General features: G+C 53.8%; 9 protein-coding genes across 20 annotated transcripts; 4 read left to right on the top strand and 5 right to left on the bottom strand.

Annotated features, from left to right (window-relative positions):
- The first annotated feature begins 3285 nt into the window (after positions 1–3285).
- On the top strand, positions 3286–12428 carry CYTH2 (cytohesin 2). 4 transcript variants are annotated; one of them, XM_032613657.1, is made up of 12 exons: positions 3286–3498; positions 4311–4458; positions 4557–4623; positions 5663–5781; positions 7053–7133; positions 7599–7711; positions 7822–7970; positions 8513–8624; positions 11376–11452; positions 11565–11636; positions 11736–11890; positions 11980–12245. In XM_032613657.1, exons 1-12 carry the CDS (start codon positions 3480–3482, stop codon positions 12065–12067), a joined length of 1200 nt encoding a protein of 399 aa, XP_032469548.1. In that variant the 5' UTR covers positions 3286–3479; the 3' UTR covers positions 12068–12245. The 4 variants fall into 4 exon arrangements, with proteins under 4 accessions (XP_032469548.1, XP_032469550.1, XP_032469549.1 ...); XM_032613656.1 differs by lacking the exon at positions 3286–3498 and adding an exon at positions 3872–4029 and having other exon boundaries at positions 11980–12428; XM_032613659.1 differs by lacking the exons at positions 3286–3498; positions 11376–11452; positions 11565–11636; positions 11736–11890; positions 11980–12245 and adding exons at positions 3865–4029; positions 10254–11031.
- A 2438-nt stretch (positions 12429–14866) lies between these two features.
- LMTK3 (lemur tyrosine kinase 3) lies at positions 14867–35778 on the bottom strand. Its single transcript, XM_032613655.1, is given in 16 exon segments — positions 14867–16619; positions 19872–20009; positions 20153–20288; positions 21660–22075; positions 24794–27315; positions 27836–27985; positions 28137–28258; positions 28343–28427; positions 28818–28966; positions 29315–29402; positions 31460–31578; positions 32047–32123; positions 32632–32782; positions 33045–33178; positions 34061–34173; positions 35729–35778. Coding segments are annotated over 16 exon segments (4467 nt in total). The 3' UTR covers positions 14867–16602.
- A 29750-nt stretch (positions 35779–65528) lies between these two features.
- On the top strand, positions 65529–99534 carry SULT2B1 (sulfotransferase family 2B member 1). Its single transcript, XM_032613608.1, has 7 exons — positions 65529–65698; positions 85702–85841; positions 91559–91767; positions 94035–94161; positions 94380–94474; positions 97124–97304; positions 99308–99534. Exons 1-7 carry the CDS (start codon positions 65628–65630, stop codon positions 99499–99501), a joined length of 1017 nt encoding a protein of 338 aa, XP_032469499.1. The 5' UTR covers positions 65529–65627; the 3' UTR covers positions 99502–99534.
- A 1034-nt stretch (positions 99535–100568) lies between these two features.
- On the bottom strand, positions 100569–108976 carry FAM83E (family with sequence similarity 83 member E). The gene is made up of 5 exons (XM_032613391.1): positions 108503–108976; positions 106896–107063; positions 106420–106544; positions 102290–102737; positions 100569–100844 (listed from the first exon to the last, which is right to left on the bottom strand). Exons 1-5 carry the CDS (start codon positions 108974–108976, stop codon positions 100569–100571), a joined length of 1491 nt encoding a protein of 496 aa, XP_032469282.1.
- Positions 104002–104382, top strand: SPACA4 (sperm acrosome associated 4). Its single transcript, XM_032614250.1, has one exon. It carries the CDS (start codon positions 104002–104004, stop codon positions 104380–104382), a length of 381 nt encoding a protein of 126 aa, XP_032470141.1.
- A 1969-nt stretch (positions 108977–110945) lies between the features above and the next one.
- RPL18 (ribosomal protein L18) lies at positions 110946–115027 on the bottom strand. Its single transcript, XM_032613150.1, has 7 exons — positions 114897–115027; positions 113590–113676; positions 113114–113221; positions 112483–112581; positions 111821–111944; positions 111590–111659; positions 110946–111063 (listed from the first exon to the last, which is right to left on the bottom strand). Exons 1-7 carry the CDS (start codon positions 114897–114899, stop codon positions 110988–110990), a joined length of 567 nt encoding a protein of 188 aa, XP_032469041.1. The 5' UTR covers positions 114900–115027; the 3' UTR covers positions 110946–110987.
- A 133-nt stretch (positions 115028–115160) lies between these two features.
- On the top strand, positions 115161–123562 carry SPHK2 (sphingosine kinase 2). Of its 9 annotated transcripts, none has more exons than XM_032613139.1 (8): positions 115161–115314; positions 115523–115651; positions 116195–116341; positions 119576–120050; positions 120906–121055; positions 121172–121266; positions 121358–121473; positions 121882–123562. In XM_032613139.1, exons 3-8 carry the CDS (start codon positions 116303–116305, stop codon positions 122972–122974), a joined length of 1968 nt encoding a protein of 655 aa, XP_032469030.1. In that variant the 5' UTR covers positions 115161–115314; positions 115523–115651; positions 116195–116302; the 3' UTR covers positions 122975–123562. The 9 variants fall into 9 exon arrangements, with proteins under 9 accessions (XP_032469030.1, XP_032469031.1, XP_032469033.1 ...); XM_032613140.1 differs by having other exon boundaries at positions 115523–115670; XM_032613137.1 differs by lacking the exon at positions 115161–115314 and adding an exon at positions 115339–115428.
- DBP (D-box binding PAR bZIP transcription factor) lies at positions 123532–129967 on the bottom strand. The gene is made up of 4 exons (XM_032613149.1): positions 128971–129967; positions 127668–128078; positions 125836–126047; positions 123532–124238 (listed from the first exon to the last, which is right to left on the bottom strand). Exons 1-4 carry the CDS (start codon positions 129107–129109, stop codon positions 124023–124025), a joined length of 978 nt encoding a protein of 325 aa, XP_032469040.1. The 5' UTR covers positions 129110–129967; the 3' UTR covers positions 123532–124022.
- Positions 129968–130118: 151 nt separating this feature from the next.
- On the bottom strand, positions 130119–135771 carry CA11 (carbonic anhydrase 11). Its single transcript, XM_032613147.1, has 9 exons — positions 135233–135771; positions 135072–135146; positions 134175–134317; positions 132238–132423; positions 131911–132006; positions 131684–131756; positions 131425–131579; positions 131002–131167; positions 130119–130245 (listed from the first exon to the last, which is right to left on the bottom strand). The coding sequence occupies exons 1-9, from the start codon at positions 135297–135299 to the stop codon at positions 130220–130222; spliced, it is 987 nt and encodes a 328-aa protein (XP_032469038.1). The 5' UTR covers positions 135300–135771; the 3' UTR covers positions 130119–130219.
- Between the last annotated feature and the right edge of the window lie 794 nt (positions 135772–136565).

Below are 136565 nucleotides of genomic sequence, written 5' to 3'. Positions count from 1 at the left end.
CACCGAAGAGGCAAGGACTGGTATTTCTAGATTCCTCTAGGTGGCTGTTTGGTTTGTCAAACAGGATCATGAAATGATCGTACAGCCCACCTCCAGGGGAAGAAGTCATCTGTTCTCAAGCAGCAGCAGAGATGAAGAATTTGTTGGTCTGAATTGACCTAAGATTCAAGGCACTGTTTCTTCTCGACTCAGCCAACCACATAGCAAGTCATTTTTTCTAGACGACCTAAGGAGGGAAAGTTATGGAATGCCCCAAGAATTCAAGACTATATTGATTGACCAATGACAAGGAATGTTGACTGCAAGTCAGGAAAAGACTTTGCGGTTGCAGAAAACCCCAGTGTTGCGATTCTGTGAATACAGATTGACCACAGAGGCAAGCACTGGGGATTCTAGAACAGCTGTGACCAGAGATTGGACTACTCCAGAAACTAAAGAGTTATGTTTCTAGAATGCACAAAACAATTGGAGAGTCTGTGGGTCTAGAAGGACTAAAGTGACAGATTGGGAGTTCTTGATAGGCGATAACTCCAGACCACTGGCTCTAGAACATCGAACCGAGGGGGAGAATCAACGCTCTACATGATCCACAGGCTTTGTGTCTTTTTAAAGTGCCATTCTAGAATGTCCAAAGGAATCAAGATTCTGTGGCTCTAGATTGATCACAGAGTCAGGGAAGGATTGGCAATTCTGATGTCTGAGGTGTGCTGGTTGCAGTTTGCCCAGTGGAGTGGAGACTCTCAATGAGGATAGATGACTGCTTTGTGGTTCTGTAATGCCAAAAGGAATCAAGGCTCCAGGGATCCAGAGTTGTCCGTTATCAAAACCTGGAAGTTCTAATCAGCTCCTAGAACTTGGCAGTTTGAGGAGGTGGACTCGGGACTTGACGGGCAGCATTGCTGGGCTGACCTAGAAGGTGAGGGCTCGGATGAGACCCTGTGGGTGACAGGGCTAGTTATTGGGCAAGGGAAGGGAGAGGCCCAAGGCTGGTGAGTCTGCAGTGCTCTGGAATCTTCCACCTAGTGATGTTGATGTGTGTCTATTTCTTAAAGATGTTATACATATGTGTATTATATATATATATAATATAAATAAAGATATCTATCTATTTTTTCCTGTGTTCCTACAGTAGGGTTAGAAATTGAGCTTGAGTTAGTGGAATGGAGTGCTTTACAAGGATCCAGGAAGCTTTGCTCTAGACCCCAGCTCTGCCTCAACTAACTGTGTGACTTTGAGCAAATCACGCCCTTCTCCTCATCTCAGTTTCCCCATCTGTAAAAACGAGGTATTGGAACTCGAAGTTCTCCAAGGGCCTTTCCCCGAGGATGATTCCTCACTTCACTGAGCGTTGGACGGGGGTGAGGGTCCTAGAGATACCCCAGCTCTCCCTGGTGCTGGAATGCCTGGTCTTCTGGGGGCAACAGGGATGGGAGAGGCTCTCAGAGGCCAGGTCTGAACCTGGATGTCTGAATGACAGGGCAGGCAAGGGGGAGGGAGGGTTGTGGCTCAGGGCCAGAATCACCTCCTCTCTGGTCCAGCTTGGGGGCAGGGGAAGGAGGAGGTACCTCTGAATGTCAGGGGAATGTATGTGTTTAGGGGGAGACTTGTCCCCCAGATTAGATCATTGGGAGCCCTGTGATAGAATGGTGTGTCTGGGAGTGTGCTTCTGGGGTACATACAGGTCCTTGGATCTGGCCCCTGCCCATGCTGCTATCTACCTAAGTGCCCAGCAGGCTAGAAGCCAGCCGCAGAAGGAGCCAGTGCCAGGGAGGACACGTTCCCACCCCTGTGTCCCAGGATAGAGGGCAGGCACTGTCATTACCCATCAGCCTGCCCCAGTGCTGCATCAACCCAGGTCCCCCCTTCTGGTTTCCCCACGTCCCTTTATCCTGCAGAATCCCCACATAATAACCGGATGGGATTAATTAGCTGGCTGCTATCCCAACTCAGGGTGGCTGGGGTAGGTATCGGGGGCAAAGGAAACCCAAGCATGAAGAAGGGTGTTAAGTTGGGGGTGAAGGGACAGGAAAAGGGTTCTGTTTGGAAGGAGAGAGAGTGGGGTCAGGGCTGGTGCAACCTGGGTTCCTGCTAGGGAGGGCAGAGCTTGAGCCACTCGTAAAGGTCACTGAGGGGATTAGGAGGCTCCGTGGCTAATCTGTCAGCTTAACCAGGTCCTGGCCCGGAATGTGTCCCCACCTGCCTAGCTCAGGGAAGGCGAGTGAGGACCAGGCCCAGACACCACCTCAGACCTGATAAGGGACCTGCCCGTCTCGGGGGTGCCCAATATCTCCTTCCGAGCCAGACCCCTGCCCGCGCTTTGCCTGCAAGGAATGGGAATGAAAGGTGGGGGAGGGGAAGTGTCCTCAGATGCGAGAGAACTTGGAGAGGAGGGAGGATTTTAAGAGCAAGAGTATGAGAGGAGGGGGAAGCGAGTCACAGAAGACAGAAAGGACTCTGAGAAGAGGGAAGGAATCAGAGGTGGGAGGATGCTGAGGAAAGGGGAATTGTAGCGGAGAAGGATGCTAAAATAAGGGGAGGACTTTTGGGGAGAGAGAGAGGAAACTAAGAGGCAGCCTGAGGCAGGAAGGCGGAGCCTGTGATTTCACTGTATTTGTCCTTCCTCTGTTGTCCCATTCTCCACGACTGAGACTAAAAAGCGCAGCATTTGGAAGAAAAAAATAAGTCTTTTGTTTCACCACTCCTTGACTCTGAAGAGGCTGAGGTGGATGGGGAGGTCAAGGGAGAGGGTAAGAAATGGGTCTGGAGATCGGAGGGGCCAGTACCCGGAGGTAGGAAGCCAAAAGAAAGCTGAGCCAAAGCTACTCCCGGTTGCGTGGCAACCGCTGCAGTCAAAAGCCAGCTGGGCCGGCTAGGAGGTGTGGCTCACGGAAATAACCGAGGCTCGTGGCCCCGCCCCCTGGCAACAAGCCCAACAGAGGACCGCCCCCTAGCAACGTATTGCTAGAGGCGGGGCTCGGTTGACCTGGTATCCTAGGGCCCAGAGCCCTTGCGCAGGCGTAGTTCTCTCTGCTTCTGCTTAGTCCCACCTCCACGCAACTCCTTTCCGAGGCTTCTCATTGGTGAGCAAGCCAGCCAAGAGCCTTCTTTAGTTTCGGAGGCGGGGCCCGGCCCCTGCTCGCACTTCGATTGGCCCCACAGACCGTCTACCTCCGGCCGGACATTGCTACGTCTACTCCTTGCGCGTCTATTGGCCCTGGAGGGCGATTCTTCGGTGTCGGAGGCGGAGCAGACGAGAGGGCCCGCCGTGGATTTGGCGGTGTCAAAACGAGGGGCGGTCCCTACTGGCGGGGCGGTTGGCTGGCGAAGGGAGAGTCTTTTCAGCGCTGAGGACTGGCGCTGAGGAGGCGGCGGTGGCTCCCGGGGCGTTTGAGCGGGCTCACCCGAGCCCGCGGGCCAACGCGGATCCAGGCCCGACCGGCGGGACCGCCCCGGACTCCCCGCGGGCCTTCCTAGCCGCCATGGAGGACGGTGTCTATGGTAAGTCGGGGAGGGGCGGGGCCGTCTGGGAGCAGATGGAGCGTTTCGGCCCCAGCATTCTGCCGCGAGCGTTCTTCCCGGCGCGCGCCCTGCGAAGCTGTTCGGCTCCGTCGTCGCTTCTCTTTTGTGGGGCACGGGACGGGATTCCGGCGGGGCAGGAGAGTGGGGCGTTCCAGGCCATTGTTTGGGCCGAGCCTGTTTCCGGTGGCAGCGGGAGGGGGTGGGAGCGGCGGAGGCGAGGCCGGGGAGGAACCATTCCCTCTGGAGGGGCCGGGCGAGCCCAGTGCCTGCTGGGAGAGGGGAGGGGGCTTTTGGGGACGCTGGGGTGAGGAGAGATCTTGGGGGCTACAGATTCCGCTAAGGCGGGGACGGGGGCCTTCGATGCCCCGCCCCCTTCCTCAACTCTTGCAAGCTGTCATCAGCTTCGCCTGCCATAGTTACTTTCCATGGACCCAGGAGTCCGGACACCCAGATCCACAGCTACCTCGCCAAGAATGGAGGCAGAAAACCAAGGCCTCAGCCTCCTTTCAAGTAATGGACCGAAGTTCAAGCTTCCAGCCCTTTTTTCCCCACAGACCTAAGAGTTCAGGCTCCCAGTCCCCTTCTCCCCCAGGACTAAAGAGTCTAGGTTCCTAGCTCTTCGTCCCCTGGACTGAGGAGTCCAGGCTGTACCCCGTCTTCCAGTAGACAGGAGGCTGGACTCTCATTCTCCTCCTGCCCCTGAACCTAGGAGCCCTGTCCTCCCCCAGATTTCAGAAGTCCACGCTCCCAGTCCCCAGAACTGACCTCCCACCCCTGATCCCCTCCTCCAGAACCCCCGGACCTGACTCCGGAGGAGCGGATGGAGCTGGAGAACATCCGGCGGCGGAAGCAGGAGCTGCTGGTGGAGATCCAGCGCCTGCGCGAGGAGCTCAGCGAAGCCATGAGCGAGGTGGAGGGTCTGGAGGCCAATGAGGGCAGGTGAGGGCTGGGGCAGGGAACCTGGGGGTCACGAGGCCAGGCCAGGGCCAGGGATGCCCAGGCATTGACCCTCCACCCTCCGTTCTCTGTCCCTGCAGCAAGACCTTGCAACGGAACCGAAAGATGGCAATGGGCAGGAAGAAGTTCAATATGGACCCCAAAAAGGTGCTTGGGGCCACAGGGCTGGGATCAGCCAGGCAGACATCCAGACGGGGGATTCTGGCATCTCTCTGTTCAGAAGTATGGTGGTTAAAGGTCTACCTTAGGTGCACGGACTTGGTCCTGATCCCAGGATTCAGATATTGGCTGCATTTGTTCCTGGGCTGGAACTTCTGCCCGGGGGGGGGGGGGTCTTCTTCCCCTTTTTGCTCACATTCTAGGGCCCACTTCTGTTGTCACCTGGAGTCCCCAGGTGGAGCTCGATTGAGTCTGGTAGGGAATATGGACAGAGATGGGTACAGAAGAGGGTTGACGAGTGCCATGACAGAGAGAGAGAGAGGTACCAGGGCTGTGGACACTCAGGACAGCAAGCCTGGTGGCATCAAGGAGGGCTTCCCTGAGGAGGGTATATTCGGGTCAGGTTTGAAGGATGAGTTAGTGTTCACCAGGTGGAGGAAAGATGTTTGTTCGTTCATTCAGTCATTCATTTTACACCCGTTTCCTGAGGCCTCCCTCGGGCCTGCCCCTCTGCTAGGCAATGCTGAGGACCCAGAGAAGAGTTTGACCCTGCCTTGCCCTCAGGGAGCCCCTAGATATGGATACCATGATCCAGAGTGAGATAGCCACGGTGGTGGTCCTCGTGGCATCAGGAGAGCCTGAGAAAGCCTTAGTCCAGCCTGAGGCTTGGCCCTCACAGCCCTTGATGGACTGCTGTCTACTAACAGTTTCCAACTTTATTCTTCTTGTCCAAAGCAATGGTAGTTTGTTCAGTCATTCAGCAAACATTCATGGAGCTGCTCTTCGTTGCCAGACCCTGCTTCCGGGGGGGCTGGAATTAACCAGGCAAAGGCAGAGGGAACAGTAGATGCAAAGGCTAAGACGTGGGACGGATGGTATTTAAGGACCTGGGAAAAGCCTGAAAGTAAAACTCGGTCCTACTCCGTTGAGGGTGGGGGTGGCTTTGGAGGCTCTGGTTTCTGAGGATGTGGGGGGAGGGGCGTGGCTTTCTGGTACCCAGCCCTGAGACCCAGCTCCCACCCACCAGGGGATCCAGTTCCTGGTGGAGAATGAACTTCTGCAGAACACACCCGAGGAGATCGCCCGCTTCCTGTACAAGGGCGAAGGCCTGAACAAGACGGCCATCGGGGACTACCTGGGGGAGAGGTGAGACCTGCCCCCTTCCCCTCCCCGCCCCCCCACCACCTCCTGCTTGGCTTCTCACCTCGGCCCCATGCACCCAACTCCTCCCGAGAAGAGGCCCTGATAGATCAGCCTTATGACTGGATTTTGACAAAATGGGCTGACAGGAGTCTGGAGGAGCCTGGGACCTTCTGGGGAACTGAGGACCATCTGTGAGCATCTGGGGGGTGTGGGACCTTTGTGGACATCTGGACAATGTGGGGACCTTCCATTTAGGTCTGGGGACAGTGGAGAACATCTGTGGGTGGCGTGGGAGCATGAAAATGGTGTGTAGACAACTGGTGTGCATGGGAATGATGTGGACCGCTAGGAAGTGGGGGGGTCATCAGTGGATATCTAGGGAGCACAGGGGGCCCATGGACATCTGAGAGCATGAGGGCCATCTGTGGACGTCCAGGGTGTGTCGGGACCACCTAGAAGGGTAGGGTGCCTGAGATTGGATGTTGGGAGTGTATGGGGACCAAGTGTGGATATCCGGGGGTACCTAGGGATTTATGGACATCTGGGGTACATGGAGATCATCTGTGGATGTTGGGAATGTGCGGGGACCGTCTAGACATCCAGGGTGCATGGGGACCTCCTATCTGTGAGCGTCTGGGGTGTGTAGAGACTGTCTGAACGGCTGAGGTGCACAGGACCATCTGGACGTTTGGGTTGCTTAGGGATTGTGTGGACATCTAGGGTGTGTGGAACTTTCTGGATGTCTGCAGTACAGAGACCGTCTGTGGGCATCTGGGGTGCATAGGGACTGTTTGGGGAGTCTGGGGGTCACCTCTAGATTTCTGGGGATTGTCTGTGGACATCTGGACTGCATGGAGATGGTCCGGATGTCTGGCATTGTGGGGATCGTTTTGTGGACATCTGTGGTGCACTGGGATTGTCCATGGACCTATGGGGGATGGGGGGCCATCTCCACAGGGCATCTGTGGAACCCGGGTCTCATCGGAGAGAGGTGATGGCCAGCAGAGCACGTGTTTGCTGCATTTCTCCCCACTGAATAGAGGTCCAGCCACACCAGTGCTCTCGAGGCAGACAGTCCTCCCAAGAGCCTTCTGAGTATCCCTGCCCTGGTGCCAGGCCTGTGATGGGGGCTTGGCCAAAACTTTCACCGGCTGCAGGGGTAGCCTCTGTGCAGAAGAGGGGGCGCAGCCTCCCCACTCCTTCGCCTCCTGTCCACTCCCACGCGCACCTCCCCACACCCCTTCCTGCGCGTGACTTTGTCCCTGTCCTCCCAGGGAAGAGCTGAACCTGGCAGTGCTCCACGCCTTCGTGGATCTGCATGAGTTCACCGACCTCAATCTGGTGCAGGCCCTCAGGTGAGAGGGACGAGGCTGGAAGGGCGGGATTCTTTCCAAGTGATGATCCCTACCCAGAACAAAACAGCAACAAAAATTAGGGAATGGGTTGCCTTCACATGACAGCAAAGTCCACGGTGGGGCTTCCTCCCGGCATACCTGTATCCAGGTGCTCAAATGGTGTCAGAAGGACAACTTTCTCTTTCTTTTGATTGTGCTCCCCATGGTGTGGGCATTGCTCGCCACAGACCCTCCTCCCACATGATAGCAGAAGGCCCTAGCAACCATCAGACCCGTTCAGCAACCTTAGTAGAAAGAAGGAGGGTGTTTCCATATAAATCCACCAAAAGTCTCATGGCCGACGCTCAGTGGCCAGATTGGCCACAAGCGTGGAGCTCTCATTGGCCAGTTCCTATCACGGGGACTGAGAGTGGGGAGGCGGTCCTTCCAGTCCTGGCATCGACACCCGGCCCCTCTCTGATGCAGGCAGTTCCTCTGGAGCTTCCGCCTCCCTGGAGAAGCCCAGAAGATTGATCGGATGATGGAAGCCTTTGCCCAGCGCTACTGCCTGTGCAACCCGGGGGTTTTCCAGTCCACAGGTGGGGGCGCAGGCTCCTGGGTCCTGGGGAAGGAGGGAGCTGGGGGCTTGACCTCTCGGGTCCTGGGGGCGCACATGCCCCAGTCATCACCCCCTGACTGTCCAATGCAGACACGTGCTACGTGCTGTCCTTTGCCGTGATCATGCTGAACACCAGCCTTCACAACCCCAACGTCCGGGACAAGCCGGGCCTGGAGCGCTTCGTGGCCATGAACCGGGGCATCAATGAGGGCGGGGACCTGCCTGAGGAGCTGCTCAGGGTCAGGCCCCCCCTCCCCCTCCCCCAGCGCCCTCAGCCCTGTCCCTCTTCCTGCCGCAGACCCTCCTCCCTGCGGGTCTCCCAGTGCCTGAGCTCCCCACCCGGGATCATCGCCTCACGCGTGGACAGCGTGGTCACGCCAGCATGTCCATTTCTTTCCTCTTTCTCTCTCTCTGGCTGCCTGTCTTGTCTCTCTTTCTCTTTTCTGTCTCTCTCTGGCTCTGTGACTCTTTCAGGGTCTTCGTGTGTCCCATTCTCCACCTGCCTGTCGGTCTCTCTCAGAACCTAGCAGCTCTTCCTATGTCTGTGTTTCCACATATTTTTTTTAATCTTTCCTCCTCTTCCTCCTCCCTGGGGCTCCCTCCACTCTTCTGCCTTCTGCTTCCCTTTTCTCCCGGCCTCCTTCCTCCCTGCACCATCCCATCTGCCGTCCCACCCATGGTCTCATTGGCTCCCTGGTTGCTGGAGCGCCCTCCCCACTGCCAGGTAGCCCTGGGAGGGTCCCAGGAGCCTGGAATTGCTGACCATGCCTTCGCCCCTCAGAACCTCTACGACAGCATCCGAAATGAGCCCTTCAAGATTCCTGAGGATGATGGGAATGATCTGACCCACACCTTCTTCAACCCGGACCGGGAGGGCTGGCTCCTTAAGCTGGGTACGTCCCTTGCTGACTCTGCTGGCTGCCTCTGCAGGGGGGAGGTTAGTGGGCCCCAGGCTCTGGACTCAGCTTTCTCACATACCCGCTATGTGACCTTAGGCCAGCAATTCCACCTCTCTGAACCTCAGTTTCCACATCTGAAAAATGGGCCAAAAATGAGTTCAGCCCTGTGTGCCGGGCCCAAGCCCAGGGCCGGGCTTGTATTCAGCGTTCCCTAACCCCTTGTGTTCACCCATACATGTTTACGGAACCCCTTCTTTGCGCCAGGCCCTGGTTTAGGCACTGAGGACACAGCCGAGACCCAGATCGCCCGGTCCCCATCTGGGGGGGGAGTGTTCACTCAGGATGCTCTCAGCTGTAGTGAACAGAAAATAGCCCAAGGGATTGGGATGCCTGGGAGCCTGTTACCTCACTTGGAGGGAACTCTTGGGGGTCCGAGGCAGACCGACTATGACACTCTTGCATTTATCCCCATGGTGTGTTACCTCCTCATCAGCCCAGTAGCGTGGTGGCTGTTCTAGGGGCGTCGTACCTCCCCAGAACATCTCCCTTAGTCAGAAAAGAGCCTGCAGAAATGAGGAAAAGGGTCTCAGAATACCCCGGTGGACTTCTCAGCTGGTTGGATTGGTTCCTGGTGGGGAGGCGGGGGTGCACCCAGGCTGGCTTAGGTGAATCGGGAGCCCCTGGCCACGATGGGATGGATGGGGCAGGGGCCAGTGACCCTTGGAACACGTGGCACCGGCAAATTCAGGGTTAGTTAGCAGAGGTCTGACAGGTACAGCTGGCTGAGGACTGGAGTGGTTCTCAACCCTGGCTGCCCAGAGATTCACCCGAAAACCACAATGGCCAGTCCACAGACTTATGAAGTCGGGTCGCTGGGGGCAGGATAGGCCATCAGTCATGTTGAAAGCTCTCCAGGTGGTTCCAGTGCATGGCCCAGGTTGAGAGCCATTGGCTCGGAGCTGGACCTGGTTGTGGTAGGTGCCCTGGGAGGGTCAGCGGTGGCTTTTTTTTTTTAAATTTGGCTGCGCCAGGCGAGCTCCTTAGTTGCGGCACGCATGTGGGATCTAGTTCCCTGACCAGGGATGGAACCCGGGCCCCCTGCATTGGGAGCGTGGAGTCTTATCCACTGCACCACCAGGGAAGTCCCAGCGGTGGCTTTTTAATGGAGGAGCAGTGAGTGACTGCCCCAGGGAGACAGAGAATCTGGTGAGGAATTATAGTCCGGTGTCGACTGAAGGCAGCCCAGACGGTGGGAGGGCCCAGAGGAAGCTTCCAGCCTGGCACAGGGTCAGGGCAGGACTTTGCTCGGTTCACATCTCATGATCCACACTGCCTCCCCCGCCGCATGGAATTCTGCTCCTAAATGGAGGAATCGCTTCTCCAGCCACAGTAACAGGTCCCTGGTGCATAAAAAATGCGAATCACTCCTTCCAGACAACTTGCTGGGGTGGATGGATTCCTGAATCAGCTCCGAAGGAAGGCCAACGGGTCTGCGGAGTCTGGGAGGAATTTAGATTCTTCAAGGAAGGCCAAATGGTGCCCCTGGCAGTGAGTGGGTGGGAAGGAAAAGCAGGAGGGGCAGCTTCCTGAGGAACTGGTTCTCTTCCAAACCACGCCCAGCAGTAGGAATCCTTCCCATTTCTTGGATGAGGAGATTGAGGCTTCGTCACTGTCCAGCAGCCACTGGGCAGAGGTGGCCTTGGACCCAGATCTCTGACCAGAGCACGTCACAAGGTCATTAGAAGAAGGCACCTCTTAAACACTGAAATACAGGAAAGGGAATCTGCGGTGGTGGTTATATTCACAAAGATGGTTAATAAAAGTCATTATTACTGCAGTTTAATCTTTGCGGGATCACAGGGAGCCCAGAAGCAGGTCACTTTGAAGCAGGAAGGTGAGGGCTGGAGTGGGTCTCTAGACTGGAGTCCACAGAGGGCAAGCGGTTGTCCTAAGGTCACACAGCCAGTTTGTACTGGTGCTGACATGAGTCCCCAAGCCCACCTTGGCCCACCGACTGGGGGTTTTGTCTTCTGCCTTGTGGGGATGACTTCCCCACAGAGACATCTTCACCGTGGCAGTGGAAGGCCCTCCTGGCCTGGGATACACCCTAGGGGTTGGGCCGGAGCTGGGCACTGGCGCAGGGAGGTGCTCTTGGCCGCCTCAGTGCGGCTCGGCGTCCTCAGCCTCCCTGGGTGGGAGAGGGTCAGGCCATTCCTCCCTCATGTGGATGTAACTGGTTTTCTTCCCTCTCTCTCCCTCCCTCCCTCCTTCTCTGCTGTTTCTGTCAATCTCTGTGCCACCCCCTGCGCACCCCTTCCCTCCCCAACCCTGCGGCTCTCGGGGGCACCCCATTCTTCCGCCTTCCCTTCTCGCCTGGTCCTGCCTGCTTTCTCGCTGTCTGCCCCAGGAGGTAGGTACAAGGCCGGCCCGTCCTTGCTCCCCGACATGACACAAGGGGAGGGGGCTGCCCTGGCCTCGGGCCCATAGCTGGGGGGCTGAGGGCCCTGACCCGAGTCGACAGACAGGCTTAGAGAGTGTAGAGCCGCAGGCTGGGGGTGGACCGGTTCCCGGGGCCCAGACACCACGCCTTGTCCTGCTCGTCCGTCTTCCCACGCATCGCTCTGTCCGAGGCCCTGACAGCCCCACCTTCCCTGTGCTCGCTCTGTCTCTCGCCCCCCGTCCCCGCCCTCCCAGAGGCCCCGTCCCCCTGTTGAGCCCAGGCCCCCTACCCCCCTTCCCTTCCAGGGGGCCGGGTGAAGACGTGGAAGCGGCGCTGGTTTATCCTCACGGACAACTGCCTCTACTATTTTGAGTACACGACGGTGAGGGCGGGGCCGAGGGACAGGGGGCCGGACTCCTGAGTCTGCGGGAGGCAGGGGCTGGGGGGTGGGGGGGAGACTGGAAGTCTGAATCCGGTCAAACTCGTTCTCTCAGGACAAGGAGCCCCGAGGAATCATCCCCCTGGAGAATCTGAGCATCCGCGAGGTGGACGACCCCCGGAAACCAGTAAGACCCTCCCTGTACCCCGTCCTGCCGTGTCGGGGGGGTCTCCCCTGGCCCCAGGGCTGGCTCTTCCCAGCTGCCCATCGTCTCGTGTCTACCCAGAACTGCTTCGAGCTCTACATCCGCAACAACAAGGGGCAGCTCATCAAAGCCTGCAAGACAGAGGCAGATGGCCGGGTGGTTGAGGGGAACCACATGGTGTACCGGATCTCGGCCCCCACGCAGGAGGAGAAGGACGAGTGGATCAAGTCCATCCAGTGAGCCTGCGCCCCGGAGTCCTTGGGGAGGGGGTGGCCGGGGGCCCAGGCCCCTCGGCCCTCACCCTGGGATCCCGCCCCTTCTGCAGGGCCGCCGTGAGCGTGGACCCGTTCTATGAGATGTTGGCTGCGAGGAAGAAGCGGATTTCTGTCAAGAAGAAGCAGGAGCAGCCCTGACCCCCTGACCCCGACTCTGTTATTTATTACGGAGCTGCCCTGCCCGGGTGGCCGGACCCCCGGGCCTGGGGCTGCGGATCCCGGTTCCCCGTTTGGAAAACTCATCTCCTCTAGCTCCTCCCTCATTATTTGTAATTAATACGCTGTTGGTAATCTTATGAATTATTTAACCATTCGCGGCCGGCGGACCCCTCATCTCTTGGGGTTGGTGGAGCTGAGGTGCTTGGTGGAGCTGGCCTGGTAACGCATGAAGAAAGGGTGCTGTCCGTGCAGCTGAACGAGCCGGGCATCTCCTGGATGGCTCAGTTCTGGTTTCACCCATAGCCTGCGGGGGTGGAGTAAAGGAAGAAGTTTAACTGGGTTGGAGTGAGCGTTGCATTAGAACCGAAGGGTGCTGAGAATGCAGGTATGCAGAGCTTCCGGGACGAGGTCTGCCATTCATTCTAGACATTACTTGACAGCCAGGCGCCGGGCAGACACTCATCCCACCTTTGCTCTCATGGGCTTGTGGTCTTTGAGGGGCAACAGATAATATCTGATCGGCTGGGCTGGAGGTCAGTGGTGTCGGGAATAGGTTGGGACCAGTGTAGGTGGGGCGGGGCTTTGGGGCCAAGAGGGTGGGACTCTGGGCCAATTGAACCGGGTTTCTCAGCCGCTAGAGGATCATCCTTTGGAAGACATTTTACACCACGCCGGGGTAGTGCTGCGAACCGGCATTTTTATAACATCTCCTTTCCCGGGAATCTGACAGCTTACAGAAGTGTAAGGACCGCATTCTTTGAGGGTGAAACCTTGGGGGGTGGGGTACCCTTGAGCCCCAGGTCCAGGCTTGTCCCCCTTTGCCTTCCAGCTTGGGGTGTGCGTGGTGTCCCCAAGGAACAAAAGCACGTGGATCCCGAAAAGGGTGTCGGGAGACCCCGTCTCTCTCCTACGTCCAGATCTGCAGCTGAGGAGGATTTAGTACGAGAAACCACAATTCCAGACATGCCCAGGACCAAGCCCCTGCTGGAAGGGAAGCCCGTCGTCCCAGGGCGTGCCTGAACTGCAGTTATCCTCCGTGTCCCCAAGGGATCTAACTCCTAATTGTTGAGTGCTGCCAGTGGGGTGTGGAAGATCCCGGGTCTCGGGCGTTGACCCGGCCCCGCCCTTGGCCACAGACATCAGCGGGTGTGAAAGCTCCTAATCGCTGTAACAACTCCAAGGTGGTGCACCCAGCCCTCCCGGGAGACTGCCAGACTACAATTCCCAGCAAGCTATGCGGCGCTGGCCGCCCCACTGTCGGGAGAGCCATTCTGGAGGTCTCCTGGGAAATGTAGTTTCTTAAGACTCCCATGTTGGGTTTCCCTGCGGCTGGTCCCCTGCTCCCCACTTCCTCAGGCTGGGAAACAAGGCCCTGCCTGACCGCTTCCACCCCAGGGGCTGATGGGGAATGAAGTTCCCAAATGAGGAAATGGAATTCCCAACTCCTCAAAAATTCCACGGAAATGGAGCCATTGACCCAAGAAAGTCATGGGAAATGAGGTCCTGGGTTGATGGAGGGTCCCATCACTGTCTCCCCCTGTGTTGCTCTCCTCCATGGAATGAACCCATAGGTACCGAGTGCCTATTGTGGGTAAGTAGCTGGCTCAGTGGAGATGCCCCAGAAGAGCATTCCAGGCAAAGGCAACAGCACGTGCCGAGGCAGGGAAAGGCACGTTGTGTTAGAGTAGCTGACAGCATGTTGGTGCGCCTGTGTGGTGTTGGTGGAGTGGGGCTGGGGTGATGGGAAGTGGAGGAAATGCCTGGGCCCAATCGTTTGGGGCCTGGACAGCCATGTTAGGACTTTGAATGTACTCTTTGCTGATGGGAAGCCATCCAAGGTCATGACACAGGAGAGTGATGTATTTGGGTTGACATTGCAGGAGAGTAATTTGGAGGTGAGCAGCGGCAGTAGCGGGGAGGTAAGTTAGGAGGCTGTGCTGTCATTCTGGTGTAAGAGGGTGTGGCCAGACTTGGAGAGACCCGGACCCGCATGAGTCCTCTTGGAAGAGGAGCCAGCAAGACATGCTGAGGGCTGGGTCAACTCTGGGATTCTAGCTTGAGCAGCTGGTGAATGGCAATGTCATTTACTGAGATGGCTAAAGAGGGGACTTATGGGGGGAGAAATCAGTGGTTCTGTTTTAGCCAAATTAAGCTGGAGATGCCTGTGGAACATTAAAATCAGACTCCAGTCTCCTCAGAATTGTCCTTCAGTTTTGCCCCCAATCCATCTTCTCTCCGAGGATGGAGAATTCTGGCTTTCAGCTCCCTCCTCTCCCAGGACCCCATACTCCCAACCCCCTTGTTACGGGCTGAACCGTGTCCCCCACAAATCCATATATTGAAGTCCTAACTCCCAAAACCTCAAAATGTGGCCTTATTCCAAAATAGGATCATTGCAGATACAATTAGTTAAGATGAGGTCATTAGTGTGGGCCCTAATCCAACTTGACTGGTGTCCTTATACAAAGGGACATTTTGGACACAGAGACACACATGCAAGGAGAGAAGGCCATGTGATGACGAAGGCAGAGATCGGGGTGATGCTTCTGCAAGCCAAGGAACACCAAAGATTGCCAGACAGCCACTGGAAGCTAGGAGACAGGCCTGGAACAGATTCTCCCTTAGAAGGAACCAACTCTGCCGACACCTTGATCTTGGACATCTAGGCTCCAGAACTGACACAATAAAGTCTGGTTTAAGCCACTCAATTTGTGGAACTTTGTTACAGCAGCCCTAGTGAGCTAATACACCCCTTCACCCTCAGACCCAGGAGTCCAGGCCCCCAGCCCCCTCCTCCCTCAGACCCAGGAGCCTAGGCTCTCACTGCCTAACTTGGCTGGGTTCCATGCAGCACCCACCCTGGGCAGGCACGTTACAAGATCAGTTCAAGAACCACCAGATCTATCAGAAGTGGCAGTAGGGGACAGAGGCAAAACCTAATCCTCTCATTCGCTCTTTCTCCATCGCCCACAACTTACATGTGACCCTAATGCTCTCATCATCTTAATTCCTAAGCCAGGAGTCCACACAGCATCCCAGCTGGGTCCCCACTCCTGACCCCTTCCCTCCTCCCTCATCCAAACTGCTTCCTTCATATACACAAATGAATCTGGTACCAAGGTGACGGCAGGTGGGGGTGGGAGGAAGACAGGTTGAAGCCAGGAGATCAGAGATGCAATGATAGACCCAGTCAGAAGAAAAAAAAGACAAAGATGGAGACAGAATCAGTCAAGAGACCAGGACAAATTGAGAAAAAGAAATCGAGACAAAAACCCGTGGCAGAAAGACATAATAGAGACGGGAAGGTGACGGGGACACGCAGACAAGGAGAAAGAAGTAGAGATGGGGTGATACTCAGACGAAGAAATAGATGAGAAGAGGCTGAAGACACGGGATGGGAAAACAAAGACAGAACTGGGACCGGGTGAAATAGGGAGATAAAGGGACAAAAAATAGAAATTTGAATGGAGAGGTTCAATTAGGGGGAAGGCAGGAGAATGTCAGAGAGGTGGGTGGTCACATGGAGAAACAGGTAAACTAAGGCACAGTTACCATGGGCAGGGAGATCGATTCTGACCCTCGAGGCAGAGGGTCTGTGCCTCGAGGCACAGGCAGTGCCGTTCTGAGGTGTGTGGGATGTGGCCATGATCCAGTGTGGGTGCTGGCAGGTCATTTCTGAGCATTTTCCTCACCAGCACTGGCCCTGGGACAGTTTCCGGCCACCTTGCAGAAACCCAGCTCTGACCATAACCTGTCACCTTCCCGAACCCTCGCCGGCTCCTCGTCACCTCCTGAACTGTAAGTTGAGGCTGCAGCAGAAGTTGGTGATGCCGACACCAGACTGAGATCCAGCGAAGTGGAAAAGCCGGGGCTCTCGCTGCCACACAGGCATTTCTGCCTTTTTGGGCCTCGATGTTCCTGTCAGATGGGACTGTGAGGATGGCCATATCTCCTGGACAGCACCCGGTCCCTGAAGCCTCCCCTCTTCATCTCCCGAAATACACACATGCCCCACGTTCCTCCAAAAAGTTGTTTTTTGTCTTTTTTAAATAATGTGAAAATGCCACGCGAAGGTTTGAACCAGAGGCCCCTCCAGGGGCCAGGCTGGGGTGGGAAAGGGGAGACGCGAGATGGGGGGGTCCAGGTCCCTGAAGCCTTCGGCCCCTGTCTGGAGCTGGGAGTGGGTGAGGAAGGGCCTCCACTGTGCAGAGGGGCTCCAGGCCCTAAAGAGTTCAGTTCAGTTCCGAGAAAGGCGGCTCTCCAGGGAGGGGTGAGGGGCTTCCTGCCTCATTTGGCACCGAGGGGGTCAAGGGGCTCAGGGGAGCCGTCCGGGGGGCTGGGGGGCGGAGGGCCAGGGCCTCCTGTTTGGCACATGGTGGGGGAGGGGGAGGGCCCGGTCTCGGGGGCCTCCCCGGAGGCGGCGTCTGTGGTGGTGGCAGTGGCTCCATCGTCCACAGAGGATTCTACTCTCAACCCCTCTTCTGGGGGTGCAGGGGGGTCAAGTCTTCGGGGAGTCAGTTCTCCACGGGGCCTGAGGATGGAGGGAGAGGAGAGAGAAATGGAATTACTGGGCAGAAAGGCTCATGGCTTCTGGCTTGCCGATCGGAGTGAAAACCAAGTCCTCACCATGGGGAGCGCCCCACCTGATCTGCTCTGTCCTTTTTCTGTCATTTACTCCCGCCCCCGACTCACTCTGCTCCAGCCACAGTGCTCTGCTTCCTTGCTGTTCCTCCAAGCACAGTCCTACCCCAGGGCCTTTGCACTGGCTGTTCCAACTGCCTGGCATGCCCTTAGCCCTTCCCATAGAACTCAGGCCTCCGTCGCCATGCCCCCTCTTCAGGGGTCTTCTCCGGGCCATTCTCAGTCAAGCAGTCGTCCCCCTCACCCCCCAAGATCATTCTATCTCACTGCACTATATTGGGGGGGGGTGTTTGTTTTTTTTGGCGGCGCTGCATGGCTTGTGGGATCTTAGTTCCCCGACCAGGGATTTCACCTCGGTCGTGAAAGCACTGAGTCCTAACCACTGGACTGCCAGGGAATTCCCTTCCACTATAGTTATTTTCTTTCACATTTCTCCTCTGGGATAATCTCAGTCATTGTCAAAGAGCTAGCTTCCTGTCCGCTTGCCCCTCTAGACTGGAAGAACAGAGAGGATGGGACTGCATTTGGTCATTGCTGCATCCCCAGCACCCAGTAGAGGTCCTGCGCAAAGTGCCGTCCCACCAGACTTTCCCACCATGATCCCTTCTCTCCCGGCAGGAGGAGAGCCTCCCACCCACACAACAGATCCAGAAAACCAAGGTCTGTGGGGTGGAGACTCTCAACCAGGGCTACCCACCGGGCACCCTCCCACTCCACCTCCCACTTCTCACCTGAGTGGCCTGGGTCAAGTCACTGCCCTCATTTCCAGTCCCTGAGCCTCGGTTTCCCTCCCTTTAAATGGGGAGCATGACCCTCGTGTCCTTTTCAAAGGACTAGGGAAACTCTGAGATTCCTGGCATCACTCAGCACCCAGGGAACGTGTGTGAAGTGGGCAGAGCCACCCCCCAGCCGTGGTCTTGAAACCGGCTCAGCAGCTTCCCAGCCCAGCTGCGGAATAGCTAAGGACTGAGTAAAGGGATTTGGGATTTTGTGTGATCGGGCCCTCCCTCTCCTCTCCAGGTGAATAAAGGTGAAGTCATCCTGGATTGCTGGCCCTATGGGCCTCAGCCCTGACTCAACACTTGGCTGGTATCCCCACGCCCTGGAACCCACCTCACCCTGTCCTCTTGGGGGCCTCTGAGAAGACCTCTGGGAGGAAGTGACATTTGGGGGTGAAATCTGAGGATGTTGACAAGTGAAGGGTCAACCCTCAGCCCATCCCTCCTGCCCTTGACTCTGTATGTCCTCTCCTCTCCCCACTGGAGCCTTGCCTGGCCTCCTCCCCAGCCTCCCTGCCTCCACAGGCCCCCACAAGGCCTGGGAGAAGTCTTCCTACACCCGGGGCTGATGCTGCCCCTCCCCAGCTCACACTCCTCCCGTGGCTCCCTAGTGCCCCCAGGACAAAGTCCCCGCCCCTCAGCTTACCCTCAAGCCCTGCAGGGTCTGTCCTGCTCTCTCTCACTTCCCACACCCACCCCCCTCCACCCAACTCTGCAAGTAACCTCCAGACACACCCGCTTCCCTTCTGTTCCATGAATCAGCCAAGCTCTCTCCTGCCTCAGGCCCTCTGCAAGCTGTCCTGTTTGCTAGCACGCTGTGCCCTTCCCCTTCACCTAGTTAACGACAACCAACCCTTCAAGTCCCTGGTTAAAGGACCCTTCCATCACCGAGGACACAAAGCCCTTTCCTCTTGTCATCTGCTTTCTCAACAACCCTGAGTTGGCACTTATTCACTTAACTGTGGGACTCTGGGGCAGTGCTGTGGGTAGGGCGGAGGGGGGCTCACTGATCTTGCCCAGCACAGAATCCCACGAGCCCAGTACAGCTGATGCAAGCATCTACTTCATTAAACACAGTAACAGCTACCAGTTAAAGACCACTGCAGCGTGCAAGGGGACGATTAAGCCATTCAATCCCCTTAACAAACTTAGGAGTTAGATCCTGTTATCCTCCTCGTTCTACAGAAACTGAGGTACAGAGAGGGAAAGCGACTTGCCCTAGGTCACCCAGCCAAGAAGTGGCAGGGCCAACACCTGAACTCAGGCACAGTGTAGGGGAGCAGGTATGGAGTCCCCCCCATGAAAAGAGCCAGTTGCACCTTCCCCCTACTTAGTTCTGTCCTCTGGGAACACCTCCACCTGCCTGGCCCAGTGCAAGCCCTGTATGCAGGGATGTTCTAAGGTGGTGGTGAGGATTAGTATTATGGCGTAAGTGAAACGCAAGAAAGGTACCTGACAAATGCTGACTGCTGGAGTGGACACAGACTCAGAGGCCAGGCAGCCAGGGTTTGTGCCCCGGCTCCTCATGCCTCTCTGTGCCTCAGTTTTCTCTTCTGTAAAATGGGGATGAGACTAGAATACACCCCATGGAATCACAGGGAGGATTAAATGGGGTAAGACGTTGCAAGCACATTCTAGGGTCTATGAGAGTGCTTGCTGTTGTTGCTATGGTGCTCCCTGGCCATGTCCTCTCTGCTCTGGTTCATACTAACCAGCTTTGAGCCCCCTGGTTTCCTCTGACTTCTTGTCTGCCTCTGATCAACCTATGCCCCCCAAAGGAGATGGGATCAAGATCCACCAAGTACCAGACAGGAATCTTAGCACAAAGATGGGGCAAAGATCGGAAAGAAAAAGAAAGAAAGAAAGAGAGAGAGGGAGGGAGGGAGGGAGGCAGGGAGGCAGGGAGAGAGAGCAGGAGAAAGAAAGACAGAAAAAGAAAGAAAGAAAGAAAGGAAGGAAGAAAGAAAAAAGAAAGAAATGATTTGGGGTTTCCTTGGTGGTCCAGTGGTTAAGGGGGCGTGGGTTCCATCCCTGGTCGGTGAACTAAGATCCCACATGCCAAGGGACGTGGCCAAAAAAAAAAAAAAAAGATGGGCAAGACTCAGAGGGGATCCTTACAGAAGGGAAACTGAGGCTCAGGGAAGGGTGTGATTGCCCAAGCCCATCTGATGGACACCTCTTGGTCTGAGCGGGTTCCAGAGGTGGGTGGGGTTTCACTGGTGAGCAGCCAGACTGAGAGAGGGGAAGGAAGAAACTGGGAGAGAGGCAAAGAAATTCAGAGAGATGGGGACAAGAAAGTGGGAGAGACAGATGGGGAGAGATTGGCAGACGTGGGGCAGGGCCAAGGGTCTGAAGCACGATACCTGCGGGCCGGGCGTCGGGGGCCCGGGCGGGGGGCCCCGGGGTCTCCAGCGCAGGCGAGACGGAGAAGCGGGAGAAGCACAGGGGGGGGCCTGGAGGGGGGAGGAGGGGGAAATCCTCCGCCCACTCGAAACTGCCTCCTAGCATTGGGGGCGGGGGGGGTGAGGAGGGAGAGGAGAGGACGCGGTCAGACCCTCAGTCACTTCTTCAGCCCTCCGACCCCGTCCCTCAGCAGGCCCCGCCCCGACGCTGCCCTTCCCATAGACCCCGCCCCGCCCCTCACCAAAGCCGCTGTCGTTGCTGGGAAACCCATCTCCGGGGGTGGCGGAGTGGGGAAGCGTCGGGGGCGCTGGGGGCGTTGACGGGTCCGTGTCCCCCTCGGGGGGGCCCTGGACACTCAGCTCGTTGGTTGGCGTCTCCTATGAAGGCATATTAGGGGAGGCAAGAGGGGGCGAACCGTCATATCGCACTCACTACATCCCAACAAGCAACAAACCCCGCTAACATTTCTGGGGCTTCAGGCATCCCAATTTACAATCGCTCTCTCTGGAGATCCCCTAATCTGCCTTCGAAGCCTCAGGCCAGCTTTAACCTTCCCCGGCCTGAAGCTCCTCCCCCGACCACGGAGTCCCGCCCACAGCTAAGCAGTCCACTGCAGGAATTCTCTCCCGGCTCCTTAACGCGCTGCCTCCTCGGAAGCCCCTAACTCAGGACTGTCTCCGTAAGTCCCGTCCCGTCTCCATGACCCTTACTCACGTCCAAGATCTCGGCCACAGGCGTCCAAGTGCGGGCCCCACAACTACCTGCTCCTATGGTCCTCCAAACCCTTAACCCATTTTGAGCATCTCCGGACCCTCCCGCGAGCCCCTAAGCCCCGCCCTCTGAAGAGGCCCCGCTCCAGTTTGTTTCAGGGCCCTAGGCCTCAGCTCTTGACCCTGTTCTCACTCATCTCAGAACCTTAGTATGCCCCGCCCCAGGTTCATCTAGACACGGCCCCAGTCCACAAGCACTACACCGCCCTGTTTTTCTCTTCAACACTAACCTCCCAGGCTAGTTACTTTTAACACAATCCCCAACCCATCTCTCTTAGCCCCGCCCCAGTTCATTACCTGTGTCCCATCCCTGAACCCACTACTGCACTTAGTATCTTAACACTACAAGCAGCATCTCTTTAAGCCCTACCTGCAGCTTCTCCATGGCCCACCCCTAGTGGATAAGATCCCCTCCATCCTGAGCCGGCCCCTCGCCCTCCACAACATTAGAGCGCTGTTGCAGAAACCCCATCCCGAACTTCGCTAGGCTCTGCCCGCACCTTACAGACCACGCCCTAATCCTCTCACTTTCTCCTTAGCCTCTGACCACCAGGTACCGGGCTTTCCTTCCGGATCCGTTCTCATCTCCAGGCCTCTCCCTAGCCCTCCAGCACCTTCCCCCACCCCAGGCCCCACCTCTGCTCTGGACTTGGCCCTTCCCCTGGCCCCGCCCCATCTTCAGGCTCCGCCCTCACACTCAAGGACTCATCCTGCCCTATTTCCCTAGCCAGTCTCTCCCCAGGCTCCGCCCTCACCCTGCAGGCCCCGCCCCCACTTGAGGCGCGGCCTTCCTCCAGGCCCAGCCCCATTCCCTGGCCCCGCCCTCACACTCAAGGCCTCATCTGGTCCTTCAAGTTCCGCCCCATTCCCTGGCCCGCCCTCACCCTGCAGACCCCGCCCCCAATCTAGGCGCGGTCTTCATCCAGGCCCCGCCCCTCCCTAGACCCAGCCCCGGGGTCCTGCGCGGGGGCAGCCCACCTGGTCGAAGAGGTAGACGGTCACGTCCCCGTGGAAGGAGACCATCTTGCGCTTCCTCTCCAGCTCGCTGTCCTCGGGTTCGTCGGCCCCGCGTGGAGACTTGAGCAGCCCCCGCAACGGGCGGGCCGCGTCCGTGTCGGCGCTGCTCACCACGACGGGCACCGGGGCTGCCCGCGCTCTCCCGGGGCCCCGCGGCCCCGCCAGCGCGTCCGCCGCTGCCGCCTCCTCGTCCTCCTCCTCGTCCTCGTCCTCGTCCTCCCCGTCCTCCTCCGACGGCCCCGACGCCCCCGCCCCGCCGGCCTCCCCGCCAGCCGCCCCGGCGTCCACGCCCTCCCACGGGGGTCGCCGCGGGCCCGGCCCCGGGAACGGCGTGAGCGTGAGCGGCGGCAGCGCCAGCGAGAGCCGCGAGAGCTTGGCTGCGAGGGGAGACACCCGGTGAGCTCCTGTTCCTGGGGAAACTGAGGCATGCCCTCCCGCCTAACTCTGTCCTCAGGTAATCTCAGCCACAGTCTGGGCCTGTTTCCACCCTTGTGAACCAAAAGGCTGCACTGGGGGTCTCCAAGCAGAAGGGTAGCGGTCTTCCCCCTACTCCAGTGCTTAACCCTCCCCGTGGCTCCCCAGTGCCCACAGCACAAAGCCCCAGTTTCTCCCGGGGCCACCAGGCCCGAGTGCCCTGGCTGTGCTGACCTCTCCTGGTTCTGTCCCCACCTCATTCTGGCTTGACCTCCATCCAACCAAATGGGCCACATCCCCATTCCTCCCACCTCTGAGCCTTTGCATAGGCTGTTCCCTCTGCCTGGAACTTCCTTATCTAACTCAAGTCCTATTCATCGTCCAGCTCTGTCTGGACTTTCAAAGCCTTTGGAGATCTACCAAGAGGTCAGGCCAGGCAACCCGCTCTGCACCCCATAGTATCAAGCACCTCGCCTTCCTAGCGGTTGATCTCAGGATAGAACTGTAATTCTGTGGCAGTGTGATTAATGTTTGCCTTGCCACAGAACAGAGGCTGAGTTGGGCTCATTCTGGCTGCGTCCCCAAACCCCAAGCACATAGAAGTACTCAGTCAATATTTGTGGGGTTAGTGAATAAATGTTCCCTGCTACACAATGTTGACCAAGGTACTTTCTTTCCCTTTTTGGCCCTCAATCGCCAGAAAATTGGGGTGTCTAGCCATCTCCAGGTCCTTTCCCTGCCCTAAGACTCCTTGATCTCAGCCTGCTGGGGGGAAAGGACTTCAGGTCCCTGGAGGAGGAAACCTCACTTCAAATCCCAAGCCTACCCTGCTCTCTTGCTGTGTGTCCCTGGGCAAGCAGATCCACCTCTCTGAGCCTCTGTTTCCTCACTGGTAAATGGAGGGGCCACTCATTCCTCCATTACTGCATAAGTGAGCTGTGTGCCAGGCCCTGTGGGGGGCGATGGTGGGGATGAGAAGAGGGTCAGGGCAGGGCAAGGAGAAAGACGGATGTGGACCGAGTGACTCTCCACCCCTCATTCACTCAACTCCAGCTTCACCAGCCTTTTGCTCTTCCATGAACATGCCAAGTTAATGCCCATCTCAGTGTCCTCTACCTGAAACATCCTTCTCCCAGATGTCAACCTGGCTCACTTCCTTCATGTCTGCTCAGAAGTCACCTCCTCATTGAGGCCTTCCTTGACCACCCATCTCAAGGTGATGGGGTGGAGTGGGGCTTTATAGAGGAAGCTATCAAGAGCTGTGGATACCCAGAGGAAGGACAGGGTGACAGTCTTTCGAAATCAGGAAGGCTTCCCAGGGAAGGGGGAATTTGAGTGGGGTCATGAAGGATGAGTAGGAGTTCACTGGATTTAAAAAAAAAAAAAAAGAAAAGCATGCTATTCCCCGTCTCTTTTTGCACCCAACAACACCGACCCCCCCACACCGCCGCTTCAGATCCTCTGAGGCATCTTAGTTGCTCATCCCCTGTCATTTTCATGCTGCCCAGGGTCTTTCCTGACACAGCTGGTTGCAAATTCCCCACAACAACCTTGAGGAAGTGGTAGTGTTCTAATGCCATGGGTTTGCGCAAGGAAGGTTCTGTGCTCAGTCCCCTTCCTGACCTTTCCCTCTTGAGGCTCCTCTGGCAAACAGAGATAATAACCCTTCCCTCAAGTGTGGCTGTGAGGTTGCCAATATAAAACAGGCCCAGTCATTTATAACTTTCATACCAGTATTTAAGGAAATCAGGCCTCTGGATGATTCCAGTGGAACCACAGTCCCTATGTCCACATCTAAGCAGGAGCTGTTTATTTTACTCTCCATTTATCTTCTCTTAAATTGTCCCCTCTCTATGACAAACTATTTCCTGTGTTCCTATCAAAACTCAGTTTCCAGAAAAGGCCTTTCTACTAGGCTTTCAAGCCACCAGTACTGCAGTGGGCAGGGCAGGGTCTGAGGCTCCCTGGGTCTCACCCTGGACAGCTCAGGGCCTGGCGCACAGGAGGCCTGGCACAATGAACAGATGCCTCAGCTTGTTGGAAACTTTAAACCAGAGATCACGCACTGGCAGCCCAGCCCACAGAAAGGCTTCTTTTGAGTGGGGTTCAACCATTAATACACCCAGAACTCTGGCTTAAAGGGGGAAAGCAGCAGATTTGGCAACACCAGGTGGGCATTCCTGAATGGAGCTAAGTAGCTGCATTTCCTCCCCAACTCCTACCCCACGTCTCCCAGCTCATTCATTCATTCATTCCCACCTGTCATTCATTCCCTTATACTGTCTGACCCCTGTGGGCATCTGAGTTTGCATCCCCTAGTTGACGTGAATTGTGATATAACAGCAGGTGCTTAGAAGTGCCAGGCGTTGGGCCAAAGGCTTTGGAAGTCCTAACTCATTTAACCCTCACAATCCTATTAGGTAGGCGCTATCCTTGTCATCCGTTTTTAGCAGATGGGGAAACTGAGGCACAGAGAAGGTCATCTGTCCAAGATCACAGCTAGGAAGGGGCAAAGCCAGGATTTGAGCCCAGGGAGTGTGGCTCTAGGGTCTGCCCTTATCACCATCAGGCTGACCCGTCTGGTACCTGGGAGCCTGAGCTTCTCAACTGCACCCTACATCTTGGAAAGAGCTGGGCCTCGGCCCCCAACCGCGCTCCCGTGCTCCCAGCAGCCTGCTCACCTTTGATCTGCTCGCTGTTCCCCTGAGGGGGTCCCAAGTCCAAGAACAGTCGTGGCATCTCGGGGCCCTTCCTCTCGGGCTTGGGGGGGTCCCCGTCTTCGTTGGGTGCTGTGTCTCCGCCGGCTCTGCTGTCTGGGACCCCGGGCTCTCCCTCGGAGGCTGCCTCCGGCCTGGCTCTCTGGGGCGCTGGCTCCGGCCTCGTCGGCTGTGCTTCCAGTGGCGGTGGAGGCGGCTGTGGCCTCGTGCTGTCGACCCATCCGGCCTTTGCGTCCACGCCGCTTCCGAGGCCGCCGCCGGGGGCCATCCCCATGCCCACTGGGGCTCGGACCCCACTCCCGAGGTCCAGCCTCCCAGCCCCGGGGGCTCTCGGTGCCCCCCCAGTCTCGGGGGCTCTCCTCTCGGTCCCGGGTTCCAGCACCCCGCTCCTGGGGGCTGGGCCAGTGGGGCCAGGGGCTGTCTCCCCGCCGTTCAGGGCCAAGACCACTGCGCCAGGTGCCAGGGCTCTCTCCAGCGAGGTCTCTGGGGCTGGCTCCCCGTTCATGGGGGCTGGAGCCCCACTCTCGGGCATCTTCTCCCAGGGCCCTGGGGCTCTCCAAGGCCCAGTCTCTGGCAGCCTCTCCGGGTTCCTGGGGAGTCTCAGGCCCCCATTCTCTGACACCTCCTCGATCTTTGGGGGTGTCAGTCCCCCATTCACCAGCACTTGCTCTTCTCTCGCCGGGGACCCCAGGCCCCCATTCTCCAGCACTGTCTCCTCCCTCCTTGGGGGTGGCAGCTCCCCATTCGCCAGCACTTGCTCTTCTCTCTCTGGGGACCCCGGGCTCCCATTCTCCGCCACCTTCTCCTCGACGCCCAGGGCTCTCTGTTCCCCGTTCTCCAGCACTGTCACCCCGTTCACGGGGAGGCTCGGGCCCTCTTGCGGGCTTGGGGCTTGCTTCCCGCTGTCCAGGACTGTGGGGCCCCTGCTTGGGCCCGGGGCTTTCTCTCGGTTCCCGGGGCCTCTCGCCGCCCTCCTGGGCCCTGTCTCGCGGGCGGCTGCCCCCTTCTCCCCCAGGAGCTTCCTTGTCACGTCCTCCCGCAAGGACATCAGCAACTGCTCGGTGCTCACTTGAACTACGAAGGTCGGCTTCTCCCGGGCCCCCGGGAGCGGGAGGGGACCCGGGTCTGGGGGTGGCCGGGGCGCTCCCGGGTCGGGGGGCTCGGGGGGAGCCCGTGGTCGAGGGACCCCTTCCTCCTCTGCTGCCCCCCCACCGGGGAAGGCTCCCTCGGGGGAAAAAGGGGTCTCGGTCTCGTAGCCGCTGTCGCCCGGTTTGGGGCCCGGAGACGACAGGCCTGAGCCGGGACTGGCCACGGCCGAGGGGGGGTCGGGGGACACGGCCGGGTCCGCGGGGGCCCGAGGAGGTGGCGGCGGCGGGGGGGGAGCGGGAGGTGGCCCCCGCCCGGGGTACTGGGGCGCCGCCGCCCCCATGAGGGGGTCCAGAAACTCGGGGGGGGCCGAGGCGGGGGGGTTCAGGGGCAGGTCGGCCAGGGAGCCCCGCTCCGCCCGCAGGGACGAGTCGTCCTCGGGGGGATGGGGGCAGCCAAGAGCAGGGTGGCCACCCCAGCCGGCGACGGCGTCCCCCCGCTCCAGGGGCAGGCAGGAGCAGGCCCCCTCGCGGCTGCACAGGGGACAGGGTAGGGGGCCCCGGCGGCTGGGGCCCCCCCCAAGGCTGCTGCTGTCTTCCCCCGGGGAGCTGCCTTCCTCCTCCTCCTCCTCCTCTTCGGCCCACGGGGTGGCCCCCCGCTCCCCCAGCACCTCGGCGGGGTCTCCTGCCAGGGTCTCCCCGGCGCCCCGGCCCTCGGGGTCCCAGCCGCTCAGGAGGAAGCTGCCGGAGGCTGAGGACTGGGCCGGGAAGGGCCGGGCCGCCGGGAAGAGGGGGGAGGCCCAGGTCTCGGACACCAGCTGGGGGACCTCGGGGGGGGCCTGGGGGGCCTGGGGGGCAGGCACTCCTGGGTCCAGGGGGTCCCAGTCATTGGGGAAGAGGGGCTCTGGCGGGGAGCCATGCTCCTCGAGGCGGATGTAGTATTCGCTGCTCACGGAGGGGCTGCGGGCGCTGATGACCGGCAGCACGCTGGGCGTGGACAGCGCCTCGTAGAAGGGGTTGGAGGGGTTGGCGTGGGGGGCCGGGGGTGCGGACGCCGGCTGCCAGGTGGGTGCCCCCCCGCCCCGACCGGCCCCCCGCCGCGCCTTCTCCCACAGGCACTCAAGGTTGAGGCCACGGCTACTCTCGGTGACCGTGAGCACGTCGTCCGGGTCAGCCCCAGGGAAGCCATCCAGAAGGGGGAACGGAGAGGACAGGGTCCCCGGGCGGGGCGCGCTGTGCTGTGGGGGCCAGGGCCAGGGGAAGGGACCATCTCGGGGGGGCGGCGGCGGCGGCGGGGGCCTTGGGGGCCGCTCGGAGAGCAGGTAGGTGAGCTGCAGTTGCAGATCAGAGGCCGAGGGGCGCTGGGCAGGCGGCCGCCAGCAGGACTGCAGGATGTCGTACCTGGGGGGGGGGGGGGGGGGGAGGCAAGAGTGAGTAGGGCAGAGTCCTGGAGGGGCGGGGGGGTCGCTGCGGGTGGACAGAGACCAGGAGAAAGTGGGGGGCAGAGACCCAGGGAGAAGAGGACCAAGACCCAGAGAGAGGGGGGAACAGAAACCAGAGAGAGGGAGCCAGAGACCTAGAAGAAGCGAGGACAGCAAGGCACATGTGCAGAAATGAGGGTTAAGGTGGCCTTCGCGTTTGGGTTACAAGTTTTGGAATCAGAGACAAGCAAGCAGCAGGGGTCTTCTAGGGTTGGAGAAACTAGGTTCAAACACCAGCTGTCACTCCATGCCTCAGTTTCCCTGCTCCAAGTAGCAGATGCTGGTGGAAGGGGTGGGGACGTCCCCACTCCATTCTAGGGCTGGTAGCAAGTGGTGCAATTGTGGAGGAGGGAAGAGTGTGAAATGAGGCGGGGGATTCTGGGATCATCCTGGGGTGGGAGGTGGAAGGTCAGGGGTCCGGGGTCAGGCCCCGCCCTCACCAGTAGTCCCCGTAGGGCAGCTTGAGCCTCGGCCTGGCCAGCTTGACGTGTTGCTGACGGACGACGAAGGCGAGGACCTCCTCGTCTGATAGGTGGCGGTAGGGCTGTGCCCCAAACTCAAACAGCTCCCATAGGGTCACCCCTAGGGACCTGCGGGGAGCAGAGGTCAGAGGAAGGTCAGAGCCCTGCCCTGACGGGCCAGGGGGCCTCCCCTCCAGGCCTCAGTTGCCCCAACCGTAGAACCTGTGACCCTTCTGCCTTCCTTGCCCTCCTCGGCCGCCCCCCGGCCCGGGCCCCTCACCAGATGTTGCTCTCGCGGCTCTGGTCCACCACCATGAAGGTCCCGTGCAGCTCCCCGAGGAGCTCGGGCGCTGCCCAGCGCAGCGGGATCCACAGGCGCTCGGGGGTCAGGTAGTAGTCCTCCTGGGTGTGGGCGGCACGGGGCGTGGTCAAGCAGGCCGGGACGCCCCCCGCCCCCTCCCAGCTCTGATGGAGGCCAGCCCTCACCTTGTAGTTGCTGTGCGCCAGGCCGTAGTCTCCGATGCGCACGGTGAGGTCGGAGGTCAGCAGGCAGTTGCGCAGGGCCAGGTCGCTGGAGGCGGGCGAGGGGGGCGAGGTAAGAAGGGGGTAGCTTGGGGAAGCCCGCCCCCCCTTCCTAGACCCCGCCCACTTTCCCGCACTGCTCCCCTTCCCTCTTCTTTTCCTCCCTCCTCCTCCCCTACCTTGACTCCTCCCCCTCCCCTGACTCCTGCCTCTCTTCTGTGACCCCTCCTCCCTTCCTGACTCCTCTCCTACTCTCCTGACTCCGCCTCTTCCCCCTGACCCTCCTGGGCTTTCCCCCCTTTTTGTGTCTCCCACTCAGGCCTCCTTCCATCCTTAAACCCCTCCCCTGTGGCCTCACCTCCCACCCCCGTAGCCTGGCCTCTTTCCCCTAAGTAGTCCCCTCCCCCCGCATTCCTCCCGGTGGCTCCCGGGCTGCCACCTGTGCACGTAGTTGTGGGAGTGGAGATGTGCCAGCCCGCGAGCGATCTCCAGGCCCATCCTCTGCAGTGTCCGCAGGTCTCGAGGGGGCAGCTCAGGGGACAGGCCCTCGGGGGGCCGCTGGGCCCGGAGGTAACGCTTCAGGTCCCCCTGGGAGAGAGGGCAGGGAGGGGTCAGCACCACCGCCCCCTCCCAGGCACCCACACCGGGCAATCCGAGGCGAGGATGGGATGACCTCTGCCCTCAGTGGGCAGCGCCCTCTGGGCCTCAGTTTCCCCTGCTGCTTAGAAGCGCACAGGAACAGCACCCACCCACCTCATGTGCTAGTTCAGGGTGCACCACCTGGGGAGTGAGTACTCATCTACAGAGATGGCAGTGCTTGTCACAGGTGCTGCTATGATGATGATGATGATGTCATTGCTGCAGATCCCTAGGAACTGCCCTGAGCCCTCACCCCGCCCAGCTCCCGGCTCTGCCTCCCCTGCCCCAGACCCTCACCAGTTGACAGAACTCCATAATCAGCAGAAAGGGCAGTGTCTCCACGCAGACGCCCAGGCACTGAAGGACGTTGGGGTGCTGCAGGCTCCTGCGAGGGGAAGGGGGTTGCCTGGGTCAGGAAACAGCCCCTTCCATCCCACCCCAGCCCTCTGTCCCACCCCAACCTCCCAGCAAAACCAAACTGTTGCTTCAACCTCTTTGGTCTCAGTTTCCTTACTCCTTCCCCACAACCCCACCTCAGGACCACCCCACTGTCTCCCAGTCCCTGAGCCAGACCCCCAGGCACCTCCTTGCCCCTCCTTCTGGCTCACCACCCCCTCAGCCTTTCTTCCTGCCCCCTGACTCTTCCCCCTCCCCTGCCCTCCCTACAGCCCCAGCTCAAGCCTCCTCACCTCCTGGACTCTCTTCTCAGCCTCCTGCCGGCCTCCCTGCCTCCCGTCTCTCCCTTCCAGTCTGTCCCCGACCTGATGCCCACCTGCTTACGATCCTCCATGGCTCCCTGGTACCCTGGGACAGAGCCTGGCTCACTCCTCGGTCTTTCCTGCCCCTCTGCCTTCCCCAGTATCATTCTTCACGCCTGTGTACCTCTCTCCAAACTCACAGGTGCCTGCTTAGGCTCCAAGCCTTTTGCATGTACGCTTCTCTCTGTGGAGAACACTCTCCTCTCATCAAAGTCCTCCTCATCCCTTAGTTTCAACATCACTTCCTCAAGAATTGTCACTGTCCCCTCCAACACTGGGGGATACCCCTCTTTTATCCTCACATTATGGGTAAGAGTCAGGCTTGGGGGTCTGAATCCTGTCTCCTTCTTTCCCAAGTGTGTAACCTCACAGAAGTCATTTCACCTCTAGATCTGATCTAACACGGGAGCCACTGGCCATATGTGACAACTGAGCTCTCGAAATGTGACAGAGGTAGCTGAGGAAAGACATTTTGAACTTGATTGCATTTTTTTTTTGATTGCATTTTATTTAAGACGAATTTAAATAGCCATATGTGGCTAGTGCTTGCCAGCACGGGCCTAGAGAGAGACAGGCAAGGAAGCAAGTAAAAGGATGAAATAATGACAAACTAGGATACGTGTTATGCAGAAAATACACAAGTTGATGTGACGGGGCATTCCAGGGTCCTCCTTAGGTGGGGGAGGGAGAGAGAGAGTGTGTGTGTGTGAGTGTGTATGTGTAAGGGAAGGCCTTTCTGTTCTGAGACCCAGGAAGGGCAAGGGTTCCCACCATCTGAAACTGGGGCTGGGTGAGGCAGGAGTGACATTCTAGACAGAGGGAACAGCAGGACGGCGGTCCTGCGGCAGGAAAGAAGCTGGCATGTGGGAGGGTCAGTGGGGAGACTGCGTGGCAGGGGGCGAGAGGGCTGGTGGCAGGAAGGGAACAGGGCTTGTGGGCTGTAGGGACCAGTGGGATTTTGTCCTGTGGGCCACAGAAAACCATGGGAGGTTTCAGAGGAAGGGGCTAATAAAACCTCTGGGCAAAGCTCACTTTTACAACCCTCTGATAAGAGGTCCCCGTGTATGCACCCTTTCCATGACAGGGCACTCACTACCCCACAGGGCATTCATGTAACAAATGTTTATTGTCTAGAAGCCCTTAGAGTGAAGGGGAGACCAGGCAGGGGAGGGACAGGGTCCTGCCTTCCCAGACCTCCCAGTCCAATGGGGGCAGGGGTGGGAGGACCCTGGTCTGTGATTCTGATTCTGTCCTTCCTCACGCACAAGCAGGGGCCTGAGGAAAGGAACCACCATGAGGTACCCAGTGCCTAACACAGGGTCATCTCGTATCCTCTCAGCTGCCCTCTACATGAGGCTGCTCAGACTTTCTGGACTCACTTTCCAGATGAAAATACTGAGGTTCAGAGTGAAGAGGGGCAGGTCTCCAGCTCAGCTTCTGTGCTGTCCCCTCACCTTCATCACACTGCCTTCATTTCCCCGGCTCTGTCCCAAGGAAGAACCTGAGGCTCAGGGAGGGAAACTCTCTGGACTGAGTGGCACAGCCAGGAAAAGGTAGATGGACGATTCAAATCCAGATCTGACCCCACACTGCACTCCTCCCACTTCCAAACGTTACCTCCCTGAGGCACAAACTCAGATCTATGGGCCTTCCGAGCCCCACATCCACCGAGAAGTCCCCATACCTGTACGGCTGTGCTTCTGAGATGAACTTGCGCTGCTCCAGGGGCCCTGCGCTGGCTCGGAGCTCCTTTACCACCACCTGGGCTGGGGTGTAGTCCGAGAAAATCTCTCCCAGGATCACCTGATCAAGGGGGACCCAGGAGGCAGCGCCTGTGGTTTCCCCAGCCGCATCCCAGGGACCACCCTCCACCCCACCGTATGGCTCCCATCTTCCCCCTCTTTCCAGCCTCTTCCTTCAAATCCCACCACCCTCGTACTCCCACCAGACGCGGGGTTAGAGACTCACAGGCCCAGAGTCCGATGGACGCAGGGACGGGTGGAAGGATGGACAGACGGACGCGTGGAGAGCCGGATGGCGAGGCGGAGTGGTCAATGGAGTGAGGAGGGAGGCGCTGACCGACAGGTGGCGGGGGGATGGAGTGGACGGGAGTGGGTGAGAGGTGAACAGAGGGGGGGGCAATGGGTGGGCTGCGGGGGGCAGGGGGACGAGGCAGGAGGCAGATGGGAGCAGGGGGGATGACACAGAACAGGAGCATCGCCCTGGATCGTATGCGCCCTCCGCCACCCACCCCCAGCCCCACTTAATTACCTTCCCGAACCAGCCACTCCCAATCTCCTGCAGGTAGCTGAGGTGCTGGCGGCTAAGGCCCAGGGGGGTGGTCATGTCTGGTGGGGGGCAAAAGGGAGAGGCACCTGAGCCTCTCTCCCCTCCCAAGTGCCAACAACACCCCTCAAGTCAGTGGGGACTGGGATCAAAGCAGACACAACAAATCTGTTTTCATTGGCTGCCCCAACATTCCACGATGGGATCTCTGACTCCTCATTGGCTGCCCACAAGGTTCCAACGTCCAATCTGTCCTTCCCTTTGGCATCCCAAGATCCTATGACCTGACTTCAGCCTGCCATCGGCTACCTCTGACATTAAGATCTAGGCTGACCTTACCATTGATTGCCCCGCAAGAATCCCCAAATCTGGTTGTGGATGAAGCAATGGCTTCTACCAAGATGTTCTCTGACTTCCTTCAGGCTGCTTCCAAGATTCCGGGGCTCCCACCTCTGCCTTTCCCCTTGGCTGCCTTGGGCCTCTGCTCCCTGTTCCCTGAGGGAAAACTCTCAGGGCCTTCCACCCTGTCCTGTGGGGCCATGAGGCCCTAGTCAGGGTGCAGTGTAGTACCTGAGTGTGATGGCTGCGGGGCAGGCATCGGCAGGGAGACCTCGGCCAGAGGGAGAATGTAGACATCAGGCAGCGACTGTGAAGAGGAGGTCTCTTCGGCGGGGGGAGTGTACTCCCCGGAGCAATCCTCCCCTTCCGGGTTCTCAAACTCCTGGGGCCGGGAGGGGGGAGGGGGAGAGAACACAGGGCTGAGACATGCCATGGTCCTTCTCATCAATACTATCCCCATCTTTCTCATGACTGTCCCCCAATCCCAGTCCAATTCCCATCCCAAGGCTCTGGACCTTGCCATAACTGCAGGCCTGAAAGGCTCTCAGACTCGCTACGCCGCTCCCCTTCCTCCCGCCTGGATTGAGGGGGAAAGGACTTGCTGGCGTCTTCCTCCCGACCTTGAATCCCCTCATGCACCTCACCTTGAAGCCGACATCGCCCCGTTTGCAACACAGACAGGTGAGGAGGAGGAAGATGAAGGCCAGCAGGCCAGAGCAGGAAATGAGGACCACGGCATAGGGAGGAGCCAGAGGGGCCCGGCCCAGGGCGAATCCATCTGTGGGCACAGGACTGGGCTGAGGTCCCGGCTTCAAGGCCCCGGTTCCCGGATTCCTTGCCCCTCCTCATCTAGCTAGTCTTCACTACAACTCCCATGATGCTGTGCAACCAGGTCCCCTTGGCAGAGGAGCCGGATGGCCCAGGGCATTGTGGGAGTTGTAGTTTGGGGCCTTCTCAAGTGGTTGGGTTGGGGGTGGGGTCCCTCCTCTCTCCCCAACCTGGGACTCCCCCCCATCACCTCACCCCCAGGCTTGGATGAATTTCAGTGAGGATTGAGGGAAGGAGGAGTAATAGTGGAGCCTGGAGCTCTCAGAATTTAAAATACGCTCCCACAACAGCCTTCTTACCCCCTGTTTGGGGAAGAGGATGAGCCCCCAACTGCAGGCTGGGAGAAGATTCTTGCCCCATGCTGGAACCTCCTAGTTACGGGGGTTGAGGCTTGTTTCTTTTAGGGATGCTTGGAGCACACACATGTCCTCTGTTCCCAACCCAAACCCCTGAGAAGGCAGCTCCGCAAGCCTTGGGTCTCCCCCTAAGCTAGACAGCCTCCAATGCTGTGTCCCTCTTAGAAACAGTATTCCTCCTCTCTGTCCCCAATTCTCCCAGAGGCCCTGTCCTTCCCCGGCTCCCTGCACACACCTGCACACATGCGTGTGCACACACACATGTTGCCCGAACGGACCCCCTCCCCACCCAGCCCCCAGCCTTCCTCCCACAGGCCCTGCTAACACAGGCACCGTCCCCGCGGCTCCCCAGGCCCTGGCTCGCTGCGGGAAGACGCCACACAGGTGATGGAGCCAGAGCCCCGCAGACAGACCTCCAGGGCAGGCCGGGGTGGGGGTGGGGGCTGCTGGACAGCCGGAAGGCCGGACAGACTTACCTGGGTGGGCCGGGGACGCCAGGCAGCCGGAGGTGGAGACGGCCGCGAGGAGGATGAGGGCGCCGGGGGCAGGCATCTTGTCGAGGATGGAAGGGAGGTGGAGGTGGTGGCGGCTGGGGAGGAGGGGGGGGCGGGCCCTCAGCCCCCAGCCATGGGGACCCGCGCGACCCTGGCCTCCCCCCAGCCCAGGAGAGGGGCAGGAGACTCAGGACAGGGGGAGGGAGGGGCTGCTTACTGGCTCAGGTACCCCCCTCCCCCTCTTTGAAGGGACAGACAGATGAAGGGATGGAGAGGCGGACAGAGGAGAGGAGCTGGGGAGCCGGGGTTGCTGGGGGGGAGAGGGTAGGATGGGGGGGAGAATGAGGGCCCCGCCCCCGAGGGCAGCCGGGATTGGGGGAGCAGAGAGCCTGTCAGAGGAAGGGTGGGAGGAGGGAGGATGGAGGGAGGATGGAGCGTCGTCATGGCAACTGGCTCCCCAGTAGCATTGGCTGCCAGGAGGGAGGGGAGGGGGAGGGACAGACAGGGACCAGCAGACCCTTGTGGGGGGGGGACACAGGGCCCACAGTGCCTGGCCTGGACACTGCTGTGACATGCTACCAGCAGGGACACGTGTGCTCCGCGCCACGATGCAGATGTCAGGCAGGCACACACAGCCCACACACGGCTGACACACGTCGCAGAGACCCTCATAGACAAGCACATCACATACAAAGGTGGACAGCTATCGGCAGACGGGGACACGTACACGTCACACACAAAGACGCAGGGATGATAGGCTGCACTAAGAACGCACAGGCAGGCCGGCCCCCTGCACAGATGCACCCGGCCACGCAGGAACGTCAAATGCATCACAAAGACCCACACATGCCACAGACAAAGTAAAGCCCCAAATCCACAGACACACACGCCACAAAGATCTACACAGACACCACGGTGACATGTCAAGGTACAAAGTCACGAACACAGACATTCCACAGACAAATGGGCAACAAAGAAGACCCATAGACACACGCATCACATACACAGATAAACACACACATGCACATCATACAAATACGCAGACATCACTTGCACGGAGACGTACACGTGACACACACTAACACAGACACAAGTATACCATGCACGAATATACACAGACACACAGCAGATACACGGAGAGACCCGCACATCACATATGCAACTACATACACACAACACGCACACATATATAGATACAGATACATCAAAGACACACACGTCTCACACAGACCCATTTCACTCACATGAATACACAGAGACACATGTCACACACCCAGATACACATGTACAAGCACAACTCACACATGGATATAGATGCACGGCGCATTCAAAGACTATACAAAGCTACAAAAGTCACCTACAAAAATACACATAAATATATTACACTGTTACATACATATTACATATACACAGTGACACACATTTTACATACAAGAAACACGCAGACACACACAACACAAGCACACACATTGAACACACACATACACACATTGCGTACCTCAACATACCTGGGCACACACATCACAGATGTACACAAATTTCACACAAGGTTACAAAGACACAGTACCCCACCGTGGTCACATATCACACACACACAGGTATACAGAACACATACAAAGACACACAGACACACGCATCACAAATACCCACATTTCCTATGAGGTTACATAGCCATTACACAACATAGGCACTTGCCTCATACAAAAGATACATGATCATAGTTTATTTATTTTATGAGCATTTACTGCGCGCCAGGCATTGTTCTCAGCGCTTTACACATATTACTTTTAAATCCTGACATCTGCCTCCGAGACAGGTTCTTTTATCATTCCCATCGTACAGATGAGGAAACAGGCACAGCGAGGAGCAGACATCTGCCCCAAGGCAGCCGGGAAGTGGCAGGTTGGGGACTGGAACTCGGTCCGTCAGGGACACAGACAAAACAGACAAGGACGCACACATCACGTGCCAGGCCGCCGCCGTCTCGGGGTCACCCTCCCCCACCCCCGCCCCCGCACAGCACCCCGAGCTGCAGACACACCGGAAGCACGGACGCCCACCCTGCGCGCGGACGTCTCTGTAGTCAGTGAGCCCCTGCGATGCGTCCCTCCCGGCTCAGGCTGGGCGGGAGCTGCGCATCTCAGGCGCAGTCTCACTACACACAGCGGAGGCGACCCAGACACCCCCTCCCCAGAAGGCCCACCCCCGCCCCCCGCCCCCCAGTAGGGGTCGAGGACCCACCGGGTCCAAAACGCGCAGCCGGCGCGCTCAGAACAGGCGACCCGAGGGGAGGGGGAGGGAGAGAGGTTCAGTGAGGCTCATTGGAGAAACTGAGGCAGGTTCATCAAGCCAGGAGGGGTGGTAGGGAGGGGGTGCCGGGACCAGGGCTGCAGGGTGAACTGACCATATGCAGGTAGAGAGTACGGAAGTGGGGGCTGGGGGATAAGGAAAGATGCAATTATCTGCCAGGGTGGCTGAAGGGCACAGACCCTGGAGAAAGCAGAGGCTCACGGGCAATGTAGTCCCAGCCCTGAGACTTGTGGGAAATGGAGTTCTGGTTCATCCAGAAGGGAGGCTCGGGTTAAACGTCACCTTCCCCCGCCCGCGCCCCACCCAGAGGAAGCAGCGGGTAGGTGAAGGTAGCAGGAGGCGGGTCACAGCTGCCTGAGTCTTTGGAAATGACGTGGGCAGAGCTCTTGAGTCCTAGGGAACGGCACAGTTGGGGTTGAAGTCCTAACTCTGTCCCTGGTTTGCTGTTAGTTCATTTATTCACTCAACAGACGTTCATTAAACCCACTGTGCTCAGCCAGACCCTATGCCAGAATTTGGGGGTGCAGCACGGAAGAAGTCAACCTCTTCCCTGCGTTGACTTTGGGTGTGGGTAGGTGCATGTCACAGGGACTTGTAGAAAGTCCTCTAGAGTTTTTCAAACTAAGAACAGTAAGCCATTACCGAGGGCTGGCATCAAGCTTTTGGGTTGTAACCAAAGTTTTTTGAAAAATCAGATAGAATAATCTAGAACATCTGGAGGAAATATATATATATTCCTCCCTCCCCCCTCCCCCCGCCCCTCCATGGGTCACAGGAAAAGAAACAAGAGAGTACACGATAATAGCTGAAATACCATCTGAGAGAAAGTGACATGAAGCTGAGGCCCGTGGGAATGAGCCAGAGAAAAGGAGAGGGAAGAGTGTGTTTGGGCAGAGGAAACTGCAAGTGCAAAGAGGAAGGTAGGAGGTGGCTGTTGGGGAGGGGGAGGAATGAGCACAAATATTTAGTTTGTTCTCATCGCAGGCCAGGCACTGATGCACACCCGCCCTCACCGGCCCCTTCCTAAGATGGAGGCAGATCCAAACACACCAGCCTCCTATTCATTTCTTGAGGCCCGAAGGGCTGTCCAGCCTCAGAGCCACCCCCAGTGCTATTCCCTCTGCCCTAGTACTCTTTGCCTTGCTCTCCTCCTACCTCTTTCCTTCCCCTCACAGATCTGGGCTTTACTGTCACCTTTCAAGGAAAGCCTCCCCTGACTCCTCCCCCAACCTAAATTACACCCCTCCCATCCTCTTTCTTATTGCATTTAGCACTGTTAGAAGTTGCATGTCTGTGTTCCAGTTCCAGGGAAGTCCAAGAACCATACAATTTAAATGGGTGAATTGCATGGTATGTGAATTTTGTCTCAATAAAGCTGTTGAAAATTGCTTCAGTGGGCTTCCCTGATGGCGCAGTGGTTGAGAATCTGCCTGCTAATGCAGGGGACATGGGTTCGAGCCCTGGTCTGGGAAGATCCCACATGCCGCGGAGCAACTAGGCCCGTGAGCCACAACTACTGAGCCTGCGCGTCTGGAGCCTGTGCTCCTCAACAAGAGAGGCCGCGATAGTGAGAGGCCCGCGCACCGCGATGAAGAGTGGCCCCCGCTTGCCACAACTAGAGAAAGCCCTCGCACAGAAACGAAGACCCAACACAGCAAACATTTTTGGGGGCCGTCTTGGAGGCTGCCTGCTGCAATCTGGGACCAATATCACATGGGGTGCAAATGACTGAATATTATCCAGCCCTGTTTGTCTGTGACACTCAGCTTTCAGACCTATGGCTGAAATGTTCCCAGTGGCCAGTGACACTCCTGACAACTCCCGGGGGACCTGCTCTTTTCCCGTGACCCTGATGCCCTTTCTACATCCATCTGGCTGTCCCCATGTCATCTGGCTTTGAGCTTGTGTGTTTTCACGTCTGCTATTAATTTAAACGAGGCAGAGTCTACCCTCTGAATGCAGAGAATGAAAAGTTGTGGGTTTTGGGCTTCCCTGGTGGCACAGTGGTTGAGAGTCCGCCTGCCGATGCAGGGGACACGGGTTCGTGCCCCGGTCCGGGAAGATCCCACATGCCGCGGAGCAGCTGGGCCCGTGAGCCATGGCCGCTGAGCCTGCGCGTCCGGAGCCTGTGCTCCGCAACGGAAGAGGCCACAACAGTGAGAGGCCCGCGTACCACAAAAAAAAAAAAAAAAAGGTGTGGGTTTTATGTACCTTTAGTATAAAGGGAACAGAGTGCCTGCCTACAATGCTCCATTGGTTTGACAAAGGCATCTCGTCATAGGAGAATTCATGGGCATGATTACATTGCTGGGTGGGGCTGCAGGGCAAAAGGGCCCCGGTTTTGTTTTGTTCTGTTTAAATCTGGTGCTGGATAATTGGTGTGTGTACTTAGAATTAATTGATGAAACTGTTCACTTCTGAAATGTGTTCTGTTACATATGTACTTGGTAGTCCAAACATTATAAAAAACTTTATTGCCAGGGAAGCAACTTATCAAATAAGATAACTCTTTAGTGTCTCAAGCTTTTTAGAAACAGAAGTGCCTGGTGGTTATGTGAGGCAATACTCCAATAAAGATTTTTTTTTTTAAAAAAAAAGAAGGGCCTGGTGGTTAAGAGCCTGGGCTGTCTGCTTTTGAATCCCTGCTGTGCCACCAAGGCTGTGTGGCTTTGGGTAAGTTACTTAACCTCTCTGACCCTTAATTTATATATCTATAAAATGAAGGTAATGCCTTTCGGGCAAAATTGCCTGAGATAAAGAGAGGAAAGCATTTAGTAGAATAGCTGTCACAGAGCAGATGGAGCAGATGTTGAAGACACGATGCCACTGTTGTGTTTGTCATAGTTGTGATAAACGGGTAAAGAGATGGAAAATGCAGAACCACTATGCCAATAAAAAATGGTCAAAGGACATGAACGGAAAAGTCACAAGGCAGAAATACAGTGGATTACAAGGCTGTGGAAAAGCATTTACCCTCAGTATTAATTGTCTTAATGGTACGTATTGCTTTCTGAAATGCCCTATCCACTTATTTACTTATTTACTGTTCATTCATCTCCCCTCCCTTCATCCACTAGAATGAGTCTGTTTTGTTCATTGCTGCCTCTCCAATGCCCAGAACTGTGCCAGCCTTGTAGCAAGTGGTCAATAAATATTTACTGACTCAATGAATGAGTACAGAAATGAAAGCAAGACTTAACTTTCTCTGACCAATAGTCAAGCTCTAATAAAATTATAACATTCAATAGGGAAGATGTGGTGACACAAACTCTGCCTTACTGTGCTTATTGTAAATAACTGGAAATTATTTTAATCTTTCTAGAAACTGAGTTGGCACTCATACCCAGTAATTCCGTTTCTGGGACTCTGTGGGAAGGAAATAATGTAAGATCTGCACAAGAGTTTGTGCACAAAGATTTTCTCTGTTGCATTATTTGTATCAGTAAAAAAAATAGGTACAAAAGATATTTATAATAAATTTATATATTTATAATAATAAGTTTTAGAGGAAAGACTCTGTAAATCATGGAATAGCAATGTTATGGAATATTATGCAATCATTTTAAGTGAAAGGGAAACATGTTTTTGTGATAAATTAAGTCAAAATAAGCAGAAAGTGGAAGTGCTGTGTAATGTATTCTCAACAAGGAATGGAAGAAAACGTTTCAATTTTAAATTATTGGAAGTCTCCATAGCCAATAATGGGGTCAGAAACACCAGTGGTTTTGCTTTTCCATCTTTTGCTTATCTGTAGTTTCCAAATTTTCTACACAAACATGGATGCGATGTTTTTGGTAACCACAGAGAAAGAAAATCATTTTCAGAGAGAAGTCTTTACTTCCTCTGACCAGTCAGGGATTCAGTTCTGGTGATGGTGGAAGGAATCCAAAATGCAGAAACAGCGCTGGGCACAAACATAATTATCCCAGAGAAAACTTGGCAATGAACCAAATGTCCAACAAGAGGGAATTGAGGAAGTAAATCATAACCCACCCAGAGAAACCTAGGGAGGCATTAAAAGTTATGTTTATGAAGAGCCTGAAGCACCATGGCAAATATTTGTGTTGAAAACCGTGTGTAAAATAGCAAGATATAAAATGACACATGCAAAAAAGAAAAAAATGACATATGTAGTATCATCCCCTCTGTGTATGCTTGTATATACACTTATGTGTGTGTGTGTGTGTGTATATATATATATATATATATATACACACATACCCACACACACGTATACATACATAGAGAGTGTTTTTTATATATATACACACATACATAACATAGAGGCACAGAGGGGGTTTTATATACACACAGAGGGGAATGAACATATATATATAATGTATATATATATAATGTAAACATAAATGTATATACATTTTTATATTATAAATTTATATTATAATTGTATATATTATTATACAAATTTATATTATAAATTTATATTAAATGTTTGTAGATTTATATTAAAATTATATTATAAATTTTATATTTATATAAAATATTCATATGCATATATGAAATTAGGAGACAAAAACATGATGTTAACAATATAATTTTACAAAGATAAAAGCTTTAAAAATAAATATGTCAGAAAATGACTCCTGGTTATTTTTTGGTGGAGGACCCCTGGGGGTTAATCTTGCCTCTTCAACTTTATAAAGTCCCTTGGCCACTGCACGTCTTTCCTGGGGGACCAACTCTTTTTTTTTTTTAAATAAATTTATTTATTTTTGGCTGCGTTGGGTCTTCGTTGCTGCCCCCGGGCTTTCTCTAGTTGCGGAGAGCGGGAGCTACTCTCCACTGTGGTATGCGGGCTTCTCATTGCGGTGGCTTCTCATTGCGGCGGCTTCTCATTGCGGCGGCTTCTCATTGCGGCGGCTTCCCTTGTCGCGGAGCATGGGCTCTAGGCGCTCAGGCTCAGTAGCTGTGGTGCACAGGCTTGGTTGCTCCGCGGCACGTGGGATCGTCCCGGATCAGGGCTTGGACCCGTGTCCCCTGCATTGGCAGGCGGATTCTTAACCCCTGCGCCACCGGGGAAGTCCCTCCTGGGGGACCTATTCTTGTCTGTAGGATCAACCGTCCCCTCACGGTTTTTTTTCCCCTAGGTATTTCCCACATATTTAAATCTTCATAAATATACATTTTTGTAAGGTTTTTTCCACCTAAACATTGTATGGCGTCCTGGATGAATTGTCCTGCAACTTGCTTTTATCACTTAAGAAGCCTCAGAGAACTTAATCTATCACCAGCACCATCTTGCGATTTTAACCTGCTGCATCGCATTTCATAGAAGGGCGAGTATCAGTTTATTTGATTATTCCCTTATTGGCAGCACCTAGGTGGCTTCAAATGCTTTTGCTGTGACGAACAACAGCGCAGTTAACATACTTGCACATCCTGCCGTGGGTTAATGTTCAAGTACGTCTCTAGGGAGATTCCAAGAAATGAAAATGCAGGTTGGAGGGGCATGAAACATGAAAAGGTTTCAGGGGCCATACCAGCGGCCCTCCAGGAACACTGCCCTTTCCTCTTCCTCCTTTTTTGTAATTGTCCGATTTTCCATTTTAAGCCTGTGTTTTCATGAAAACAAAAATAAGGTGTGATTTGGAAGAATGCAATTTGCACTCCATTTTCTGGGAACCAGTCGAGGCTATCCCTAGACTGATGGACAAAGTTCCTCTATCCCTCTCTGGTGACTCCCCAGTGTGTTGAGTGTGATCTGGTCCTGTCTCAGGTCTGAGGGGGATTCAGGTCCCAGACACATTGCCCCAACTCCACCCACAGAGAGGCTCAGAGCAGAGTCTCAGGAAACTGAGATGCGGCTGGGGCTGTGTCTCTCCTTAGGTTCCAGGACTGGAGTCCCTCAACCACATTGCAGAGGGGCAGTAGGTGAGGGGGCAGGACCCTTGATTCCAGAGTCTGGGGATATCATAATTAAGCTTGGTCTCCCCAACCCATCGCTGGTTCCCTGCTTCTCACTCAATCTTGAAAAAGACCAGCTGTATTAGTTTCCTATTCCTGCTGTAACAAATCATCTCACACTAAGTGACTTAAAACAACACACATCCATTCTCTTAAGAGTTCTGGAGGCCAGAATCTGAGGAGAGGGTCATGGGAACCCCCGATTTATAGCTGGCTGGTTAGAAGTACAGGTGACTTGTGATTGGTGTCTGAAGTCAGGCCAGTCTTCTGGGACTGAGCCCTTAACCTGTGGGGTCTGTGCTGACTCTGGGTAGCCGGTGTCAGAATTTAATTGAATTGTTGAACACCCAGTTGGTGTCTGTAGAACTGGTTGGTGTGGGGGTGGGGGTAGGAATATATATTTGGTTCAGAAGTATGAGTAGAGAACGTTTTCCTTTACCCCTTTTTTACTCACATTAATATAAAATATTTCAAACTCAGAAAAATCAAAAGGATTATACATTGAATATTCCATACCCACCCTTTATATTCATTGTAGAATTTTCACTCCATTTGCTTTATGGCTTATCTTTCCACCCACCTTTTTTTTTTTAAATTTATTTTTGGCTGCATTGGGTTCTTCGTTGCTGTGCGCGGGCTTTCTCTAGTTGCAGAGAGCGGGGGCTACTCTTTGCTGCAGTGCATGGGCTTCTCATTGTGGTGGCTTCTCTTGTTGTGGAGCATGGGCTCTAGGCACGTGGGCTTCAGTAGTTGTGGCTCACGGGCTCAGGATTTGTAGCTCTTGGGCTCTAGAGCTCAGGCTCAGTAGTTGTGGAGCATGGGCTTTGTTGCTCTGTAGCATGTGGGACCTTCCCAGACCAGGGCTCGAAACTGTGTCGACTGCATTGGCAGGCGGATTCTTAACCACTACACCACCAGGAAAGTCCCTCCATCCACTTTTTAAAAAATTAATTAGTTTGTTTATTTATTTAGTTTTGGCTGTGTTGGGTTGTTCATTGCTGTGAGCGGGCTTTCTCTAGTTGTGGCGAGCGGGGGCTACTTTTGGTTGTGGTACACCGGCTTCTCATTGTCGTGGCTTCTCTTGTTGCGGAACACGGGCTCTAGGCATGCAGGCTTCAGTAGCTGTGGCACGCAGGCTCACTTGTTGTGGCTTGCGGGCTCTAGAGCTCAGGCTCAGTAGCTGTGGTGCACAGGCTTAGTTGCTCCGTGGCATGTGGGATCTTCCCAGGCCAGGGCTCGAGCCCGTGTCCCCTGCATTGGCAGGCGGATTCTTTTTTTTTTTTTTTTTGCAGTACTCTCACCACTGTGGCCTCTCCCGTTGCAGAGCACAGGCTCCGGACGCGCAGGCTCAGTGGCCATGGCTCACGGGCCTAGCCACTCCGTGGCATGTGGGATCTTCCCGGCCCGGGGCACGAACCCGTGTCCCCTGCATCGGCAGGCGGATTCTTAACCACTGTGCCACCAGGGAAGCCCCCTCCATCCACTTTTTAAACTGAGATACAATTGACATATAACATTGTGTAGGTTAAGGTGTACAATCTGATGATTTGATACATTTCTATGTTGCAATATATTACCACTGTATCGCTAACTAACATCTCTATCATGTCACTTGAGTATCATTTCTTTTTTGTGGTGGGAACAATTAAAATCCAGCCCCTTAGCAGCTTTGAAGCTGATAATCCAGTATTGTTGTCTGTAATCACTCTGCCCTACATTAGAGCCCCAGGACTTATTTATCCACTAGTTGCAATCATTTGTTTCAAGTCAGATTTATGGAGGTATAATTTACGTAATAATCACACAATTCCATACAAAAAACACACCCTCTTAAATTACATGGTTAAACATTTAAAGTATACAGTTGAATGAGTTTGTTTCCATTTATTTACTTACAGCTCAATTGATGTATAACTAACATACAATAAACTGCCCATATTTGAAAGTGCACAATTTGGTAAGTTTTGACATATGTGTACCCCTGTGAAGCCATCACCACAGGCAAGATAGTGAACACATCATCACCCCAAAAGTTTCCTGTGCCCCTTTGTAATTCCTCCTTCCTACCCGACTCCCCCATCCCCAGGCACCCATTGACCCGCTTCCTGTCACTCTAGATTAGTCTGCATTTTCTAGACTTCTATATAAATGGAATCATACAGAATGTTCTATTTTTTGTCTGTCTTTTTTCACTCAGCAGAATTATTTTGAGGTTTGTCCACGTTTTTGTGTGCTTCAGAGGTTCATTCCTTTTTATTGTTTTATTGTGTTGCATGGTCTGGCTCTGCTACACTTTGCTCATTCGTTTGCCTGTTGATGAACATTTGGATTGCTTCTCGTATTCGCTTATAATAAATAATGCTGCTATGACCATTCACGTCTGGGTCTTCCTATGGACGTGTGCTTTTATTTCTCTTGGGTAAAGACCTAAGAGTGTAATTGCTGGGTCATATGATAAATGTAAACGTAACTTAATAAGAGTAGGGAGGAAAAAAATGTCCTCCATCCTAGGTTCTTTTGGCTGGTCCAATCATTAAATTCAATGAACACAAATCAACAGGAGAAAAACCAATTTAATTCTGTGTGTACGGGAGCCTCGCGTAGACGTGACGGGCTCAAAGGCAGTCAGGCAATTAAGGCTTATGTGCCATCCTGAGCGAAGGAGAAGCGGGTAGGGGCCTGGGGCTTCAAAGGGAAGGAAGATAATTCACGGGAAGATGGGAGATGTTAGTTAACATGTTTGGAAAGACAATGGGATACAGAAAGGAATTTGAATAAACAGGCCCTGGCCAGCTCCCCTCAGCTTCCACACTTACTCTTACCCTTTGTAGTTATCTCTGGCGATAGCTTTCTTCCTGGACCAGGCTCCCTATCTGAATTCTTTTAGACAGTTAAGGAAGAGGTAAAAAGCATTTCTTGGGTCTGTTGGGCCTCGATTTTCTTCAGCTTAAAATAATCTACATACCAAAGTGGCACATTCTGGGGCAGCCTGCCCTGAAACCTCCTTGGAAATTTCACATGCAAAAAGCTGAACCAGTAGAGCATTCCATTATTTCATTGAATGAATCTTTTAGTCTTGAAAATAGGTCAGTTCGGTTAAACAGTTGTATCTCGTTTTTAGGAGGTGGTGGTACAGCTGGGCTCCCAAAGTTAGGCCTCTACTGCATGAGAAATTGGGTATTTAATAAGGCGTTTCTATGGAAACAAAAGAAAAACCATGGTTAATGATTGGAGAAGATTATAATCCCTGTTTCTGAGTTCTGAAATCAGACAGTTGAGAAGATTTCTACATGTTGGGCCCAAAGCATCTTCAGATGAAGTGGGGACAGGCCGTGGCAATCTGACAGGTTTTCTGGTTTGTAGCTTGAATGTCTCTGGTGATCCTTCTGTGTGGTCCCATTGCTACAGGCCTGAAGAGTGTCCATATGTGAGCTGTTGTGGTTTTTATATTAAGTTGTCCAACTTTAGTTTGCATGGCTTTGGGAAAAGGACAGTTTTAGTCTTCAGTGGTTCCAAGTCAGAAGGGTAGGAAGAAAATTGGAAATGTTAGTGTGGAGAGTAGTCAAATATTGGAGGAAACTAGATGAGTTCAGGCTCTAGTTCAGCGTACAGGTAGAAAACATAATATCAAAGACAATTAACAGAACTAGAATCTAATATCCACACTTGTATATTATAGTGTCTACTGAAATATAATTTTTCTCTCTACAATCACTCTCATTTCTATCAAAGATAACCATAGTGAGGGCTTCCCTGGTGGTCCAATGGCTAAGACTCCATGCTCCCAATGCAGGGGACCCAGGTTCAATCCCTGGTCAGGGAATTAGACACGACCTGCTGCAACTAAGAGTTTGCATGCCACAACTAAATGATCCCTCATGCAGCAACTAAAGATCCCGTATGCCGCAACTAAGACCCAGCGCAGCCAAGTAAATAAACAAATAAATAAATAAATATTTACAAAAAAAGATAACCATAGTGAGACAAATTAAGTCTAGCTTAAAAAAACTTGGATTATTTACATAAGTGCAGCAAGAACAGCGATTGACCATATAGAACCTTTTAATCTACTTTGCTTGAACTTTTTATAAGGAATCGCATATTGGACTTTTTAAATTTTATTATATTTTATTTTATTTTTTTGCGGTACGCGGGCCTCTCACTGTTGGGGCCTCTCCCGCTGCAGAGCACAGGCTCCGGACGCGCAGGCTCAGCGGCCATGGCTCACGGGCCCAGCCGCTCCGCGGCATGTGGGATCTTCCCGGACCGGGGCACGAACCCGTGTCCCCTGCATCGGCAGGCGGACTCTCAACCACTGCGCCACCAAGGAAGCCCTCATATTGGACTTTTAAAAGCCTCTCAAGGCTAGGAAGTCAAGCCAAAGACTTACCATCAGACTTTGCCTGCCAAACTTATAGATTTGGGTCAATTCCTCTCTTCTCAGGGTCCCCAGAATAGCCTGAGATTCCTGCCCTTGCCAGTAAGTGACCTTCCTTACTCAAGGCAATACCAACTAGAGGTAGAAAATACCACACTTCTGCAACACGTATATATAGACACACATGACCATGCAGACAGATGCAGAGACCTCATAGCTTCTATTTTAAACTTTTAATCATGAGATGGGTATTTGTGGAGAAGATATTTAAGGTTTCGTTACCAAACCAGGTTTGTTTGCCTGACACAGAGCAAGACAAAATGCTGAGATGCTGAGGTTTCCATCAGACAAAGAATTTATGCACGAGGCAGCCAAGCGAGGAGACAGGAGAACAGGTCTCAGACCCACCTCCCCAAAGGTGAGGGGCTTGAGATACTTATGGAATAAAGGAGCAGGGTGGTCTTGGGAGTGGGGAAGTTTAATGGAGATAGAGAAAAGTGAGATAACTGGTGTCCTGTGCAGGCATATCTGAGCACATGCTTCTTCATGGGTTGTATGTTAAAAAATGAAAGTGCTTAGCATGCTCTGAGGGTGGAGTTTTTGGCTTTCTGATGTCAAAAAGTCATTCATCAGACACCTGCATAGGCCCCGTTTTAGGGTCAATGGTCCCAACCAGCTGGCTCCAGGTCGAACTAGACACAGCTGACTCCAAGTTCCTGGAAAACAACTCCAACAAACATCTTATTGTTTAAGCTATGTGAAGCTTAGAGGGTATGTCATTTATAACAAAATAATTAAGGCAAGCTTGCTCAGTGAAGGTGGGCTACAAGCAAAGGGGTTTTTAGCAAGCTGTAAGAAAATCTCAAGAATGTCTGCTAACACCTAACTGTGTTAGCACACGTGTTCAGGATGGATTATTTAACTCTATGGGGCATGGGTTGAGTTTGTTTTTTTGTTTGCTTGTTTTTGTTTTGAATTCTAGATAAAAATTCCTGGAGAAGTCTAGGTAAAACATTACATCTCAAACGCACAGAGGAAGAATGCAAGCACTTCCTAGAAGGGCTCTTGTTCCCTTAAGGCCAGAATTTTTACAATATTTATAAGCCTATTGAGATAAATGGGGAGACTTGGGGAGTGATAAAATGGGTAAGTGGTCTTTGAGTTGTGTCTGGAGCCTCACCTCTGATACCGTAAAGACTAGATTTGTAAAACATGGACAGTTTTTAAAAATCCCTTGAAGAATTCTGTTGCTGCCAAAATGACATCAAAGAACTGATAAACCCATTTACCTATGTTGGAATGTTTTTCTTTCTCTCTGGAAACATTTAGCTTACGGGAAATGGCCAAAAAGATTCTATCAGGTTCTGAATGTCAGCTTCCAATCTGGCCAAATTTCTGATCAGAGACTTATAAAATCCTTGTCAGGTTTCATCTGGGACAAACAGTAAATATTTGTGGCAGTATTTTTTTTTTAATTAATTTATTTAATTAATTTATTTTTGTCTGCACTGGGTCTTTGTTGCTGTGCGCGGGCTTTCTCTAGTTGCGGTGAGTGGGGGCTACTCTTCGCTGCGGTGCACGGGCTTCTCATTGCAGTGGCTTCTCATTGCAGTGGCTTCTATTGTTGCAGAGCTTGGGCTGTAGGCGCAGGCTCAGGAGTTGTGATGCATGGGGCTAGGTGCTCCGCGGCATGTGGGATCTTCCCGGACCGGAGCTCAAACCCGTGTCCCCTGCATTGGCAGGCGGATTCTTAACCACTGTGGCACCAAGGAAGCCCCTTTGTGGCAGTATTGAAACTGTGCAACTCAGGTGGGACTTGAACCCACGGTCCACGACTCGAACCCAGCCAAAACCCAGATTGGGACTTGAACCCGTGGTTTTCTTAATTGAAATCACACACCTGGTCTCAAGACTTAAAATGAAGCTCAGGTTCTTGATGTCTCCTTGTGGAAAGAATTCAGTGAGAGACAAAAGTGATAGGTAAGAAGTGGATTTATTTAAAGAGATACACATTTCATAGACAGAACGTGGTCCATCTCTAAAGGCAAGAGGCCCCGAAATATGGGGTGGTTAGTTTTTACGTGCTGGGTAATTTCACAGACTAATGAGTGGCAGGATTATTTCAGCTATTTCAGGGAAGGGGTGGGTCGCCACCCATTTTTTGGCCTTTTATGATTAACCTCTGAACTGTCTTGGTGCTGGTGGGTGTGTCATTTAGCATATGCTAATGTATTACAACGAGCATATACTGAGGCTCAAGATCTACTGGAAGTTGAATCTTCCTCCATCTTGGACCTAGTTGGTTCTAACCAGTTTACGGCATGTCCTATGGCTATGTCATTCATTTAAAGGTTGTGCCCTGCCCCTTCCCTCCTGTTTCAGTATTAAACAACCCATGGACTCAAGAGGCATCCTCAAAGAGTACGTACAAGACGATACCTTCACAAGTTCTAGAGTCAATCCCAAAGATAGCCAAAAGGAAGAACTGACAATGTGTATGTTCCAGGCAGGCAGAAAGCCAAGCTAATTTCCTAGGACACAATACAAGACAAACAAGAAGGCAGTAAATATCCCCGGGAGAGAAAAGAACAGTAACCAATGGGTCCGGATTTGGAAAGAAAGTGGCAATATGAAATTTTATTTTCCTCTCTTGACTGGGCACTGCAATAGACATTCAGGATGATCTTGGGTGGCCTCAGCTGCAGTGGTTGGAAGCAGGAGTTTAGTTCCCTGGACAGAGACTGAAGTCAGGCCCCAGCAGTGAGAGTGCTGAATCCTAGCTACTAGACCACAAGGGCCAACAGCCAGTGACAAGGCTCTGGCCCATCAGCTTTGTAGAAACGAATTTCCACAAAGAGATGGAAGTTAGTGAAACAAGTAAAGTGTTTATTAGGAGGAAAAAGAGTAGTGTGTGTGAATAGGCACATACCAGCGGGCTCAGAGAGAGAATCGAGCCCTCATGGTAGTTTGAATCACTTATATGGGGCATTTTTTCCGGGTTTCCTTTGGGCAATCGTCTTGCTTTGTCTGGCTCTGAGTCTGTATTTGGTGTATCTCAGGGTCCTCCCATGTGTGTGTGTACATCTCAGCCAAGATGGATTCTAGCAAAGAGGCCTATGGGTAGGTTGACATCACTTACTATGGGGTGGCGCCCTCTCCCTTTTTGACCTCCGAGGAGCCTTTCTGTACATGTGTAGTTGGGAAGGTCTCCTTGACCTTGAGAATGAGAAATATGTGGTCTCCTTATCCCTTATCTGCGCAGGGCTCAGCTCGTCTCTCCTGCTATTGTCTTCATCTTGGATTATCTGTCCACAGGGTACAGACTCCAGCCGCTCAGCCTGGGGCCCATCTATCTCCTGCCTCAAGACCTAACTCTGGGAATTCCCTGGTGGTCCAGTGGTTATGGGAATTCCCTGGTGGTCCAGTGGTTAAGACTCAGGCTTTCACTGCCATGGACCAGGTTTCTATCCCTGGTCGGGAAACTAAGATCCCACAAGCCATGTGGTGCAGCCAAAAAAAAAAAATAATAAAATAATAATAAAGCAAGTAAGGAGAGCTAACTCTGGTAAGAATTCTAAACCTTAGTTGTCTTCTGCTAGTTCTCCCAGAATCCCATCTGCAGGCTCCAGTAAGCTACCAGAAATTGGCAAGGTTTTGTTAGGGGAACCACTGACAGAAACTGTCTGCCCTGGCCAGCCATGATAATAATCACTTGCATGGGTTATCTTAAAACAGGAGGTCCTGGTAAGGAACGTGGAACTAACAAGCTACCACCAACTGGAAGAATTCAGGAAAGGTCAGAATGAGAGAGGAGACGCCCGTCCATATGTCCTACCAGCCTCCCAGAATCCTTTTCGCCGGAATCCATCTTGGATGAGCGCAATGCACGCGCCACCAGGAAGGACCCTGAGTCGGAATGATTGGCCAGAGACAACCGGGAAACTAACCCCATTGCTGAAACTGTGCACCTCAGATTGAGACTTGAACCCACGTGGCTGGGACTCGAACCCGGCCAAAACCCTGACTGGGACTCGAACCCGGCCAAAACTCAGATTGGGACTCGAACCCACGTGGCCAGGACCTGGCCCAAACCCACGGTCTTCCAACTGAGATCACACACCTGGTTTCAGGACTTAACGAAGCTCAGGTTCTCAACCTCTCATCGCAGAAAGAATTCAGTGAGAGACAAAGTGATAGGCAAGAAGTGGATTTATTTAGAGAGAAACACACTCTACAGACAGAGCCTGGGCCATCTCAGAAGGTGAGCAAGGCACCAGGGTATGGGGGTTGTCCGTTTTTATAGGCTAATGAGTGGGCGGAGTATTCCAGCTATTTCAGGAAGGGGCGGGGATTTCCAGTAATTGGGCCACCGCCCACTTTTTGATCCTTCTGGTTGGACTTGGAACTGTCATGGCACCTGAGGTGTGTCATTTAGCTTGCTGATGTGTTACAGTGAGCATATACTGAGGCTCAAGGTCTAGTGGAAGTCGACTTGTCTGCCAGGTTGGACCCATTTGGTTCTAATCACTTTATGTCATGTCCTCGGGCTATGTCGTTCTTTCAAATGTTGTGCCCTGCCCCCTTCCCTCCTGTTTCATAACCATAAAACCTGAGACTGTGATCCACGTGGCGGAGCCGTTCTCCTGGGTTCCCTTACTCTGCTGCTGTGTGGCCAGGCACCCCTTTCCAATAAACTCTCTTGCTTTGTCAGCAAAGAGACTTTGTGTGTCCTTGGACAATTCATTTCTGAGTGTTAGACAAGAGCCCACTCTCAGGCCCTGGAAGGGGGTCCCCCTTCCTGCAACAGTTTTCCATTAATTTTAATTTTAGTCTCCCCTTGGCTGTTTAAGGGAATAGCAGAGTAGTTCACCAGAAAATACCTCAGAGTCCCATCAACTCTGGGAGGCGCCCATACGGGGACCGTCTTTTGAGGGTAGATACGGGAGCATCTGTAAGGCAACGAGCTTGACAGACTTTTGTTTAGCGTCTTGTAGTCTCTTTAGAGTGGACAGACAATTCAGACAGAGGATTAGTAGAAATGAAACCGAGCAGAGCTCTGAGGGGCCCTCCTGGGTACAAAAGCCCCTCTGTGTCCCCCAGTCCTTGTTTGTAAAAAGAAAAAAAAAAAAAAAGGGGGCTTTAGACTCCTAGGCCTTCCCTTTGTTCCAATAAGCAGACCAGCAGTTACTAATTAGGGAAGTGACGGAATGCAGAAACAAAGGAAAAACAGTCAAATAACAATAGTTCAGTGATAAAACAGAGCCCTAGTTCCTCCTCAAGGGATATACATAACAATCTGATACATATCTTTGGGTCCTGCAGGAACTAAGGTCCCCACCCAGGTAGAGGATGGTAAGTATTGAGACCCCAGACTGGTTGGAACCAGAAGGTTGATGACAGTAATGAAAAGGGTCTTCTCCCGCACTAACAGAGCAACGAAGGTTGAGAGGACAAAAACCCCTTATGCACTGGGACCCCTTACGATAAACCCCCCAAGAGCCGGCATAACCAAACAAAGAGCATGCTGCTTGTGACTTTGTGTCTCAGAACCCCAGTATATTTGACTAGCCACCAAGATGCATGCCATACATGCACTCTCCGGGTGGTGGACATCAGAGAGAATATTCTCACTGGTCACAAAGCTAAGTACTCAAGACATAGAACGAGACAAAAGGAAAACCTCATCGGATTTTCTTTTTTTTTAATTATTTATTTATTTAATTGGTTGTGCTGGGTCTTTGATGCAGCAGGTGGGCTCCTTAGTTGCAGCACAATGGGCTCCATAGTTGCGGTATGCGGGCTCCTTAGTTGTGGCATGCGAACTCTTAGTTGCGGCATGCATGTGGGATCTAGTTCCCTGACCAGGGATCGAACCTGGGCCCCCTGCACTGGGAGTGCAGAGTCTTAACACTGCACCACCAGGGAAGTCCCTGATTTTCTTATGTGTACATGAACAGGTTTAGCTAAACCTTGGGTTTAATACCTGAGAGGGATGTGCCACTGGGCTGGGGATTGTGTGGCATTTTACAGTGTAGCTCACTGCACGGAAATTTTCTTGAGATTGATGGGTGACCTAGTGTTAATCTAACCCATTCTGTGACCAACTTACCCTAACACAGGAGTCTTTGAGTTAGGTGGCGAGTATTCTAGTAGCTTTTTTATTGGCTGCGTTGGGTCTCTGTTGTTGCACGTGGGCTTTCTCTAGTTGCAGTGAGCGGGGGCTACTCTTCCTTGCAGTGCTCAGGCTTCTCATTGCGGTGGCTTCTCTTGTTGGGGAGCACGGGCTCTAGGCGCACGGGCTTCAGTAGTTGTGGCTCACGGGCTTAGTAGTTGTGGCTCGTGGGCTCTAGAGCACAGGCTCAGTAGCTGTGGTGCACGGGCTTAGTTGCTCCATGGCATGTGGAATATTCCCAGACCAGGGCTCGAACCCGTGTCCCCTGCATTGGCAGGCGGATTAACCACTGCACCACTAGGAAAGCCCTCTAGTAGCTTTTAAGTGCTCGACCCATACCCACCAATTTCACGGCTTTGGCTTCCAAGATGTCCCTTAGCAACAGCCTTTATCTCATGTGTGCATTAACCCAGAACTAAGTTTGCCTAAAGAGACACTGGTCTGGTGAGAAATGTGACCTCACCAGTCTGTGAGGCTGGCTCAAACGGCGGGCTTATAGGGCTTATGCCCAGGTTTTCCTGACACAACAGACAGAGGCAAAGAAAAACAGTGACTGTGGTGCTCCAAGGACATGGTGCTTCAAGGACAACCCTGCCTGAAAATGTTTCAGCGTTACACCCCCTACCGGACTCTTAATCGCCCTCCCCATCACGTTGTGAAGGCTACAAAATTCCTGAGCCCACGTGGGCGGTGCCCACCTGGGCTACAGGACCTATCCCAAATAAGGAAAGACATCTGGCCTGTCCCACTCTCAACCTATAAAAGGAAGGTATATGTGCCTCGAGCAATCAGTAAACAAAATTTTCACCTCGGACCATTCTTTTGTTTTCTGGCTATAAAAACTGATCAATAGCACACGTTTGTGCTCGACTCTCCCAGGTTCCTAGAAAGTAGGCCCGCTGTTCTGTCAGCGACCCTTACCTCTAATAAATTCTATCTTCTTTACATTCTGCCCGGTGTCTGGAAATTCTTTTCCAACCTGCATTCGGACCATGACAGTGACCATTTCTGGGAGGAGAAAAGGATCAACAAAAACCAAGAGTAAGTGTAACAAATCTTCACCAGTGTCTCTATACCCAAGAAACTAGTTCCACAAATATTTTCTCCTGCTAATCTAAATTTAGAAATTAAAAAAAGGAAAAAAAATGATCCTCACTGGACCTTCAGGCAGAGATCTGGGAGACTGACATGGTAAGAATTCTTACCTTCTGCCAGATTTCTTTCATTCTTTCTTAATTCTTTCTTTCTTACTTTCTTTTTATTTATTTAGGCTGCTCTGGGTCTCCAGGTTTTAGTTGTGGCGTGTGGAATCTTTTAGCTGTGCCATGCGGGCTTCTTAGTTGCAGCACGCCCGCAGGATCTAGTTACCCGACCAGGGATTGCGAGTGTGGCGTCTTACCCACTGGACCACCAGGGAAGTCCCTTTTTTATTATATATATATATATATATATTCACTAGTTTGTTGTGTTTTTTAGATTTCACATATAAGAGATATCATAAAGTATTTGTCTTTCTCTGTCTGACTTACTTCACTTACCATAATGCCCTCCAAGTCTACCCATGTTGCTGCAAATGGCAAACTTGCATCGTTTTTATGGCTGAGTAGTACTCCATAAACCACATCTTCTTTATCCATTCACCTGTCGATGGACACTTCAGTTGCTTCCATGTCTTAGCTATCATAAATAATACCCTTCTGCCAGCTTTCTGTGCAAGGTCCCAGGATCTCTCAGCTATAGGAGCCTCAGAGCAAGCAGGATCCAGTCAGTGAGGTTTGTCCCTTCAGGATCACCAATTATAGGGAAGGAAAAAAATTTCTTCTACCCTTCTGGGTTCTTTTGGCTGGTCCAATAATTGAATTGAATTAAGATAGATCAACAGGAGAAAAACAAATTTAATTTTGTGTGTATGGGAGCCTCGCATAGACAAGAGAGGCTCAAAGACAGGCAATTGAGGCTTAGACACCATCCTGAGTGAAGGAGAAGCGGGTAGGGGCCTGGGGCTTCAATGGGAAGGAAGAGAATTCACAGAAAGATGGGAGATGTTTGGTTAACAAAAGTTTGCCATGCCATGGAAAGCCAGTGGGACACAGAGGAATTTGAACAAACAGGCCCAAGCTAGTTCCCCCCAGCTTCCATACCTACCCATACTCTGGTCATAGTTCTTTTCCTGGACCAGGCTCCCTATCTGAATTCTTTTAGGCAGTTAAGGGGGAGATGAAAAGGTCTTGTTGGGCCTTAATTATCTTCCGCCTAAAATAATCCATGTGACAAAAAGCAGCACATTATGGGTTGGCCTACCCTGAACCCCATCCCTTACAAACTGTTTTCCGAACTGGCTGGAATATTTTGTACCGCCTCTAGCAGTATAGGAGAGCTTCAATTACTCCACATCCTTGCCAGCTCTTGGTCTTTTAAATCTTAGCCATTCTAGTGGTTATGTAATATTCTACCACCAGTTCCAATTCCAATGTGTGGGTTCCCCCCCCACCTCACCAAGAAATTCTCAGACACTAACTGGGTGTTCTACAATTCAGCTCAGATCTGGCACTGTCTACCTGGTGATAGTGTCAGATGCCACAAGTTAAGGATTCAGTGCTACAAGATCACCCCCCATGCCCACTTCAGACACCAGTTGAAAGCCTAGACTGCCACCTGTGCTTCAACTAGCTGATCAGAGGTTCCAGTGACCCTTCCTTGGGTTCGATTAATTTGCTAGAGCAGCTCACAGAACTCAGAGAAACATTTTACTGACTAGATCACTAGTTTATTATAAAAGAATGTAACTAGGGCTTCCCTGGTGGCGCAGTGGTTGAGTCCGACTGCCGATGCAGGGGACGCGGGTTCGTGCCCCGGTCCGGGAAGATCCCACATGCCGCGGAGCAGCTGGGCCCGTGAGCCATGGCCGCTGAGCCTGCGCGTCCGGAGCCTGTGCTACGCAACGCGAGAGGCCACAACAGTGAGAGGCCCGCGTACCGCAAAAAAAAAAAAAAAAAGAATGTAACTCAGGAAGAGCCACATGGAAGAGATGCCTAAGGCAAGGTATGGGAAAAGGGCATGACGCTGCCAAACTCTCTGTGAGTACATCACTCTTCACAAACCTCCATGTATTCACCAACCCAGAAGTTCTCCAAAGCCCATCCTTTTGGGTTTTTATGGAGGCTTCTTTACATAGGGGTCATTGATTCAACCATTGGTCACTGGTCATTGAACTCAACCTCCAGCCGCTGTCTCCTCCCACAAGGTCAGGGCTTGGATGAAAGTTCCAACCTTTCAATCACATGATTGGTTGCCCTGGCAACCAGCCTCCATCTTTAAGTGCTTTCCAAAAGTCACCTTATTAACATAAACTCTGGTGTGGTAGAAAGAGGTTTATTATGAGCATTAAGACAACTTTATCATTCTTATCACTTAGGAAATTCCAAAAGTTTTAGGAGCTCTGTGCTGGGAACAGGGACAAAGTGCATATTTCTTATTATAAATCACAATATCAAGGTACATGATCATTTTTGGATGCATTTCAGAGTTGCAGAAAAGAGTACACTCACATCTAACCCTTCAACAAGTATATCATTAACTAGGGCTCAGTGTTCACAGTTGTATTTGTCAGAACAGGGTGAAATTTACATAATGTGAAATGCACAAAACTTAACTGGAGTTTCAAGAAAAATCTGACTTGTGCGACTCTTCCCTTTTGCTGTTCCCAATCTGAGGCACTGAAGAGCCTGGCATATTGTCCTGTTTGGGACGTCCCACCTCGCGGATTTATCTCTCTCCTTGTAGATTTCTTTAGCTTGGACCCTCCCACTACCGCCACCAGTTTTGGGGGGAAACTGGAAGTTGTGTCTGGAGTAGGGCTTCTCACCCTTCCCCAGTTGTGACAACCAAAAATATCTCCAGACGTTGCCAAATGTCCTCTGGAGGGGACAAAATTGTCCCCGGTTGAGCACCGCCGGGCTCAACATTTGTGTTGTGAATTCTTCCTAGTTTGTTCCGAGAAGAGCTGTGGGTTCCTGGTGGTGAGGGCGGTGGACAGGATCCCTCCTGCAGGGACCACCAACCAACCAACAGGAGAGACAGACAGTTACACTAGGATTCTGGATCTTCTGACTTAGCCTGGGGAGTGGCTTTTAAAAAGTGTCCAGAGGATTCTGATGGGTAGCCAGGAGGAGAACTGGTGACCCCAAGCTACTATTGATTAAGCGTTGATTGTGGGCCAGGAAATGTGCAAAAACGTTTTTCTCCTCCAGCCCCGTTCACGCCTTAAGGTAACAGCACGGGCTGCCAGATTCGAATCCAAGCTGGACAAGTGATGTTAGCCCTCTGTGTCTCAGTTTCCTCATCTGTAAAATGGGCTTAATAATAGTGCCAGCCGGGGGACTTCCCTGGTGGTCCAGTGGGTAAGACTCTGCACTCCCAATGCAGGGGACCCAGGTTCGATCCCTGGTCAGGTAACTAGATCCCACATGCATGCCACAACTAAGGGTCCACATGCTGCAACGAAGATCCTGCATGCCACAACTAAGACCCCATACAGCCTAAACAAATAAGTAAATAAAGAAATATTGGCTTGGCCAAAACGTTCGTTCGGGTTTTTCTGTAACGTCTTACGGAGAAACCCAAACAAATGTTTTGGCCAACCCAATAAATAAAAGTGCCGGCCACCTAAAGTCATCACATTAAACGAGGATCTGTGTAGATCTCTTGGCTCTACCCCAGGCACTAAGTGCTACATAAGGGTTTGACAGATACATTAAAACTATGATTGTGTATCTTGGTATCACAAAAGGGTGTCCTTGTGCCTTGGCAAGGCGTGTCGGTTTCCCTGAGCTGGGAGAGAACCTGCCACATCACAGGGGACCCAGCTCCCTCCATCTCTCCATTCTGCTTGAGAGGCACTGTCCCACCTCCGAAGCTTTGCCCTTGCTGTCCTCTTTGTCGTTTCTTCCCTTTTCTCTTCTAAGTGCTTGCTCAGATGTCACCATCTGGGTTTAAAATTGCAATTCAACTCAATTCCCAACCCACGGTCTCCTAGTCCCCCCCACCCCCGCTTTCGTTTCTTCCATAGCACTCTACTGACATGTTTATTGGACAGCTCTCCTTGCAGGGCAAACACATACCGACTGTTCGGTAATATAATAATATTTTTTAAAATTTCATTTGAGAAAGGGAGATGTGTCTTTTTCTAATTGACACAAATAGACATTAGATGCAGGGGACACAGGTTCGAGCCCTGGTCTGGGCAAATCCCACATGCCGCAGAGCAACTAAGCCCGTGTGCCACAGCTACTGAGCCTGTGCTCTAGATCCCGTGAGCCACAACTACTGAGCCCGCGCGCCACAACTATTGAAGCCGGCACGCCTCGAGCCCCTGCTCCGCAACAAGAGAAGCCATCGCAATGAGAAGCCCGCGCACTGCAACAAAGAGTAGCCCTGTCCCTGGTGGCGCAGTGGTTGGGAGTCCGCCTGCCGATGCAGGGGACGCGGGTTCGTGTCCCGATCCGGGAGGATCCCGCGTGCCGCGGAGCGGCTGGGCCCGTGGGCCATGGCCGCTGAGCCTGCGCGTCCGGAGCCTGTGCTGCGCAACGGGAGAGGCCACAACAGTGAGAGGCCCGCATAACGCAAAAAAAAAAAAAAAAAAAAAAAAAAAAGAGTAGCCCTGCTCACCACAACTAGAGAAAGCTCCCACGCAGCAACGAAGACCCAACACAGCCAAAAATAAATAAATGTATTTTAAAAAATGGGTCTTCCTAAGCTAAAATCAAGTTTGTTTTTTTCTGGAGGTCCTAGAGGAGAATACGTTCCTTTGCCTTTTCCAAATTCCAGAGGCCGCCTGCATTGCTTGGCTTGTGGCCCCTTCCTCCATCTCCAAAGCCAGAAGCATAGTGACTTCATTCTTTCTCTAACTCTGACCCTCCTGCCTCCCTCTGTCACTTGTAAAGACCCTGGTGATTACACTGGGCCCACCCAAATTACCCAGGGCCGTCTCCCCATCTCAAGACCCTTAACTTGATCACACCTGCAAAGTGCCTTTTGCTGTCTGAGGTCACATATTTTGGGTTTTGTTTTGTTTTGTTTTGGCCATGCTGGGTGGCTTGGGCTTGTGGGATCTTAGTTCCCTGACCAGGGATGGAACCCAGGCCCCCGGCAGTGAAACCGCCGAGTCCTAACCACGGGACCACCAGGGAATTCCCGACATATTCTGGGATTGGGAGGTAGGGTCACTGTTCCGTTTTTGTTCCCACTGTATCCGCAGTGCCTGGAACAGCACGTGGCACAGAATAGGCCCTCCGTAGGAACTGCTGAATGAATGAATGGGACAGAAAGAGCAGGAAGGGCAGGATGGATGTTTGGTGGAGTGGGTTTTGTGGGGACTGAGGGTCAAGGAGGAAGTGCCAACCTCAGAAGGGAGTAGGGGCAGTGCCTGTTGCCCAGGGCAGGATGAGGGAAAGAGCAGGGATAAGCTGGACAAGCAGGGCAGGCAGGGCAGGAAGGAGGCGGAGAAATGAAACAGCCATTGGGGCGTCCTGTTCTCCAGGACGTGAGCCTGCCTTCCATCCACCTACTCACCATCCTCTCCCTGGAGCTGGGCCCAGGCCTCCCTGGGGCCATCTTAGGGAAGGGAGAGAATGTGGGGAGTGGGTCACGGGGATGCCCAACTGGCACAGCTGGTTTGGCCGGTCCTGGCATCTCAACAGAAGAGAGCCCTGGGGACAGGGGAGGATGCTGCTAGGTGCGTCCACCAAAAGTCGCGGGGGAGGGGCCGCTCCTTCGTTCTTGGATCCATCCCTGTGGACCCCAGACTCCCATACCTAACACCCCCACCCCGGGAGGCTCACTTGGCACTGTCCGTCCCAGCCTCAGGAACCAGGAACCTAACCTCTCCATCCCTAACCTCCTCCTTCCCCAGACCCAGGAGTCCAGACCCCCGGCCCCTCCCCGCTCAGACCCAGGATCCAGACCCCCGGCCCCTCCCCCCTTAGACCCAGGATCCAGACCCCCGGCCCCTCCCCCCTCAGACCCAGGAGTCCAGACCCCAGCCCGAGCATCCCTCCCCAGTCTCTGTCCACCTCCAGGACCCCAGAGTCAGGGTCCCCAACCGTCCACTCCCCGGAGGAGCCGAGGTGTGGCTCCGCCCCCGCCAGTCCGGGCTCCAGGAGCAGGGTGGGCGGGGCGCCTGCGTGCGTGCGTGGGGTGGAGCTGGGTCTACGGTATCTGCCCTGGGGCAGGCTCCTCCATGGGGATGGAGTAATCGGGGTGCGGAGCAGAGAAGGAGGTTTCTGCAACGCTGCACTCCCCGAGATGGACCCACTGATTAGCGGGCTGGGGGGAGGGAGCCGTGCCGGCTTGAGGTGTCAGCTGCCCTCTTCCCACCCCACCCAGCGTGATTCTTCGTTTCCTTCTCAGAGAGGCCCTTGGTAGCCCTGGGGACAAGGGCACCCCTCGCCATCCATGACCCACCCCTTCCCCAGGTCCAGATGTCTAGGTGTCCCAGTTTCCTCTCCGTCTGGGTCACAGGAATCCCAGCCCCCATCCCTTCCTCCTCCAGGACCCAGGAGTCCAGGTCCTCAGCCCCTGTACTGTCCTCCTTCCTCATCCCATTCAAAGTCCTTGTTCCCAGCTCCAGGATTTGGGAGCCCTACCTCCAGCCTCTGCCCGCTGGGGAACCCAGCCTATAAGCGCCCTCGCTGGCTTTTCAAGGAAAGGTCGGGCTCTGGAGGTGACAATGGCCCCGACTCTGAGGAAACATGACCTCGTGACCCAGTGACCTTGCTTTGCCCATGTCTGAGCTCCAGGAGCAAAACGACACATCTTGGGGCTTCCTGGAGCCCAAGTGGGGAGCCTGGGGGGGAGGCCAGGGAATTGGTATGGGGGGCCCAGGACTGGGGTGGTGGTGGCACACTTGAGAGCTCCCCATCTCTGCCCTCGGCCCTCAGCCCCAGCGGGGGGAGACCAGTTTCTGCTACCCTTTCACATTCAGTCCCTGAGGCTGCGGCAGAAGGGGGCACTACGCGTTCAGTGACACATGCGGATGACTTGTTCATCTTCCTGGGGGCTCCCAGGAGCGGAGGGCATGTCCTGACCAGCCCAGCCCTACCTGGCGTTGCTCCCTGCGCCCTTAAGCCCCCAGGGATGGGTGTGAGTTCCCACCCATGGACCCAGGAATGCGCCCTATCCCCGGATGTCCCCTCTTTGGACTAGAAGGAATACCTCCCATCTGTCTGCCCAGCCTCTATGCCTTTGCCACACCGGGCTCTCCATCTGGATGCTTTCTTCACTCAGGTCACTCACCTGGTGTGTTCCCCTACTGGGGCAGCCTTGCCCCTGGGAAACCATCTTCTTCCTCCCCAAGAGACCCGTATCTACAGGCAGGTTACCAAGCAGACAATGTCTCCCAGGCCAGCAGAATCAATTCAACTATTAACGCTAGCCACGTGTGTCATTTTAAACTTTCTAGTAACCTCATTTTAAAAACAAAAGTGAGATTAATTTTAGATATGTGTTTCATTCGATCCAATATATCCAAAATATCATCATTTCAACGTCATCAATAGAGAAATTACCTGTGAGATATCTTACATGCTTCTTCTCAATTCCGATGCTCCATTTCCCAGGGTTAAGTGAAATACAGTCTTCCCAAAGCATTCATGTTGTATTTAAGAGGAATTGCATTGCTTCTGTTTTTAAAGTTAAATTTAAATTGATTAAAATGAAATGAAATTAGCAATGTTCATTTCCTCGGTTACAGGTATCACATTTCTAGCGCTCAGTGGCACGTGTGGCCAGTGGCTTCTGTGTTGGACAGCGCAGCTCTATAAGCTGTTTCTACATACCTGTCTCATTTGTGGACGCAGTGCCAGGTCCTGATCTAGAGGAGGCTTCCCCAGATATTAGTCAGAGGGATGGATGGATGGATGTTTGGAGGACAGATAGACAAATGGATGCTGAATGGAGGGAGAGATGGATGGAAGGAAGGACAGCTGGATGAATGGATAGATGGATGGATGATGAATGGGTAGAGGGTGGATGGTCGGATGGATGGATGGGTGGATGGACAGTTGGATGGATGGATGGGTGGATGAGTGGATTGATAGGTGGACAGTTGGATAGATGGATGGATAGATAGACAGAGGAATGGGTGATTATACAATCCCTGCTCCTTCCAGAACCTACCCACCCCCGTGGCGGCTGGCACTGGGTTTCCCACTCTCTCCTTCCCAACCCTTCCAATTCTCTTCCCTGTCCCCAGATGCCTAGGTTCCCCCCGACAGATCCATTTCTGTGGGGTCAGTGGTCTCCATTACCGTCCCTCCTTTCCTGTCTCTGGGTAAGATGCTACTCTGGTACCTTCTTGTTCCTCTTGCCACCTCCTTAGGAGTCTGGGCCCCTCTCCATCTATAATCAGGTTTTTCATCTCCCCATCCCCACGCCCACGTTCTGAAAAGACTCAGCCAACTCCTCCATCACCACTGCAACCTGTCACTCATTCCCCATCACCTGTGACGATTCACGCATCCCGTCAGCAGTGTTTATGGAACATCTGCCACATTCCAGGAGCTCTGCCAGGCACTTCCCTTGGGATACAATGGGAGACAAACAGATAACAAGCCCTTTCTTCATGGGGTTGGCAGTCTGATGAGGAGACAGTCAACAAGACCAAAGATGAAAACATTGAGAATGTCAGACGGTGATGTGCGCTACTGGAAAAAACAAAACAGGAAAGGTGGGAGGAGAGGTTGGTGGGCAAGCTCAGAGGAGGTGAGACAGGGCAGACTTGGATAAAGGGAGACAGTGAAGCTTGCAGGTGTCTGGGGAACAGCATGTCAGACAGGGGAGCAGCAAGTGCAAAGGCCCTGGGGCGGGAGCATTGTGTATCTGGGCCCCCTTATTTTCTGGTCCCTTGCCCACTCTGGCACAGCCTCCAGGCCTGCCTTCTCCCTTAAACATCTTCCTTGAAATTCTCATTGGGTCTCCCTGGATCTCCTTGTTCCCCAGGGCTACGCCCCCAAGTTCCCCCCGCCCAGTCTCCCTCAAGGATCTAGGCATTCTGTTCCCCCTAGACTCTCCCTCTCCTCTGGAACTTGAGACTTCTGGCTGGCACACATGCTCTTCCCCTCTGGTTCTGTGGGGCCCCTGGGGACGGGGTTCAGGAGAGGTTCCCACAGGAGGAACAGGGCAAGGTTGTCACCGCCTCAGAGCTAGGAACAAAGGATCACTGAAGGCAGAACAAAGGTCAGGCAGTCCAGGAGGGAAGGCCAGGCAGGATGTCTCGCTCAACCTCCCACAACCCCAACGTGGGAAACCCACTCAGCCCCAGACAGAGAGAGCTGGCACTCTTGATTTTCTCCCTCCCTGTGAGGGAGCCCTTTTCACAGATGGGAACATCAAGGCTAATACTGAAAGTGGCTGAGGCACGGGAACTCCCTGGCGGTACAGCGGTTAGGACTCTGCGCTTTCACTGCCAAGGGCACGGGTTCCGTACCTGGTGGAGAACTAAGATCGCACAAGTCATGCAGTGTGGCCTGCCCCCAACCCCGCCAAAAAAAAGTGGCCAAGGCAGAATTCGAGCTCAGTTGTGGTGGTGTGAGGTAGGGGGAGGCTCCTCATATCACAACATCCTAGAGATGGGCCTTTGGGCAGATAAACTGAGGGGGTGTGACGCCCCAGGACATTTGTCTTCTGCCTGTTTTCAGAGTGAGGGTGGGCAATGCTCTGTGACCTTGGGAAAGTCATTCTACGTCTCTGAGCCCCCTTCTGCATCGATTACATGAGTCTGACATGTCCCACCCCCCTCACCTACACAGCATGGCAAACTGTTAATTGGTCAGTAAATAAGAGTTGTTTTTTTTTTGTTTTTAAACAAACTTTTAATTTTAGAGTAGTTTTGTTTGTTTGTTTGTTTTTGTTTAAGCCCATTTATATGAAGATCAAAAGCCGGCAAAACTAATTTGTGGTTATAAAGATCAGGATAGTATCAGCTTTGGGGAAATATTGATTAGAAGGGCAGAGCCTCCTAAATAGAAGTGGTTTTTTTAAATTTAATTTTATTTATTGTTTATACAGCAGGTTCTTATTAGTTATCTACTTTATACATATTAGTGTATACATGTCAATCCCAATCTCCCAATTCATCCCACCACCACCACCCCCCGCCACTTCCCCTCCCTTTTGGTGTCCATACGTTTGTTCTCTACATCTGTGTCTCTACTAAATAGAGGTTTAAATGATGATATTTTTGTATTTATTTATCCAACTGAAATTTCTCTGGCACATAGTAGAAAGATGAGAAGTTTCTAGAAAGAGTCTGTCAAAACGTTGTTTATCTCTGTGGGTAGAAGGCGGGTCCCAGGGATGATTATTTTCTTTCTGGACTTATTGGCTCAGATAATTTTTGTTTTTTTAAACGAGGTACACACATTCTTTGTCCTATAAAAAGCAGTCATGGTTGAGAGTGGTTGAGAGTCCGCCTGCCGATGCAGGGGACACGGGTTCGTGCCCCGGTCCGGGAAGATCCCACGTGCCGCGGAGCAGCTGGGCCCGTGAGCCATGGCCGCTGAGCCTGCGCGTCCGGAGCCTGTGCTCCGCAACGGGAGAGGCCACAGCAGTGAGAGGCCCGCGTACCGCAAAAAAAAAAAAAAAAAAAAGCTGTAATTTCTGGTGAGATTAGGTTTGGGGACCAGATGCCAAGTGTCTGAAGGGTCAGGAGACCAGCAGGTGGAGAGGAGCTGGGTTTGGGTGGGGGACAGAGCAGAAGGGGACGTGGGCTTTGCGGAGCCTCCTGTGTGTCAGATTCTCCGCAAAGCATCTGAGAAACGTCTCATCCGGTTCTCACAACAGCCCGATGACGTGGGTACCATTTACGGGAGGAACTGAGGCCCGGGGGCTGATGGGACTAGTTTCAGGTCGCACAGCTGGGAGGTGCTGGAGCTGGGACTCAGACCAGGCGCTGTGAGTTTCAAAGTCCCACACCAACCAGCTCTGGCCCTTATCTGTTGCATCTCTGTATCTCTGTGTCTCTCAATGTCTCTCACTATCTCTGACCCTCAGTGTTTCTCGCATTCCCTCAGCTTCTCCCTGTCTCTGTCGCTCTGCATGTTTCTCTGTCTCTTCCTCGTTCTCTCTGTGTCTCTTGCTGTCTCTGACCCTTTCTCAGTGGGCCCCTCTCTCCTGTTTGTGCCCCTGTGATCCCGGCTGCGTCTGTCCCCGTCTTTCAATCTGTTTTGACGTGTGCCCCTTGCAAGTGTCAGCCCGCCAGGGCAGTTTCTGTCGGTCTGGTTCCCAGCAGGGTTCCAACCCTTAGAACAGCGCCTGGCAGACAGGAGGCGCTCAATCAGTATTTCTTGAATGGATAAAGGCATGAATGAATGAATGAAGTCTCTGAGATGAGACTAGCTCCTTGATCAGATGAGCAAACTGAGGCTCCAGACGGGCACAGACATGCCCACAGCCACCAGCATGGAATGTTCCAGTGTGGGATTGTCTCTGACCCCCTGGACTCTGTCCCCAGCCACTGGCAAGATGCCCAGGAGGTGCCCATCACCCCTCCTCTACACCCTCAGAGAAGGGTGGCTCCCTCCTGGCCTCTCCCCACTGTCGGAGGCGTGGGTAGCAGCTGGGAGAACCGGCTGGATGCTGCCCCTCCCCTTGGGCGTGGAGGTAGGCACCTGGCGGGCTCCCTGCGTGGTAGACGCCACCGCCACACACACCTGCTCCCTGTGCCATCTGCTCCCAGCGCGTCCTCCTCTCCCCACCCTCGCTCTCCTGCCATGGATGAGCCTGCCGAGCCCGGGAACCAGGCTGCGTGGGACCCCTATGAGAAAAACATCTCAGAGATCAGGTGAGGCCCAGACCTGGGCACGTGCCGGCAGCGCCCCTGGAGGAGGTGGCCTGGGGGAAGAACCAGGGGCCTCTGCAAAGGTGGCCCCCGGCCTCCTGGAGCCTCAGAACTGGCTGGGCTGGGCTGGCTCGTCCACCCTGGAGTGCAGATCCTTCCTGCGAAGGGATTCGAGGACCCGGGCTGTGTTGAGTCACCAGTTGGGATTCTTGGGGTGTCTTGTCCGTCTCAGGGCCTTAGTCTCTCTGTCTGTCAAAGGGGTCCGGAAGCAGTTTGTCTGCCTGAGGTAGGACTGGATGAGAGCAGGGTCTTGGTGCATGGTAGTTGCCCGGGAAACAGGAGGGCCTTTTGTACCCGCTTTCCTCCCAGACACGACCAAAAGCCCTTCAGATGGGGGTGCTTGCCCTCAAGGGGCTTCTGTTCTGTTTGGGGGGAGGAGGATGGGAGAGCAGAGGTGGACTGGGTTTGGGATACAGCTGAGTCTCAGAGTCAGAGTCTGTGGCCCTGGAGGACTTGGGGACCCCAAGGATGGGTCCCCAAGACAGAGCTTTCCCCACCTCAGAAGTGTGACTCCTTTGTTCCTAGGAATGAGTCAGACACTTTTATAGTACCCACTTTCCAGATGGGGAAACTGAGGCTGAGAGGGAAAGTGATGGGACCATGATTACACAGCCAGAAGCAAATCTGAACCCTGTCCACCTGACCCCAAAGTCTGTGTTTTCCCCTCTCTCCAACAGCCTCAGTGATACCCCCTCCCCACGGCTCCATTTCTCAGAGGGGAAAGTGGAGGCTCAGAGAGGGCAGGCAGCCTGCCCAAGATCACACAGTGAGCTGTTTAGATGATCCCAACCCTCCATATCTTGCATTCTGCCAGGCAAGTCTCTCCCGGCCTCCCGAGCTCCTCCAACCACCCCTGACTGTACTGTTTCAGGCTCGCCACTCCCCTCCCTCACCCTCATGCCCCAGACTCCAGAGACGAGCAGTTAAATTCTGAGTGTTGTGTGACATAGACAAGCCTCCTAGGTCTCTGGGCCTCTCAGGATGAGAGTGGCTACCAGGCTGGTCCCAGCTCTGTTTGAAGAAACTCCCAGCATTCTCTCTTCAGCATTCTTTTCTTTGGGCCTCTGGGTTCTGCCATTTCTCCCTCCTGAGATAAACTGGTTCCCTTCCTGGGTTCCCACATCTAGGAAGCCTTTTCTTCCCGCCAGGCCCTGGGAACCTCCCTCTTCTTTGTTCCCGCACAGCCAATTGGCCATAAAATCCCCAGCCCTTGCTCAGTGTGTGACCTTGATTCAGTCATTTGGCCTCTCGCAGCCTCAGTTTCCTCATCTGAAAAATGGGAGTAAATAACCCTAGCCTATAAGACACTTCTGGACCGAAATTCTGCAGCCCCCTGGGAGGTGGCTTAAAATCTTCTTTTCCATGAGCTTCTGGAACCCCCTGGACCCAGAAGGATGCCTCTCATGAGGGCCCTTAACATCCCTTTTGGACTCTCTGCTGCAGGTCCCTCAGACACGTAGTGTCCCCAGCATTGTGTGGGAACTCAGTGGCTCCCCAGAATTATTCCTCCTCCCAGGTTGCCATCTCAGGGATGGCCCCATCGGTCACCAGGTCAGAACCGCCCCCCCCTCAACTGTCTTTGTCCCTTCCTTCCTCTCCCTCCCACGGCCTGTCACTCCCCAACCCCACTCTCCTGACCCCTGACTCTCTCCATTCTCATGGTCTCTGCCCAGGCTTCATCTTTGCCCTTGGAGCCTCTCCCTGGCCTCCACGCCTCCAGTCTTTCCCAGAGCTGCCTCTCCCCTCCTCCCAGTCCAGAGGCCCTCCAGGCCCTGGCACCCTGGCTTCTCCAGGTCAATCCCCTCCCTCACCTGCATTCCATCTACCCCAGCACTTCAAATTCCCTGGTTATACCTCACTATTCCCTGCCCCAGTGCCTTTGCATACATGGTTTCCTCTGAAGGGACTCCCAGAGAAGTCTTTTCTAAATCTTTAAATCTATCCTTGGCCACCCCCCTGCTCAAGTCCCTTCCATGGCTCCCCAGCACCCACAGAGATGGTCTCCAAACCCTTTTTAAGTTACAGATTCCTTTGTCCAGGAGAAATCTTACATCCAAACAGAAGTACATAATAGAGATCAAAACAGAGCTGCTCTGGTTTAAAATGGGGGAGTGGGGCTAGGGTCCTGCTGCTGGCCTTTCTCCCTCTGTGGGAGCGCCTCTCTGGCCCCCAAGCCCCCTCCCCACCTTCCTTGCTCCATGGGCCCCACCTGGCTGCTTCCGCATCCCCTCCAGCCCAGATCTCACACCTTGAAGCCTTTGCACCTGGAATGACCTCTCTCCTTCACCTGGCGAACTCCTTCTCACACGATTTAAGATTCTTGGCCACCACAGGTAGGTCCCTGATCACACTTCTGGCTTCAAACCGCCGTGGTACCAAAAGGCGGAACCGTTCACAGACAGGGACAGAGTCGGGACCACCTCCGCAGTCCTCTGCTCGGGGACCCTGAGAAGGCTCTGAGAATGATGTCAAGGAATGAATGGAGGAGAGATTAGGCAAGCTTTGAGCTGGAACTTGCAGGATGAGTCAGGGCTGGAAGACAAGTGAGGAGGGGCAGGGCATGCAGGGGAGGAGACAATAGAGGAAAAGGACAGTGGCTGCTGGAAGTGACATGAATGAGTCCTAATGTCAAGGGCAAGAAGCGATTCCCAGGACACTAACTGCAGCCCGATTCCAATTTTAAGCTCCCCGCCTCCCCCAAAATAAGAAAAGCTAAGCAATATATCATTTTTAAAATACAAGCATAGGGACCTCCCTGGCGGTCCAGTGGTTAAGACTTTGCCTTCCAATGCAGGGGGTGCAGGTGAGCTAAGATCCCACACGCCTCAGGGCCAAAAAACCAAAAAAAAGCAATGTTGTAACAAGTTCAATAAAGACTTTAAAAATGGTCCACATCAAAAAAAAAAAAATCTGGGGGCTTCCCTGGTGGCGCAGTGGTTGAGCGTCCGCCTGCCGATGCAGGGGACACGGGTTCGTGCCCCGGTCCGGGAAGATCCCACATGCCGCGAAGCGGCTGAGCCCGTGAGCCATGGCCGCTGAGCATGCGCGTCCGGAGCCTGTGCTCCGCAGCGGGAGAGGCCACAACAGTGAGAGGCCCGCGTACCGCAGGAAAAAAAAAAAAAAAAAAAAAATCTTTTAAAAAATTTAAAAAACAAACAAACTGTCTTTTAAAAAAAACAAGTGACCGACAGGGATTTAATTCGGATGGTGGGGAGAGGGAGAGGCCAGTGGGACAAGAAGGAGCTCAGAGGCACCTGAGAGACATATCGCTTGGAACGTTCTAGTTCATTAGTTCATAATTTGTTACAAATTATGGTTTCAATATGTTAAATGTGTTCCATGGAGACTTGTATGTATCCAAAGGACTAAAAAGGGATCTTAAGGGCAAAACCAAAATTTTAAGAGGAAAAAGTTAGAAGCAGGAGGTAAGTAGGACCCAGGCAGTTATACTAAGTTTCAGGAGGCAGAGGTGACACAGAGACAAACCCAGAAGATGTTAATCCCTAGAGAATCTTTTTAATGCTCACCTTGCTTAGTGTCTTCCACCTATTACCTCGTTTAATCCTCACAACAACTGTTCGAGATTAAGCCACGAGAATGATTAACTATTATCATTCTATTTATGACGAAAGCCACTGAGGCCCAGAGAGGTTGAGTGACTTGTCCAAAGTCACACAGCTGTCAAGTGAGCTGTAGTCAGGATGTGAACCAGGACAGCCTGACTCTATCACAGCCTGGACAGTGTGGGCAGATGTGGAAGGAATTTGGGGATAAGCAAGATGAGGGGGTAGGAGGGTCAGGAGGGAACCCTGGCCAGACAGGAGGCTTAGTAGGTATCTTGTGCTCTGTCGCATTTCCTGGAATACCCCATGCACTGGACTGCACCTTGACCAGCCCTTTCTGGTGAAGGTCAAGGCCAGGAGAAGCCGAGCCAGCATTTGGACCTGTGGTTGCTGCTCCTCCCCTACCTCTGATTTTGGAGAACCCCAGACAAGGTCTTTTCAAATCTCACCGTTTTTATGGCTGAAGTCACCAACACTGGTTTTACAGCCCTGGCTCCTCCCCTACCTCTGATCTTGGAGAACCCCAGACAAGGTCTTTTCAAATCTCACCGTTTTTATGGCTGAAGTCACCAACACTGGTTTTACAGCCCTGGCTCCTCCCCTACCTCTGATCTTGGAGAACCCCAGACAAGGTCTTTTCAAATCTCACCGTTTTTATGGCTGAAGTCACCAACACTGGTTTTACAGCCCTGGCTCCTCCTTCCCTGGGGAGGCCAAGCTACTTGGATGATTTTATGGCTATAGTCCTTCCAGTCACAGAGCTGCTTTTCCCAAGGGGAAGGGTGCCGCTAATAAAAAGGCAATAAACAAATAATTCCACCTGCGTGGAATTTGGGCAGGCAGAGAGGAAGTGGGGTTCTGGACCTCCACTAATAAATCAGGCGCCCTGGTGAGGATTAGAAAAAGATGCTCACAGCCCCACCTTCCCTTCTCCCCACCACTGGTCTCCCTGCAAGGGACCCACGCTTGGAGAGTGAAAGGAAGGATGTGTTTCTGTTCCCTTGCTCTCTAGAGGCCAGGGAGGGGGCGGTAGGATGTGCGCCTGCATCCCACTTATGTCTGTGGTCCTGCATAGGGATCAGGAAGTGGGAACATCCAGGACACACTTGGAAAGAGCCAGAGCAGCCCAGTTTGCCGAAGGCAGGCTCTGGGGGATGCAGAGCGGGACCCAGTGGGCCATCAGTGGCATTGAATGCTGAGGCAAGAAGGGAGACCCTGGTCTCACTGGGAGGCCTGAATCAGACACCCCAAGAGGGGCGTGGCCAGCTACTCACAGGGGGACCTGGACCAGGGACCCCGAGGTCTCTGCCACTGCAGACAAGAATGCCCGCGTCACGAGTCAAGCTACCCGCAGGAAGTCAACCCTGTGTTCAAATCCCGCCCATGTCACCCGCCGGCTGGGACCCGCCGGGCAGACAGGGTCTGGCAGATAGCTGTGCATCAGTGCAATGGGTGTGGTGGGTGATGCCCCGGGACATGTCAGACTTGCCGTTCTCTGCTGAGTCAGGGATCACACAGTTTTCCTTCCTCCTTCTCTAATTCCCATTCCTGAGCCAGGAACCCAGGTGCCAGGAAGGGTGGGGACGGGGTGAAAGATGGTAATAATTACAACTTTCCTGAGCGTTGGCCACGCACCAGGCTTGTGCTCAGAACTTTGTGTGGCTGAACCCCTTCCGTTTCCACAACAGTCCTGTGAGGGTGATGATGTTAGGATTCCCATTTTACAGATGGGAAAGCTGAGGCCCAGAGAGGACTCGTACATCTGGGATTTGCTCCGGAGACCCCTCTCTTTACCTCCATGCTAGAGAAAGGGATCAGACAGGGGCCTGGAACTACAGGGAGGGGCTGCCCCTCTGTGGCCCCGTCACCTTCACGGGGTGGGGGTGGACGCTGGTCACCCCAGATGGGATCAATGAGTCTGTGGTCTGTCCACCCTCCAGACCAACACTGCCCCATAGATACATAACCCGAGCCCCCTAGGTAAACATTTTCTTAGTCTCATTAAACAAAAAGTAAAAGAAACAGTTGAAATTAATTTTAATTAGAAGTTTTATTTAACCTGTTATATCTGAAATATTCTTTCGACCTATAATCGATAGAAAAAAATATTAATAAGATACTTTAGTCTTTTCATAGTAAGCCTCTGAACACAGTGTGCACTTTGTCAAATCAGGTGCTAACCTTACATCAGAAAGATCTGATTTGCATTCAGTTCTCATCACCATTACAGCTGACAAAAGTCGATTCTCAGGCCTGAGCTTTTCCAAACCTGCATAAAAAAGTATTCTAATAATTGGGCTTCCCTGGTGGCGTAGCGGTTGAGAGTCTGCCTGCCGATGCAGGGGACACGGGTTCGTGCCCCAGTCCAGGAAGATCCCACATGCGGTGGAGCGGCTGGGCCCGTGAGCCATGGCCGCTGAGGCTGCGCGTCCGGAGTCTGTGCTCTTCAACGGGAGAGGCCACAACAGTGAGAGGCCCACATGCCACACACACACACACACACACACACACACACACACACACACACACACAAAAGTATTCTAATAATTGAATTGAGTGTCAGTGTTTCAGTTGAAATCAATAATAATTCAATAAAATTAAAAATTGTGCCCCCCTCCGGGTTGCATGGGCCACATTTCAAGGGCTCAGTAGCTACACGAGGCCAGCGGCTGCCATGGTACAGAACAGTACGTTTCCATCGTCAGAGGAAGTTCTATTGGATGGCGTGGCTCCAGGCTGCAAAGGCCTCAAGGGTGGGGAGAGGTACATAGTAGGGGCTTAATAAATATACGTTGGAAGGGAGAGAGAGAGAGAGAGAGAGAGCATAAGGGAAGAGAGAAAAGTCGAGAAGAGCCTTCAGGCTAAAGGCACAGCACATGCAGAGTTCCAACGGTGTGGTGGAGCATGGCGTATGCAGGGAACAAGTTGAACTTGACAGTGGGAACAGAACAACACTGGCTGTGCTAGCGTGGGGATCGAGGGAAGGCGGGGCAGTGCAAGCTACCGGGCCCACAAAGAATCTGCTGGGCTTTGAGGGACAGAGCCAGGGATGCAGGACAAAGAACCCTGAGAATTTGAAGAAAGTGATTCATTTCTTTAGCTAGATTGTTCTCTATCACCATCATCATCATCAAAGTAATAAATCAAAAAATCATTTAAAAGTGTGTATAGATTTTAAATGTGCAGGAATAGCCAGGGAAGAAAAAAAAAAAAAAAGAATGGGGAGGGAGAATTGACCCTATCAGAACTTAAAATCTATAAAGTTACTCTAATCCAAACAGTATGACATCCCACCCTATGACCCTGCAATTCCAATGCTACTTATTTGCCCAAGAGAAATGAGCATGTAGTTTCCACACGAAGACAAGTATGGTCACAGTGGGTTTATGTATATTAGCGGCACCCGGAAACAGCCATGAACAGGAGAATGGGTCAACACACCGTAATCTATTGATACAGTCGAATTCTACTCAGCCATAAAAAGGAACAAACTCTATAATGCACACACAAACATGGGTGCATGTCAAGAGTATTATGCTAAGCAAACAAAGCCAGATGTCAAGAGTACTTTCTACAAGCTGACAGCCCTAGAAGGCCCGAGACCAGCCAAGTCAATTTATGTGGAAAAACTCAGAACAGTGGCAGCCTCAGGGTGGAGGTGTGAGCTAATTGGGAAGAAGCACCAGGAAATGTTCTGGGGTGATCGACTATTTTATATTATGAGAGGGGTTTGGATTGCATGGAGGGATTCTGCATTTGTCAAAATTCACTTAAAAGTAGGAGGCTTTGCGAGACAAATTTCTAGCTGGCTGTCCACCTATCTCTGTATCATGGTCATTTCTATGTGGGGGAATTGCAGGGCATATGTATTTTCTTCTCTATTATTTTTTGTATTTTCCAAATGTTCTATATGTGATTTTCATAAGCAGAAAAATAATGATTCCAAAACTTTAGGTGCTAATAATTTCCATCTGTTATTAAAATAATTGAAAACACGAAAAAAAAAAATAGGACGTTTCCTCAACAGGAAAGTAATGTTCAGGATGGAAATGGGATATCTCGCAGCTATTAAAAACATTTTTTTAATTGAATGAAAGATTCTTTAAATTTTATAGTGCTTTAAAATTTTCAAAAGTTTCACACACATGATTTCATATAATCCCATAATAATCCTTTTTTAAAAATCCCCTACCCCTGTGTTGTTCTTCCCCCCTTCCCTCTCCCCCATGGTAACCGCTAGTTTGTTCTCTATATCTGTGAGTCTGCTTCGTTTTTGCTTCATTCACTAGTTTGTTGTGTTTTGGGGATTACACATATAAGAGATATCATGCAGTATTGGTCTTTCTCTGACTTATTTCACTTAGCATAATGCCCTCCAAGTCCATCCATGTTGCTGCAAATGAAAAAATTTCCTTCCTTTTTATGACTGAGTAATATTATATTCTATTTTATATATATATATATATATATATATATGTATATACATATCACTTTTTTTTTTTAACTTGCGGCATTCGGGATCTTTTAGTTGCAGCATGCGGACTTCTTAGTTGCGGCATGCAGGCGGGATCTAGTTCCCCGAGCAGGGATCGAACCCCAGCCACCAGCATTGGGAGTGCAGAGTTTTACCCACTGGACCACCACGGAAGTCCTTATCACATCTCCTTTAGCCATTCATCTGTTAATGGACACTTAGGTTTCTTCCATACCACGGCAATTGTCAATAATGCTCTGGAAGCTGTTTTTAAAAACAAGGATTGTAGATCAACTATACCCCAATAAAAATTAATTTAAAAAATAAATAAGATAAAAACAAGGAGATAGCTGCAGAGAGATAAATGCAGATTTGAAAAGACTGCCATAGTAGAGTAACTAAAAAATAAGCAAGATGCAGAGTAAGGTCTGATATCAATATTGCTTAGAAGGAGGACGGGGACTTCCCTGGTGGTCCAGTGGGTAAGACTCCCCGTTCCCAATGTAGGGGGCCCGGGCTCCATCCCTGGTCGGGGAACTAGATCCCACATGCATGTCGCAACTAACCTGGAGCAGCCTAAATAGGTAAATAAATAATTATTAAACAAAAAAAAGCCGGACAAGCAGGAACAGAGAAGGAAGCTGAGCGCCCACACTGTGCTCGCATGTACTTCTACAAGTACGGTTAAGGTACGCACCAAGCTGGTAGTATGGGCATCCCCAGAGGCTGGCATGGCCATGCTGGGGGAGACCATTAACTTGTTAACAAGCCCAAATGATAATAAATACATATAACTTATTAATAAACCCAGATGATCAATAGATACAGAGATACAATCCAATAATTTGTTATTTTCCCTTTTTTTTTTTTTTTATTTTTTTTTTGGTCCTGCCGTGCAGCTTGTGGGATCTTAGTTCCCCAACCAGGGATTGAACCCGGGCCACGGCAGTGAAAGCACTGAGTCCTAACCACTGGACCTCCAGGGAATTCCTGTTATTTTCCTAATTAGATCTTCTAAAAAGAAGGAAAGGTACACATGTGCCGTATTAAGGCAGTTTAGCAGGTGTAAAAACATCCCCCCACTTCTGGATCTTAACACGGTAGAAGTTCATTTCAAACTCACATCCCAGCCCCACGTGGGCTCTCCTGGTGATGTGATGCCAGGCCCGGCTCTGCTATCCTCCACCCGTGACTCCCAAGTCCCCGGAGAAACCTCTCTGGTCCCACCAGCAACGGGGGCAGAGGGCTAGCAGGTGGCAGTCACTGCCACTGTGTTCACAATTCAGAATTCAAGATGTGCAGAAGGGCATAAAATGGAAAATTCTGGTTCTCACAAACACCCCATCCCCATCCCCAGAGTAACCACTTCTAAGGCTTGCCTGCCAGAAAAGTTTTCTCTATGTGTGTATCTTGTTTTTACTTACTTATTTTTTAAACATAAGTAAGATACTACTTTATATCTGGCTCTGCCCCTTGTCTTTTCACTCTCTGTAATATCTCAGACATCTTCCCGAATAAATGCTACCTCCTTACCCCTCCGATCTTTTGGAATTTTCATAGTGAAAATTCCAAGACATAGAAAAACGTTGGAGGAATTATTCAGCACGCACCCCCTCTATACCCACAACTCCTAAAATTTTATTATACTTGTTTTATCATATATCTGTACATCTTTCTATCCATCCAGCAATCTGTATTGGTGATGCATTTCAAAGGAGTGATTTGCAAGCATCAGAACATTTCACCTTAAACATTCCAGGCTGCATATTATGAAATTGACTTCAATACTTGTTTATGAGTTTTTTTTTTTTAATAGATGATGTTTATGTACAGGGCACTGCACAAACTTATGAAGTGTGCCATTCTGAGAAATACATGTGTAACCCCAATCCCTATCAAAACATAAATGCCTCCTTTTGAATTGGCTGGATTCCAAGGTTTGCAGGCGGTGATTTATTCATCCAGTCCTGATTTATTTATCCAGTTCTCTGTTGTTCAGGTCCCTCTTACAATGTTGCAATTAGCATGGTGGTACATATATCACTGGGCACTTCCTCAAGGTCACCCATCCCATAAATTTCTGGAGGTCACGTTCATTTGTGCATCCAACAGATATAATGGAGCGCTGCCTGCCTGTCTGATGCTGGTTCTTGGAGGTGGGACATGGGAGAAGCAGAATTTCTGTCCCTTTGTAGCTACTACTAGTGGGGAAGATTGATTTCAAGAAGTCAATAGACAAAGAAAATAGTTACTAAGTATTAAAAGGGCTATGAAAGAAAAGAACAGAATGCTGAGAGGGGTAAAAATGCGCATGGACCGGGTGTCCTCTGCTTGAGTGGAGGTGGTCTGTATAACTTAAAATGTTGCCAAGTGGGGCTTCCCTGGTGGCGCAGTGGTTGAGAGTCCGCCTGCCGATGCAGGGGACGCGGGTTCGTGCGCTGGTCCGGGAAGATCCCACATGCCGCGGAGCGGCTGGGCCCATGAGCCATGGCCGCTGAGCCTGCGCGTCCGGAGCCTGTGCTCCGCAACGGGAGAGGCCACAGCAGTGAGAGGCCCGCGTACCACAAAAAAAAAAAAAAAAAAAAAAAAAAAATGTTGCCAAGTGATCTCCCAAAGAGGTTATTCTAATGTCTCCTCAGCGGCCGCAGATGAGAGCAGGAGAGTGAAAGATCCCGGTTCTCTGCGCTCTGGCCAAGGCGTGAGTCATTCCACTGAGGTGGAGGTGGCCAGAGGAGATGGGGACGCTTGAGGAGATGGGGACACTTGCCCAGATGGGCTCCAGGCAGCGGAATTTCGGGAGGTGAGGGAAGGCACTCCTGCAGGCGAGAGCAGCACAGGCAAAGGAGGGCGGCTGCCACTGCACAAGGTGCCCTGGGAATAAGGCGCACTGAACCCAGCTCAGGCTTGAGGAGCCTTGAAAATGCTCTCCCGAGAAAGGCAGGCGAGTTGACCACAGGCACCTGCTGTGAGTCAGCAGGACAGCGGGGCTGCGGAAAACCTCCTCATGCGGCCGGATCGCACGCATGGACGGGCGGGGCCCTCTCAGAGGAGTGGGGGTCAGTTTCAGTCCCACAAGACCCCTGAATGCCAGCAGCCTGCCCTCTCCCCGCCTTTGTACACACTATTCCCTCTGGTACACACACTCACAGCTCTTCCCTCACCTCCTTCAGGTCTGCTCAAATGTCACCTCCTCGGAGGGCCCTCCCCTGATTCCATCGATCTCAAATTGCAAACCCTCCCAATCCCAGCCGCTTCCTGTCCCCCACCAGCTTCATTTTTCCCATCACCATCCGATACACTACATTTTGAACATTCTGTGTTAATTTTATTGTTCATTCAAACATAAACTGCAATAGGGATTTTTGTTTTGTTCTGATATTTTTTGGTTTTGTTGTGTGTTTTGTCAGTTGTACTCACTTTCCTATCCCCCAGGGCCTGGCACATAGTAGGTGCTCAATAAATATCTGTGGGCCAAATGAATGAATTTGCCCCATCTCAGGCAAGATGGCCTAAAGCTCCTGGAATGGGGAGCTCTCTTTGAACATCAGACTGGGAGGTCCCTGGAAAAGAGGTCCCTGGTCCCTGCCCACCCATCACTGCTCGTTCCTCAAATGAGACCAGAGAGGTTTTGAGAGTGACCTCGGGTTACACAGCAAATCGAAGGCAGGTCTGTAATACAGGCAAGGGTTACTTCTCTGCACAACCCTGGGTAGCCAAGAGGGACGCTGGCCAACGGGATGTCTTGTTATAATAATGGTTAATGGGTGTTAAGTATTGACATTTATATGAATGAGGTTTTAAAAAAAAAAAAATCAATCAGTAAAATTGATTTGTGTGTGTGGGTGTGTGTATAGCTTTATGAATTCTAACACATGTATAGATTTGTGTAACCATCACCACAATCAGAATATAAAACTGCACCATCAGCCCTTTGTAGTCACACCCTCCCCCATCCCTAGCTGCCCTCTCCCCTCCCACCCCTCATCCCCACAGCTACTGATCTATTCCCCGTCCATATACTTTTGTCTTTTGTCAGAAATGACATATTAGTTTCCTATTGCTGCTGCAGTAAATGACCACATACTGAGCGGCTTAATGCAATACAAATCTGTGCTCATACATTTCTGGAGGTCAGAAGTCTGAAATCAGTGTTGCTGGGCCAAAATCAAAGTGTTATCAGGGTGGCACTCCTCCCGTTCCCTTCTGTGCATTTTTCCAGCTCCTAGAGGCCCTGCATCCTTTGGCCCGTGGCCCCTTCCTCTATCTCTTCAAAGCCAGCTGCATAGCCTCTTCCGATCTCTCTCCTCTCTGACCTCTGCTTCCTTTATTATATCTTCTCTCTCTGATTCTAACCCTCCTGTCTCCCTTTTACAAGGACACTTGTGATTACATTTAGGGCCCACTGAATTCTCTCCCCATCTCAAAACCTGAACATAATCACAGCAGCAAAATCCCTTTTCTGGTGCAATGGATCATATTCACAGTTTCTGGAGACTGAGACATGGACCTCTTTGGGGGGTGGTCATCATTCCACCCACCACAGTCATTAAATGGAATTGTACAGACGGCGATCTCCTGAGTCTGTTTTCCTTCACTCCACCCAATGCCTTTGGGACCCATCTGTGCGGTGGTGAGTGTCAGAGATTTGCTTCTTGTCCTTGCTGAGTAGTACTGTGTGGTATCCACTCACCTGCTGATGGACATTTGCGTTGCTCCCAGTTTCTGGCGATTATGAATAGGGCAGCTATAAACATGTGAGTACAGACGTTGGTGTGAAAAAGTGTTTTTGTTTCTCTTGGGTGAACTCCCAGGAGAAGGAGAAACTCTGCTTTAAAATCCGTGCTTATCTTAAGATATTTCATTGAGGTCTATTGATATACAATATCGAATATAATACAATATAATGATAATAATTATAACACACACCTAGGAGTTAAATATTCCTGTGACCAAGGGGAAGGAGGTGGACACTGAGACTCAGAAAGGTCATGTAAGCTGCCTGAGGTCAAACCTAGGTCTTCCTGACCGCCCCCCACCCCCAAGACCCCAGAGCCCCTGCCCAGAATGAGCACACCTGAGGACAACTGTATTACGATTGGCGAGGTGCTACCCCATGGCACTGGGTGGGTTCAAAGCCCAGCTCTGCCATCTGCCGCTGTGTGATGTTAGCCAAGTGACTTTGCCTCTCTGTGCCTCTACTTCCTCATTTGTAACGCGGGGATAGAAATACTATAGCGGGTGGCCTCCTAGAGTTGTTGAGGAAATAAACGAACTAAGGCACATAATGTAGTGAGGAGTGTCGGGCCAGGGGGCACTGTGAGTGTTATTTGTATTTCTTCATAAATATTGATGGAGTCCCTCCGTGTTTTGATATGTTGGCAATCCAGACAGAACACCCCCCCCCACCCCCGCCCAGGCTATGGAGGGCCTTGAGCTCTGGGCCACGTGGGAGATGAACAGGAAGGAGAAACTGGAGGCCAAGAGACTCTGGAGGAGGCTGCGTTGAGGGTCCAGGCGGGCGAGGAGGAGACCTGAGCTGGACAGGGGTAGTGGGGACAGAGAAGAAGAGCTAAGGCCTGGTGGACTGGGGGGCGGGGGGATGGGAGGAAGGAGGATCGCCAGGTTGGGCCATTCTTAGAGTTTCATGTCCTGGGGTCTCCCTAGCAGGGCAGGCCAGGCCCCTTCGAGGAGGCTAAGTACGTCCTTGGCCCATTGCCCGTCCTGTGGGCTGTAGCTCTGTCCGCTGTTCCTCCTGCGGCTGGTCTCTGCCCCAGCCCAGCTGTCACCTTCATTCCTCTGCTCCAACCAAGCAATAGCTGCGTGCCAGGCCCTGGACCTGGCATGGGAAAAGAATAGGCTCGGAGCCCAAGGAGAGGAAAGGTCACCCCAGGGCCAGATTTAATTTACAAGGTGGGGAGAGAAGACACACAGCACCTGTTTGGGGACACACAGTGAGATTCAGCCAAGCAGGAATCCAGGTGGGGCCCCCCCTCTCCAGCCTCCTGGCAGGAGGAACAGCTGATGCAAGGCCAGAGGCTGGAATAGTGCTCAGTGCCTTGGGGGGCTTTGACTGGAGTGGGGGGACGTGGGGAAGAAGGGCCTGGAACAGAACTGTCTTCGGTTCAAATCTCAGCTCTGCTCCGTACTTGCCGCATGGCCTTGGCCAAATCGCTTCCCCTCCCTCAACCTCCATTTTCTCACCTGTCGCCTCATAACATGCAGGGAGATCCCAGCTCTCCCCCAGTCACGTCTCGATTATTTATTAAACGTTGATGCTCAGTCATTTACTGAGCAAATAGTTGTTCTGGGCCCAGAGGGCGCATGGTAAGGTCTGGACACTGTTGACCTGGAATGAGGCCAGGCTTTGGAAGTTTCTAAAGTCCCCAGAGGGGATTCTAAAATGCCCGGGGGCTGAGAACCACGGAGGCAGGTGATAGGAGGTAACAAGTGCTCTTTGAGTTTCCTAAACTTTTTTCCTGGTAACCCCCTTCATTCATTCGCCCATTTATGCATTCAAACGTTCGTTCAATCACACATTCATTTATTTACACATTCGTTCAATCACACAGTCATTCATTCACACGTTCATTCAGTCAGTCAAATACTGGTTGGACACCAACAATGTGCTGGCACTGTGGATTCCGCCCTGGTCTCCACCCTGGACCCCCAATTTGGAGAGTGTAAGTGCTGAGGGGGATGGCGGGACACCCTCGTATTTATTCATGTATGCGTTCAGTGACTATTTCGGGGACTCCGGAAGGGCACAGTATCTTTTCCTGGTTGGCAACCCTATTTTCCTCTCCGGTAAGCTGGGGAGGACACTTCTCCTTCAAGGAGCTGTTGGTGAGATCAAAGACAAAAATAGCACCGCACGCTAAAGGGAGCTTCAGTGTCCTGAGCATTTATTAGGAGCCAGGGGCTTAATGTATATTATCCCTTTTAATCTTTAGGTAGGATTAAAACCTTGAGGTTGAGATTACTGTTATCTTCATGTGTCAGAAGAGGAAACTGAGGCTCAAAGAGGTGAGATCTGCTGCCCAGGGCACAGAGAGAGCACATGTGACCCACCAGAGCCAAGACCCAGGCACTTAGCAGCTAATCTGCCTAGTGACTGTTGGCCTCACAGCCCCGCCCACTGGCCTAAATCCGCCTGGCAACTAGTGACATCACTAATTCTGCTGCCTGCGCTCAACCTATGACATCACTGAGCAATAAAGTAATTTCAATAAGCTGAGGGCCTACTGTGTGCCAAAGGCGGTGCCAAGCAGCCCCTCCTCTGGGCTCACACGATGCCCGGTGCTGCCTCTCTTACTAAGTATAATAATAACAATAATTTTAGCCTGGATTTATCGAATGCAGACCACAAGCCAGGCTCTATTTTAATCATTTTTATTTCTATGGGTGCATTAAACCCTCCCACTATCTCTATTTTTTAAAAATTAAGAAACATTTATATAGTGTATATTCCTATGTCAGGCCCAGTTCTAAGCACTTTTTACATGCTCACGACCATCCTATGAGGTAATGTTTACTTATTATCCCCACTTTATGGATGAAAGGACTGAAGCACGGAGAGGATGAATGACTTGCCCACAGCCACATGACTGGAGAGAGGTAGGATTCAGACTCATGTATTCTGGCTCCAGGGTTTATGCCGTTAACCAAGACACCATGCTACTTCTCCTATCCCTATTTTACAGTTGAGGAAACTGAGGCCTAGAGAGATTAAGCCCCAGGCCTCAGCTTGGCTAGAGAGTGCCAAAGCCAGACTCTGAGCCTGCAATGTCCAGCTCCAGAAACACAACCTTTCTCACATCTGTCCTACTTAGGTTACTTAGAAACAGGGCCTGCAAAGCCCCTGCCACCATCCCTCTGAGGTGACCAGCCCTTCCTTCCTCGTCCCCTCGGGAACATCCCCCAGCCAGGAACAAAGGGGGCCTTTTCCAACAGACCCTAGCCCACATGCCAGCTTCCTCCGTAGCCTCCCCCTGGCCCCACCTTGGGACACTGCCCTTTGGAAACCCTGGCTGGGCTGAGCCTTACCTGGGCTCCCCAGAGCCCTCCTTTGACTCCAGGCAGAGGAAACAATTCTCTAGCTTTTGTCCTTTTCCTGCAAGCCTGAGCCTGGTGCCAAGCCTTGGAGAAATTCCCCATCCCTCAAATCTCTGAAGCTGGTGGAGGCCTTCAGGAAAGACACTGGGAGATCCCTGGGCAAGTCACAGCCTTCAATGGGCCTCAGTTTCCTCATCTGTCAACTGGGTGCACGAGGGAAAGCTAACAGAAAAGGCCTGTGCAAGACAGCTGGGGTTTCACCTTCACTGGGCCCAGCACCTCGTCTCCATTTTTTTTTCCCTCGCCTCATTTTTATTAAAAACAGTTGTTTTAGTGGGAAGCGTAATTTTTTCCCTTTAATGTTTTATTCATTCATTGTGAGGTTTTTTTTTTAACATCTTTACTGGAGTATAATTGCTTTACAATGGTGTTTTAGTTTATGCTTTATAACAAAGTGAATCAGCTATACATATACATATATCCCCATATCTCTTCCCTCTTGTGTCTCCCTCCCTCCCACCCTCCCTATCCCACCCCTCTAGGTGGTCACAAAGCACTGAGCTGATCTCCCTGTGCTTCCCACTATCTACTTTACATTTGGTGGTGTATATATGTCTATGCCACTCTCTCACTTTGTCCCAGCTTACCCTTCCTTCTCCCTGTGTCCTCAAGTCCATTCTCTAGTAGGTCTGCGTCTTTATTCCCTTCCTGCCCCTAGGTTCTTCATGACCTTTTTTTTTTTTTTTAGATTCCATATATATGTGTTAGCACACAGTATTTGTTTTTCTCTTTCTGACTTACTTCATTCTGTATGACAGACTCTAGGTCCATCCACCTCACTACAAATAACTCAATTTCGTTTCTTTTTATGGCTGAGTAATATTCCATTGTATATATGTGCCACATCTTCTTTATCCATTCATCTGTCGATGGACACTTAGGTTGTTTCCCTGTCCTGGCTATTGTAAATAGAGCTGCAATGAACATTGTGGTACATGACTCTTTTTGAATTATGGTTTTCTCAGGGTGTATGCCCAGTAGTGGGATTGCTGGGACCTATGGTATTTCTATTTTTAGTTTTTTAAGAAACCTCCATACTGTTCTCCATAGTGGCTGTATCAATTTACATTCCCACCAACAGTGCAAGAGGGTTCCCTTTTCTCCACACCCTCTCCAGCATTTATTGTTTGTAGATTTTTTGATGATGGCCATTCTGACCGGTGTGAGATGATATCTCATTGTAGTTTTGATTTGCATTTCTCTAATGATTAATGATGTTGAGCATTCTTTCATGTGTTTGTTGGCATTCTGTATATCTTCTTTGGAGAAATGTCTATTTAGGTCTTCTGCCCATTTTTGGATTGGGTTGTTTGTTTTTCTGATATTGAGCTGCATGAGCTGCTTGTAAATTTTGGAGATTAATCCTTCGACAGTTGCTTCATTTGCAAATATTTTCTCCCATTCTGACGGTTGTCTTTTCGTCTTGTTTATGGTTTCCTTTGCTGTGCAAAAGCTTTGAAGTTTCATTAGGTCCCATTTGTTTATTTTTGTTTTTATTTCCATTTCTCTAGGAGGTGGGTCAAAAAGGATCTCGCTGTGATTTATGTCATAGAGTGTTCTTCCTATGTTTTCCTCTAAGAGTTTTATAGTGTCCAGTCTTACATTTAGGTCTCTAATCCATTTAGAGTTTATTTTTGTGTATGGTGTTAGGGAGTGTTCTAATTTCATTCTTTTACATATAGCTAGCTGTCCAGTTTTCCCAGCACGACTTATTGAAGAGGCTGTCTTTTCTCCATTGTATATTCTTGCCTCCTTTATCAAAGATAAGGTGATCATATGTGCTTTGCAAGTTTTATTAAAGTAAAACACAAGTGCTGTGAACAGAGCTTCAGTCAATTGCCCAAGGAATTTTGCAGAGGGCACGCCTTGTAACCAGCTCCGCCCCCATCTGCCCCCACTTCCCAGGGGTAAGCATCTTCCTGCCTTCTAACATCATAGGTGATTTGTCCCTGTGTTTGAACTTCCCCTAATTCGAATCATATCATCTAGACTCTCTTGTGTCCTTCATCCTCTGTTCAACGTTTTGTTTCTGAGTTTTACCTGTGTGGTTGGACCCTAGCCCTCTTTATAAATCCTCACAATATCTATAAATCCTCTTCACTATCCTGAAATGAAATCCACAGACAGTATAACCCACTTACACGCATAATTTTTCCCCCAGTTCGATGTATTGTCCTAAGCGTACCAGAAAGGACCGCAAGTGGAAATTAGCACCGAGTAACGGCTAAGAATGGGCAAATCCGTGTTTCATGGGGCCTGAAGCTTATACTGTTTTGAAGGGATTCCCCTTAAGGAAAAGAACCAGGGGCATTCCTTGGCGGTCCAGTGATTAGGACTCTGCGCTTCCACTGCAGGGGGCCCGTGTTCAATCCCTGGTCTGGGAACTAGGATCCCACAAGTCATCTGGCGTGGCCAGAAACATAAATAAATATTTTTTTTAAAAAAGGAAAGAAAGAATCAGTACGTGTGACTGCAACATTAGGAAGGAGGAATGTTTGTTTAGAACAAGAAAAGAAATTACAGTGACTTGTCTCATTCTGAAAGCTGGCAAACACTCCAAATATTCCAGAAAAATAACACACCGGCTTCTGGCTTCAAACCTGAGTCTCCTCCTCCACCCCATACTTTTGGTGCCAAGCGCCCCTGGGCATGTGATAGCGTGATCCGACTTCCGTGTCCCCAGCCTTCCTGTCATTACTTGCGCCCAACTAGTGTCCCGGAAGCAAATCCTGCACCCAGCCAGCTCGCCATCCCATAACTACACACAGACATGACCGCAAACCTTGTAAATATCCCAGGAAAGTCCAATGAAATGTATTCCCAACTCAGCTTTACCTTAGCCAGGTCCCCAAAACACCTATCGCTCTCCCACGCCAGGGTCAGGAGATCTCGAGGGAGGCTGCAAAGGCAAGAGTTATCGAATTAAACGGATTGTTCTCAATACATCTCACTTTGGAAAACTGTACTTCTTTGTATGGTTATGTGAACATTGCAGGGTTTTGGGAAAAGCAGCTTGAGTGAGGGGCTTGAAGCTTAAGACTGCCCCAGCTTCCCAGGGACTCCACACCTGGTTTTCGCAGGTGGCCCTGCCGCTCTGTGGCCGCTTAGGAATGGGCAGGGCACCTGACTCTTTGGCCTATGTTTGTAAAATGGGGGCTGGTGCCTTTCTGGAGGGTTGGGGTGAAGAGTAAACATGTGGAAAGCACTTAGTCCCACTTTGCAGAGGTGAAGCGCTGCTTGTCCCGCCAGCTGTGTGGCTTTGGGCAAGTCACTCAACCTCTCTGTGCCTCGCTTCCTTCATCCAGAAAATGGGGATAATAATCATTGTCACCTCATAGGATTGTTATGGGGTGTTAGTAAACCATCCTCACTTTGCAGATGAGGAAAAGGGCGCAGAGAAAATTCCTTGCCAGTGTTCCACCAGCGAGCGGGGTGCACCTCGCCCATCTCCTTGCTCGCCCTCCGTCACCTGCCCCAAGATCCCTCCGCCACTTTCTGCCGCCATCTGTCCTGGAGGCCTCAGCTGTAAAGCTGGACCCTTGTGCAGGCTCCTGGGACCTCGAAGGACACTCAAATGCTGGCCCCGTGGGACTTCCCTGGCGGTCCAGTGGGTAAGACTCCGCGCTTCCACTGCAGGAGGCACGGGATCGATCCCTGGTCGGAGAACTAAGATCCCGCCTGCAGCCGACCTTAAAAAAAAAAAAAAGCAGGCCCCTGGCCCCCCACTCTCCCAGGGGTGACACCTGTCCTCGCCTCCTTCCCGGTCCTTAAGGTGTCTCTCCCCCACCCTCCTACAGCCAGAATTTGTCAGGCGAATACTTCAGGTATAAAGGCATCCTCTTCCCCGTCGGCATCTACTCACCTGAGAGCATCAGCATCGCAGAGAACTCGGAAGTGCAGGACGATGACATCTTCATCATCACCTACCCCAAGTCAGGTACCCGCTGGGCCGGGGCAAGGGGTGCTACGGAGAGTGTTGTGGGTGATGAGAAGGGTACACTAAGGAGAATGGAAGAGGAAAGAGGGAGGGGGTAGGGCGGATGGGGGACGCCTTGGTCCATTCAGAACCGAAGTGAGCTTGGCCTTTGCACTGGCAGGTCCCTCCGCCAGGGGGCACCCTTCCCCCAGATCCCTGTGTGCCTCGCTCCCTCCTTTCCACCAGGCTGGCTCTCACACCCACTGGGAGGCCTTCCCGGACCTCCCTGGCTAAAATAGCGTCCCCATCCTGTCCCTCTCTATCCCTTAACGCCGCTCGTATTTTTCTGCACTGACGGCCACTATATCATATTTTCATTTGTTGATTTAGTGTGGTTTCCTCATTAGAACATGGCTCAGTGAGTGCAGATATTCCGGTTTGTCTTGATCGCGGCTGTGTTCTTTGAACCTAAAACAATGCCTGGAACTTAGTCAATAAATATTTCAGGAAGGAAGGAAGGAGGGAAGGAAGGAAGGAAAGAAAGATCTTAATTTTCTCCATTCGGTTACTGAAATGCTACTTACTGTTTGTCTACCACGTGCAGAGACACAGCTCTGAACAAAGGAGACATTTGTTGGGAGATACAGGCTTCATTTAAACATGCAGTCGCCTATATTACCATCTAATTAGGGTTAGGGTGGGCCCCCTCCCCCCCAAGGAAAGGTGAAGAGAGCATTAAGTGTAGGTAATAAGAAGGTCTGCGGGATCAGGGCAGGCTTCCTGGGGAGAAGATGTTCCTGCAGAGAGTTGGAATCTGCAGAGCGGTTTGAGTGGGAAAGGGTATCCTAGACAGAGGGACAGCATGTGCAAAGGCCCTGAGGTGGGAGGTGGCTCGGTGAGTTTGAGGAAGCAAGAGAAGGTCAGTGGGACTGCGGTGGAGGGAGTGACAGGAGAGGCCCGGTGGCACGGGGTGGGGGAGTTCTTCTCTAAAATGTTGGAGCTGCCTTCTTAATGTTTTTCAAAATATTTTTGAAATTTTTCCAAATATTATATTCACCTTTTCCAGCATAGAGTTCGACGAGGGTTTTTTTGCTTTTTGGTAACATTAAAAAAAAAAAATTCACATACCATACAATTCACCTATTTGAAAGTGTAAAAATCTATGGCTGTAGTATATTCAACCAAGTTGTGCAACCATCACTACAGTCAACTTTAGAACATTTTCATCACCCCTAACAAGAAACTCCGTACCCATTAGCCATCACCGCCCAATCCGCACATCCACATCCCTAAGCCTTAGGTATCTGCTTTCTCACTGTACGGATTTGCCCGTTCTGGACGTTTCAGATAAATGGAATGATACAATACACGGTCTTTTGTGTCTGGTATCTTTCACTTAGAGTAATGCTTTTGAGGTTCATCCAAGTTGTTGTCAGTGCTTCATTCCTTTTTATGGCCAAATAATATTCCACGATATGGTTATACTATATTCTGCTTATTCATTTATCAGTTGATAAACAATCAGTTGGGTTGTATTCACTCTTTGACTCTTTGAATAATGCTTGAAGGAACATTGATATACAAATCTGTCTGCGGACGTGTTTTCATTTCTCTTGGAGTTCTGTGAGTTTTGAGAGACATATACAAGATACACCACAATCAAGATACAGAGCAGTTCAGGGACTTCCCTAGTGGTCCAGTGGTTAGGACTTGGCACTTCCACTTCAGGACGCCTGGGTTCAATCCCTGGTGCGGGAACTAGGATCCTGCAAGCCGTGTGGCATGGCCAAAAAAAAAGATATAGAACATTTCCATCACCCACCTAAAACAAACAAAAAAACCCTCCACGCCCTTTTGTGGTCAGCTCCTTCTTCAACCCAGCCCCGGGCAACCATTGATCTGTTTGCGGCCCCAATAGTTTTGGCTTTTCCAAAATGTCATATACATGGAATTGTACCCTGTGTAGCTTTTGAGACTGACTTCTTTCACTCAGCGTAACGCATTTTAGATCCATCCAAGTTGTATTTTTTTATTACTGAGGAGTATTCCATCAGCTGGATGGACCACGGTGGGTTTATCTATTCATCTGTTGAAGGACACTTGGGTTTTTTTCCAGTTTGGGATGAGTATGAATACAGCTGCTATGAAGCTTTGTGTACAAGTTTCTGCATGGAAATACGTTTTCGTTTATCTTGGGTAAATACTTAGAAGTGGGATTGCTGAGTTTATGGGAATTATGTATGCTTAACTTTATGAGAAACTGTCAAACTGGTTTCCATAGTGGAAACCATCTTGCACTTTTGGGCAAGCTGGTTTACCATCTTGCATTCTCTCCAGCAACATAGGTGGGTTCCAGATGCTCCGCTTCCTTGTCAGCACTTGATATTGTCAAGTTTTTAAAAAAGTCATTCTAACAGATGTGTTCTAGTATCTCATTGTGGTTCGAATTTGCATGTCTCTACTGGCTAATGATGTTGAGCATCTTTTCAGGGGCTTACTAGCCATCATTATCTTTCTTGGTAATGTGTCTATCCCACTTTTTTTTTTTTTTTGCTCTTTTTAACTGGGTTGTTTTATTTCTAATTATTGAGTTTTGAGAGTTCTTTATATAATCTGAGTACACATCCTTTATCAGATATGCCTTTTGCAAATATTTTCTCCGAGTCTGTGGCTTGTCTTTTCATTTTCTTTTCAGTGTCTTCTCAGAGCAAAAGTTTAAATTTTGATGAGCTTCAATTGTCAATTTTTTCTTTAATGGATCAGACTTTTGATGTCACAGCTATGAAATCTTTTCCTAAACCAAAGGCATAAAAATGGCCTTTATGTTTTCTTCTAGAAGCTTTACAGTTTTAGATTTTACACTAAAGTCTATGATCTATTTTAAGATAATTTTTATGTGTGGTATGAGGTATAGATCAAGGTTCTTTGTTTGCATATGGTTGTCCAGTTATTCTAGCTATTTTTTAAAGTTTAAAATATCTTAATTTCTCTCTTAGAAAGTAATGCATTCATAGTTCAAAATTCAAGAGGTACAAAAAGTTTACCCTGTAATATCTCTCTTCTCCCACAGTCACCAGTAGTCTCTGTGTATCTTTCCAGAATTTGCATGTACAAAAAAAAGTGTACATAATTTTTTTTAACTTTTTTCCCACAGAAGTTAACACGATACACGCCATTTTGCCTCATGTTTTTGTTTTGTTTTGTTTTATGGTTGTGCCTTCTTTTTCCTTGTATTTTGATATCATCCCATCTTAGAACTGTAAACAAAGAGCTTCCTGGTTTTTGGTTTTTCTTACAGTACCATGGTATTGCGTAACATTAGATGTACAAGAATTCTTGTTTAACTAGTTCCTTACTGATTAGCTTTTCCTGGTTTCCAATCTTTTGCATTTATTTATTTTTTTAAATGTACTTATTTATTTTTGGCTGCGTTGGGGTCTTCCTTGCTGCACGCGGGCTGGGCTTTCTCTAGTTGGGGTGAACGGGGGCTACTCTTCACTGCAGTGCACGTGCTTCTCATTGTGGTGGCTTCTCTTGTTGCAGAGCAGGGGCTCTAGGCACACGGGCTTCAGTAGCTGTGGGGGCTTAGTCGCTCCGCAGCATGTGGGATCTTCCCGGACCAGGGCTCGAACTCATGTCCCCTGCATTGGCAGGCGGATTCTTAAGCACTGCACTACCAGGGAAGTCCCCAGTCTTTTGCATTTATACACCATATAAACTTTACACACGGTGCCACATCTTGTGCAAGTGTCATTTGCACACGTATGCGTTTATCTGTAGAACAAATTCCTAGATATGGAATTGCTTGGTCAGAGCCTCTGTGCGTTTGCAATTTTGATGAATATAGCCAAATTTCCCTCCACAGAAGTTGTGGAAATCTGTTCCCCAAACAGCAGGCTTTGTTTGAAACAGCTTTGGTGATAGACGGTAGTAGCGATGTTTGCACAACAATGTGAATGTACTTAATGCCTCAGGACCGTACTCTTAAAAATGGTTAAATTGGTAAATTTCATGTTAGGTATCTTTTGCCACATACCCACAAAAAAAGAATTATTAAGTGGTAACAGGGGATTAAAACACCAAGGGGTAAAGAGAACCCTAAACAATACAGGAAGAGCCAATAGGGGGCGAAGCCCCTCCCTCTAGGACTGAAGCAGAGAGCACCCAAGGAAATTTGCTTTGGGATGCGGGGCGGGGTGAGGGGGAGTAAGTGTCACTGGGGTCTACTGCACTGCTGGCCGCTGTCCATCACAAGAGCTGGCTGGGAGAAGCCCAGGAGAACCAGGAGGAGAAACCCCATCCTTCTGCGGGGTTCCTCTGCGCCCTCTACTGACAAAGCTTCACATTGCGCTAGGTGGCAAAGGAGATCCGCTTACACAGCTCCAATGGCACAAAGCAGGGCAACCAGGAGTGGATTTGGAGCTGAGAGGCAATACACTGGGAACTGGCACGGGGTAGTCCTTAGAATCCAGGACAATATAATACTAATGCCAGGTGATTGTTCACATTACGATTATTTCTCATCTGACCTACCTGTAATCTCCTGGAATCCAGACCTGTGAACTGGGTCATGGATGCGATCCCTTCCTACTATGTGACGTTTGTGGCTCCCTTAAGAAATCAAGGGCTTACTCCCATGAAAGGGCAGTGAAAAGAGCTGAGATTTTAAGTCTAGCCACCTGAATTCAGTTCCAGCTTCCTCTATGTATTAATGGAGTGCTTCAGAATCTCAGAAGCTGGACCAATAGCAATTTATTTCTTGGGAATCCCCTGGCAGTCCAGTGGTTAGGACTCCATGCTTTCACTGCCGAGGCCCCGGACTCAATACCTGGTCGGGGAATTAAGATCCCAGAAGCTGCGTGGCGCCGCCAAAAAAAAAAAGGTATGTATTTCTCATTCCTGTAAATTCCACCTAGTGCTGGATAGATGGGGGGAAGTGGGGGGGAAATCCATGCAGTCTCCAGCATCCTGGCTCCTTCCATCTTATGGATCTGCCATCCCCAGGAGCCCCAGTTTCCACTGGCATCTCTGCACTCAGCCAGCAGGGGGCGGGGGTGGGGGTGGGGGGGTGGAGAGGAGGTGTCACGTGGCCGGTGTTTGTGGGCCAGGTCTGGAAATGGCTGCACATGGCTGCCACTGCGCTTCCTTGGCCAGAACTCAGTCACACGGTCCCACATGTGGCTTCAGGGGAGGCTGGAAAAATGTCGTCCTGTTATATTCCCGGTAGAGAAACGAAATGGGGTTGGGTGGACAGTTGCCACTTCCAAGCTTTGCCGCCTTAGTTAGCAACTTTGTTTCTTTGAGCTTCAATTTCCTGCTTTGAAAATAAAGATAACCAGCCCTAAGTGGGAAGAGGGAGGGATAAATTAGGAGTTTGGGATGAACAGATACACACTACTCTATATAAAAGAGATAAACAACAAGGACCTACTGTATAGCTCAGGGAACTATATTCAATATCTTGTAATAACCTACAATGGAAAATAATCTGAAAAAGATATATATATATATAATATCTGAATCACTTTGCTGTACACCTGAAACTAACACAAGATTGTAAATCAACTACACTTCAATTTTAAAAAAACATAACCAATCCTAACTTCTGTGCTGTGTGAGGAATCCATGCATTAAACATATGTAGCAAATTGTACAATAAATGCAGCCATTATGAATTTGATTGTATCCCCCCTTCACCCCTCCCCACCTCTGATTAATTTGCCCAATTCTTCCAACAGGCACAAACTGGATGATTGAGATCCTCAGCTTAATCCTAAAGGACGGGGACCCCTCCTGGATCCGCTCAGTGCCCATTTGGAAGCGGTCGCCCTGGTGTGAGGCCATCATGGGTGCCTTCAGCCTCCCCGACCAGCCCAGCCCTCGCCTCATGAGTTCTCACCTCCCCATCCAGCTCTTCACCAGGGCCTTCTTCAACTCCAAGGCCAAGGTGTGGGAGGATGGAGGGGAGTGTGTGTTGGTGGGGCAAAGTATAACTAACTGATGAACTCAGCACCTATTTATTGAGGACCTACTGTGTGCCCGGCCCTGATCTAGAACAGCAGCAAATACACACACAAGGAACACCTGCCTTATGAGCCCACATTCTAAAGGGGACAAAGAATAGATGGAGTAAATAAGGAAAAGATTGAATACATCCAAGGTGATCAGTTCACATCGAGAAGGAGGGGAACGTGGGGGTTAGAGTTAGGGGTAGGGCTTGCAATTATGAATAGGGTGGTCAAAGGAGGCCTCAGTAAGAAGGCGTGGTTTGAGTAAAGACCTGGGAGGTGAGGGAAGGAAGCCAAAGCGGGGGTCTGGGGGAAGAACATTCCCGGCAGAGGCACGAACAGGTGCAAAGGCCCTGGGGTCGATGTGGCATGCCTGAGGTCCAGCAAGGAGGACTGTGTGGTTGCATCTAAGTGAGCAAGGGGGAGAGGAAGAGAGATGAGGTCGGAGAGGTAACAGGGACCAAAATGTGCAGGGCTGTGTGGACTTCGGTGGGGAGTTTGCTTGTCGCTGATTGAGACAGGGGCCGGGGAGGGCTCAGAGCCAAGGAGAAACAGGGTCCAACTTAGGTTTTCACAGGCGCCCTCTGGCTGCAAGTCAGGGAACAGACCATCAGGGTGAGGGCAGAAGCCAGGTGCCAGGGAGGAGGTGACAATGGAGGCAAACAGGGTGGTGGCCACAGGGAGGTGAAGAGAAAGGGCTGGGTGTGGAGTGTATTTGGAAGATGGAACCAGGAAGAGTGGCTGGCAGGTTGGATGTAGGTGTGAGAGAAACAGATGAGTCAAGGGTGACTGCAGGGGGTTTGGTTTAAGCAACTGGGAGGATGGAGCTGCCATGAACTGAGACGGAGAGGTTGCGGAGGAGAGGTTTGGGAGGAAGATGGCTCTGCTGTGACCCATCGACACCCAGGTGGAGGATGCCAATGGGCAGTGAGATAGACAAATCTGGATTTGACAGGAGAGATGTGGGCTGGACACATCTATTTGCAACCTATTGAGATGTGTATATATATATATGGAGAGAGACAGAGACAGAGAGAAACAGAGACAGACAGAGAGACAGAGACAGAGAAATTAAAGCCAGGAGACTGGTGGGATCACCAAGGAAGGAAGTGAGTATAGACAGAGAAGAGATCAGATTGCAATCTAGGGGTCCCCAAGACCACCTTCAGGCTCAGTGATTCACTAGAAGGACCCCAGAACTCAGCAAAGCTGTTATACTCACGATTATAGCTTATCACGGAGGAAGGATAGAGATTAAGGTCAATGAAAGGAAGAGGTGGGAATTCCCTGGCGGTCCAGTGGTTAGGACTTTGTGCTCACACTGCCTAGGGCCCGGGTTCAATCCCCAGTCAGGGAACTAAAATCCCACAGGCCGTGTGGCGAGGCAAAAAAAAAAAAAAAAAAAGATGAAAGGAAGAGGTGCCTGGGGGAGGGTGAGACCAGCCACCAGCTTCAAGTTATCTCTCTCCCAGTGGAGTTGCATGGACAGTGCTCAGTCCTCCAGCAATGACATGTGACAACACACACGGAGTATCACCAAGGAAGCTCACCCGAACCTCGGCATGCAGGGTTCTTGTTGGAGGTTGGCCACATAGCCATGGCTGACCACCTGGGTGGCTGACCTTGGTCCTGGGGAAGGACAGATCTGATGCGGCTGGAGTGGGGTTAGTTGTGGACTATCAAGCCGGTAAACAGATTTGAACCAGGTCATCAGGGCCTTGAATGCCAGACCCAGGGTCTGGGACTCCACTCTGGGGCGCTGGAGAGCCGAGGAGGGCACAGTCAGCTCTGGGTACAGAAAGACCCTCTGGGGCTGTGTGGAGGCTGGGAGGCAAGGGAGGAGGCTGGGGCCTCCTCTGCAGGAATGGGAAGGAAGAGTGGCTGTCCTTCTCTTGGTCAACACCCCTCACCATGATCTCCCCTACCCTGAACCCCAGGCCTTCCTCCTCCACTCTTTATTTCCTGAAGCCAAACTGTCCCTCCACCTGGTCTTGAAACAGTCCCTCTCTTTTCCTAGAATGTGGTTGGAGGGAGCTCTCCTCTCCTGTGGATTGAGGTGAACTGATCTGAACTCCCACTGGCTAGGAAGTCCCTTGAGAAGTCTACCCTGAGTCCATCCTGCTGCAGGATCAGGAGAGAGAGGTCTCGCGGGCACGAAACCTCGGGGTCTGACATCTTCTCCCCTCTTCCCAACACCCACACACAGGTGATCTACATGGGCCGGAACCCCCGGGACGTGGTGGTCTCGCTCTATCACTACTCCAAGATCGCCAGGCAGTTGAAGGACCCTGGCACGCCTGACCAGTTCCTGAAGAACTTCCTCAAAGGCGAAGGTGAGGACTGGGGCAGAGTGAGGTGGGGGGAGCCCCTAGTGGACAGAGGAGGGATAAGAAGGAGCTGGGGAGAGGCAGGGATGGGGAGCTTGGAGGGAGGCCTACAGCTCTAAGGGGCCAAAGCCTGGGGCCATGTGGGGCTAGTTGGGCCCCTCTGAGCCCCAGCGGGGGGTGACCCAGCTGCCCATCCCTCACCCTGCCTGTCTCTCTGCCCTCAGTGCAGTTCGGCTCCTGGTTCGACCACATTAAGGGCTGGATTCGGATGCAGGGCAAAGAGAACTTCTTGTTTATCACCTACGAGGAGCTGCAGCAGGTGACTCCCCCTCCCGCACCTCCACCCAGCGCCCCCTCACTCCTCCCTTCTTCACGCCCTCCAGCTCCCCTTCCCAGATGGCAGAGAGCTAAGGAGAAAAGGCAAGTGGGGAAGGAGGATTCGGAATGTGTGTGGGCACGATTTTCAGAACGGTGGTCAGGGGAGAGCCATGGAGCTATCTGGGGAAAAGTGTTTCGGGCAGAGGGAAGAGCCAGTGCAAAGGCCCTGAGGTGAGAGTGTGATTGATGTGTTCCAAGGAGAGCAAAGAGGCTGGAGTGGCCAGAGCTGAGAGGGGGTAGGGTGGGAAATGAAGGCACAGAGGGGATGGGACCCACAGTGAGGATTTTGGCTTTTCTCTGAGTAGGTGGGAGCTACAGGTGGCCTCTGAGCAGGGGACGTGATAGGTTAAATGAGACGATACAAAACTGTGACCCATGGGAAGTGATGATGGTTTCACTATGGTTGTGACCTGAAAGGCAGAGGGAAGCAGTGGAAGGAGACAGCCTTTGGAGGCAGACGGGGAGCCTGTCTGGACCCCGTCAAACATCCCTGGGGCAGGCACCTGGGACAGAGAGGCCTTCTGGCTGGGGCAATCAGGAAGGGCTGCCTGGAAGAAGGGACCATGCAGAATGACTACGACTTTGCCCGGCTGTAAGGAGGACGCTGGGCTTCCAGATGGACCAATCCACAGTGAACGTGTCCAACTCTTCTATGTTCTTAACAAAGATCTGTTCTGAGAGGCTGGGAATCTAAGCGGTTCCCAATACGTGTTCCTTCACCAACGGCCCCAGACACCTTCTCTTCCTGTGTGTGCATTTCATGTATTTTTCGTATCCTCCTTTTTGCTGGTACTTTGTGTAGCAGAAAGAGCCTGGATTTTGGTGTTCAAAAAGCCGTTGAAATCCTCTTTAAAATCTCAGAGCCTCAGAGGTCTCATCCTTAAAATGGGTGGAAAATGCTGGCTCAGAGGGTTGTTAAGGACCACAGTACCTGGCTTTGGCATATTGTAACCGTCTGACAAGGTACAGCAAAGTGTTAGTATAGTGTGCCAAAGTAAGAGTAATTAGGTTCTGAGCAAGGGCCTATCGATTAATAATAACCATAATAGCCAATGTTTCCGCCTCTCAAACTGCAAAATATGGTAATTTTAAATGGTTCACCCCAATATTATTATCGCTCCCATTTTATAGAGGAGGAAAGTGGGGGCTTATAACCTCGAGAGCGTTGAGAAACTGCCTGAGGCGCATAGCTCTTCACTGCAGACCCCATGGGTTTGGCTTTTTTTTTTCCACCCTGGTAAATCTCTTTTGATGGAAAGATCTAGAAAAGATTTCGGCATCACCCCTCCCCTGTGTTTTCCATCAAGCTTTGTTCTCTGAACCAAAAACTGGGCCACGCAGCCTGACCGAGCTTCTGGGCTGCCCCTGAGTGTGAGGAACTGCCAACATGTTAGTATTTCTGGGTCACGTCAGTGGTTCAAGAGGATAAAGGGATGGAGGCTTATGAAACCAAGAATGACCTGGAAAATCAGGGCCGTGGGGTCGGTGGAACTGACCAGAAGGCTGACTGTGCCGGGCGCTGCGTATCAGGGAAGTCAGGGAGATAGAAGAGAGGATTGTGGGCTTTGGGGACTCAAATCTGAGCTCCTCCTTGGCTGTGTGACCCTGGAAAGTGTCTTCCGCTCTCTGGGCCTCCATTTACTGATGGGGGTAATGATACCCCTCTGCCAGGCTATTGGGAGGATTGGCAAAATACACGAGGGGCTTGGACTAGAGATCGGTACACAGTAGGTGCTTAATCCACAGTGGCTTGAACCATCAGTCATGAGGGAGGTGATACTTGAGCTGCATCTGAATGGGTAAGTTCACCAGGTGGAGAAGGGTGGTGCAGGGCTTTCCTGGCAGCCCCGTGCCAAGGCCTGCAGGGAGGAAAGCACAGGGAAGGAGAGGAAAGACCAGGCCATGCCTGTCCTTAAAAGCCAGGCCTGGGGACTGGGACCCTGGGAAGCCACAGGAGGGCTGGGAACAGGGGAGGGGCAGGGTGAGCTCTGGGTATGAGGGACTGGAGGCAGGGAGGCCGGGGAGGAGGGTGAGGCGAGGGTCCAGAGGGAGATGACAAGGCCTGGCCAGTGCTAGGGGCTGTGGGGACACAGAGGAGGGGATATGGCAGACAGTTGAAGCAGGAGAGACGGGGCTGTTGACTGACAGGGGCAACAGGGGGAAGGGGCAAGGGGAGGTTAGGTCGGGCCAGGAGTCTGGCTCTGGGTGAATGATGGGGCTGCTCTGGGATGGGGACCTGGGGTGGGGGGCAGGTTTGGGGCACAGACACCTGTTTCAAACCTGAAAGAGGGTGACTCTCCATAAGATGCTGGACTGACCTCTGCCCCCTGCTGTGACCTCTGACCCAGGCCAACCCCTTCCCTCCTACCCACAGAACCCTCCAAAACCCCACACTGTCAAAAACCTTCAGAGGCCATAGCCCAACCCTTTGGCTTGGAGGTAAGGAAACTGAGGCAAAGAGGCAGAATCACCCAGATTCCAGGTCTGGGTTGGGAGTCAGGCAAATAAACTCTGGGACTGATGCTCCTTCCTGGTCTGGGCTCCCCTCCCTCCGCTGACTCATCCCCTGACCCCCCTCCCCTGCCCCCAGGATCTCCACAGTTCCGTGCAGCGCATCTGCCAGTTCCTGGGCCGGCCGCTGGGCGAGGAAGCGCTGGAGTCCGTCGTGGCGCACTCGGCCTTCAAAGCCATGAAAGCCAACACCATGTCCAACTTCTCCCTGCTGCCCCCCAGCCTGCTGGACCAGAGCCACGGTGCCTTCCTCCGGAAAGGTGAGGGGACTCTGGGGTTCCAAGCCCCATTAGGCCACTGCCTGGCTGTGTGTCTTGGGCAAGTTATTTAACCTCTCTGGGCCTGTTTCCCCAGCTGTTACATGGGGATGCTCCAACAGAGCTGCCTTCATGGGGTCACTGTGGACCCATGAATCCACACACAGGGCTTAGCACGGGGCCTGGCACACAGCTGGTGCTACGGGTGTGCCTGCCGTCTCAGACCCACCACTCCCAGAGAGCTCCCCATGGAAGAAAACGCATCAAGGCGTTGCCATAGCCAGCTCTGAACGCTATGAGGCTATCTGGAGTCCTTGTGAATCCTTCTTAGCATTAAAGTTCACCCCAGAAATATTCAAGTGTTGGATTACAGGCTGAGGGTGGGAGTGTATTAGTTTTCTATTCCTGCTGGAACCAAATACCACAAACTTTGTGCCTTAAAAAACCACACACATTCAGGGCATTTCCTGGCAGTCCAGTGGTTAGGACTCACTGCCGTGGCCCCGGGGTTGGGGAACTAAGATCTCACATGGTGCAGCCAAAAAAAGAAAAGATTAAAAAGAAAACCACACACACACACATTCACTCCCTTACCATTCTGGATGTCAGAGGTCCAAAATCAGCCTCACTGGGCTAAAATTAAAGTGTCAGTACCGTGTTCTTTCTGGAGACTCTAGGGGAGAATTGGTTCCCGGCCTTTACAGTTTCCAGACCCGCCTGCATCCCTTGGCTCATGGCCCCTTCCTCCACCTTCAAAAACATCTTCTACTCTCTGACGCTGACCCTCCTGCATCCTCTTATAAGGATGTTTGCCATTAAGCGTCAAGATCTTTAACTTAATCACATCTGCGAAGTCCCTTTTGCCGTGTCAGGTCACATATTCATAGGTTCTAAGGGTTAGGTCGTGGACATCTTGGTGGGAGCTCATTATTCAGCCCACCACAGGGAGCCCCCCAGACCTCACTAGGGGTGTCATGTAATGTGGTATATTTGTTAAAATTCAAAATACTGTGATCCACAGGGAGGGGGAAGGGTAAGCTGGGACGAAGTGAGAGAGTGGCATGGACATATATACACTACCAAATGTAAAATAGCTACTGGGAAGCAGCTGCGTCGCACAGGGAGATCAGTTCCGTGCTTAGTGACCACCTAGAGGGGTGGGATAGGGAGGGTGGGAGGGAGGGGATATGGGGATACATGTATACGTATAGCTGATTCACTTTGTTATACAGCAGAAACCAACACAACATTGTAAAGCATTTATACTCCAATAAAGATGTTAAAAAAAAAATACTGTGATCCAAATGACTTTGGCCCCAGGATTCCAGGTAAAGGCTAGTGGCCCTGGTTATCCCATGCTATAAGAAACTTGAGGGATCTGAGTGCTCACCTCGGGGCACAGAGAACTAGCAAGTCATGCCCCTTACCTTCTCGGTTGCTGTGAGGGGCTAAGGAGTGAATCCTGGCAAATCGTCAGCATGCCCTTTCCCCACTAAGTGCAGGGAAAGCACTGGTTCCCAGTGTCAGAGCAATACTGAAGGTAGTGGAGGCGTTGGAACACTGGAGAGAGGAAGCCCTGTTCTAGCAAGGGAGGTGAGGGACAGGGCACAGGGGAGGTGATACAGGGGCTGGGAAGGATGTGCAGGAATGCTAGGTGAGGAGGCGGATGTTCTGGGTAGAGATTTAAGAGGTCGGTGGAGGAAGGTAGGAGGTCTGCTGGAGGGAGGAGTAGGGCAGGAGGAAGCTGAGGGAGGGAGGGGGTTAAGAATGGCGCCCAGGGGTCTGGCCAGGCGACTGGTGGCCAGTGTAAGTAAGTGTCAGCCATCATCGCAGGAGGGAAAGGGGCAAAAATGGAGATGGAGGGGGCCGGGGGAAGGACAGCGCTTCTTGCAAAGGGAACGCCATAGGCAAAGGCCAGGAGGTGGGAAAGAAGGTGCTGGGATCTTGGGGGCGGGGGACGATGCTCTGGATACTCCTCACCTCGGCCGTCCCTCCCTTCCCTCCAGGGATCTGCGGTGACTGGAAGAACCACTTCACGGTGGCGCAGAGCGAAGCCTTCGACCGAGTCTACCGCGAGCGGATGCGGGGGCTGCCGACCTTCCCCTGGGACGTGGACCCCGAGGACTCCGGTCCGGACCCCGACCCCAGTCCCGACCCGAGTCCCAGCCCAGACCAGGCCTCCGAGCCACCCCACCCGTGACCCTGAGAATAAACGCATCGCTACTGCCCCGGCTCCTCGATGCGCCTTGGAGGTGGCGTGCCGCAGGCGGGCGGCAGGGGGCGTGCGAGGGCGGACGGGGCGCCTCTGCCGGCCACCGAGGCCGGGGTGGGGACCCGAGCAGGGCACCCAAGGCCTGGGGAGGGCGAGGTCCGCTAACCCACCTGGCGCGCCAGTGGGGTCGGTGATTTAGAAGCCTCTCCCAGAGGCAAAGGTTGGGGAAGGGAGGCCAGCACTGGGCACCTGACCGCCCTACGGTCAGGGTGCTGCGGCCCAGACTCCTGGATCCTTGGGAAGCAGAGTGATGCAGACCAGGGCCCCTGGGTCCTTGGGGAGGAGGGTGTTGGGACCCCGGACTCCTGGGTCTGAGGGAGTAGGGGGTCAGGTCTGGACTCCTGGGTCTCCCATGAGACTGTGGAAATGCAAGTTTCTGGCATGAAGCAGCTTTATTCTGAGCAGGGGTAAAAGGCAGCCCTAACAGCTCCCCCCTTAGCGCCCACAAAACAGTTCCAGCACCTGCTGGGTCCCTCTCCATGGCCCTGACCTGTTCCCCAACAGGCGTGTCCTCACCAATTTCCGGCCCCTCATGATTCAGCTCGGCTCCCCTGGTCGGGTTCTCTCCTCTCCTCGGCCAAGCTCAGTTTACCCACAGCTCCTGAGCATGGCAGGTGCAGGAAGCCTCCCCTCAGCCCCAGGGACGCCCCATCTTCACTCCACACAATTCCAGCATGGGGGCCACTCAGCCAGGCCTCTCCTCAGAGAAGTTCTGACCCGGCCGGAACATGATGTGTGCTGTTCTAGGATGCCAGCTAGTGGAGACCTTATGCCCACTTTCTAGGCTGTAACAATGAGGTCTAGAGTGAGCACCGGGCTTGCCCAAGTTCTATCTAGAACAAGTGAAAAGAAAAAAAAAAAAAAAATCCCTTCCACTTCCCAGACACTGAGACCAGAAGCCTCGTTCAAGGTACAACAGTGAGGCAGGGGGGCTTTGAGCAACAGTTGTCCGACTGTCCTGGGACGGGGCCAGCCCCATTTGGCTTCGGCTCCTGTCAGCGACGCCCCCTGAGTCCTGGCTGGGTGGCCCGGTCTGGCTGCCGGATGCCTCTGGGTTCTGGGAGTTTGGAGGCAGCATCTTCACCAAACCACCTTCGGGTCGGGGACGGATAGTGGAGGCGGCGAGCAGGGATGAGAGGCAAGGGGCCACCCCAGGGCTGGGACGGGGCCAGCGGACCGGAGTCCGCCTCACCACCGGGGGCCCCTCCAGCGCCCCGCTGCCTCATCAGAGCCTTGGCTGGGGTGTCCTTGGAGCCCCAGGACTTCTTGAGCTGTGGAGGGAAAGAGAGGGAGGTGAGAGGAGGCACTTGGGGGCCCAGAGGAGGAAGGAGGTGAGACTGGAGGGAGGTGATGACGGAGGGGAGGGTGTGAAACTCCGAGGGGGTCTCCAGAACCAGGAGGGAAGTGAGTGGGGAGGCCAGGGACGCCCAGACCTACAGAAGGGGCAAGGAGCTGCATCGCCACGCGCAGCTTTGCAGTGGGGGAGGAACAGGAAGCAGCCGGCAGCTTCATGGGGGGGGCAAATATTTGCCAAGGGAGTTGATGCTGGGTGAGGGCGGCTCAGGATTGGGGAGAAGTGAGGACCTGGCCCTTGCCCATCCCTCTTCTCCCCTTGACCCGGGTGGAGGGAGATGATTCCTGGGACTTTCTCCCTCACCCTCCAGAGAGTGCTTGAGCTCCCACTTAGCAGATGGGGAAACTGAGGCTCAGAGGGGGCACAGCTCACAGAGGAACTGACCCCAGGTCTGTCTGGATCCAAGGAGAATCCACCGGTTTCTCCCATGTGGCTCTGCTCTTACCCTCTCCATAGCCCACTTCACAGCTGAGGACACTGACGGCCCGCCCAGGGTTCCCCAGAGAACTGGGGCAGGCTCTGCTGGAACCCCAGTGTCTAAGCAGCTAGGGGAAGGGAGGGGAGACCCCCGTGACCTTCCCTAATCCCCTCCCCAGTACGCCTAGCACACTCAAATCCAGGAAGCCAGCAAGCAGAGCATTTAAAAGTCTTGCCTGGGAGGCAACCAGGGCTAAGGTCCAATTCCTCCCTGGTGCTTCAGTTTCCCCATCTGTGAAATGAGTGGGTGGAGAGCTGTAATCACATCCACCTCATAGGGTTACATTTAACCACCTCTGTGAAAGCGCTTGGCACGGGGCCTGGCACGTGGCAAGGTGCCCGCAAAAGATCGTTGCTTTGACTTGGGCAAGTTAAACACAACCTCTCTGAGCCTCAGCTTTCCCATCCATAAAAGTGAGTGTAATAAGAGTATCGCGTCATTGCCCTGGGAGGATATCAGGAAATCAAAATAAATTCCCCTTTGGAAATTTATTGTAATGACGGTGGTTATTCCATTTCTTTCGATTTCATTGACTCCTCCTCCCAAGCAAGCTGAGGATGGGGACACTAGCTCAGCCCATTTCCTTGATGAAAACACTGGGGTTCAGAGAAGGCATTTCTCCCCCTCCCACGCCCGGAGCTCTCACAGTTGGTGTGTCTTGCCAGGTTTCACACCCAGGGCTCTCGGGGTCTCTGCCCAGTGTTACCAGGCGCTCCCCTGCCCAGCACACAGTAAGTATACAGGAAGTGGACGATGCAATTATGAACGCAGGGGAGCAGTTTTGCTTTTCCCCACCCCACCCCCGGGGCCAGGCACATCGCAGGCGCTCACATGCCTCTATCCTCTTCCAGCTATTCTCTCTCAGGCCAGCCACCAGGTCTCACCTCATTGTCACCGTCACTAGAGCCTGACAGCTGGGCCAGGCGGCTCAGGTCCCATAGGGAGCGGCTGGGCCGGGCCAGGGGGCCACTGGGGGTCCGGGCACGCTGTACACTCCTCAGGATGTCGCTAAGAGCTGGCCCTTGCTTGGCCAGGGTCTCCAGCCTGTACCCCTCGGAGACTCGGCAGGCGGCCAGGCGTTGGGCCAGCGAGCCATCAGGCGGTGCTGGCGGCGACAGGGGGGCCACGGAGCAGTGGCGGGCCACGCGATGCGGGCTGTAGGCCAGCTGCCACCCCCCCAGGGCTCTCACAAAGGGACCCCGGGTGGGCGCGGGCGGGAGCGGCCAGGAGGCCGCATAGAGTGTCCGGAACTCTCGGCTGAAGGCATCGGCGATCTCACCGGTCAGCAGGGTCACCAGACCACGGTGCAGGCGTGAGTCACTCCATGTGAAGCTGGGGGGCACAGAGGTGGGGGTCAGGATCTCCAAGCAGCCCCAGAAGCCTGGTCTGGCCCCCATCACCAGGCCCCAACCTGGTCCCAGGGCGGGCTCTGTGACCTCCGCCAAGTCCTGCCATCCCTCTGGCCTCAACGTGCACCTCTGTAGAATGGGAACAATGAAGTACCTACCCCAGAGGGTTGATGTGAAGACAACATCAGTTAACATACTTAAATGATCATCTGGAATCAGACTCGAGTTTAAACCTGGCCTCTGCCTTGTCCCCTTAGAGGGATGCCTCAGTTTCCCCCTCTGGAGAGAGATGGGATTCTGACACCCTCAGGGACTGAAGACTCAGCTGCTTCCTACAGTAATTGCCATTTATTAAGTACTTGCTGTGCGCCAGGCTCTAGGTGTGCCTGTTCCCTGCCTCGGTTTGTTCATCTGTAATGTGGAGCTAAAACGTAGGAAGATTAGAATCAGAGAACATGGGTCAGGCCTCATGCCCGGGGCCTGGTAGGTGCCCAGCATTAAAAGCCTGCGAGCCGTGGTGAGCTGTGCCCTTACTATCCCTGTGACCACAGTGGCTGTGATTTAAAGCATTGAGCACAGGTCTTGGTACACAGCAGGTGCTCAGTAAATGCTTTCTTTTGAATTAAATGAACCTGGACTCTTGTCCTGGCTCAGGGGACCTTGGACATATCAATTTTCCTTCCTGAGCTTCATTCGGTTTGCCCATCGGAAAAACAGGCTCGCCCTGGGCTGTGTATCTTGCACGTGGCGGGACAGCACCCGGTGCCCAGCAGAGCGGATGAGTTCGCGGCCGAGACGATGAAAGTTGGTCTGAGGTTCCTTACCTAGGTGGAGTGGCAGTGTCCTTGCTCCTGAGCAGGTCAGCCGGCCAGCCTGCCCCTCAGATTGTGACACCCCTCCCCCACCTATGACCTCACCCCCAGAGCAGTCAGTGGGAACCCTGGGTGGGGTCTGTGAGGTCACCCCATTCCGCTCCACAAAGTCTCTTGTCAGGCAGCGGCCACTGGCTCATCTCCATCCCGGTGGAGTTTCTGAGACCCAAGGACCGGAGAGCCGTGGTCACAACCCACGAGAGTTTCCGAGAGGGATGCGGAGCATTGGGAACCGAGGACACGCCAGGTTCTGATCCTGGGAGACCAGAACCAGGGGTACAAGCCTTGCGGGCGTGAGGAGTGCCATTCAGCAGTTCCGGGAGGCCCAGGAAGCCTACTGCCTGGCTTGGGCACCGTCACCGCCGCCAGGCCACCATGGTCCTCGGCTGGTTGCTGCTTCTGGTGATGGCTCTGCCCCCAGGCACGACGGGCACCAAGGACTGCGTCTTCTGTGAGCTGACCGACTCCACGATCTGTCCCGGCATGCACATGCGCTGCGGCGATGACGAGGACTGCTTCACAGGCCATGGGGTGGCCCCCGGCGTCAGCCCCATCACCAACAAAGGCTGCGTGCCGGCCACCTCGTGTGGCCGCGAGGAGCCCGTCAGCTACATGGGCGTCACCTACAGCCTCACCACCGACTGCTGCACCGGCCACCTGTGTAACGGGGCCCCCCACCCCACAGGCGGCCGGATGGCACGGGCCACCACCGGCCTGGCGCTGGGCGCGCTGCAATTGCTCCAACATTTGCTGTGACCAACCTGGAGGGCAGGGCCCAGGACTGGTCTCCCGCCTGCGCTTCCCCCCCATGCCCCCTGCCTCTACCCCCTTCCCCTGTCAAATGGCCAGAGGCCCTGGACAACCCCTTGTGGCCCTGGCCTCATCGTTCTAGGGCTGTCACCAGAGCCCAGCGCTCGGCAAAGCATCCTCAGGCCTGATTTAGTGGTGGGGAACCAGGCCCTATGGGTTTGACTGTACTGTTGTATTTCATTGGTTCTAAGACGCGTATCTTTTCACATTCTGATCAGGATGTGTCTTTGCTTTGGTGGCACCTTAGAGTCTATGAAATATGGTAAAAAACAAATAATAATAAATGACAGCTGACGTTTATGGAGCACTTCTTACGTTCCGTGCCAGGCATCGTTATCTCACTGAATCCCCAAGTGAAGCTGGGAACGTGGAATCTCTTCAAAATCTCCCAGTCTCGGGAATTCCCTGGTGGTCCAGTGGTTGGGACTCTGCGCTTTCATTGCCAAGGGCCCGGGGTTCAATCCCTGGTTGGGGAACTAAGATCCCGCAAGCTGCGTGTTGCAGACAAAAAAAAAAAAAAAAGAAAAAAAGGGCTTCCCTGGTGGCGCAGTGGTTGAGAATCTGCCTGCCGATGCAGGGGACACGGGTTCGAGCCCTGGTCTGGGAAGATCCCACATGCCGCGGAGCAACTAGGCCCGTGAGCCACAACTACTGAGCCTGCGCATCTGGAGCCTGTGCTCCGCAACAAGAGAGGCCGCGATGAAGAGTGGCCCCCGCTCGCCGCAACTAGAGAAAGCCCTCGCACAGCAACGAAGACCCAACACAGCCATAAATAAATAAATAAACAGATAGATAGATAAAAAAGCCAAGCATTTGAAGCCCTTTAAAAAAAAAACAAAAACAAAAAAACCAACCTCCCAGTCTCGGTGCTAGCGGTTCTCAAAGTGTGGTCCCTGGGCTAGCAGCATCAGTATCACCAACCGGAAACTTGCTAGAAATGCCAATTCTCGGGCCCCATTCCAGCCCGGCTGAAAAGGAGCAGGGCTCAAAAATCTGTTTGCTTTTTTTTTTTAACAAGTCGTCCAGGTGATTCTGATGCCTGCTCAAGGTTCAAAGCCAGCAGCCTAGAGCAAAGGTAATCAAGTGGGCACTTCCGCCCCTCAGGGGGCACCGCGCAAAGTCTGGAGACGGTTTGCGTAGTTGTACTTGGGGAAGGGGGAATGCTACCAGCATCTCCTGGGTAGAGGGCAGTTCAGCCCAGCAAAGCCCCCCCCACAGCACAGAGTCATCCGGTTCCGAATGTGAGTAGCACCTCTGTTGAGAAACCTTGCTGTAAACGCACTGACTGAACCATCCCATTGTCTAGAGGGCGAAACGGGGGCACAGAGAGGGGAAGTCAGTTATGCAAAGTCACACAGCCAGTAACTGTCCGAGCTAGGATTTGACCCCAGGCCATCTGACCCGGAGTCCACGTGCCCCCTGACATGCTGTTCCCAGGAAGTAAATGCTGCTATTTTCACACTTTCCAGATGGGAAAAACTGAGGTTCAGAGTGGGGAAGGCCCAATGTCACAGAACTAAGAAGTCACGGAGCCAGGTTCCTGGGTCAATCAGACCCCAAAGGGAGCAGAGGAGGGACGTGAGATGGTCTGAGGGCTGGGCCATTTGCATACCAGCTCTGATTTTTGTACAGATGCTCAGAGAGGTGGAGTTACTCACCCAAGGCAGAGCTCAGACTTCAATCCAGGTCCCCCTGGCTTGGAAACTCCCACACACCAAGTGAGAGCCCAGTTTTCCAGATGAGGAAACACAGGGGTCACAGAGATGAAGACTTACCTGCAAGCCACTAAACAGCCCAGCAGCAGGGCCAGTGCCAGCCTGTTCCGCTACAGGACGCCTCCTCTCCCGAGCAGGGGGTTTAGACCCATTTTACAGATGAGGAAAGAGAGTCTGGGAAAGGGGATGCCAACTACTGTCTGAAGCCACTGAGGGAGAGTTGGGGACAGGAGACCGGGCAGTGTGGTGAGGGGGGGGATAGCCGCACCTGTAGGATCCTGAGATGACCCTCTCGCCGTCCAGCAGCACAAACTTTTCCCGCACGTTGCCGCTCACCTGCCGACACCAACGGCTCTGGAAACTGCAGCCCCGCACGACTCGGATGTCCAGGTTCTGGGGTGGGGGAGGCACGCCTTTACTCAGGCTGAACCCCCAGACCTCCACCCAGTGCCGAGGGCTCAGGATCCCTACAGGCTGGTCCTACCTAAGTGGGCCATGACTCTCTGGAAGGTTCTGCCCCAGCTTCCCCAGGGCCTCAGGGGTCTGTTGAGATATTCCTGACTCAGAGGGACCCCATGAGAAGGCTGACCCCAGTTTCACCCCCTGTCATGGGCATCACATCTCAGGGGACCCTCTCAGCTGGCATCCACCTCGATGACCCAGGATCCTATGGAAGGGTCTTCGCCTGATGCTCCCAGTGCCAGGGCATTGGGGACTCAGGGGTCCCTCCTGCCAGGCCCCTACCTCAGTGGCCCAGGGGTTCACCCCCAGTTGCTGGGCCAGAATCAGGAAGGCAGGCAGCTGCTGATGGTCTAGGAGCAGGTAGACGGGCACCCAGCGGCGAGTGGCAGCATCCACCAGGTCCGAAAGCAGGTCTGGGTCAGTGAAGATGTCCATGACCACGGCCACCAGCTGAGGGTGGGGAGAGGGGCTGTGGGTGGAGCCTAGGGCTTAGGGGGACATTCAGAGGGTGAGGTGCTCTGGAGAGTTTAAGGGCCCAGTCTCCATGGGATGTTCAGGGAGCCTGAGGGGGAGACCCCCCAGACACGCAGCATGTTCATGCAGCGTCTATGTGTGAATGAGAAGAAAACAGCCCTTCCTCGAGACCCACACCTCTAACTGCTTGAAAACTGTTATCATCAATCACATGTCTGCAACCGTATCCCTTGAGCTGTGACACTACTACATGGCTGCCCTGCTCCAGAGGTCAATGGGCTGGAGGCCCTTGCAGGGCACTGTGGGCAGCTGCCCACCTGGGTCCTCGGGAGGGATGACCTGCCAGGCCACCAAGGCGAGCTCTGGGGACTGGGGGGTGCTGAAGGCCTGGATCTTGCAGGCGGAAAAAGGTAGTGGTGATGAACCCTGACTCACTGGCCAGACAGCCTTGGTTCAGATCCCCACTCGGCCACGTACAGGCAAGAGACAATCTGCCATGCCTCGGTTTCCCTATCTCCTCAATGGGTACATTAAGTCTCAACCCCACAGAGTCCTCCTGAGGATTAGGCAGGGTAACTCATATAAAGTACTTAGCATGGGAGCAGTAACAGAAAAATTGTTAAAGAATGGGGGGGACTTCCCTGGTGGCGCAGTGGTTAAGAATCGCCTGCCAATGCAGGGGACGCGGGTTCGAGCCCTGGTCTGGGAAGAGCCTACATGCGGCAGAGCAACTAAGCCCGTGTGCCACAACTACTGAGCCTGCGCTCTAGAGCCCGCGAGCCACAACTGCTGAGCTCACGTGCCACAACTACTGAAGCCCGCGCGCCTAGAGCCCGTGCTCCACAACAAGAGAAGCCACCGCAATGAGAAGCCCACGCACCACAACAAAGAGTAGCCCCCACTCACCGCAACTAAAGCCCGTGCGCAGCAACGAAGACCCAACGCAGTTGAAAATAAAATGAAATAAATAAATAAAATATGCAACTAAATAAACTGTTAAAAAAAAAAGTGCTGTCCAGGGGGTGCTGCAGGGGAGACATCTGGGCCCTCCCCGAAAGGAGGATGGAGACCTCCACCCTGGTGGTGGAAGTGGTAGAGGAGATGACTGAGACCAGGGGGGTCATAAGTAGGTCCAAGGGCCATGGATGCCTAAGGCACCCAGGTCCTGGGGAGAAGATGGAACCCCCCCATATGTAAGAGGGAGAGGATGAGATCTGGGGGGTGTGGATGCCCAAGTCCTGGGGGCTGGGAGGTATGGATTCCTGGGTTCCAGGAATGTGGACACACAAGTTCCAGGAGGGCACAGCTCAGAATGCCTGGCTCCCAAGTGATGTGTACTCACTCCCACATCTGGGGGCTGGCATGTGAGGATGACCGGGTCTGAGGAAGGGACACTAGGCCCTTAAGGCCCCCACCTTGTGGGCGGCCTGGATTTCCTGGTGCACCAGCTCCTTGAGGGACGGTTGGCCCTCGCCAGGTGGCTGGGTGTACAGCTGCGCCCGGGTGATACCCTTCCAGGCTGAGTCCTCCGGCCAGCCCAGCCGCAACATGGGCACCGGCTCCTCTGACTGTCCAGGCCAGTAGGTCAGGCTGCCCAAGTCCCCATCGGTGGCAGTGGCTCCCTCTGCTGCCCTGCTAGGCTCCTGCTTTGCTGCTGTCCAGTCCTCAGCCGCCGCCACCAGGCCCCGGAGCTCATCTCCACTCAGGAAGGGCCGCAGCCCCTCGCGCTGCACGCAGGCCTCAAACGCCTCTGCACCCTGGCTCAGCAGAGCCTCCAGCGCCAGCCTCTGGCCCTCAGAATACAGGAAGCTGGGAGTGGCCTCGGTCAGGGGCAGCTGCCCGGCCCCTGACTCTGTTCCTCCCAGTGCTGCCAGCTGGGAGGCTGCCATCAGGCCGTTCAGGTGGGAGGATGGAGAGGCTGGATGTCCAAGGGCTTGGCCGTCTCTGGGCACTGAGCATCTGGAGGTCTCCCGACAGAGTCTGTGTGGCCGTGCAAGGCAGGACAGCCCTAAGTCCAAATGGCTCCCTGCACTGTCCCTGGCTTGCCGTCCTGATAATCAGACTGCCCAAGTGACTACCCACCGGGTGCGTGGCTCTGCTCAGACCGACAGCCCACCGGCCATCTGAGCTTCCTGCCAACCTGATGGTCTGGCTGAGCCTATGACTGGCCCTGTGTGTCGGTCAGGCTGACCACCTGACACTGTCTCCAACTGTGCGATCCATCAGCTGCTCCCCGACACACCAGCCACCTCCAGCCCGCTGGCTACGTGATGCCCCAACTGACCCTTCGGCTCGCTCAGGCTGACTTCCCCATCTTCAGGCAACAGGCTGTCTGAGCACCCAAATGTCCCTAACTAAAGGCAGGGCGAGATGCCTGTTTCTCCCTGGCAGTCAGCACATCTAACTGACCCTCTCTGGCTGTCTCCTTGTCTGGAAGACACCGATTGCTTCCAACTGACACTCTCAGTATCTGACCGCCGAGTGGGGCACCCAGCTGGCTCCGTTAGAACCGGTTTCTCCCGACAGCCAGCTGGCTGGCTCACCAGCGCTCACGGGCTGACCATCCGGAAGACTCCTCTTTGAATCTCCCCCTCGGCATCACCTTCCCCAGCTGGGAACTAGGTCTGTCTCCTCTGCCGGTTGAGGACTCTGCTCCCTGAGCATTCACACCCACTCAGGCTGCTGCAGTGGTGGATGCCCTCTACAGGGGGTTTGATTATCATGGAACCAGCCCATCTAGATTGAGGGGCCGACTGACTAGCCACAGTTCCTCAGACAGCTGCCCCTGCCTGTCTCCTGGGCCACCGGGTTGTTTCTGGCTGTCCTCTAATCAATGCTGACTCCAGCCTGGATTTCTGCCTTAATCCCACTATCTCCTGCTATCGGACCATCCACTTATTCCTAGACAAGGAACACCCTGCGTCTCTCCCTCCCAAGCTGCCCCTTTGAGGATCCTGACCCTGCCTCTGGTGGGTGGACCCCTGATCCCTGCCAACAAGCAGCCCTCCTTCCAATCCCAGCACCCAGTCTGCTCCCTTCCTCCAGACCACAGCGACCAGCCCTGCAAAGAGAAGGAAGGGGAATAAAGCCAGGCCACTCCCTCTCCCTCCTGCCCTCCCCAGACCCCCCCATTGCGTCCAGGTCTCCAACCCCTACTCCTCTTTCTCTTGCCTTTTCAGAGGACAGTCAGATCAAGGGCCTGGTGACCTCCTTTCATTTCTGCGGCTCTTCTGGCCGCCTCGCCTTATTCACCGGGTTTCTTCCAGGGATCCGGGGACCACGGCCCCTTGTGCAAACACAGGGGTAGGGCTGACACAGGCCCCTGGACGCAGAGGACAGTAAGGTCCCAGCTCCAGGAACACACTCAACGGGCTTCGCCCAGGGACTGGCAGCCCCGCCTGACTCAAGCTTCGGGGGAGGGGAGCACATCACCTATTCTCACGTGCCCCCTCCCCCACGGCGGCCCGCCCCATTTATACTTCCCGGTCCAAGCCCCGCCAGCCATCCCGAGCAGAGATCCGGGAGGGGAGCGCAGTTCCTTTGAGTAGGTGCGGCTAGCTGGAAAAAGCAGCAGGTGCTTCTCCACACACCTGGGAAAGAGGTGGGGCTTCGGCCTTAGGTGCCCCCAGGTCCCAACGGTGCAGCGAGGTCCAAGGGGACCAACAGGCTTAGGGCAGTCACCACATACACCTGGGACCGTAGGCTCCGTTCCCCAGCACAGCGGAAGGGGCTCACCCCAAAGGCTGGTATCCCCAGAAAGGGGCGTGGCAACCATTCCCCCAAACAAAGGCGTTCTCACTGCCGGTTCTGACCCTCTCCCTCCCCCCACCCCGTTCCCCAATAATACACAAAAGGCCATTAGCATCCAAAATCTTTTTAATAACAAGGTAGGATCTGGGGTTAGTTCTTGTAGCCACGGCTGGCCCGTCGGCCTCTGGCGCGCTCGAACTTCCGGCCCTTGGAGCGTACATAGGGTCTGCAGGGAGAGAAGGGAGGGTGAGAAGGAGGCACACAGACAAGTGAGGGACGCCACCGCCACTTGTCTGGCTGGGAGCTCAGAATAGAGCTGCTTGCTCTAACAGAGAAGCACAGGGACACCAGAAGGGGGCCTCACTCAACCCAAGCAGCGTCAGTAGCGACACCAAGTCCGCTGCTGGAAAAGCCTGGCAGCGCAGGAAGCAAAACTGGCAGGAGCGGTTGCTGAAGCGCCTGCGCTAGGCCCTGGGGCCATCCACCTGGGCGCCCCAGCGCTGGACAGAACGCAGGCCCCACCGCAAAGACGGGGACGGGCCCTGGGAAGCCTGCATCTGTGACGCTGGCTGTGCAGGGAGCTCAACACTGTCCGAGGAACAGAACTTTAGGCAGTCTTGAAGGAAAAGCGGGTAAGAGGAGGGGGGGATTCTAGAGAGACCTGAGGCTGGACTAGCGGGAGAAACAGAAGCAGGTGGAAGCGTGGCAACGCCTAGACCCGCAGGCTGGGGTCCAGGGCTAGGTATACTCACTTGGTGTGGCTATGCGGGGTTCCTGGGGCCTTGCCGAAATGCTTGTACACCTCTCGGCCCTTGCGAGGACCTGGGGACGGGAAGGAAGCGGTGGCTCAGGCTGATCTGGGGTGGGATGGGAGTGTCACTGACCTCCCAGGCCTGGGAAGGTAAAGGCTGCTAGCAGTCCCACAGCTCTTGACAGACCCCTCACACTCCTGTACCCCCCTCAAGCCACTAAGCACCACTCACCAGACAGGAGGACAGTGCCACAGCCCTTGGGGGAGTCCAGCGCCAACTGGTCGAAGGTGAGGATCTTGCCCCCCGCCTTGAGGATGCGGCTCCGGGCGCGGCTGCTCACTCGAAGGGCACACACCTGGGGGACACAGAGGACAGGTGTGGCCAGAGCCCCCTGGAGGGCGACCCAGGGGCTGCTGGGACTTCCTGTCCACTGCCCAGGCCCAGCAGAGGAGTCCCAGCTGCTTCCTCGGCCTGATCACCAACACCACCAAATACTGGAGGCAGCTTCCTGAGCGCACGACAGCCGTTCTTACCACTTCACTCCCAGAAACCCCTTCAACACCGCAACCTGAAGCTATCATGTGTAAGGAAGCTGAGGCACAAAGAAATCCAAGACTTTGTCCAGAGATAACAAAGTGGCAGAGAAATCCAGGTCTGAACTCTGGCTGTCTGGGTCCAGAGCGAGCGCCATCAGCTGGGCCCCAGAAGGGGCCTGTTCAGGGATACCCGCCACCAACAATGTGAGGGACAACACCCCCCCCCTTCAACCCAGGCACGACGCCCGCCTCACCCAGAGGTGAGATGAGCATGCCGACGGCACGAGAAATTGAGCTGGGTCCATAGGAGCTCACCGTGACCCACCCAACACGCTCCTGAGCCCCCTCCCCACTCACCTTCAGTTTGGGCACCTCCTGGACACGCACATCGTCCGTTATAGTCCCCACCACCACAGCCGTTTTGCCTTCCCGGCCAGGAAGCTTCATCTTGCGAATCTGGGGCGGTGGGGATGAAATGCACATTAAACAAGTCCCTTCTGGTGGTTAAATCCAAACCCACCCATTCAGGCATCCCAAGGACCCACAGTTGTGTCCCGTTTGGGCTAAACCTACCCATGCCACACCTCTCAAGCTAGCACAAGCCTAATCTCAGGTCCAGTCTGGGAAAATCTCCAAAGAAAATACAAACAGATTCTTCCACGGTTCTCTCCTACAGAAAGCTTCTGACACAGAAGATGCTCTATAACTTGAAACCTCAGGAAGATCTCATAAAGCCACTTTAACCCACCCCCAGACACACACAATGAGAAGGAAAATGAGACCAAGAGGCCAAGCCAGTCCAATGCCCCCACTATTCAGCTACAATCAGAGGGTCAGAGCTCTGCACCCACCACTGGACGAGGTTAAGCCAGCTGATAGCCAGGCGGCTACCAGAGAGCTCCAAGCCCGCCCTTCCACCCGAAGTCCAGCTCCAGACACGATCCAGTCGCTCCCCAGGCTGGCTATGCCCTCCGCCTCAGCCCCTCACCATCCGGGAAAGGGACAGAGGTGGCCGGTTGCTGCGACTCATGAACAACCTCTTCAGCACAACTTGATTGAAGGTGGAGTTGGTTCGCCTGGCCAGAAACCTGTACAGCTGGAGGGGAAGGAAAACGAAAATGAAACCCGGGGCAGCCTACCCGCCCCCCTCCCCCCCTCTCAGCTTTCTAACGAAGGGGCAAAGAAGTGACTTAGGGCTTTGCCCCATCCCGTTAAGCCCATGGGAAAGAGCTGGCCTAGGTCCCTCCTGGCCAGGGACCCAGAAAATCCCCCTCCCCACTGGTAAACCAGCCCAGAGGCTGAAAACACTGGACTCTCCAGAAGCTAAGGGAAAGCAGCAGAGATTCGAGCCTGCCCTGAAGACCCCTGCAAGGAGCCCAGGACCAATACCAGCATGGAGGCTCTAGAACTTGTATTGATATGTCCACGGTGGCCTTGCCTAGGGGTCTTAGGCCCCAACCTCACCTTGACCAACAGCCTCAAGTAGATGTCCTGGCTCTTGGGCTCCTTGCGTCGAACCTTTCGGTCCTTGTTGTGGCGGATGTCAACTCCCTGCAGCGGTGAAGAGAAGACCATGAACCCAACTCTGATCTAGCAGATTCCTCACCCCATAAGCATTGTTATTCCTCACCTCTAAGAAACAGCTAAAGCCCCAGTCTCTGGAGACAACAAATCCCAGATCACCACTGGGAGCCCTCTGGGAAAATACTTAAAACTCCCTGGGCCCCAAGTGACTTTGTTTAAAAAAAAAAAAGGAGGGGGACGCCTAATTCTACACAAAAAGCCTTCAACACGTGGCACACAGCACCGTGAAAGACCTTAACACAGCAGCCGCGTTAACCCAAGTTTTTACTTCTTTAGAAGCTATATTTTTCAACAATATAAGTATTATTTAAGCTCCCAAACCTTGCTCCCATGCGTGGAGCGTTATAAAAAACATTTAAACCAAGGGCAGACTCCAAGTTCTTATAAAGGAAATGACCCTTTTTTCTAGAACTTACTCTGCACAGACCAACCCTACAACGACCTCCTTATGAAGTATAGTTTCCCACAGTAGTGCTAAAACTGAAGGGAGCCCACGATTTCCACTACACCCCCTGCCTGCTTTCCTCCAAGTTTTTCAGGCTGTGTCATGAGTTATAAAGAACCACCTAATTATTAATTGTTCTCATTTATCCAGCACTTAATGTATGCAGAGGCCCGTGGTGAGCACTTCCTCTGACTTATTTCTTCTCCAACTCACATCTTTGAGGCATAATTACTGGGTCTCCAATTAACAGATGCTTTCTGCGCACAGGAATGATGATACAGTGGGTAGGGAACTGAGACTCGAACGGAAGCCTGCCTGGCCCCCACACTCGGGCACCGGACGCTTGACAGCCCCCCCCACCCCGCCCCAGAACCCAGCTTTTCAGGCTGGGGAGTGACGGATCCAGGGACAACACAGGCAAGAGTGGCTGTGGGAGCAGCGCCTGGGTCCGAATCCTGGCTCCGCCACTTACTGGCACTGTAACCCCGGTCATATTACTTAACCTCCTTGCCCCTCGATTTGGTCATCTATTCGATGGGACCTATAATACAGGATTATGGGAGGGGCGGGAGGTTGAGAACGCCCATCCCTGGTCTTCGGGCTCCCAAAATAGCTCCCCACAGCGGGAGTCGCCTCCTTCGAATACCCCGGAACCCCTGCCTCACTCTGGAACGTCCCCAGCGCGAGACCGCGGCGGATGGCAGCGGATGATAAAGCCCCGAACGCCGCAAAACACGCTCACCATGATGGCGCCTCCTCCTTAGCCAGGTCCGGAAAGAGAGAATAGAACCAGGATGGGCGGGGAAAGCCTTCAGCGAGTGGCGCCTACATGACGTCACACGGGCGCGACGCGGCGCTCTACCTTGACTCATGTCTCTCTATGGTGAATCGGAGGACCAGCTAGATGGGCGATTCCGGAATTGGGTGGAGGAACATCTAAAGGGGAACAAGCGCTACGCCAAGGAGGGAAGGGCCAGCACGTCGAAGGCCTCTCTGGCCCTATCCAGTCCCTGTTCTTGATAGTCTTCCGGCAGAAGGGGATCTCGGAGCCAGAGAGATGTCGCGCGGAGCTAGGAAGACGTGTCGTGCGGTGACGCTCTGGCCCGACGCCGAAGGCCTCTCTGTGGCTCCCGGAGGACCTAGCGGGCCGAGTATTGGAGGTGAGGAGGCGGGGCTGGCGGGGCTAGTCGGGACCTCGGGAAACCTCTGACCTCAGGCTTTGGGCGTTTCCTTATCAGGCTCACATCTGCCTTATCTCGTGCTGCGCTTCCCAGGTGAGGCCGCAGCTCGGGAAGTCTTACTTGAGGTCTAACCCGAGATCTTCTTGCTGCAGCCCAGTCTATGGCGTTATGTATTTCCACCTTTTAGGTTCAGCTTCTCCCTCTGCCCCCAGATGGCCCTTCCCTGAACCCAACTCAGCCCCTGCCACCTGGAGGCTGCTTTTCCCAGCCGAGAGATTCAAGTGGCCCAGCGGGTTCGGTTTGAGGGACGTGCAAGGTACTGGAGCACAGAGGAGGCAAGCTGAGGCCCCCGGGGCTTGGGGGATGGGGTGGAGAGAGGGATGAGTAAAAAACTCCTGAAAGAGAGGGGAGGAGAGACTCAGAGAGAGGGAGACAGAGATTCAAAGAGGAGGAGGAATGGAGACCCAGAAGGGGAGCGGAAAGAGACCAAGGGTGGCGAAATGGTGACCCGGGGAGTTAGAAGACCTAGAAAGAGAGGGAAGGTAGAGATCCAAGGAGGAGAAGAGACAGAAAGATGGTGATACCATCTGTAACCGAATTCAATTCTTGGCTTTGCTACTTACTAATGGTGTGACCTTGGGCAACCTCTCTGTGATTTGGGGCAAGTCGTGTAACTTCTCTGTGCCTTACTTTCCTTATCTGCAAAAAGGGGCATCTGTTGCTGTTATTAGCCTTTACTGGATGGGACCAGATGGACTGGTTGGGGCAGTGATGAAGCTGACTTGTCCACTTGTTTTCGTGGAAGCCCTGCAGCACTGCTAGCTTGGCCTCCTTTCCTCTGCCCTTCATGCTCCTACAGGCCAGGCCTGCACCATGAGGCCTGACTCCTTGTCCATACCACCTTCCCATGGCCTCCGACCCAGGGCCAGGGTCTTACTGATGTGATAACACAGCAGAGGGCCTGCAGATGAATGGACACCTTGAAGCAGAGGAGCAGCAGGACCAGGTAAGTGTCCATCTGAAAGTCCAGATCACCATACGATGGAACACAGTTTCCTTCTCTCCTCCTTGCCCCTGTTCCTTGGTCTTTGAGTCCCAGCCTCTTTGATTACTGTATCTGTCTTTCTTTCCCCTGGAGCCCTAAGCACACGCACTGTGTTTCCCTGTCTCTCCATCTTTCTGGGTTTCTGCCCCTCTCTCTGGGTTATTTTTTGGCACATGTTATCTGGTGCTGTTGTTGTTCTCAGTTGAACACTAGGTACATTGATTGGTCACCTGATATTATTCTTGGCATGATTTCTTTCAATTTCATCGTGTCTTTGCCTCTCTGTATCTCTGTCAACATCTTTGCTTTCTGTCTCTTGGCTTCAGTTCCTCTCAGCCTCTAACATTCTCTCTGTCCTTCACCCCTGACCTAGAGGTGTCTCTCAGATACTCCCAGTCTCTCTCCTGAGTCTCCGTCTTACCGTGTAACTGGGTCATTCACTGGGCAGATATTTATGTCATGCTGCCCCCACGCTAGCTTGTGCCCAAGGTAAATAGTTTGTGAATTAATGAGCCTCTCCTCCCTGGTTTTCATTCTGAAAGTGTCTGTCCCCATGTCTTGCTGTGTCCATCATTTTCTGTGTCCATCATTTCCTTACCTTGCACATTTTAAAAAATCTATTATTTATTTTATTTATTTATTATTTTTGGCTGCGTTGGGTCTTGGTTCCGTGGGCTTTCTGTAGTTGCCGCGAGGCATGTGGAACCCATGGCTCGAACCCATGTCCCCTGCATTGGCAGGCGGATTCTTAACCACTGCGCCACCAGGGAAGCCCACCTTACACATTCTTTTTTTTTTTTTTTTTTTTTTTTTTTTTTTTTTTTTTTTTTTTATGCGTTACGCGGGCCTCTCACTGTTGTGGCCTCTCCCGTTGCGGAGGACAGGCTCCGGACGCGCAGGCTCAGCGGCCACGGCTCATGGGCCCAGCCGCTCCGCGGCATGTGGGATCTTCCCAGACCGGGGCACGAACCCGCGTCCCCTGCATCGGCAGGCGGACTCTCAACCACTGCGCCACCAGGGAAGCCCTTACACATTCTTAATTCCATTGTCTTTGTCTCTTTCTTTGTATCTCTGCTTTTCTTTATGTCTATCTCTCTGACTCTCTGTAACTGTCTGAAAAAGAGACAACACTCTCTCTTCAAGTCTCTTATTGCCTCCGACTCTGGTTCACTGTTCCCTTTTACTGTTTTTGCATATCTCTGGGTCTTTGTTATCTGTGTTAGGGTCATTCTCTATCTGCAGTTAAAGACCTTCTCCCCCTTGCCCCTTCTCTTTATAAAGTCAAAGGATGGAAGAGGCCCACTTGCCCTCAACAAAGATGGCGACAGGGGCTCTGGCCATGCTTCCGTGAAGCCGCCTCTGCTGCGCGTGTGCCCTCACCTACAATGGCGGCTGATCTCGCGAATCGCGCTACCCCGCCCAGTTCTCCCGCTCTCCCGCGGCAGGCCCCTGCGCCAAGCTCGCGAGTCTGCTGGCCCCGCCCCCGCACGCTCTTATTGGTGCAACTTAGGCCGGCCGCGCGGCCATTGGCTGAGCGGATGCACACCCTCCCCCCCACCCCTGGGTCTGATGGGGGGCAGTTGGTGCTGACTTGAGTGGCCGCCTGGAGGAGGATCCGGCGTGTGAGGAGGGTGTTGGGTGTCGGGACAGGGACCCGAGTCAGGACGACTGAGGGAGCAAGAGGAACAGATACGCAGGCCCGGGACTTGGGTACTAGGGGTGTGGGATGGAGATGGAGAACCAGAACCAGGACTGAGGGATCCAGGAATGAAAACCCAGGTCTGGAACTGGGGTGGGGGTGGAGGGCCGGGACCCGGGGAACCGGAGACAGAGACTCAGGCTTATGGATTGGGGGGACCTATGGATGGAGACCCAGGCCCTGGTCTGGGGTACATGGAAGGTGGAGAGAATGGAGACCAGGCCAGAGACCTGGGGACCTAGGGACCGAGGCGCAGGCCCCAGAACTGGGGGAGATCTAGGGCTCTAAGTGCGGGGGGGGGGAGTCAATGCAAGTTTAGGGGAGGGGCTTGAAGAGCTGCCCAGGGTAGGGGGCAGAGGTGGCTCCTGAGAGTGAGTCCACAGATGGGGGTGTGTCTGGGGCAGTTCTGCGCCTGGGGAAGGTGAGGGGCAGGACTGATAGGTGACGGGGTGGGCGGGGCAGTGGGGAACAAAGGTGAGCTGGAAGGAGGAGGCAGAAACTGGGCAGAGGGCAGGGGGAGGGGACCTCAGGCCCAGCTCCCACTCTCTCCCTGGAGAGCAGGCGGCCAGACACCCAGGTCAGTGCTTGAGGTCCAGCTCTTGGCTCCTGTCCCTTGCAGGTGCCTGCATGTGGCTCCTCTACCACTCTGACCCCTTAGTTGCTCCATGTCACACCCCTTTCTCAGTTTCTCCAGCTACTACATCCCCTACCTCTTGCCTCTCCTGTCTGCTCTTGCTCTCCTAACTCTGTTGTCTGACTCTCAGAGGGCCTCTGGAGCCCCTAAACTCTCACTCTGCTCCCTAAGTATCTTTCATTATACTAGGTTTCATCTCACTGAAGCTGTTTGTCTCCTCTCAGTGTTTCTCTGGCTCTCAGACCCTTTTCTTTGTGTCTGAGTGCCTCTTCCTTGTTACTTTCTCCATCTGGAGTTGACTGTGTGTAGGTGTGTGGGGGTGTGTGTGTGTGTGTGTGTGTGTGTGTGTGTGTGTGTGTGTGTTCTGTTGTGTTTTTCTCTACCTTTGTATGTCTATTTATATGTCTCCACCATCCTGACCTCTCTCCTTTGCATTATTTTTCTCCAAAGTCCTTAATTGTCATCCAACACGATATGTATTTTATGTCTATCTTGTTTTCCTGTCTTCCGATTAGAATATAAACTCCACGAAGGCAGGGATTTTTGTCTGTTTTATTCCCTGCTGTGTTTGCTGGGCCTGGCACCGTGATTGGCACATACTACTGAATAATTATTTGGGGAATGAAGGAATGAATATTTGCATGCCTAGGTGTGGACCCTCCAGGATGCTGGCCTTCCTGTCCAGCTGACCTCTGCCCTGCGTCCTCAGTCTTCCCACACCTTGTCTGGGCCTGTCTGGTGCTCCCATCTTGCCTGTCAGCACCCCTCATTGTCTCCTTTTATCCACAGGCCCTGCCCCTGCTTCCCTCTGCCCACTATGGGGGTCCTGGACTCTGACTCCTACCCTCCTTCCTCCCCACAGAGGCCAGAGCAGGAGCTGACCTGGAGCTGGGGCCACAGGCCTAGGAGCGCCCTGGACAGGGTCAAGGCCATGGCCCCCCCACTGCCACTGCCATTGACCCCCAGCACCCCACTCCTGCATGGCGAGTTTGGCTCCTACCCAGCCCGAGGCCCACGCTTCGCCCTCACTCTCACACCACAAGCCCTGCACATACAACGGCTGCGGCCAAAGCCTGAAGCCCGGCCCCGGGGTGGCCTGGTCCTGCTGGCTGAGGTCTCAGGCTGCTGCACCCTGCGGAGCCGAAGCCCCTCGGACTCAGCAGCCTACTTCTGCATCTACACCTACCCGAGGGGCCGGCGTGGGGGCCGGCGCAGAGCTGCACGCACCTTCCGGGCCGACGGGGCGGCCACCTACGAGGAGAACCGTGCTGAGGCCCAGCGCTGGGCCACTGCCCTCACGTGTCTGCTCCGCGGACTGCCACTACCTGGGGATGGGGGTGAGGCACTGGGCAGCCTCTCTGTCCTAAGGCCACCTGGGTGTCTCCGCAGATCTCCCTCTGCGGCATCTCTGTGGGCATCTCTGTCTCTACTTTTCTGTGTGTCTGTCTGTGTGATGTGTCTCTCTGGGTTCATACTGAAAGAGTGATGCACAGACAGGGATGGGCACAGAAGGCAAAATCCCAGGCAGAGAAGGATTTGGGTCTGCTGCTCTCATGAGATTTCTGTCTCTGTCCCCTCCCCCCTTTCATGGGTCCTGACCACAGATGAGTCAGAGGCTCCCGGGCTGGTGAGAGCAGCCAAGTGTGATATGCCCAGTCACCACCCTGGATGACAGGCACTCGCAGAGGTCCCCTGGGGCGTCTCAGGAGCCCAGAGATAGCATCTAATCCAGCTGTGGGAATTCAGAGGAGGCTTTCAGGCAGAGGGCCCCACCTAGGGTACTCAGTTGGCACAGGAAGGTAAAGGTTCCAGGGTCCCCAGCTGGCGGGCCTTCCTTGGTCCTGGCTGTCTCGGGGTGAGGCCCTCACAGTGGAGTAACCTGTTCCTGGGTTCCAGGTGTTTGGGGGTGTGGAAGGTGGAAACCACAGCTCTCCCCCCCGCCCCGCCCCGTGAGTCCAAAGGGCTCTGGGATTAGACACCGGATCCCTGCCTTTGTCTCAGCACCTGGGAGGGGGGCGGGCTGTACACCTGGGCCTGAGCTAGTGAGGCCGGGGAGAAAATAACTTTCAACTCCCAGCAGGTTTTGATGCCAGCCCTCCACCACCTCCACTGGAGGCTATTTGCAGTTACTGTTTCTGAGGTGAGGGGCTTGGTGCCCTGACCTCTGTAGACTCCTTCTCCTCTCTCTGCAGAAATCACCCCCGACCTTCTGCCAAGGCCTCCCCGATTGCTCCTATTGGTCAATCCCTTTGGGGGGCGGGGCCTGGCCTGGCAGTGGTGTAAGAACCACGTGCTGCCCATGATCTCTGAAGCGGGGCTGTCCTTCAACCTCATCCAGACAGGTAAGGGCAGTGTCCTGATAGAGGCGGGAGCTGGGGGCCAGGACTCCTGAGTCCTGGGGAGTGGTGGTGGGTCAGGGCTGGAACAGCCTGCCTCACTTCCTGGTTCCCCACCTTAGAACGACATAACCATGCCCGGGAGCTGGTCCAGGGGTTGAGCCTGAGCGAGTGGGATGGCATCGTCACCGTCTCCGGAGATGGGCTGCTGTATGAGGTAGGGTAGGACCACCCCGCCCCAAGCCTGAGCCCTGCGGGACTGCGGAGGCCAGGGCCAACACGCAGGTGTCTGGTCTCCCACCCTCCAGGTGCTGAATGGACTCCTAGAACGCCCCGACTGGGAAGAGGCCGTGAAGACCCCCGTGGGCATCCTCCCCTGTGGCTCGGGCAACGCACTGGCAGGAGCCGTGAACCAGCACGGGGGGTAGGTGGGAGGAGCCCTCCTGGGATAACAGGGACCTGGTACAGCTGCGCCACATCTTCCCCTCAGCCAGGTCAGTCTGGCTGAGGGATGCTCCCCACACCCCCCAGACATTTTTGCCTGTCCTGTTCCTAGCTGTCTCCCTAGTGCCTAGAACTGTGCCTGGCACACAGGAGGCACTCAGTGAATGCTTATGGAATGAAAGAACTGACAGGGAACCTGGCTCAGTAAGAAGAGTCCGTCTGGAGGTGGCCACATGGCTGCGGGCAGGCCCCAGGACATGCCCGGCCTCCTCTCCCCATTGTCTGCTGCCCCACCCGTCTGTGTGTTTCTCCTCCCCGCCGGGCACTGTGTATCTCACCCAGCCTGTTTGCTCTTTCCCACCGTATCCGTCCATGTCTGACTGTGAAGGTTTGAGCCGGCCCTGGGCATTGACCTGCTGCTCAACTGCTCCTTGCTGCTCTGCCGGGGTGGCAGCCACCCGCTGGACCTGCTCTCCGTCACTCTGGCCTCCGGCTCCCGCTGTTTCTCCTTCCTGTCTGTGGCCTGGGGCTTTGTGTCAGATGTGGACATCCAGAGCGAGCGTTTCAGGGCCCTGGGCAGTGCTCGCTTCACGCTGGGCACGGTCCTGGGCCTCGCCACACTACACACCTACCGCGGCCGCCTCTCCTACCTCCCTGCCACGGTGGAGCCCGCCTCACCCGCCCCTGCCCATGGCCTGCCACGTGCCAAGTCAGAGCTGACCCTAGCCCCTGGCCCAGCTCCACCCGTGGCCCACTCACCCCTGCACCGCTCAGTGTCTGACCTGCCCCTGCCCCTGCCTCAGCCTGCCCTGACCTCCCCTGGCTCACCTGAACCCCTGCCCATCCTGTCCCTCAACGGTGGGGGCCCAGAGCTGGCTGGGGACTGGGGTGGGGCCGGGGATGCTCCACTGTCCCCAGACCCACTGCTGCCCTCGCCCCCTGGCTCCCCCAAGGCAGCTCAACTCTCACCCATCACCGAGGGGGCCTCAGAAATGCCAGCATCCTCTGGGCTCCCACCTCCCACCCCTGATGCCCGGGTAGCCATCTCTGCTGGGGGCCCACCTGACCACCTGCTCCCTCCTCTAGGCGCTCCACTACCCCCAGGCTGGGTGACAATGGAGGGGGACTTTGTGCTTATTTTGGCCATCTCACCCAGTCACCTGGGGGCTGACCTAGTGGCAGCGCCCCACGCGCGCTTTGACGACGGCCTGGTGCACCTGTGCTGGGTGCGCGGTGGCATCTCACGGGCGGCGCTCCTGCGCCTGTTTCTGGCCATGGAGCGCGGTAGCCACTTCAGCCTGGGCTGTCCGCAGCTGGGCTACGCTGCGGCTCGTGCCTTCCGCCTTGAGCCGCTCACGCCCCGCGGCGTGCTTACGGTGGACGGGGAGCAGGTGGAGTATGGGCCATTGCAGGCGCAGGTGCATCCCGGCCTCGGCACTCTGCTCACGGGTCCTTCAGGCTGCCCTGGGCGGGAGCCTTAACTCCAACCAAGCTTGAAGCTCGCCCGGAGCGGGGCTTACATTCCTGAGGGGGCGGAGCCTGAGCTAGGGGGCGTGGAGTGGCTGCTAGAGTCAGGGCGGAGGCTACAGTGGTCCTGCCTGGTCTCAGGATTGCGCCCTACCCTAGGGGACCAGAGGTGATGCTGGAGGATGTCCCGAATTCCGGGGTGGGGGTCCTGACGGTCACGGAGAAATGGGCTCGCCCCAAGGGTAGTGCCTGATCAACGAGAGCGGGTTCACTCCAGACCCTCGAGAACGGCTCGTAGAAAGCCAGGTCGGCTGAGGGCGGAGCCTGTCTTAACGCGTAGTCCAGTGACGTGACCTGGAATGTACGGGCTGGGGAGGCCTTAGATAACCGGCCCCGTCTACTCTGGTGCCTCCACCAAGCTGGCCAATCAGCCCAGGAGGGGCAAGTTCCCCGGGCGGCGCTCCGATTTGCACTAATGTCCCTCCCCCCGTGGGTGGGGGCGGGGAAGTTCGTTTCCTCGGTCTTCTGTGCGTCCCCCAGCCGCAATCTTCAAAGCAATTGAAAAGGTCTATGCAATAAAGGTAGTGGCTTCATTCCTCTCAGGCCCTCGCCCCTTCCTCCATCCAGCAGCCCGTGGGAGGGAACAGACTCTAGGCACTTCCAGCAGCTCCTGCCTTTTATGGACCGAAGCCCAGACCTGCCCATGGACTGCGGCCAGCGTGACCCGCTGGCCTTGAACTGGGGCCAGGGAGCTGCCTCCTCCCCCACGACAGCTGGCTCTGGGGTTCTCAAGATTTATTCAGGATCGTGTTAACGGAGGCGGTGGGAGGATGGGGTCCCCGACGTGCCGGGGGGCACACACTGAGGACCTTCCCCGCCCCCGCGAGGGAGCGGGGAGGCTCACTTTTTCTTAAAAATATAAATGTATTTATCTGCATCATCACATCCCTGGGGCACCCAGCTGGCCGGCCCGTGGGCCACAGGGCGGGGAGGGAAGAGGGCGTCAGGGCGCAAGTCTGAGTGAGGCGGAGGAGAGCTCCACCTGTTGGGGTGGGGGCGGCCTCACAGGGCTCCGTGCTGGGCCTGGTAGCGGGACAGCACGGCGCGGTAGTGGGACAGCTCCTGGCGCACGGCCACCACCTCCTGCCGTAGCAGGGCGTTCTCCTTCTCCAGGAAGGCCGCCCGCACCGATATCTGGTTCTCCTTGAGCCTCCGGGCGTCGCGGGACCGCTTGGCTGCCTCGTTATTCTTGTACCGCCGGCTCCAATACTTCTCATCCTGGATGGGTGGGAAAGCACTGAGGTCCAGAGGGGCCCCGGCCCAGCGAGAGAAGGGAGGAACAGCTTTGCTTCTGACTTCAAGGACCAGAGTGCACCTAAGAAACCTACCCCCCCACCCCCACCCCCACCCCGGGCTGCTTCTCACCCAGCAGTGGGGCCTAAAGGATGCCCGATCTCCCCTGAATGGGTACCCAAGGATCTGGCCTTCTAGGGCCCCGGCTGCTATGGACAGCAGGCCCCTAGCAACAGCTAAGGCGTGAGATAGCCTCCCACCCCAAGCAACTGATCTTCAAGTCTCCACTGTGCAGAGGAGGCCCAAGCTCTTCTCACTTGACAAAAGGCCTGCAGTTAGCTCCTGGTTTGCTAAGGATTCTTGTTCCCTAGCAACAAGACCTTCAGGGTCTGAAGACTTCTCCCATTGAAAAGCACTGCCCTATACATCACCTTTCCAGATCCTGGTTGCTAAGGAAAGCCTAGGTTCCCTAGTGATGGGGTTTGGTGTCCCATAAAAATCCTCTCAGAGCTGGGCCCTTTTGACCTTGCTGCCAAGGCAACCTCACCCCTCATTAGCAAACAAAAGTGAGGTGTAAGTGGTCCCAATGACCACAGCCAGTCTCTGACCCACTGGCTTTGAATAGAGGCCAGGGAGCTGCCTCCTCCCCAACAGTCCCTGGTTGCAAATGGGCCTATCCTGAGACCTCCCCACACCATTATGTTTAGAGTTCTCCAGTCCTGGAATTTGGCTGTGGAGGAGGACCACTCCTTAGTACAAGGACGACCCAGAGCTCTGAAAGATGCCCCTCCATCCCCATTTCATTAAAGCCTAGTCCCTGCTAGCTCCGGTAAACCCACTCCCTAGCAACAAGGCCTCATGGCAAGAGAAACCACTGGTCTAGATTTGGTTTACAGGCCAGTACTCACTGCTTCAAGTAGTTGTGTCTTACACAAGGACATGCCAAAGTCTTGTGAGACAAGCCCAGGTACTTCTTGTTAGGGAAGAACCCAGGACTGACAAAGACAGAATGCTAGAGAGATGTAGTCACTGCCCAAAGCACCCCAAATCAGAATGTGGCCCTGGCCGCTAATGAGAACCTGAGGCCTCTTAACAGTGAGTCCAGAAAACAAGGCCTAGAGGGGCTGGCAAAGTCTTCATCCTAGGCAGATGCAGTTGCCCTGAAGGATGCCCCAGATCAGAGATTCAAGGACCAACCCCTGCCTAGTTGGCTGCTCAGAAGAAACAAGCTGATATCACATTCCTAAAGGATGCTATCCTTAGCAACTGGGCCTGGTAGAGCCTGAAGCCTGCCCCAGTGAGGGTGTTGGGTCCAACCGATACGAGAAGCTCCAAGCCTGTAAAACTGTCCCAGCAGTGGTGGCTGAGTCTGAATCCCACAACGATACGGTTTTCACAAATCTCAAGCCCAAACCTCTGTCCCTGTGCAGCCCCTGGCCAAGGAGGACTGGTCCTTAGCTGTAGGTTAGGAGAATGTGAGCTAATCCCAAGTGAGAAACCCAGGTCTGACTAAAGAAAGGGCCATCCCTGGCTGTGGAGCCAGCACCCACGAAGCCTGTGTCCTACACCCAGCAATGCTCACCTTCTGCTCCTCTGGCACCTGGATCTTCCGTGCCTTCTTCATGATTGGCTGGGGCTTAAGTTCCTCCTCTGAGAAGCGATGTCTCCGAGGGTCAAAGGTCTCATGGCCGGGAATACTTGACAGGGCTAAATCAGCTGGGTCAGGTTCAAAGGTCATCAGCACCTCCACCGTGTCTGGGTCCACAGGGCTGGGTGTGTCCCGAGAGGTCAGGCCTTGGGGAAATAGAATGTGCCACCTGAGTGTGTATTTATTTTGGGGAGGGGGTTCCCAGAGGCTACCCCCTGCTCAGGTATCATTTCCACCACAAGGAAGGCCCTTATGGGGTTTAACATAAAGCCTGCCAGGGATCAACCTCCCTAATATAAAATATGAAGGTTCCTTAAGCCACAAAGATGCTTAGAAATCATGAAACCAGCTCCACTTTTACACACAGGAAAACTGAGGCCCAATCATACATGACTTGCCCTAAGTAGCACAGGAACCTGAATTACTGCTTCTAAAACCTCAGGACTTCAGAGTTACAGTGTTAGCTTCCTTCCCTATAGTCCTACCCTTCTTAACTGAATCCCCAACCAAAGCCTAGACCCCCGGCTGTTCAGGGAAAAGGAATTTAATGCACCGAAAAGACCTCAGGTTAGCTCCTTAAGAGCTGCTAAGTCCAAAGAGTTAGGGACGAGAAGCATAAAGGGCTCTGAGGTTCCAGGTTGGTTCAAGCGTAAGAGAGGCCTGTACCTTTAAGAGAGAGCCAGCTGGGGCCAACTGAGGACACAGGTTCAGGGCCGAGTCACGTGCTGGCGCCTGCTTTCCCGCCCCGCCCCCCTGCCGCCACGGGCACCCTCCTGTTTCCCCAGTCCCGCCCCCTCCCGCGTGACCGCGCGTGCGCGAAGCACGAAGCACGGAGGAGGGAGGAAAGGACTCACGTGGCGCGGGAATGTGCGACTGGGAAGGGGAGGGCCCTGGTCCTGCCCGGAGGTCGGACCAGGAGCAGGTGTGTCTAGGAATCCCCAACCTGCAGTCCGCCCCTGGCTACCCCAAGGTGCCAGATGGAGCACACCTTTCCTCTTGCTCCCTGGGGTCTCCCAGCTCGAACCTTTCAACCGCCAAGGATCCAGACCCCTCTGCTCTCTAGGGAACACTCGAGAACCGACCCCCTCGATATTCTCAGGCCCCAAACGTCCTCGCCACTAGGATATACACGATTCTGGGACCCCAAGCCCCTACCCCAGGAATATAGAAAGCTCGGTCCTTGCCCCAATGGAAGACCCAGGATGAAGGTCCCTTCTGAAGGACTCCGGGACCCGGGGCGCCAGCCCCTCTCCACTGGTATGGGGGAGCCGAGGAGGCAGGGCTGCCAGTCCCTTTTGTCCTGAGGAAACCGAAGTCTGTGTCCGGCCCTCGTCTTCCTCCCTCGTAGAGGGCCTAGGATTTCCGGTCCTACCCCAGTTCCACCGCTTCCGGGTCCAGATTCTGGGGTGCAGTCCACTCCCCAGTAAATAACTCCACTGTCCTGGGACCCCAATCCCTACTCCTCGAGTATCCAGAGCCTTTGTCCTCACGTCCCACGTAAAATTCACACGACCTCACCACTGGGCAGGCTTCCTGGAACTTGGGGTCCCAATTCCCTCATCTCCTATAGGTCCAGGATACGCAGTTCCTGATCCATTAGGGGACACAGAATCCGGACTCCTCTCCCGACATCTCCCAATTAGGGGACCCGGAATTCGGGCATGCAGCCCCAGTCCCACCGTCCAGACCCCCAGATTCTCACACCCCCGCCCTCTGGAGTCCAAGCCCCGCCCAACCAGGGCCCTGCCCCGCCCTAGCCGTCGCACCTGCGCGGTGGCCGCCGGCGGCCCCGAGGGCAGCCCGGGCGGGGGCGTGCCCGGGCGAGGAGCGAGGGGAAGCCGAGCCGCAGGAGCCGGGCCCCGGGGAGGGTGCAGGTGTGCGCACGGGCGAGGGCGCTGGCGACGGGCCGCCGGGGGGCGGCGGGCTGGGAGGGAGCCCATGCTCCAGCAGGAAGGCGTCCAGGTCCACGTACTCCACGTCGCCGAACGGCAGCGTCCGCTCCCACAGTAGCGGCGCCAACAGACCCGGGCCGGGCGCAGCCCCAGGGCGTCCCCGTGGGGACCCGCCGCCCACTACCGCCCCAGCTGAGGCATCCGCAGGTCCCGCTGGCTCCAGGCCCGGCCCGGGGACCGTGGCTGCCGGCGGGGCCGCCTTGCGCTCCTTTTCCTTCAGCAGACCTGCGGGCCAGAGAAAGCGGGCAGGGTGGGGAGAAGGAGAAAGACGGAGATGAAGAAGCGACTCCGAGAGGAGAGAGACACGAGGAACGAGGGGATGGAGCCCCACACCGCAGAGATCCAGAGGGGGGGGGCAGGAGGGAAGTGGGGGAGAGACCCGGGAGGGAAGGCAAAGACCCAGAGAGAGGAGGGGACAGAGGCTCAGAGAGGGAGAGAGACCCAGAGAGAAAAGACAAGAGACGGGGGTGGCGGACCGAGAAAGGGATAGAGAGGAAAGGAGACTCAAAAAGAGGGGAGGACAGGGACGCAAAGAGAGAGATGGGGACAGAGACCCAGGAAGGGATAGACACACAGAAGGGGGATGGAAGTTCAGACGGAGGTAGGTGGAGGGTTGGGCAGGAGAGATTTTAAAAATGACAGCTCTGTTAATTCCTCTATAATCTACAATCCCCCCCCACTCTCTGCGCACTGTACCCCCTCTTCCCTGCCCCCACACTCTAAGGGGCAGGAAGGGGCTCTATTCCTGGGGCACATTCCTCATCCCTAGACTCCATGTGACCCCAGGATGCCCCGCCCAAGCCCGTGTAACAACCGTGTGAGCATCCGACACACCCCCCTCCCTTCTCCCTGGACCCCAGGGGTCCAGACTCTCGGAACCAAAAGGAAGAGGGGGCTGGGGCCTAGAGTCTTGAGCCCTGGGAGTGGACAGGCATGAGAACCGGTACTTTTGGGTCCTGGGTGCTGAGGGATCTAGGGGCCTAAACACCTAAGTACAATATTTGGGTAGATAAAGGTTGGGAGGATGGACTCTTGGCACGTAGGAGGTAGCTGTGGACCCTCCCGGCACTAAGGGAGTAGGGTGTCTGAGTTGGGCGAGATGGGGGCTAGAACTCACAGCTGGCTGGCTCTTTGGGCTTGCTGGTCCCCTGCAGAAGGCTCCGCAGCCCAAGCAGCGCTCCCCCGCCAGGGGGGGCCCCGGTCGGGCTGCCCAGCAGCAGGGGGGCCGGAGTCCTGTCGCTCACGGGCCGCGCCATCGCCCGGCACCTGCCCGCAGGCTCACGGGTTCATGGAGAGGCGAACAGCTGGCTTGCCAGTCAGCAGCACACTCCTGTGGTTCGGGCGAGTGTCTGCCCAGGGGCGGGCGAGCGTAGCTTGCAAGCCTCCAGTATCCAGAACACTGCAAATCCTAGGAGCGACGGGGATTTGCAGTCCTCGGTGCAGAAACGTGCAACTCAAGAGGGTCCCAGGAGACCATACAGTCTGGGTGAGGGGCTGATCAAATCAGGCGGCCGGCTCTTTGCAACCGAGGGTTCAAGGGGACACAAGGCGCTCCTTCTACAAGGTGGGTGAGCCTGGCTCTTGCAAAATCTGCAGCCCTCTCCTAGGAAGGAGGTTTGCAATCTGCACCAAGAGGTGTGCGCGGAGGGCCGGGGAGAGGGCAGGAGGAGGCGGCTGCCTTGAGGCGTGGCCAAAGCAAACTTCTTTCGCGGAAAAAAAAAAAAAAAAAGCCAAACCAAAACACCCGACGCCACAGAGCGCACCCCTCCTCTCGGCCCCCGCCAGACTCCGGCCTTGCACCCCAGCCGCGTGCCTCCCTCCGGCTGAAAGCGCGGGCCAATGGCGTCTTGACCCCTCTAGACGCACAGCCAATGGGACCCCTGGATCCGCCAAGTCCTGGGAGTGCGAGAGAGGGTCTCAGTGCGTGAAGTTACCTTGCCTTTTGGAGGGAGGCGGGACCCTGACCTACATTCACCCAATGGGAGACGGCGTTGGGGGCGGGACCGTGACCCAGTTTGGGCCAATGAGGCAGACGGGAGGGGGAAGCACATGGCTTTGCGCGTGCTGCCTGACGGGGAGGGTGGGTAAAGGGGTGGGAGGGGAGAAGAGCCGCTTAAAGGAGCCGCGAATCCAAATGACGGGAAACGGGAAGCCAAAAAACCGAGTAGTGGGGTTTAGGAAGACGGAGATTGGTTTCTAGAAGAAGGCTGCTATTCTTTAATACCCAAATATTTCCCCGCCACCCCTAGAATCAGACCACTGAGATACAGGAAGTATTCTGTCCCTTTAATAGCTTTGTTTTGGGGGTGACTCCCCCCCTTGTGGGGAGGCTTGGGAAAGGCAGGCGCAATCCTCGATGGGGAGTCTCAGCGACCATGGGGGGTACCATCCACTGTAAGATGACACGGGTGGGGGGCGTTAGTTTAGGGCACGATAGGATGGACCCTGAAGGGAGCATGCAGGGAGCGGGGATGGGGGGGGTGGGGGTGGGCCGCCCGGGGCTCTACCACAGGCAGGGCTGCGAAGGGGGAACCGGAATGTACCAGGTTGAGAAGCTGGGGGAAATGGTCACTGCACTGGGCTGAACCATAGGGAGGCAGCAGGAGGGTGGAATAGGGACATCCGGTTTCAGCATTAGTGGAACTACGTGAAGGTATTCATGGGTGGAGGGTATGGGCTGTACCATGTTGAGAAGCCAGAGAGGTAGACTTTAGATCACTGGGCTGAACCACGAGGAGGCAATGGGGGGGAAAGGGGATTGTACCATGCTGTTTCTCAGTAAGGGAGGTGGGTTGTACCACATGAAAACAGGGAAAAGGATTCGGGCTGTACCATTTCGGAAAGCCATAGTAATAGGCACCACGGACTAGTACTTGATCGTACCATAAGGAAACCAGGGGGCTCGGGTTATACACCAAGTTGCAAGCAGCGAAGAAGACAAATCATGGACCAGCAATGGTCTATGACCGGGAGGTGGGTTGTACCACTTTGACACAAAGGGGGAAGGGAGAAAGAGCGAGTGAGAGCTCAAGAGGCTGGATCATACAGAGCAGCAGAGGGGGGTAGGACTGTAGCATATTGAGACACCAAGGGGAGACACATAGGCGGGTTAGACCAAGACGTGGAGGGGGTGCAGACTGGATCATACCATGCAGGCGGTAGTTGGGGCCTCGGCAGCGCCTCTCGGGGTGCCGGGGGTCCCTGTTGCCCCTCAAGGCCCTATGGGCCAAGGGCTGCAGGGGCCGGCCGTTACCGCTGAGGCTCTGGAAGATCTGGGACGGAGGATTCTGGCTCAGGAGTCTCAGGGAGTGCATCTGCCGTGGAAGGGAGGTGGGAAACTGGGAGTGAATAATGAATGGTTCTGGTGACGTCACGCGGGAAGCCCTGCCCCAGAGAGCGGGTGGGCGGGGTCTTGCTCAGCCCCCACCAGATGCTCCAGGGTTGTCAGACTCTCGAATCCCCTCCAGTTCCCTGTCAACCGGGGGTAGGAGGGTAGGTGAGGCAAGGGGACACCCAGGCCAAGGAACGGGTTGGGGGTGGCAGGGAGGGCGCAATGGGCTACCAGGGTCACCTGGAGGGAGGTGATATTTAGGGCCCTGTCAATGAGGATCCAGGTAACAGTCTCCGAGCAGGGTGGGGTGCTGAGAGAGCCCTGATAGGTGATGAAGCCAAAGGATTCGGGGAACAGGAGCTCCAGGCTTAGGTCTTGAAGAAAGTAGGCATCATCTGTGGGAATATCAGGTCAGAGCGAAGAGGGGTGCCCCTGCTGAGCTCCCCTATGTGCACACCCCACCCCCACCCTCTCCACCCTCCAATACCCAGGGACTTACTCTTGTAGGAGATGCGGGTGATGGTGTCACGGTTAAGGAGGCGGCTAAGGAATGGGTTTGAGCTACCAGCCACCTGTGTGGAGTTATGAGGTGAGGACATAGGAACACGGAAGTCCAAGCCCCCAACTCCTTCCTCCCCTAGGACCCCGGAGTCTGGGGCCTTCCAGCCTCCCTCTTCTCAGACCCCAGGTTCCAGCCCCTCCCTCCCGAATCTTGCCTGGGCTCACATTGACAAAGAGGCTGAGAATGGCCAGGCCATTGGGGCCCCGGGAGGCGGTGCTGAGGTTCCCGTAGAGTTCTTGGTTGAAGTGGATGAGCTGCACCTGCGAGGGGAGCACAGAGAGTGGGGTCCCCTGGCAGACAGGGGGGACAGAATGGGCAATGGGTGCAGCTCTGGGCCTTTGGGGCCCCAAGTCAGGTTAAGGATTAGTGTTCAGGGTTGCGGGGGTAGGTCTGTGGAGGAGGATGGGATGAGGCATTAAGAGGAGGGTGAGGTGGGAGGAATTGGGTCGACTCAGGGTGAAGGTCGAGGGTCAGAGGTTAGCAGGCATCACCTCAGCAGAGAAACCCTGGTGGTTGATCTGGTGTTCAGAGCCAGCTCCATCACGCGCTCCAAATAGCAGCCGCAGTTCACTGAGTCGGTGGCTATAAAGGAGGGGCCCCCCAGACACATTGACCACAGGCCGGGGTGCAGGCAGGAAGGAGACATGGCGACCGGTGTTGTACAGTGTTCCTCGGAGCTGTGGGAGAGGTGGAGGCCTTCATAGGGATGCAGAGAGAAGACCTTTTCCCTACTGTTTTCCATTCGTACATTTCCCTCTGCCAACAAACATTTAATCATTCATCATAGTCTGAACACTAATGTCTTTCCAGACTCTGGGCTGGTCCATGGTAGGTGCTCAATAGTGGTGAATTTAATTAACAAATATTTATTGAGCTGCTACTATGTGCCATGGATGCCAGGAAGAGAGCAATGAGCAAGTAGACAAAAATTCTGGGCCTCATGGAGCTTCTGCTCCAGTGGAGGAGAGACAGACAATAAATTCTGAATCATGTAAGTAAATGCTTAGTTAATTACATCCTATGCTCACACTGGGAGTTCTGATAAAGTATAATAGGAAACCCAGGGAATTCCTTGGCAGTCTAGTGGTTAGGACTCTGCGCTTTCACTGCCAGGGTTTGGGTTCAATCCCTGTTCGGGGAACTGAGATCCTGCAAGCAGCACAGCCAAAAAAGGGGGGGATGACCCATAGATTGGGATGGGGGTGGGGTGTCAAGAAAGGCTTCCATGAGGAAGTGACATTTGAATGGAGACCTGAAGGATAGGAGGGGTTAGTTGCAAGGCGCAGGGAGAAGGGCATTCCAGAAGGGAGAACAGTCAGTGCAAAGCCCTGAGATGGCCTATTTTAGTGACAGTGAAGAAGCCAGTGGGACCAGAGCCCAGTGAGCAAAGGAAAGAGTGGTGATGGGAGCCAGATGGTGCACAGCCTTGTGGGCAATGATGGGGTATTTTGTATTTTTATTTAAATAATTGAATGTATGTAACACACTTGGCACAGTGCCAGGCACAGGCTAAGTACTGTGTAAGTGTGTGCTGTTATTACTTGTCCTAATAGAAGGATTTTGAGTAGGAGAGAGTGGTATGATCTGGTTTGTGTTTTTAAACATCTCTCTAGCTGTGGGATGGAGAATGGATTGCAGGAGGCAGAGAAGCAGGCCAGCAAGGAGGCAATGGCACCAGTCCAGGTGCAAGATGTTGGTGGGAGCAGTGGAGGGACAAGAAGTGAAATGCTGTTTAGCAAGGAGACTAGAAAGGACATGGATGGGAAATGGGAGTGAAGGAGGAAATGAGATGGGGAATAGCTCTGAGACTTTTGGCTGAGTGAATGGTAGTGCCACCTCTTATGAGAAATGGTATTGCGGGACTTCCCTGGTGGTCCAGTGGTTAAGACTCTGCGCTTCCAGTGCAGGGGGTGCAGGTTCGATCCCTGGGCGGGGAAGCAAGATCCCACATGCCGCGGGGCGCGGCCAAAAAACCCCACAAATGGTATTGCAAAGCGGGCAAACACATGGATTCTGGGACCACACTGCCTAGCTTTGAATCCCAGCCCTGGCACTCTCTAGCTGTTTGACCTCGGGTAAGTAACTTAACCTCTCTGTGCCTCAGTTTCTGCATCCATAAAATAAGGATAATAATTGTACCTATTTCATGGGGTTGTTGTGAAAATTAGAGGATTTATCAAGTTTGAAAACAGCGCCTGGCACACTGAGTCTGTTTTACCACTGATTCTAAGAGATGGGAAGACTAGGAGCCATGTTTGAGGAGGGAACAATTGGTGATCCACTGTGGAGTGTAAGTAGCCTCCTCTCCACCCATTGTGTTGTAGGCCTCCTTCCCCAAGGCTAGCCTCCCAACTGAAAGCCCTGCCCCCCACTTCCACTCAGGCCCAGCCCCAGTGGATTCGGTAACCCCGCCCTCCAGGCCCCTTACCTTCTCTCCCCCTGTGCTGAGTCTCAGCGGGGGCAGAAAGGGGTCATAAAGGACCCTCTTCAGCTCCACATCCACGGGGCTCTGTCGCTTCCCCACAGCACACAGACTCCAGGCTGCGTTCACCAGGCCCCAGAAGGGAGGCCCTGGGAGCAGGTGTGGGGCAGGGAGGAAAGGGAGTCAGAAATATGGACTGGATCCCAAGGCTGGGATCTGCTGGGAAGGCTGTGGTCTGGACTCCTTGGATCCCAGGAGACGAAGGGCTGGGAATCTGGACTCCTGGCTTTGAGGGAGGAGGGGGCTGGGATCCAGAATCCTAGGTCCTAGAAGAATCTTGGAGGAGTTTCCTAAGGACCGCCTCGCCCTCCCCAACACCTCTTAGTCTCTTTGATCAAGCCTATCTTAAATTGTCATTGGGGAAGGAACTACAACTCCCAGCAGCCCCTAGACTGCCAGCCTACCCATCCAGTGCCTGCCTGCCCCAGAGCCCATGGGAGTTGTAGTTCTTTTTGTCTCCCTTGTCCCACAGCCGGATAATGAATGTAGTGGGGAGAAGGAATTGCAAGAGAGGGCTGGACGAGGTGGGCAACGGGGCCACTGAACCTCTGGTTCTCAGTAGGAGCCAGGACCTACCTGCCTCTTTCCCAGGAAACACACACACACTTTTCCAGCCCCACACTCCCTTACCTTCCACTCCCTCCCACTCACTACTTGAAATGCTAATGTATAATGTCCCATGCTGAGCCCCTCGGGTTCAGAAGCTGGGCCTCCTGAGGGAGGAAGGAAGGGGATGGGACTCCTGCGTCCTGCAGGGGTGGGGGGCGGGAAGGAGAGAACTCCTGGGTCTCAGGAAGAAAGCGCCCGGCAGCCCAGACTCTTGGGTCCCCGCCCTGGCTGCACCTGGCACGAAGTTTCCCTGGAGATTATCCTTGTAGCTCCACCAGTCCTCGGGGTCAGGTGCGGGTCCGATGTGAGCTGGGGAGAAAGCAGCCTGAACCCCTCTCCTTGGCACCCCTCCCCCACCCCAGTCAGGGGCTCCTGCCCCAACCCCCAGGCCTTACCTGCCGCCCCCAGTGCGGCCCAGAGTAGCAGCGCTCGAGGGGCGTTCAGACGAGCTGCACCCCCCATCCCCGGGAGGCCTCGGGGCGACCCCTTCCCAATGCCCTGGCCCGCCCTCTCTCAGCTTCTTCCTCTCTTTGTGGAACCCCGACCCCTCCGGACTTCCAGCCTTCCTCTCCTACCCACAGGGAGTCCCAGTTCCCCAGTTACTGAGGCAGCCGGGGACTAAGACGCCCCCACGCCCCTACTCCGCTCTCCTCTCCTCCCTCTCTATGCCTCCCCTTCCTCTCCTCTTTTCCCGGACCCTCCTTCTCCCTCTACCTCCCGATCTTCCTACTCTCTCTGCCTTATGCTTCTCCCTCGGGTTACCTCTGGGTCTCTAATCCACACCCCCCTCTTCGTTCTCTTTTCATTACGCTCTCGCAAGCCACCTAACTCCATACCTCCATCCCGCTTCTCTCCCCTTCTCCTCCTCCTCCCTCGCTCCCGCTCGGCCTCCAGCTCCTCTCCCTCTCCCCACCTCCTCCTCTCCTGCCTCCTTGGTTTCTCCGTCTCTCTCTTCTCTCTCTTCCCTTCCTCCCTCCTCCCCCTCCCTCTCTTCTCTCTCTTGCTGTTATTTAATTTTTCTATCGTTGTTTGGGGGTGGGGGGAGCTCTCACAGCAGAGAACCCTCCTCCTCGGGCTGGCGTGGGTGTGTGTGTGTGGGATGCCCCAGGGGCAGGATGGAGGGGTCGTTGTGGGGGATGGTCCTCAGCTCCCAGCCGCGCTGGGGCCATGGGGGCGGGGGTGGCCCGGACACCTGGGGCCCAAGACCTGGCAGTTTCCATCCTCCGCAGAAGGGGGAAGGGGGGCGCTTAAGGTGGAGCTGGAAGAGTCCTCGGATGTCTTCCCTCTCAGGGCCGCTGGCCCCGGAGGATCCGGCGTCTCCCAGCTCGCGGGGACCCAGGTTGGAGCCTGCATCAGTGCCTGCAGCCCCCCGCCCAATGCATCACTCGGGCCTCCGCCAGGGGCTCCCTTAACCCGGCTGCGGGATCCCCTGGGAGACTGGCGCGCGATGTGGGCGGCTGACCAGGAGGGGGAGGCAGAGACTTGGAGAGGGAGAGAGAGAGGCTGGAGGAGCCGGGAAGGCAGAGAAGACAGAGCAGAGGTGAGGTCAGGGAACAGTGGAGGCTTGGGAAGGGAAGGGGAGCCTGAGATGGATACGGAGAGCCGTGGTGGAGGCAGATGCAGGGTAGAGATGAGAGGGCAGGCTGGGGCGGTTGGGGGGCTGCTGGGGGAGGTGGCGGCGGCAGGAGAGAGAGAGACAGAGAGACTTACATACATTGAATGAAGGAG

Source organism: Phocoena sinus, chromosome 19 (assembly GCF_008692025.1).
Source record: "Phocoena sinus isolate mPhoSin1 chromosome 19, mPhoSin1.pri, whole genome shotgun sequence".
Lineage (NCBI taxonomy): Eukaryota > Metazoa > Chordata > Mammalia > Artiodactyla > Phocoenidae > Phocoena > Phocoena sinus.
This window is presented reverse-complemented; position numbering and strand designations above follow the sequence as displayed.

Coding starts and splice junctions, on each gene's coding strand:
- CYTH2 (XM_032613656.1), top strand. CDS start 3,945: ATGGACCCAGGAGTCCGGACACCCAGATCCACAGCTACCTCGCCAAGA. Junction 7,971..8,512: donor TGCCTGAGGAGCTGCTCAGG/GTCAGGCCCCCC, acceptor TTCGCCCCTCAG/AACCTCTACGACAGCATCCG. Junction 11,637..11,735: donor TGGACGACCCCCGGAAACCA/GTAAGACCCTCC, acceptor GTGTCTACCCAG/AACTGCTTCGAGCTCTACAT.
- SULT2B1 (XM_032613608.1), top strand. CDS start 65,628: ATGGATGAGCCTGCCGAGCCCGGGAACCAGGCTGCGTGGGACCCCTAT. Junction 94,475..97,123: donor CCTACGAGGAGCTGCAGCAG/GTGACTCCCCCT, acceptor CCCTGCCCCCAG/GATCTCCACAGTTCCGTGCA. Junction 97,305..99,307: donor CGGTGCCTTCCTCCGGAAAG/GTGAGGGGACTC, acceptor CCTTCCCTCCAG/GGATCTGCGGTGACTGGAAG.
- SPACA4 (XM_032614250.1), top strand. CDS start 104,002: ATGGTCCTCGGCTGGTTGCTGCTTCTGGTGATGGCTCTGCCCCCAGGC.
- FAM83E (XM_032613391.1), bottom strand. CDS start 108,976: ATGGCAGCCTCCCAGCTGGCAGCACTGGGAGGAACAGAGTCAGGGGCC. Junction 107,064..108,502: donor AAATCCAGGCCGCCCACAAG/GTGGGGGCCTTA, acceptor CCCCACCCTCAG/CTGGTGGCCGTGGTCATGGA. Junction 106,545..106,895: donor TGAACCCCTGGGCCACTGAG/GTAGGGGCCTGG, acceptor CCCCCACCCCAG/AACCTGGACATCCGAGTCGT.
- RPL18 (XM_032613150.1), bottom strand. Junction 113,222..113,589: donor ACTTGAGGCTGTTGGTCAAG/GTGAGGTTGGGG, acceptor CTTCCCCTCCAG/CTGTACAGGTTTCTGGCCAG. Junction 111,945..112,482: donor AGGAGGTGCCCAAACTGAAG/GTGAGTGGGGAG, acceptor TGTGTCCCCCAG/GTGTGTGCCCTTCGAGTGAG.
- SPHK2 (XM_032613142.1), top strand. CDS start 116,303: ATGAATGGACACCTTGAAGCAGAGGAGCAGCAGGACCAG. Junction 116,342..119,575: donor CAGAGGAGCAGCAGGACCAG/GTAAGTGTCCAT, acceptor TCCTCCCCACAG/AGGCCAGAGCAGGAGCTGAC. Junction 120,051..120,905: donor GCCACTACCTGGGGATGGGG/GTGAGGCACTGG, acceptor CTCTCTCTGCAG/AAATCACCCCCGACCTTCTG.
- DBP (XM_032613149.1), bottom strand. CDS start 129,109: ATGGCGCGGCCCGTGAGCGACAGGACTCCGGCCCCCCTGCTGCTGGGC. Junction 126,048..127,667: donor CGCCGGCGGCCACCGCGCAG/GTGCGACGGCTA, acceptor TATTTCCCCAAG/GCCTGACCTCTCGGGACACA. Junction 124,239..125,835: donor AGGTGCCAGAGGAGCAGAAG/GTGAGCATTGCT, acceptor CCACCCATCCAG/GATGAGAAGTATTGGAGCCG.
- CA11 (XM_032613147.1), bottom strand. CDS start 135,299: ATGGGGGGTGCAGCTCGTCTGAACGCCCCTCGAGCGCTGCTACTCTGG. Junction 132,424..134,174: donor TCAGCACAGGGGGAGAGAAG/GTAAGGGGCCTG, acceptor CCTCTCCCACAG/CTCCGAGGAACACTGTACAA. Junction 131,580..131,683: donor CACCCGCATCTCCTACAAGA/GTAAGTCCCTGG, acceptor ATATTCCCACAG/ATGATGCCTACTTTCTTCAA.